At 38.3% G+C, this 121,896-nt stretch overlaps 2 protein-coding genes across 2 annotated transcripts; both read left to right on the top strand.

Annotated features, from left to right (window-relative positions):
- The first annotated feature begins 592 nt into the window (after positions 1–592).
- WDR64 (WD repeat domain 64) lies at positions 593–69,389 on the top strand. The gene is given in 27 exon segments (XM_059827864.1): positions 593–742; positions 1,461–1,497; positions 1,500–1,591; positions 13,141–13,243; positions 13,754–13,833; positions 21,478–21,585; positions 23,229–23,390; positions 23,392–23,444; positions 23,961–24,095; positions 26,810–26,889; positions 33,470–33,609; positions 43,377–43,481; positions 48,039–48,186; positions 53,086–53,222; positions 54,899–54,975; positions 56,303–56,396; positions 57,800–57,842; positions 59,146–59,167; positions 59,169–59,244; positions 60,628–60,643; positions 60,646–60,732; positions 62,415–62,476; positions 62,881–62,987; positions 63,793–63,978; positions 66,184–66,283; positions 68,975–69,052; positions 69,231–69,389. Coding segments are annotated over 27 exon segments (2,637 nt in total).
- Positions 69,390–90,351: 20,962 nt separating this feature from the next.
- On the top strand, positions 90,352–109,852 carry EXO1 (exonuclease 1). The gene is made up of 13 exons (XM_059835071.1): positions 90,352–90,512; positions 92,772–92,891; positions 93,814–93,937; positions 94,745–94,882; positions 95,103–95,315; positions 97,059–97,246; positions 98,092–98,188; positions 98,809–99,025; positions 100,668–100,923; positions 102,150–102,633; positions 103,119–103,220; positions 107,356–107,549; positions 109,581–109,852. The coding sequence occupies exons 1-13, from the start codon at positions 90,352–90,354 to the stop codon at positions 109,720–109,722; spliced, it is 2,436 nt and encodes an 811-aa protein (XP_059691054.1). The 3' UTR covers positions 109,723–109,852.
- The last annotated feature ends 12,044 nt before the right edge of the window (positions 109,853–121,896 follow it).

The raw sequence follows: 121,896 nt of genomic DNA, 5'->3' as shown, positions 1-121,896 counted from the left end.
TGTGTTAGTAGGTGTGCAGCCTTTGGCGGAAAACTTGAAAATAATCCAAAGGGTAAGAGGACAATATGAAACTCGGAGATAACTGGTATAATCTTCCTTCCTCTTCACCCAGTACAAAAGTCTGAAAGACTTGCAACAGCTAGTGTCAAAGGTGTATCCTTTCGGAAGAATGTGATCTCATATTGCTAAAGCGGTGCCAGCTGTAGCGGAATTGAACCCTAACAAAATTCTTGTCTGGCTCTGGAAATGAGAAAGTTCATGCCTGTTCAACCACCAATTGCGCAAGATACCAAGAAATAATCGCACATGCCAGGTTATTAGTGATCCTGGCTCGTGACCTAGGGCCACTCAGTGAGTAGGATTCTGTGATGTAATGGGGGGTTGTGACATCAACAGTTCACTGGTATGTTTGCCAGCTTGAGATGCTAAGCCAGAGTCACCTTTTTTTTATTATGTAGTGCTTGGTATACCTGTCATGCAGCTGCATCTTATATGAACTCATGTGGGAGTTTAAGATTTAAGGGGCAAAACAAGGCTTGGACCAGGCTGTAAAAAGAGCTCTCCCTCTTACCTTGTCCTCTGTTAATAAAGGATGTCTGAAAAGAAGGATCGTGATAAGAAGAGTTGCTCTGCTCTGAAAGTTCCAGATTTCAAGAATGCTTTGAAGCAGTTCCAGAAACTAGATGAAAAAACGGTAACCCAGAAGACAAAGGAGAGATTAGGCTTGTATACTGAAGATGATGGAAGAGATACTCTTTCTGATGGAAAAGTGTAATTTTCATTTGGAGAGGAGGTGTCATAGAGACAAGACTATAAGAAAGACTTCAAATTAATGTTCAAACTGTGACTTCCTGATTTTTATAGGAAGTAGGCAGATTGTGGTATGAGAGTGCTTTTCGCCTCCTGTTAGGACTTCTGGTCAAATTATAATGCTATGGTGATTGCTCACAAAATATAATTTGTGGAGTTGCCACATATACAACTTCTTAGCACGATGCAATGTTTCTAGTGATCTGTAAAGGCACGAGCACAATTAATTATGTAAATCCAGTTGCTTAACTGTAAATAATCAGGGTGAAGTTTTGCTTTTCTGAATACTATTGTTGCATGAAAGGATAAACTTTATCCCAGGACACAGTTCAGGTTCAGATCAACAAACCAGAATTGTGGTACAAGAGTAAGGGAAGAAAGAAGAGCTGAGAATTTTTCACCTATTCTTTTATCTACCTGTTTCCTGTCATGTATTGCAAATCAGGTGGTTTTGAAAAGACTGAATGTTGTGACTCAACTTTTCTTTTTTTACTTCTTTTTTTGCAAAATGCTTTAATGAATACAGTGTGAGGAGCTGGAACTTGCATGCTATTGATGTTAAAGGAGAAATAAAACAGGAGGTAGGGGCATAAGGACGGAAGCTGTACTTTGCCATTTTCTAACTCTGTGGATATTGTTCCTCCCATACAGATGAGATAGACTATGATAAGTTCTATACAACAACACAGAACTTTTTGGTCCAGAAGTCAAGGATCATAATATTAAGGCCTTTTTCAGGAAAATTAGCAACAACCTTGATGCAAGGACAGAATGGTGTGAGGTAAGGATTTCTAAAACTTTATTAAATCTAAACAGCTAATTGGAATCTTAAAAGGTAACAGTATTAAGCTGTTGATTATATGTTGTTCATGAGTCTGTTGTTCATGAGCTCCATGGCATAATGGGGCACTTTCATCTTGTTATTTATCCTGTCTGCCATTCATTTCCTAAAAAAATGTATTTGGAAAACAGATATGCCTTTGAAGCTAGAAAATTAGATGAAATGTATTGTTTTGGTTGATCTAGACAAAAGCTAAATTGAAGAACTGGCTTAGAGTACCTTACTTGTTGCTATATTATCCTATTCAAGAAGTGATGTTTAATTTTAACAAGTTGAGAAAGAAAGAAGGTCCATGTTTAGTTTGATAGAAAACAATTTAGAAGCTTGCATGTGTCCATTTGTTGATTAAATGCAAGTTTCCAGGGAAGGCATTTGAAGATAGGAGGGTAAAATCGGTCTTTGGAATTTCTCTTGTGAAATTTGAGTGGTGATATCCATTCTGGTACGTGCCTTGAGAGCTGAAGGAGTTTGTACTACTGTAAAATTTAGCTCTTTCTGGCTTGTGTTATTCTGTGCCCTATGTTATTATAATTTTAGGTTAAGTAAGAAAAATCCTATGCTCCTAGTGCAAAAACCTGGAATGTGAAGCTTAAGCATCAGAAGAACACTATTCAGTGTAAGTGGAAGTTGTAAATATGAAAATAATCCCTAGAGGCATACCTAAACTATTTCACTAGAGTGAGGACTAATTCTTTCAGGCCATCATGTGAGTGAAAGATTAAATATGGAAGACCTTTGCTGAGCCCTGCCTTTCCCCCCTTTTTCATGTGGGTAAACAGGTGGTTATTTTGCAAATGACAGCGTTGTGTCTACAGGCTTTTTGCTAAGAGATTCCCTATACAGGATTTTCTGCTGACTGTATCTGGCTAATTTCAGACTTCTAAATATACCATGCAAAACACCTTAGCACATGGGAGAGTCCATGTTGCTAATTCTAGCAGATTCTTAAGAGCAAGATTTGCTCATACTGTGCTGGTTACAAAATCAGTCCAGTAATTTCAACAAGCAAGACTATATTTTATACCAAATATGTATGATTTTCTTATTCCACTCTTTCCAACTCTGAGAGGTATCTGTCCTTACAAAGGCATGCCATTGGAGGTCTGATAAGAAAGGTTAATTAGAATGGATTCAATAAAGCCTGGGTAGGTTACATTTTAATTTGTAGGTGAACTACTTTTCTTTCCTACCCCTATCTGTTTGGTACATCAGCTGAACTTGCAAATCAAAATTCTTGCTAAACATTTATTATGCTACACTGGTTTACATGAGTTGAGGAAGTTGGCCCATTCTCTCTGAACCAAAATCCTTGAGCCTGTTACACAGATGCACATGAATACATGTTAAAGCATGACCTAACTAAATAAAAACATTTTTCCTGCTTGTTTTGTGAAAAAGCACTGAGTTGTCTACCAGAACTGCTTATCCTCAAACAAAGTTTGATGTACTGCATTCCTGGCAAGGCAGCAGGATCTGGAGCATGGAGCCTGAGTATGTCCAGGTCTTCTCATGAACTACTTCACTGATACGCATTGGCCTCAGGCTTCTTGACAAAACGCAACATCTCTTATAACTACGGTATGCAATTTGTGCTCTGAGGATAAGTCTATCTTTAGCTAAACCATCAGAAATGCTGCTTCTCTTTCTTTTCTTTACTCTCTTTTCTCTCTTTCCTCTGCGTCTTCTCCTTCCTCTTCTGCTTTTCACAGGGACAAATCTGCCCTTTAATTTAAATGTGAAACATTAGAGGTATGGCAGCATTTTAGTAGAGAGTTTTTTAACCAAAGAATTCTGTATGTATTATTTGAGTCTGTAGATGGGTGAGATGTAATCCATTTTTCTGTCTCTAATGGCAGTAAATAGCAAATCTTCCTGTAAAAATGAGGTAACTATGAAACTGTAGATTTGGTTTACCCTCCTAGCTTCTGGCTGCATATAGCTTAAGGATTTTCTGTGCCAGCGTTGCAACTGCACTCTGTGTTTAGTATCCCTTGATGGACTTTTAATCTATCCATTTGTAAATTACTTCTGAACCCACCTAAAAAGGATACTTCCATAGCATCCATGGTTTTACACATTTTGTGAAAAAGTACTTTGTCTTGTTTCTTTTAAACGTGGTGCCCTTTTTTTTTCATGTGTTATGAGAAATTATGAACACTTGCTCTAGAAAAGTATCTTTTATTAAGGTATTTCCCATGGATAGTGTTTCAAGCAACTGTTCTATAAAAATGACTGATTTTTATATTGTTAGAGCCAATCTGTACCAAAAGCATCCATGACCATATGTTATTACAAGATTTTGTTTGTTTGTTTTCTACCTGAAGACAGAATTGTGCAGATGGGAATAACTTCCAGCACACAGTAAATTTCCTGTGATAGCATAGGTGGCATTGCATATACGGCAAGTCCTTCACAGAATCACAGAATCATAGGGGTTGGAAGGGACCTCTGGAGATCATCTAGTCCAACTCCCCTGCCAGAGCAGGTTCACCTAGAGCAGGTTGCACAGGAATGTGTCCAGGTGAGTTTTGAATATCTCCACAGAAGGAGACTCCACAACCTCTCTGGGCAGCTTGTTCCAGCGCTCTACCACCCTCAAAGTAAAGCAGTTCCTCCTCATGTTTAGATGGAACTTCCTATGACCAAGTTTGCACCTGTTACCTCTCGTCCTGTCACTGGGCACCACTGAAAAAAGACTGGCCCCATCCTCCTGGCACCCACCCCTTAAGTATTTATGAGCATTAATAAGATCCACCCCCCTCAGTCTTCTCTTCTCCAGACTAAAAAGACCCAAGTCCCTCAGCCTTTCCTCACAAGAAAGATGTTCCAGTCCCTTAATCATCTTTGTAGCCCTTTGCTGTACTCTCTCCAGCAGCTACCTGTCGTTATTGAACCGGGGAGCCCAGAACTGGACACAGTACTCCAGATGCCGCCTCACCAGGGCAGAGTAGAGGGGGAGGATAACCTCCCTCGACCTGCTTGCCACACTCTTCTTGATGCACCCCAGGATGCCATTGGCCTTCTTGGCCACAAAGGCACATTGCTGGCTCATGGTCATCCTGTTGTCCACCAGGACTCCCAGGTCCGTTTCCACAGAGCTGCTTTCCAGCAGGTCAGCCCCTAACCTTTACTGATGCATGGGGTTATTCCGTCCCAGGTGCAGTACCCTACACTTGCCTTTGTTGAATTTCATAAGGTTCCTCTCTGCCCAACTCTCCAGCCTGTCCAGGTGTCCGCAGCCTTCCAGTGTGTCCGCCATTGCTCCCAGTTTTGTGTCCTCAGCAAACTTGCTATCTATACCTTCATCCAGGTCACTGATGAATACATTGATCAGGACTGGACCCAGTACCGACCCCTGGGGAACACCACTTGTTACAGACCTCCAGTTAGACCCTGTGCCACTAATCACAACCCTCAGAGCTCTGTCTATCAGCCAGTTTTCAATCCACCCCACTGTCCATCTGTCTAACCCACACTTCCTAAGCTTGCCTGTGAGGATGATGCGGGAGATGGTGTCGAAAGCCTTGCTGAAGTCAAGGTAGACAACATCCACTGCCCTTGCTGGACTTAAAGCCGTAAGACAAGGTATTAACAAGTGGCATGAAGAATAAATTCATTAGCATATTTCCATTTTACATTACATTGGAACACCATGTTATTATTTGAAGCTTGAAGACACCCAATACCCGTTCTTCACATGTGATGAACAATTCCTATCAAGTAATTTCCTAAAACCATCCTAAAAACAGTATATTCGGTCCTTTCAATTGAATAAGCTTCTATATGGGAACATTTCTGGTTAATACCTCTCTTAACATTGTTTTAACTTACAATGTCACATTACTCACAAACTTTGCTTATGTCAGTCATTAAAGATTTTCTTCAAGGAGGGCCTGGGGGAAATCTGTGAAATAGTCAGCTGCAGAGGACATCAAACATCATGTAACTTCCTTCTAGTGAATTTGCCTATAAGCCCTCTTTATCAGATAGAACTTTAGGCCACATCCAATACCTCTATTATTAAATTCAATTTGTGAAAGGTAAATTTGAAATCTTTTATCTTTGCATGTCTCCCACTTTCATGTCACCCTTCTTTCTTACTTCCCCTTTCAACATGAGAGGATACTTAAACATGAAGTCCTGGCTTTGCTCATCATTTCTTTGAAACTCTCTAAAAATAGCAGGGGGAAAAAGACATTTTTTGATATGATGGTACATAATGTACAAGCTAAGTTCTTGAAATGGCCAGGTGCTATGAGACATGCTGAAGTACTGCGTCATTACAGCATTAGTCAAATTCTTCTACTATTCAAAATTCTTTACCTCATTTCAAACTTCTTACTGCTTTTTGTATGGGATTGTAGGGAGGTGGCATAATATCTTAGATTATATAGAGTAAAATATGCTCTATGGACGTGAAGCAGGGACCAGTTGAGAAAAGTACTTCTGAATTCATGGTGACTGTCAGACTGACAGTCCTTTGTTTAGGAAAGCGGAACAGTAGCAAATTATGTTCAGGCTCATTAGTTTATAAGAGAACTGAAGGAAGCTCTGTTTCTTTACTGGAGTATGTTTTACTCCAAAACTTTACTTGAGTTTCCAATGCAATCAGTCTAGTTACTTGGGTTACTTAATTACACAAGCAAGCAGAGTATAGGGTCTAATAAAAGAGGTGAAGCCCCTTTACTTTCCTTATGAAATCTGTGTGGGATTTGCCCAGGACAAAATTCCCCAGAACCCTCTCTATGAGCTTTCCTCAAATTTTACCAAGTGTGAGCTGACTGATGACAGCCTTTTAAAATGCCCTGTGTATAAACTTCCTTGAAAAAAGCATGCATTTCATGTAGAAGATGGATATCAGTAAGACTATATTGACTGCCATAGGGAGGGAAATAGAAATATTTGTTATTTCTCTGTTCAAAAGAATCCTGATTAAAGTGTTAATGTGCTTATATTAAAATATTTAACATAAAGTAACTGGAAATTCATCTGTGGTGGAAGTGGTAATTCAGTTATGAAATAGACAAACACCAGACTATTTGAATCAGCTTCAGTCTGATATTGATTTCCTTACCTGGGCACGGCCTTATCCAGCACAGTTTGAAATATAATACTGTATTGAAAAGCTGCAGTGAGTTTTTTCACTTTTTTGGGTTTTTTTCTGTTTCCTGGGAAATCTGGTGGTGAAATGTATTACAAGCTATCTATACACTATGGAACATTAAGCTTCTTTCAGAACAAAAGTAAAAGATTTGTTTTACAGGTAGGCTGGGTATAGAGAAAGAGGTGAAAACTGAATTAAGAAAACTGCTGACTCCTGCAATTCTCAAGATTTAGCTTACACTGAAACAGAATAACCATTGCATTGATCATCTGATTGTTGTCTAAGCTCAATTTACATCAACCATAACTTCAGCATCAGCTTTTGATCTACTGTAATTGTAGCAACAACCTATCTGTAATGATTGGATCAAATCAGATATTTCCAGGCTTATTAGAGTGGGTTCTAATAAAATAAAATGGGATTCGTTTGTATTCTACATATTATATGATGGTGGTCTTTTAAAATTTTTTTTCTCTGACAAACTCTACAGTTTCAAAATGCTCCAGGTAATCCTGGAAGGTCACTAATGTCAGGAATGAAGCCAGTGTTCTTTGTTCTTCTGCCTATGCCACAGGCTTCTAAGTGTAGCTGCACTACAGCTCTAAAGTCTCCTCATCTCTTTTTCACCTCTTGACATTCACAGATGTACAAATTTACTTACTGGTGAGGATCACAGGCCTTGTTTTTCTTCCACCCATATCTGTAGCTCTTCCTCTTTTTATTTTTTTTTTAATTTATTTTTAAGTTGACTCTATTTAACACTTGACCAGCCTACATCCCACTTGCTTTTCTCATCCTCCTTAGCCTTTTCATTACTTTTCAGTGAAAGTTTACTTTTTCAGAAAAAAAAAAAAAGGAAATCTGCTCCTTTACATGCTTGAAAATTCTTTTGAAATGGTAATTGGCCTTTTAAGACTGGAAAGTATTCCGGATATTCTAGTTGAGACTAGCTGTTGTTTGAGAGAGATGGTGAAAGACACAGATAGGCCTCCCTTACCTGATACATTCATTCTTATTGTGTTCATTAACTTACTAGTTATATGAGACAAATCAATTTATAAACTGCAACTTGGGTATATTATTAATGACTCCCTGTGGACAATCTAAGTAGCCTTGATCTTGCTTCAGCTCCTTTTTATCACTTAATTTTTCAAATGTATCATCGATAACAGTTACTTTCTCTAACATCCTAAATACCCATCATGGTTTCTGCTGTCTGTGCTCCAGTTTTCTAATGATTTTTTTCTAAAAGGACTGTATTTCACCCCTGTTCTTCTGAGTTCCCCTGCTGCTTTTGGCACTGCTGACCATGCCCTCAGTCTTGAAAGTCAAGGAAGAGGGATACACATCACTTTGTTCCTTTGATATTTCTCTTTTATCATCTCTGTCTCTTCCCTGCCCCCCTTTCCCAGAATTCTATCCCTGGCCCTTTGTTCCTTTCTTCCTACTCTCACAGATCTAATTTTTTCAAATTTACCACTCCATATCTGACTTCTCTTTAGCTTGACAAAATCTTCCAAATATACTTCTATGACCTAAAAGATCATGGCCTTGTGTGAGTGTTCCCATTTCTTTATCTTCCTGATGTTTCTTTTTTTCAAGTAACCATGTTGAAGGGTTTCCTAAGTTTCCAGCAGCCTCCACAACAATATACTCATACTCAAAGGACACTTTTTTATTTAAAAAACATTAAACTAATTTTAAATCTTCTCTTTAGTTAAATTAGGATCTACCCTTACTCAGTTACTGGCTTCAAAATTTGAAAGACCTATCCTGGACAGTCTAAAGCTGTCATTTATCAATGACTTGAAAACTGACCTCTGCATCTCTTTCCCAAATGCAGTTTGCACTTTGAAAGCTCTATTTTTCCAGTGGCAAACATCTGAAAGATGTGTAAATTGCATTTTACTTCATCTTTTATGCTCTATTTCAACCTCTGGTAGACATTATGGGGTGGGGTTTGTTGGGATCCCCCGTCTCCATGTTAGAGTCAGCACAAGCCATTTATGCAGCTGTAAGGGATTTCTAAGATGCCCTTTCTTTGAGCAGTGTTCTGCCTGCTAGGCAGAAGGAAAAGATCAGGTGTAGCACCACCTCATGTCTGTAGGAAGCATGACAGGACACACCTGGGTGTCTCACTAAGAACTTCCACCTCTGTTAGCTTTAGGGCAGCTACTGGCCTAGCCCAACCACTGCATTCAGCATCCTGTCAGGACTCAGGAGTGATCTGATACCAGGTCAGTCTATCATTAAAGAAAAGATCCTCCCACCAAAATCTTAGTCTCCAGAAAGGTGGACGGCCTGTTCTCCACTGCCTGGAAAATGGGAACATACACACTTAAGAAAGTAAAATGTCACTTCTATCTTCAGTAAGGGCAAGAGAAAGGATCCATGGAAGTATAAGACAACTAGTCTCGCTGCGATTCTTGGTGAAGGTGATGGAGCAAGTAATTCTGGAAACCATTTCCAAACACATGTAGGACAAGAAGGTGATCAGGAGTAGTCAGCATGGATTTAGAAAGGGGCCATCATAGAAATCACACTTAGCCAATCTGATAGGATTCTACAATGAGGTGACTAGCTTGGTGGGTAAGGGGACTGTAGTGGATGTTTTTTACCTCGACTTTAGTATTGATTTTTATGTTGTCTCCCATAACATACTCGCAGACATGCTGACAAAGCATGGGTTAAATAAGTGGGCAGTGAGGTGGAAAGAATACTGGCTGAACCCCTAAGTGATACAAAACCCAGCTGGAAGCAAGTCACTAGTGGTGTATGCCAGGGGTCAATACTGGACCCAATACCATTTAACATCTTCATTAATGACCTGAACAATGGGAGAGAGTGCACCCTCAGGAAATTTGCAAATACAAAACTGGGACAAGTGGCTGACACAACAGAGGGCTGTGCTGCTGCCATTCAGAGGGACCTCAACAGGCTGGAGAAATGGGCTGACAGGAACCTTATGAGGTTCAACAAGGGAAGTGCAAAGTCCTGCACCTGGGGAGGAATAATCCCATGCACCAGTATACACTGATGACAGACCAGTTGAGAAGCAGCTCTGCACAAAAGACCTTTGGTCCTTTGAACATGAGCCAGCAATGTGCCCTTGTAGAGAAGAAGGCCAACAGCATCCTAGGCTGGTTTAGGAAAACAATTGCCAGCAGGTCAAATGCGGTGATCCTTCCTCTCTATTCTGGACTTGAGACCACACCTGGAGTACAGTGTCCAGGTCTGGGCTCCCCAGTACAAGAGAGATATGGAGCTACTGGAGTGAGTCCAGTGAAAGGCTATGAAGATGATTAAGGGGCTGGAGCAGCTCTCATATGAGGAAAGGTTGAGAAAGCTGAGACTGTTTAGTCTGGAGAAGGCTCTTGGCATTGTGTGTAAATACCTAATGGGGGGGGAAGTGGGGAATAAAGAAGAGAGAGACAGACTCTTCTCCATAGTGCCCACTGAGGACAAGAGGCAATGGGCACGAATTGAAACACATGAAATTCCATTTGAACACAAGAAAACACTTTTTCACCTTGAGGGTGATCAAACACTGGACCGGTTGCCCAAAGAGTTTGTGGAGTCTCCATCCTTAGATATATTCAAAACCCAACTGGACATGTTGACATCGAAAGGCTGTCGATGTTGTTTACCTGGACTTTATTAAGGCTTCGACACTGTCTCCCCTAGTATTCTCCTGGAGAAGCTGGCGACTCGTGGCTCAGACAGGTACACTCTTCACTGGGTAAAAAACTGGCTGGATGGCCGAGCCCAGAGAGTAGCGGTGAATGGAGTCAAATCCAGTTGGCGGCCAGTCACAAGCGGAGTCCCCCAGGGCTCAGTTTTGGGGCCGGTCTTGTTTAATATCTTTATCGATGATATAGATCAGGGGATTGAGTGCTCCCTCAGCAAGTTTGCAGACGACACCAAGTTGGGTGGGAGTGTTGATCTGCTGGAGGGTAGGAAGGCTCTGCAGAGGGATCTGGACAGGCTGGATTGATGGGCAGAGGCCAATTGTATGAGGTTCAACAAGGCCAAGTGCCGGGTCCTGCACTTGGGTCACAACAACCCCAGGCAACGCTACAGGCTTGGGGACGAGTGGCTGGAAAGCTGCCCTGCAGAAAAGGACCTGGGGGTGTTGATTGACAGCCAGCTGAATATGAGCCAGCAGTGTGCCCAGGTGGCCAAGAAGGCCAAGGGCATCCTGGCCTGTATCAGAAATAGTGTGGCCAGCAGGAGTAGGGAGGTGATGGTGCCCCTGTACTCGGCTCTGGTGAGGCCGCACCTCAAATACTGTGTTCAGTTTTGGGCCCCTCACTACAAGAAGGACATTGAGGTGCTGGAGCGCGTCCAGAGAAGGGTGACGAAGCTGGTGAGGGGTCTGGAGCACAAGTCTTATGAGGAGCGGCTGAGGGAACTGGGGTTGTTCAGTCTGGAGAAGAGGAGGCTGAGGGGAGACCTCATTGCTCTCTACAGTTACCTGAAAGGGGTTTGTAGAGAGGTGGGTCTTGGTCTCTTCTCCCAAGTGACTAGCGACAGGACAAGAGGAAATGGCCTCAAGTTGTGCCAGGGGAGGTTCAGCCTGGATATTAGGAAAAATTTCTTTACTGAGAGAGTGGTGAAGCATTGGAATAGGCTGCCCAGGGAGGTGTTGGAGTCACCATCACTGGAAGTGTTCAAGGAACATGTGGACGAGGCATTGTGGGACATGGTTTAATGGTCATGGTGGTGTTGCCTGATGGTTAGACTTGATGATCTTACAGCTCTTTTCCAACCTTAATAATTCTGTGATTCTGTGGTTCTGTGAGGGTCCTGGGCAACTTGGTGTAGCTGACCCCCTTTGAAAGAGGGGTTGGACTAAATTATCTCAAGAGGTCCTTTTCAACTTTATGACTTTGTGATTCTGTAATTCTGTAACACTGTCTTTATACGTATTATAGGTGGAAATGTGCTACAAGGATATTAACTGATGATAGTGGAAAGAGTACATCCTCAATGCTGGGGGGAAACACTCCGTTATAATGTTCTAGCCACGCCAGTTTTTCAGAATCCTTCTGTTTAATACTAAAGAATTTGGGGATTCAGATGGAGCTTAAAACAGTGAGAAACAACTATGAAAATGCTATCACATGAAAAACAGTCCATATGTCTGCATTACTAGTAGTATCACTTCTTGATTCATGCTGGATACCATGAAGATTATGTTATTATGACTTTGCAGAAGGAGCGTACACCTGGAATTTAGGATACTAAAACCTGTATCCTGTTTGGATACAGGATGGAAAGACAAGGTGATAGTACAAGAAACTAGAAAGAGGCATGTAAAGAGCTATAATAGACAAGCGATGTATTAACTGATGATGTGTGATAGATAATAATTGTGTGCATGGTAAGGAGGGAGCTGTGAAGTGAAAGATGAAGAGTAATGTTGTGTTAGAGTATTTTCTTTGGAAGATGTACATCTGAATCTCTCAAAGTAGAAAAATGAGAGTTCTGTTGTATACCATGGAAAATGTTGAACTAGAAAAAAGTGCAAAGTTTTGTCTTTCATCCAAAGAGGCATTGCTTTTAGAATTCATGAAAGAAAGTGAGTATATGTAATGTCCATAATATGAGGAAGGAGATTAAAAAATATCTGTACAGCTGAGTGGGGCTGAACTCATTTCCTGGGGAAATGACTAACCTACTCTTGGGTACAGAGCTTGAGGTTTGGAGAGTATTTCAGCTGAAGTACTGTCACAACCTGGAGCAGAAATGAGCTACTTACTTGAATATCCTGTCTGGGGATCTCCATCATGATCAGTACAAATGGAACATTGCCAGGTTTAGGGAGATGTCTGAAAAAGAATTTTTAAAATTGACTTTATAACAAATTTTTTTCAGGCAAATGGGAATCTACATATCTTTATAGAAAAGCTCTTCTTTTATGTAGGCTAAACACTACACTACTTTGAATCTCTCAGTTTATAAATATAGAGAAATCTGTTTTGTCTGCCTTTTGCTTTTTTTTCTTCTAGCTGAGGTTTAGCTGAGGAAGTACAAGTAGGTAAAACTGGAAAAAGGAAATTGAAGATGACTTTTTACAAAAAATCGTTATAAGGCAAAGCTGTACAAACAGCTTTATCAATTAGATGGTTTTTATTCCTAGAAGCCCTGTGTATGCTGGCTTCTTCTCAAACACTGAAGAAAGACTGTGCCTGAGTAGTAGATCTCAGCAATCTAAAGTCATATTGACAACTAATGGTTAAGGCAAATAACACTAGGAAACTTATTCAAAGAATATTAAATGATAAAAATGTCAGATAAATATTTGACTTTATATGTATAAACATATTTTCCAGAAGTTGATGTGTTATAAATTGCTTGGTTTGTTCTATTTTATTTTGTTTAGATTTTAGGCTATTTCATAGGAGAAAGTGATGCCACGTCTTCCGAGATGAAAGAAGAAAACATGGTTTTCCTTGTATCTGAAAAACAGCAGATTACTCATGCAGGTGACATACTTCATTTTGTATCCAAAACTATTTTTTTTTTATGCCATGTGTTGCACACTTTATTGAAAGTACAGTAATAAGATCTCATGTCTGTCTTTGCTTATTATGCATGCTTCTTCTTACGTGTTCCAGAATATATGTTTTTTTTACTAAACTCACTGTGTCTGAACACCTCACTACTGCCTTGCCCAGTTCTCCATTTTTGTAAATTATTTTGAAATTATGAATTTGTCTGACTCAGACTATTTATTTTTGCAGTTATTCTTTGCCTTTCTGTATTTTTAAAATGATGTAGAAAGAACTAGCACATCCATAATGCATTAATGATATTTAAAAATGCAACATGATTATTTAAATCAAGTATAGGAAAATCTATGATCTAATGCACTACTGCCTTGGAGTTGGTACAAATATGCATTACAGGAAGAGAAAATATTCTTGATATTATGGTTCTATTTGCTTAGATTTTCTGTGTTTGTAAGATGAAGAGTAATATTTTGTCATTGACAGTTGTCAAGAGACAACATGTGATTAAGGGTATAGTGAAGGTGCCCCATCTGGATTTCACAGTAACGTCCTCTCAGAAAGGAGTGCTAATTATTTTAACAACCAGATAATTCTGACTCAAACAAACTTTTTTATTATTCCATTAGGCAGTATATATGGGAACCAAGTGAACTGTGATCTAGCATGCAAACTTACCCATAAAAAAGAGCTAGCTGTGTTTTTTTATTAAAGTTGACTTCTTCTATATTTTTATGTACAGTAGGAAATATACATTGTTATTTTCAATTATAAACCTTCTGAACAGTCCACAGAAGTTTGTAGAAAATAGAGATGGCTAATAAAATACATTCTTAACAGAAGTTAGTTTAATAGAAAATAATCTGCATTTCTTTTTAGAAAAAGCTTCCCTTAATAAAAAATACGCTATTGGAATTAACTTTTGCATATACAGTGGAAGCCAGAGAATTAACGATTTTCTACAGCTACTGAGAATATCTAGAATGGACAGAAACATTTATCAGTTGTTTCCAAAGAAGAGTTATTCAATACAACAACATCTAGAAGCTTGAAAGTCTTGAATTTTCTGACAGTCTGCATGACACTGCTTCAGAGTTACTCCCCTTATCAGCAAAGTATAAGGAGATCTGCACCATTTTAAGTAGAACTTCAGGCTCAAGAAGCTGTTAAAGTAGAATTTGAAAATGAGTCTCCCAGATGATTATATTACTATTTAGATGTATGCACTTCTAGATGCTATGAAGTACATCACACATCTATGCTCATTGGCACTTTACATTTGTACAATTTTAATACAACCAGTTTATTAAAAAATGTTTCAGACAATGCAGTAAAGCTTTAAAGCAGCACTAATGCTTTCTAGGGGTTTCAGCTAATTAGTGCATAAAGCTTATGACAGGAGCATGTAAAGCAAGAAAGGACTCCTGTGGATAATTAAACAAAAAAGCAATACTGTAGTGTTGGTAAATACTGAAATAATTTACTTGAAAGCCTTGTTCCCTGTCCTCCAGAGCATGATCCCTCTTGCCTACCCACAAAAAATAACTTCACAAAGTATAATGTTAAAAATAGCTCTCTTCCACACCCCCCACCTCCCCATGCTGTTTTCAAGTTGAGTTGCTGCCTCCTCATAGACTGGACTGATGTCACTCTGACATCAGTGACTGCAGCGTAAATGATTTTACACCCAGCTGCTTAATGCAGTGAACTAGAGATGCAGATCTCACTTAAAAAACTGTACATTCTGAAAATCAATAAGGCATTGCAACAGCAGTTGTTTACTCATGATATGATCTCTGATATCAGCTGATCCGAGCAAATGAATTTTTACTTCATTAGAATTGCTCTGATACATCTTGATGCAAGGGAAGAGAAAACTTTAGTTCTTTAGCGTTGCAGTCATTTGAGTCCTGTTGCTAGAATATCAGTTCACATCACAAAGGCGAATATAGAGTTGGCACCTTTTACATCCTTCTTCTCTCAAAGACCAAGGATTTCAAGAGATCTGGCCTTAAAATCTCACTTAGTGAATTGTTTTGTCTAGTTAGGCTTTGCAGCATATTGGTAAGGGAATATGGAGATGTTTGCCCTGAAGATGCTCTTTGGTGGGACTTGTGCTCTGGGTGGAGGGGCCAAAATATGAGTTCATGAACAGTGCATTGACAAATAGACAGAGAGGCTTATTTTTGTATGATTGTTGCATTTTTAAAGCACAGATTATTAAACATATGGTGTTCTTGGAAACAAATATATTCCACAGAAGTCAGTGTGTTCCATGTGCATGAACAAATAATATTTGGTCTGATATAATTAGTAAATCTAATATAATACAGAATTTAGTTGTGCCACTTCTGGGGCATTTGACTAGTAAGAAACATATATGTGGGGGAAGAGACAGGGCCATATTCTATTCATTCAGCCTGGCATAAATTCATGTCCAGTGCAACCAAGCTTTCCCCAAGATCAGCTTAGTGTTATTCTCTTTGCTCTTTGGAAAGCAAATATAACTTGACAATTTCCTTAATGGTTGTGTTATATCCTTGGAGTCAGTTGACAATCTAGACAAGTTTTTATTTGATACTGGGTAGAAACTGAGAACAGTTAAAAACTTTAAAAAAACCCCTAATTTACAAATAAGAATAGGAACAATAAAGAGGTTGCAAACCATCACACAGCTTGTCGATCTATTAAACTTCAGTTAAACAAGAATTAAACCATTTTTTTATCAACAAATAATTAGTGTCAGTCAAGTTAGATGACATTAAGAATGCTTAATTTAGTCTCTATATTTAAGGATAGTTTTCAAAATCATCTCCTGTTTCACCAGTGACAGGCTTCCATCATCTACTACATAAATTGCTAGTGAATCTAATTACTTTCTAAAACATGGCTGGAGACTTCTGTTAACCCTGGTTGCTGCGATAATAAATCCCACAGCAGTTCTAAGAATAAAATCCAGAGGATTGCAGCCATCAGAACTTTCCCAGCATCATAATGATATAAATGGAACATGAACTATGAGTACAGATAATTTACTAATTTGTTCCAGGGATGTTATGGAGAACAGGTCACTTCAAGAAAACCTGATGTCATTTCTTGATGAGATTATGTGACTGAATGAAAAGAACAGAGGCATAAATATAATACACTTAAAACTCTGGATAATATTCGACTTAGTAACATATGACTTTCTGTTTTAAAATATGATGACTGAAAAAAACACTAGAGTGCATGTAAAATGGATTGAGAATTGTCCTGCTGACAGGTCCCAAAAATAGTAGCCAGCATAGCATCATCATTGAATGAAGATAGGAATACTGGTAGTGAACAAGTCACTTCTCTTGAAAAATGGAAATGAAATTACTTTTAAATATAGCATAGAAAAGCATACATGGACCCAGTGGATGAGCCAGACAAGCTGAAACAGAAACTGTATTGGAAATGAGGGAATGAAGATAGAGCCCTTGTGTAACAGGATGGACAAGGAAATAATGAAAATGTTGATCTGGTGCAGCTGCCTGGTTTGTCTGTCAAATGCTGCAGTGCTAAGACAAGAAATTCTTATAGCTTTTGCTCTAAAGCTGGAACTTTTTGCTTATAGTCTCTGGCAGATTGTTCTCTTCTAATAGCCACTTCTCAGTGTATCAAATTAATCTATTAATTTGTGCATTGCTTTCTTCAGGACTTTCATACTATTAGTTTCTGAGTAGTCTCAAGACATACTAGGAGCCTGTTTTGGTCAAGAACTTTCATTTTGGATCTTAATGATAGAGCACCATGCTCTGCTGTTTACACAGCCTGTTTATTCCACAGGCTGAGGTCTCTGAACAAGAACTGTGTGCTAGGCAGTGCTAGCTAACTTGGACAATCTCTCTGTCTCTGTTAGGCTCTACCCTTCTCAGTGGATATTCTCTGGACCATGCTGTGCAGGAAGCCAAACTCAGTTATTACAGTGGTCTTTCCAGGTCTTTATATCCACTGATCTTTGGTGTAATTTAAGTAATTTCACTGGAATTATTAAAGATAAATTTAGTGGAATTTGTCCTAAGATGACACTCTTTCAGTTATATACATGAAAACATTTCTTTTGCTGCCTTTTCCAGGAAACTTCAATTTCTCTATGCTGGATCTTTCCCTGACTGGCAACTTCTAATAAACTGGTGCAATAAACATATTTTTTTCTACTTTTGCTGTTATATTATCAAATATGACTATGCCTATAAATAATGCAAAAGGAAAGAAGAGAATAAATCTGGAGTATGTTTTACTAAATCTTGCTTTCTGCTGGCATATACAAATTGCACATCATGTGTTGAAACCTGATTTTTTCAGATACTTTCTTAGACTGCCCGTCAGTAATTAGAAGTATTTATCTTCTATTGAGAGGAGAATCTTACAAGAGAAATTCTTTTATGGTTGAAGTCTTTGGCCAACATTTTTGTCCTGTTAGGGTGTCCATTGCTTCTCTACCTGTGTCTTTCTCCTTTCAGTCATTGCAGTTCATTTTCAGTTCATTGCAGTTCAGACGCTGTAAGGAAAATTTGAATCTATACACTGTACAGTTTTATTTGTATGTGTATTAGACTTAAGTTGATGTATGTAGCCTTTGTATAGATCTTGTAAAAAAAAAATCATATGAACACATATTCTTATTTAGTCTTCAAACCAGAAGTGGTTTTAATGCTTCTTAGGTTGTAATTTCTGTTAGTTTTTCTCTCCTTTTCAGTGAAATAGTATCTTAATGATAGTCTGATAGACTGTTTTTTAAATGTTTACTTAACTGCAAGCAGACCTTTCCCTTGATGAATTAGAGCATAGAGCTGTTCCTATTTGCAGTAAAAACAGTCAGAGCAGGAGGCTCATGTTGTTCCAACGTTTGTTTCCCTTTCACTGCTTATTCTTTAGGGGAGTAGTAGTTTTCAACCCTATGAGAGAAGAATTTTCCCTAAGAACATGCTAAGCATTAAGGTACCTTTACATAGCAATGCATGGGTGCGTGTTCCTTGTTTCATTTGCCCAGGGACTAACTGCCACCAAGTTCCTGTTTGACAGTCTGATTTTCTAGTCACAGATACTGTGACAAGAGAGGGAAGCTGAAGCCCATGCTCATACCCTGTTTGGTGGCTCAGCATCATTAGCTACATGGAAAGAATAGTGAGGGAGAAACTGATACCCAGAATTGCCTAATAAAACTGGAACCAAAGTTATTCTGTAGATTGGTGGGAAGCAGAGACTATTAAGGCCCTATAGAGTGTAAATATATGGACTAACTTAGACTCCAATGTAATTAAGAAACTAACTAAATTTTGTAAAGTTTAGTTGCTTAATTGTGGAAAGTTAAACATTTCTAAATTTTTCCTGGATGTGAAACACTGAATCTCATTTGTCTGCGCATATGAAAATCTAAAACAAATTCATTGACTCCAGTAGTTATATCAGACTTTCAAAGGGGCAAAGCGTCCCTGGCATCTCTTTCTATCATCAGTGAGAAAGGATCTAGCTTTCTCTCTTCAGTTATTCTATCCTGTGGAAAGGGCTCTGACCTCAGCTGAAAGAAAAACTTAGAAGTCTCATTGTCAGGTGCCAGCACCCAGTAAATACCCAGTGCATTTTTACCTGCAGGTAGACATGGGATAAGAAGAAAAAGACAAGACTTCCCAGAATGTTGAAGAGGTGACCTATAGCTTCTTTAGAAGAAAGCTTCAGGAGAGTAGACTTTGACAGTAGGCCTTGAGGCAGAGAGATTAAAGGAAAACATTTACTCTTTGAGACATTTAAAGAAACTTGTCTGGAAACTGTAGCTCACTGCTGGACATGTGAACATCATTGTTCTAATATTTTGCTTAATTCCTCTATTAGAATTAGTAAATTGTGCCCCCGAGAGAAGAATGCCTGAATGACAAGAGCCATTTTCACTTTATCCTATGTTCTCAAAGTATTTGAATTTGACCATCAGTATGGGAAAACAGAATGATAGCCTTAAGCTAATATGCCTAAAAGATATTTAAGTATGATGAAGACGTTTCCCTTGAGTTGCCAAGCTAATCTCTAGCCTTTCCCACTCATTCTTCCTTAACTGCTATCAGACATCTGACTTTCTTCTGTCTTCCAAAATTATCCTCACAGATAAACTGAGTTGTTTCTCCCAACTAGGTGAGAAATACTTGGTGTTCAACTGGGATAAGTCCCCTTTCAAGGCATATACTGACTGACTTGGAAAGATATATGGGGGATTGAACTTTTCATGGGAGGGGGGCATTTGATCTGTAAATAAGGACTAGTCATGCCTTCTCAGATCACTGTCCTGTAATGTGATTTGTTTTGTTTAATTGTTTCAAAATAATATCAGAGATTCTTGGTTGTATTTCTAGGCAAGTATATGAAATAAAATTTTTGGTACCAATTTTTTAAGTCCTTTCATCAGGGTTTGTTTTATTGCCTAAAATTCAACTACAACACAAAAAAGAAAGCAAAGGGACATCCCTTAAACTTTCTCTGTAAGCAGTCAAGTGAAAAGATTCTCCTTACTTCTTGCTTTTGATCTTCCTTTTGCCTCTATACCATCTCACTACATATGATAGCCTGCAAAACCTTTGCAAGATGCAGCTCTGTTGCTTTGACTGCATCATCACAAACCAGCACTACAAAATAGTAGCTTAATGACAAATGTAAAACCAGCTTTTTCATACTAGCTAGTCATTGTTATCTGACACTATTGTAAGAACTCCAAAAAGCCACAAGTAAGAAAGTTTTCTGTAAGAATTACCAAGCAATCCATAAGGCCCCTGCAGGACTGACATTTTCCATGTGTTTACTGTAGAAAGCAGCACAAGAAATTTTTATAAATGTATTACCACTTGCTCACAGGCCATTAGGAAGGAAAGAAGCTTTCTCCTGCAATAGAGTGTTGACATCACTCTGTCAGGATTTTGGACCCTTTACACTAACAGCAAAATCAATTTTGTGTACAAAAATAGAAATAAAAGTAGAAGCATCAGCAGCTGCCTTGAGTTCAGCATGGGTTTACTCTTGTGCTTTTTGCTTCTTAACTCACTTTTGGATGTGCACTGTACCTTTAGCAACATAGGTCCCTGTTTTATGTTTTTATCAAGTACTTCCACTGGAACTGTTTTTTAGAGGTTACAGGTAGTTATAGCTTACTTGAAGAACCACCAAAAAAGTGTTGTTTAAGTCTGTGTCAAATGTTTCTTTGTCACTTTAATCTAGAAATGAAAGTAAGATGTTTCAGTCAGTGTTATTTTATAGATGTTCTGAATTATTTTAAAATAATAGGTAATTGTGCCATTGCAGACATAACAAAAACCACCCTCTATTTCAATACTTGAACTTAATACAGAAGTAAGATAAATATAAAAGCCTAGACAAAAAACTGTGAAATAAGATTGCTGAAATAAGATTTCTAAAACTTACCAAAATGGAAATGGAATAGAGCACATTCCATTTCAATCCTGCTCTCGTTTAGGAAGGTCCACTACATTTTGGGGAGAAAAAATTGAACGGCTATTAATGTTTCAACAAAAAAAACCCAGATTCTGGCCAGTATAGTACTGAATTTGAGTCCCTAATCTTACACTTTGCAAGAGAAATTATTTTACATTAAGACCTGTATAATTGTGGGTATACTTGAAAGATGGCTTAATATGGGCAGATGTGCTGTAAATCTTTGTAAATATTTGATCTACCTATTAGGAGAGTTGAAATTTTTTAAAACAAGTTACTTATTTTCATAAACATTCATTTCAGTAGGGTTTGTGCTATTATAGCTGAAATTTTTACTGCCTTTTAACTTTCTTTTGTTTTGAACTAAACTGTATCCAAGAAAAATTTTAATCTGCTTTATCATGGATGTTGTAGCTTAAATTTCCTCTGCTCAGAGTGCTTTTTTCAGAGTGTCATCACAGTTCAGCTAACAGTATAGATGTATTGTGTCCTCTCATGTGCAACATCCGTGCATCTGAGGTGAGTCACTGATAACAGAGGTTGAGCCTGGCAGCTCTGTAACTTCACATATGAGCTATTCCTGGAGCTAGAACTCTCAGTTCCATTAGCTGTGGCTGGATCTAGCAGCCACTAGTGCAGAGTATATGGAATTTATGTGGGGATGGTTTAAAATACATACTTAAATAACAAAGAATGTTATAAATTTACAGAGAAAATCCTTCTTTAGCTACCCTTTTTATTTTCATCAGGATACTGCTTGGATCACTGGATGTGATTTCCTACCTCAGCTGAAATGTGTCGTGGCTGTAACTGAAAGGACAGACATCATCTGGGACTATAAATCAAAAGGGAGTCAGGTAGTATGTTGGATCAGACAAATGTTAAAGAGGAAGCCTGAAAAAGATTAGTCTTTGTTTCCAATGTACATTCACATTCCTTTTGTCTAACAGGATGAAGGCATTAACTTTTGCCCTTGTAGGAACTCTGTGAAACAGTGGAATTTATACTGAAGAAGGAATACCCTTTCCACACCAAATGGGATTATTAGCCAGTCTTAAAAACTTGGAAGAAAGAGGAAGATTTTGTACTGTGTTGCAAACAAACCCCCAAAGAATTTATTTTCTATGTATATCTAATGCATATGTGTGCACATGTATAGTTAATGTGTGTACATGTGCATATGTATATCTCAGAATCTCTTAAGAATGAAGGGACAGGTTTCCCAAGGAATTTAACATAGACTCCTTTGAGGTAACTTCCTGGTTTAAAGAAAGTATTTCTTCATATCCTGCATTTTGTTCAGGACTTTCCAAGAGCAAAAGCATCTTGATGTTGACATTGTATGTCCAAACAGTTAAAGTTTTCTTCAACGCCTTATTACAAAATACAACTTTTGCAAGGATTTCTGATGCATACTTTAGATTTTTCCTCCTGTTTCTGGGGCTTTTGTTAACAATTCTGAGTTGGCTGAGAAGATTAGAGGAAGCAAAGTAAATATTTTAGGATAAGATCAAATCTTAGGATTTTTTTTATTGTTCTTGATATTAAAAGGCCTCTCCCAAGCTCAGACAGGTCAGTGGAAGTCTTTTTGTCAATCCAATTGGACTCCTGGGAAGGAAGGCTCAAAAATGTCTTCTCCAGTCATTATTCTCCAGGTTTCCTCCAGTCATTACATCAGTGAGAGTTGAAACTGTCTATGGCTGAATAGGAGCAGGTCTCTTTTGAGACCATGGGTATAATATGTAGACAGTTCTATATCTGTGTTACATTTCTTTAATGTTTCTGTGCTACACAGACAGCATTGAACCAGTTAATTCCCATGGCATGTGAACAGTTGCCAGTTTAGGTTGCCAAGGATGCTTTAATCAAATAACAGATGGAGTCAGGCAATAGAACCAATAAACTGTATAATGCAGATGACCCAAAATCCCATTCCCAAGACTTCTCAGTCTAGCAAAATACCACAATGGGTTGCAGCTGTATTCATTCCCACTATCTCAATTCCTGAAAATTCAAACACCTGCCCATGTAAGTACACTTGGTACTCCCGGAGTGTATTAATAATTAGGACTCTGATATAATTTCTCTCTGTGTGTTACTGTGGTATTTTGTGGTTTGAATAATGCTTTAATTTGGCTATTTTCCATTTTCTCATAGACAGCATCATATTTTTGAACAGGGAACCATATACAGTCTTAGCAAATATACCATCCCACTTAGCATGGTGAGAACCTCCCTAAAATTTGGAATTAATATTTCCTCACTGAAATGGAAAAGACTACCTATGAAATAAAGCCTCACTGAAATCCTTAAAGTTTGCATTTATCTTCACTTGGTGATGATCTTCCATGAGTTTCTAATACCAAGAAACAGCTATCACAGGGGGAGCTTGAAAAAACAAAGTGAAGAATTGAATGCTGATGTAAGTAGATAAGCATATGTTCAGTCAACTTAAGGGCTCGTATGCAATATCTAATAAACTATCTACCATATTTCACAGAATAATTTCTTTATCATCAAACCAATGGAAAATGGTCTGCTCTGTGTTTGCATGGTAACTATGTCAGATCACCTGGCTAAGGATAATATTGTAATGGGAAATGATAAGTGTTATGTTCACCTGCTTGCTGTGACCAGTGATCACTTTGGATTGAAACAATGTAAAAACAAAAAAAGAATCACAACTTCAGGTCTTGGACTCCAAAACTTTTAACATGTAAATTGCTTATGATAAAATATTATCCGTCTGGAATTTTTTTTTTTTTTAATTATGGTTTTCTCTGGCCTAAATGGAGGATTAGCATTTGTGTATAAATTAACCCCACCTAACAAAGAAAATTTTTCAAACTGCAGTAAGTATGATTTGCTTGCTGTTGTGTGAAGGAAATGCCATCATTTTAAGTAGGAGATCTTACAAGAGATCTTACGACAGAGAGGCTGCAGAGTAAAATTCCAGGGAACAATTCACAATTGCTGTTATCTAGTTTGACATAGGCACAACTTTATTCTGCCCAATTAGATGGAAGCATAACTGCTACTAAAGAAGTGCATGATTCAAGCCTAACTTTAGCTCTGCTTGCTTTTGAGCTGGAAGAGTGGTTCTGTATCTGCCCTGGATATTAAATGCTAGCATTGGTTGTGTATAATCTCACTGACAAAATCCCTGTCCACCTATGGGCTTATTACAGTAGATGCTAGTATATCCTAATAACATCTCAATTTATATCCCTAGCGTTAAACGTAAGCTACATGATGACTGGGTTGTGAAAGTTAAGTATATTTCTGACCTAAACTGTTTCGGATCCTGCTCCTTAGACAGCATACATTCATTTGTTTTGGATGACATAAAGCGACTAGAGGACAACTTGTAAGTATATGACATCTTTTGAAAAAATAGACCTTTTGCTTTATAACTCTGCGTGAGATCAGTGCCTTACAAGATGCCATCTTTTTGTATTGAAGCTGTCTTTTCTGTAGGCATTCTTAATACAAACAGAAATACAACTAATTAAATACTTCAACATTTTTATTAGCTTTTTATGTAGGAGAGGGCTGTCCATATATGTTCCTTACTCACAACCCTTAAGCATAATTTATGTTGGCAGCATTGTCTGCTCCAACTTCTCCTCAGCAGGTAAATTTTAGTTAGAAAATTGATTGCTTTGTTACATGTATATCATGTATCCATTCATTTAAAATTTATATCCACAAAAATATATTCAACTAAGTTTCATTTACAGTTTCAGTTTCACAAGTTTCAGCTACACAAGCTTAAACCAAGAAAGCAGTTTATTCTGAGGGCTGTGAAATGGATTTACTATGCAGCAGGAAAGGTGTTGTGGCCTCCTTATTTGTGCCATATCATTTGTATGGCCCATCAGTGCTATAGCTGATTCCAAGCCTTACTAGGCTGTGCTTTTAGAAGAGTTCATAGCCCAATTAAAAAATAAATAACACAAATAGAATTTGATGTAAAAAGGAACTATAAATAACATATGGATAGAATTTTTAATTCAAATATCTCAAAGCATTGTAAACGTTAGATGAGCTTCACAATTCCTCTGTGAGGTACATCCAGAGATTAATAGATTTTTAAGGCTAGTAGCAAAAATTATGATAATCTGTTTTATCTTTTGTATAACACAGGTCATAAATATTCACCAAGTAATTCTTGCATCAATCCAGTAACTTTAGGTGTTATGAGTATTGCATATCTGTTGTGGAGGGGGAAAGTGAAATATGAAATAATTATAGCTTATCCAATGTCACATACTGTGTCAGGAAAAAAGCTGAGAAATCCTATTTAATTTTGCTGGGAGTTCTGGAAAAATAGCATTAATTTGAGGAGAAAGAAAAAAAGACTGCAGAGCCAAAAGTATAGTCAAAAAGTATATGCTACCACCATACACTGTTTGTTATACAGAACATTAACTGCAAATATCTTGGTAGGTCTTTTCCATTTAACACTGACTGTAATTGTGTCTCCAGTTCCAATAAATACATTTCTCTAAGCAGCTTCATGCAGCAGCTAAATGAAATTATAGTTATACAACTGAAAAATTACACAGCTGTTAAAATGAAATTAATAGCCCTAAAAATAGCTATAGATCAAATAACTTTGAAATGCCCATTCCATAAGTAAGGTTGAAATATATGATTTACTGGTGCTAGAAAAATAAATTTCCCCAATTAACTTTGCAGCAAGCAATTGTTATTGTGCTTGAAAAGGGATGAAATGTATCTTGTCTCCTATGTGACTGTTAAGTTTCTTTGTGGATAATGGCTGATGAGTACTTATAATCTTTTCTTGTAAAGTATCTAAAAAAAGGGAGGTGTGGATGGGATCAACAGGTGCTTCTGTTGCAAGGCCATGACTTGTGAAGGACTTCACACTGCTGAAATTTCTTATTCACACTCATGTTAGGAGACTATCAAGACCATTCGTTAAAGAGCCAATAGACAGTTATATAGAAGTACTGAATTTAAAAAATAAAGGAAAAAGATGAGAAATCCTGAGAAAATCTGCCAATCACATTTAAATCAATTACTTGCTATTTTATGCCAACAAGAGAATTAAGACTCTTCTATTAGAGCTCTGGAAAGAAAGCTTTGCTTCCTCTAAGTAATAGGGAGTAAACAGCCCTTTATTTACACCTGCCTAGAAAGAACAAGCTCTTTCATTAATCCTCAAAGTTTCCAGAGTCTTTTGTCAAATTTACTGTCATCCCCAGTTATGGTTTTCAATATTCATGGTTACTCTCTAGCCCAGAATAAATGAACTACCTACTTGTCTGGATTTCAAAGAAAAAAATTAAGTGTGTACTCATTTAATTCTGTATAACTTAATTACACTGATAGTTATTGTTTCCTGGGAGAGACAGGTGTTAGCCATGCTATTGCTGACTCCAAAAAACAAGAAAATATTCACTCATTAGTAGCAATGTGTGGAACATGGAGAGACAAGCAGAAGTTGCTCAAAGTGCAGGTTTATAAGGGACACTGAGTCAATCTCAGTCTGTGTTGTTTTTTTGAATTCCTATGCTTTTGCAGTGAATGCAACAGAATAATTCAGTTGAGTTTCAGAAACTTGCAGTCTCTTCATGGTATTATACAACACAAAATAGATAAAATAGACTATGCATTATAAAATACATTATACGTAAGCAACAGAAAAGTAACTGCACTTACTTTATGCAAAATAGAGGCCACAATAGACCTCCATGTCCAAAACAGGCAAAGGCAGTTGGTTTGATATTTTTCTCAGTCATGAACTGCTTTAGGCATGCAGAGGTGTGTGAAGGCTTAATTTGGCAACAGCTACCATTTTAGGATTCTGTTTGGAGTATGACTGACTCAGATGTTCAAATCAGAGTTTTATTACTTTAATGGAAAGTGTACCCTGTTTCAATTTTATTGATGCTAGTATCTAAGTCACTGTTATAAAATAATTTGCTTTTAACAAGAGATTGTATACATTATGCAAACAGCTATTCTATATAATACAGAAAAGTGGAATATAGACTGCAGTCTGTATTTTCCTAATGTTTCTTACCTGATTAGCTGTTTTATTAATGATTACAGACCTGTAAAGGAATTTTCTGTCCCTAGAGGGGTCAATGCCTTCACATACTGTGGAAAAGCGAAAGTCCTTGTCACTGGAGGTAAGTATGGGAGTTTTTTCCAAGAGATTGTTCTGTTGTGAATGTTCTTTTTCCAATTAAATAAGATCAAAAAAAGCTGATTTAGTATCTTAAGAATTTAAATAATTACTTCTGTCTTAAATGATAGGAAACAGAGGTCTTCCTTTTAATTGCTGGGAGCCTCACTCTGAAAAGATACAGTTCCTGACAGGAGCCTATCAAAGGCTCAGTCTGGGTTTGATTCAAGTATCATGTTATTTATATAATAAACCAGGAGAAACAGTATGTTGAACTACTCTAAGGCGCCTTTCCAAGTCATGGCGGCGACAGTCTTGGCCAGGTTATACACATTACTCCTTCCAGTATCAGCAGGGCTTCCATCCTTTTCTGAATCACAGAATCATTAAGGTTGGAAAAGACCTGTAAGATCATCAAGTCCAACCATCAACCCAACACCATCATGCCCACTAAACCATGTCCCGCAAAGCCATGTCCACATGTTCCTTGAACACCTCCAGTGATGGTGACTCCACCACCTCCCTCCGCAGCTTATTCCAGTGTTTCACCACTCTCTCAGTAAAGAAATTTTTCCTAATATCCAGACTAAACCTCCCCTGGCGCAACTTGAGGCCATTTCCTATCATTCTATTGCTAGTTACTCTTTGGCCATCCTTTCCTGTCTTAAGCAATCACATTGGCCCATCTTAATACTTCTCGTTGCTCTTCTCTCTGATCACGTTTCCCCAAAGCTTTACCATTCGTTCTTTCACCCAAAGCAGACTGCAGAAATAGCACTCTTACATCCATTTCTTCCCTGTTATCCAATAATTTTATGAGCCTGTCTATTGCAGTGGTCGTATTTCATGCTGCAGAAATGTGGCTGGAGTATGGCAGCACTCTTGTTTGTATATTCTCTCTGGCAAGGTGGTGTCCTGGAGTGACATCGATGCTGTCTATCTCCAAGTCTTCAGTACAAGAGTCTTGCTTAAAACTTTGTTAACGGCTTTGAACAATGTATCACATAGCAATTCTTACGTCTGCGTTTAACAAGAAGAAAAAAATGGCCAAGGGAATGATGTCCAGCCTTGATAACACACAAGACAGTAAAATAAATTTAGAAAAAAAAAAAATTAGACATGGAAAATAATGCAATTCAAGTTGAATTGTAGCAGTTTACCAAAGGGAAAACTGTGACAGACATCAAAATAAACATCAGACAGTCCAACTGATTTTCTAGACACAAGATTTAAAGGGAAAGCAATAGGACTGTAGGAAATTAGTGAAAATTCTGAAGCTCAGCCTTGGGGGAGATCTTATTTGCATTGATTACCTTGTCACAAAAAGTAGTCTGGAGAAATTTACTGATGACATAAAGTAGGGAGGCCCTATAAAACAGAATGTGGTTAGTATTTCCTACAGGTAGAACTGGAGGATTTTACTGTAGTAATAAAAACAGGTTGAAGTGTCTGAATAGGACAGAAGGTCAATTACACAGGAACTAATAGAAGTTTCTGTTACACACTGAAAAGTCTTCCTATAGAAATAATAGAAGACAAAAATCTGGATAAACTTCCTAAGAAAATAAGAATAGCTATGGTAGGCCAAACCAAAGTTGTGCATTGACCAGTATCCCCTCACTGACAGTGACCAGCAATAAACACCTATGGCAGAGTATAGGAATATGGCAATCATGCATCAATACTTGCTCTAGGTACCTGTGTTAGTTGAAATATCTGTTCTGTAGGTAAAAAAGCATTAACTTCTTTGAATTTTACACTAGTAAAACCTCATGTTGTACTGGAAACCACTTATGGTTGATATGAGCCATGTTTGAGAAAGATAAGTTGAATATGGAAAAAGGGTGGGGGAAACCTATCACCTAGAGGCTAAACCTATCTCACAGAGACTAAAAAGTGTATTTTCTATATCCTAGCAAAATGACAATTAACAAGGAATACCATTGCTACCTATAAAAATATCAGGAGGACAAATATTAGAGCAAAAATTAGAGCAGTGATGTTCTGGAAGAGTCTTCTGAATAGTGGCAGTTGCAGAAAGAAATATCCTCTGTTTAAAATGGAGCTTGAAATTTTTGAAAAGGATAGATTGTATATTTTTCTGTGATGGTTGGAAGCTAGACTCAGGACTTCCTGTCCCATCTAAACACCTACCTAATCAGAATACTTTAGAAGGAGATGAGCTTTCTCAACACTGCATTTTAATTTGTCTTGACTTTCACTGCACAAAAGTACAAAAAGCATGGGCAATATGACAAAAGTTTAGTAATACTGTGTTCAAGGACTCTGTAATGATGAGTTTGAAACAGTATAAGAATTGTACTTACTTCTAACAATCTTCCAGTCTATTCCTGGATCGTAACATTTACATACCCTTGATTTGGAATCCTGTCTTGCTTGTTCACCCACTGGCATTCACCTTGATATTAAAAGGCATCCTCCTGCCTCTCACCCTCATTCCCAGTGCTTGGCCCTGCTGCTTCCCTTGAACACAAAAGGAAACTATTCCTAAGATGGACTACTAAGACTCACAGAAGAAAGTGGGAATCTATGGTCAAAGACAATGACAAGGTGGGATCATCTCTTTCAATTTCACTGTGAAGTTTAGATCAGCCAGGGGCTACTATGAAGCTGCACTCAGAATTAAGAATAATTCTTCAGCGCTTGAGAGATTAATCTACTAACGTCTTCAAAAGTTAAGCTTTAGAGTTCAGCATTCTGTTAATAAAAAACACTGCTCACAATGGCACAGCAGTCAGTCAGACTAGAGCACACTGTTTGCCTCTGTATCTTAAAAGCCATCCCTCTCTCTTGTCTGGCTGAGAAACACATGTTGCTGATCCAGTTAATGAGAGAATTAAACTGTTTCAAATGAACATAGGCTAGTCTTGTTGATTAGCAAGCCTGCAATTTTACCTGTAATATAGCCTAAAAATCAAGGGCCAGAGCAGTTAAATAATTCAGGAATCATAATACATAGATTTCTTGGTGACATGTGCAAACATTTGTAAAAACTATGTTTATATGTCACGTTCAGCAATTAAAAGAAAAAAAAAATCCAACATTTGATTGCAGGCTAGCTTCTAAAGTATTCAGTGGGGATATATCTGCTAACCACTTTATTAAGCCCTAATCTATTGTTATTTAGCCAGGTGTTTATAGCAGAAATGGTATGCAAAATGCCACAATGTATTATTACACTAGGAAGTGACTATTAAAAATGTCATGTTTTAACACCTTTACTCTTCCATAATGTGTTATTGTATTTGAATATACTCATGAGTTTTCCAGTACTGTGACACAACCTAATTTTGTCTTCCAGATATTTGATATTTATAATAATGAATAAGAAAGATACAAGCAAACCTGGTACAGAGTTCACTTTTCATGCTAAAAGCTAGTCTTGTCAACCAATAAAATGATAAAAGCCTGATAGTGGCCTAAAATATGGAACCCCTAGTAACTTAGAATAAATTTTCTGTGTAGCATTTTACATTAATATTATGTCAAATGGTAAAGTGATATGATTTTCCTCTTATTCTGTATCCATTTAAATTCCAACTATGTCTTAATCATCACCTCGGGGAACAGCTACAGTTAAAAGCAAACCATGTATGCATATAAAAGCTGTAGATAATAATTTTTAAATTATATGATACATCAACTTCTAACCCTATTACTTCTTCAAATGCAGCTATTGTTCTCCTGTGAGCAATACAGTAGAAGAAAAACTATTATTGATTTCTAAATCTAGCAGTAGCAGCTTAAGACTGATAACAGGAAGTCCTCTGTGTTTGCTCAGTATCCTTTGTGTATTCCTGGAACAAGTGAAGTAACTGGTAACATCTTACATGTTGGGTTTTTTTATTGGCACTATACATTGGTATTGACATTTTCAGGAATTCCCAGGAATCCTAGTTATAGGAATCATATCCCACTAATACTCCAATAATACTAGCCCTCACAAGCATAAGCAGACTCTTTTCTACAATGCAGGCTAAATTTAAGAACATATGAAGACAGACAAGGCAGCACAAAAAAGAGACATTGGTCAATATCATAAACATATGAACCTATGTTAGTTTACCAGACGTCTAACTGTTCTGAAGACGTTTTGCAGACATTATAACCTAAGATTATTTAAAAGGCAGGCTTGAAGGAATGACAAGTTGTTTCAAAGAGTTGTGTGTGAGGAGCAGCGTAGAAAGAAAACAGGAGTTATATTTTTCTTTCATAGTTTATCAGAGGATGCCAAGCTAAGCCTAGCATTTTTTCCATTCAAAAATGCTATTGTTCTCAAGGGGGTTTCAACACCACTGAAATGGAGACATCTCAACAGACTTGTAATACCACATAAATTGCAAAATTCTGTGAGCAAGGGAGACAATTTGGCAAAGGATCACATAATCAAAGAATGCATTGGAATCCATAACATCTAGCTAGAATAGACCTATGGTCAGAGAATCTGACTTTTTAAAAAAACCTAAACACATGCTTTCATAATTATTTATCTTGGCATGGAGAACACTGAACTGAGCCCATTGTGATTCAAATAATTGATTTCACAGAATCTTAAAAATTTGCTGTCTGATATGCAGACAGATAATTCATCTTCTTCAAGCTTTTCTTGAATGCACTTACTATCCATGCCTCCTATGTCAGGATTCTGAATCCTAGAGGCATATTTCGAGCACAGAGAGAAGAAATGTTCCAGTAAATGTTCCAGTGAAGCAATGAAGCAGCAAATAGGGCCAATCTGGCATTAGTCCAGAAAAAGGGGAAAGAACACGTCTACTATAACCAAATCCACCATTATCTCAACATCAGTAAAAGGAACAAAAGCTAATACACTATTTCACATAAGAAGCAAACAGCATTTTTAATATAGGGAAAGGTGTTCTTTCCTAATGACACTTCCTGTTAATATCTTAAGTACAGAACATGTATTAGTGATTCTCTTCTTAAAAGAAACTCTCTGTGCCACAACTAAAGGGCACTATCCTCCCCTCCTTTCATCTGCCATCACCTCAGGAATATAAAGAACAGAGCAATTAGGAAGGCTAAGAAAGATCCTGTGTCTCAAAAGCACAGCAAGTAGGTAGTTCAGTTGGTCACATACTATCAACAGCTTCTACCTAGTTCACTGGCATTTTAAGACATGACAGTTTCCATCTGGGGCTGCTAAATGGCATGTTGTTGAAGGAGCATCTGTTCCCTCTGATTATAACTGATCTCACCAGTCTCCCTGGAGGCTCCTGCCTACCATATTTCGTATCCTCCTGTTGACCTCATCGAAGCTGACTTTTACTCCCATGGTCTTGTTTCTCAGTAATGTATACTGGCCTGGTCACAAGGGTTCTGCTAACTTACGGGACATGTCTACGACAGCCTAACGTAACACCTGGGGAAGTAAGCAGGGGCCCAGCATGTTCTGCAGTTTTCCCATCCAAAAGGGCTTCACAAACCTCTTGTGTAATTATAGCCTTTTTAAGCTACTTCATTCCATGCTTACCGCATAGACAGTTAGTCTAGAATAGTTTTGCCTGAAAGTGCCCAAAAGAAACTGGTTCCCACTGAAGTTACTGCTGGTCAGCTTCTTATCCATGGCTCCCTTTTCCTATGCAGAAGTTATCGTTCCATTGTGCCAGCACAGCTGTTTGCATGGTTGCATTCTCAGTCACACTTGTGAAATGGTCTGGCATAAAACAAAATTATAGCTATTTTAAGAGTAGATAATTTCTCCAGTGAATAAACATACATAAACAGTGCAATCAATTTAACTCAGAGGAGAATAATGTTTAATGTTTAATGGAGGAAAAGGGAGATGTTCTCTTGAAACTCGTGAAAAACATGAAATATTTCAGAACACTAGGTACAGTTGTGTTTACATCAGTATGTAAATCCAGGAGTTTACTAATACATTTTTAACATCTTTTTGTTTTGAAATATTTATGGAAACTATTACGAAAACACTACCAAAAGATTTATCTATAATGCACTCAAGGATTATTCCCTAAATTGTAGGTAAATTTGATGTTTGAACATATAAATAAATATGAAAGACCTAATTTTCATTTACTTCAAGACACAAAATCACTCATCAGCAGTTATTGTTTCCTACCTGCCCTCAACTTTCATGTCTGCTCCCCTTCCTGTTCTGCACACCCACCCTCTTCCATAGAGGTGGTCATCCCTTCATTTCCTGGCTAAGTGGACACAAATATTGTTTTGACATTTTTGTAAATTAGATGTTTGAAGGAAAAAAATCTGAGCCCCAGTTCTATTTCTACTAAAGTATTCTGCTCTATGGGACTAGCGCATGTAGTCACATCCAGTGTCCCTGACATTCCTCTAGCAAAATAAAAAGGCTTTGAAAGGCAAATTGGTTAATGTGGCTTTAATACAAGTTTGGGGATAAGCTGTAATCCAGCCCTTAGAATGAAAAATTCACATTCTTCTGTGGGAGTTGCCTACATGGTGAAAGCAGAGACTTAACAACACTAAGCTCTCCATTATGAAGCCTATTTGTAATACCAATGACTATTCAGTCTTTCTGACTATATATACTTTTTTTTTTCTTTAAGGTCTTGACAAACTGCTTCGTTTGTGGCATCCCACTATTAATAGTAGGCCTACAGGGAAGCTATCAGGACACCGACATACTGTTGTGAAAATCGTGACAAATGAAAAAGATCAACGTGTCATCAGCCTTTCCTCTGCAAAGGTAACACACTTTCCTTAACTTAAAGGAAATCAATGCTACAAATGCAAGTAGGAATCTGGTTTTGAGTAACTACTTCTGATAGTATCCAGTCCTATTCTTATTGCTTATCAGTTCATTTATTTTAATAAAAAGGTGGAGTTTTAGCTTAAATTTTCCAAATTATTTTATATTGAGAAGCAAGACTAGAATGGAACTACCTGACATTTTCTTTCTCAATGTGACAAAAGAATACTTACAATAGTAGATACTAACACTCTGGTAATTTCCGTATTACTTTGGCAACTGCCATAATTATAACATAACCTGTACCTGAATGCTTCATTCAGTAGCGATCACCTGCAAAAACTTCCTAGAGCTTCATTTACCCTTCTCTAAGCCTGTCAACTTACTAAATCCATAGGCGGAGTTTTTCTTACACTAGTGGCTCTATACATCATGTTCAACTATTGATCTCTTTCTGAAGAGTGTCCTTTACAAGGCTTACTGATCCAAAACATTGTCCATGAACAGGAATGCTAAAAAAATCAATAATAAAATTTCTTCTACCAAATATTGCAAGATACTGCTGGAAATGGCTGGGTTTCCTTTAAATTATTGGTGGAATCATAGCATCAGTAGTTTATATCATTTGTCAAAATGAGACTGTTCAGGAGAGAATAAAAACTTCTAAAAATATGTGCAAAAATAAATGAGAAGCCCCTGAAGGTGTAGTTATGAATGGCGATGGACTTCTTTCAAGGGTCATCCTATGCAATATTTTCAGTATTCAGCAGTAGTAAATATTTTCATTAACATCTCCAATGGTGGACTAGAGAGCATACATACTAAATTAACTAGTTGCCCCAAACCAGTTGCTGCAGGCCCTGGGCAGAAGTATTAGAGTTCAGAATGGTCATTAAAAGTGAAGGTATGATCTGTGGAAAATACCTCCTATAAAGCAATAAGGACCTAATATAGTTAGTCTACTGAGATATCCATCTATCTCAAAGGTTTCCAGCTTTTTATTGGGTTATACAGGAAATATTACTGAGCTATTTATTCTGTCCGTGCTGCTCCTCTGCTGTAATTGCTTACCACTGCTCATTGAGGTGCCAGCAAATACCACATTTTCATGTCTTTAATCCTATTCTTATATAACCTACAGCCTTCTAAAAGTACTACTAGCTGAAAATAAGTTATCAGAAATCTCCCATCTTCACATAATCCTGGAGCCATAACCCTTCCCCCTTCCTCACTCCTATAAATCTATACCTGTCTGTTCTGCAGGTAACTGTACATTTACTACAGGCATACATTATGGTCAAATTAAGGAGTGTTTTAACAGCCTGCAAGCTATACATGCAGGAAAAATTGAGTAAGACATAAGACATGACTTAAGGGGAATGAATGTACATGAAGATATTTATAGAAAAGCAACTAAGAATGAAGCCCCTGGGGCAGTAAATGACTAGAAGATGTCTTGAGGTCCCTTGTGGGTCTTTGTGTAATTCAATATGGTGACTTGGAAGCAAAATCTATTTTACAAGTCTCCAGGTATGTGGACACCTGACCTTAACTAAATGTAGCTGAGTTGTGTCAATGACATCAGTAAGATGTACATGAAAATGAATATGTGAATTTAATTAAAAGCTATGTGTCTTTCAACAGTGCTGTGAGTTACAAGGCAGAAATTACACTTCTCAAAAATAAAAAGAAATAGAGATAAATTCCTAGACTTTCAAAAGTCAGGTAAATCTTGTGGTCATAGTTGAAAACTATATCAAAAAAGAAGTGATCCATCTCAGAGAAGTCTAAAGGACTTTACAAATAAAGTGGCGATCACTCTGTGTCTCAAAGAATTTACAATCTGTAGATGATACATGTTATACACAATAGTGGAGGAAGGTCAGCTGTAACAGGTTTGCTTCCAACCCAGTTAAAACACATTTGTGTTTGTATAGACAAGAACCAGGTATTACACAAAAGTGTGCAACCTCCTAGGGAACTTTTAATGTTACCTTAAATACATAATTTGTTTCCACCTAAAAAACAAAAACCAATTTGCTTTCCAATCTGCCTAGCATAAGAAAAATCAAAATAGTTTACAGAAATGTAAAAATGAGCCAATCCTACACCATGGTTTCACAGCACTGGTGCAAAAAAATAGAAATCACAGGGGATTCGTATTACAGTGGAAGAGCTAGTTTACAAGATTATTAGTTCTAACAGTCTTAATGTCCCAGAGCATGGAAAATAAAGAGTAGAGCCCAGGAGAAGGGGAGGGAGTCATCAGTGCGTTAACGAAGTATTAAAAGAAACATCTCATGCAACACAATGGCCAAGATACAAAACAAATGTCTCTGTGAAGAGAACAGTATGATTGTGCAGACCTGAAATCAAAAACTAAAACTCCATAAAGGAAAAGGGTTGTCTGTTTCTGAAGGGCAAGTGTTCTTCAGAACCAGTAAGTTACTTGTAACTGCATGTTAGATTAAAGGCAATATTGAAGTTATCCAAGAAGTTTCGCAAACCAAACATAAATAAACTATTTTGTATTATGCTCATTTTAAGACCTTCTCTTTAACCATATGTCAAAAGTTGTAAATAGAAATAAGTGAAAGATTTTTAACCAAGGGTCAATATTATATATTGAGGGAGACTGTCCCAGTGCCATAATTTAAATGAGGAAGTACATTGTTGCCTTTTTGTTTTAAGGTCTTTTAGCATATATTTTATTTGCACTGTGTGCAAGCAATTGGTTTGATCACTGCAAGTATTTCAGGTGTTTTCTGCGGCTGCAGTTTTTGCTTCTGAAGTCTGCTTTTAATTTCAATTCTGTGAGTTATTCTTTTTATTATGAAATATGACTACATGACAATTTAACATTTTTGATCTTGTAATATTTTTTAAAAAAAGCAGTCTGTTTGTTTGGAAGTCCAATTTTTGAATATGCCAAGGATCAATTAGACCTACACAATGTTTGTTTTATTCAAGTGATTTTTAAGATGCATGTGCTTTATTTTAGAGGACTATTCTGTTTGCTTTTCATCTGTTGCTGGATGGTCTGACTGGATATCAGTCGACCTCTTCTGACACTGCCCAAGTCTGTTCACATGACTTAACTTTGTGAGTTAGACAGATGATTCCAAAAGTACAGATTACTCAGCAGGCCACTTGTGTCTACAGAGAAGTCCCATGTGTACGTGGTAAGGGAGGGTGGAATGGAGGAAAAGGGTGGAGCAGAGCTCTGAAAGGGTTGGGTGTTACAACATAAGTTTAGGCAGCCCTTAGTAAATGCAGATCTCCAGTATAAAGAGGCTTACTGTCTCAGTCTACTTAAAAACCCCACCTTTCTAAGTAGAAGACTAATCTCTATTTGCAGTGAAGCCATGCTCAATCCCACTAAATGATACATAAACTGAAAGTCTCTAATTCTGTAAATTAGTAATCACATAAACAAAGATTAAAAATACTGCAGAAACTGCATGAGTTACATTCATTCAGCAGAGTGTAGTTTAGCCTTTATTTATTATGATAAACGTACAATCCAATTCCTGAATGAACTGGAGAATTTGACTGGCAATTGTTTTAACATAGGCCTTGCTACACTGTGTGTTGACATTACTTTGCTGAAAAGTAAAATGCAAGTACTGTGTGGATTATTTTCTTTAAATCAGATTCTTATGCACCACAGTCTTCATTATGATAACTCATAATTTCAGGCTGTGTCTAAACTGTGAATTTCAAGAATTCTGTTCAGCACTCCCATCCTGGTGCAAAACTTGGCTGCATCCCCACTTGGCATTAGCATAAGGACCAATGTGCACACCATTCTTTCGCACCCTATATCCCAGCACAGTTATCTCCACTGAAATGAACCTAGGCATGAAAAAAACAGATTTGCAGCACTGTTTGTCCAGGTTCCCATCCAGGTTATCAGGGAGCAAGGACTCTGGGATGAACTGCAGCACACTCTTGTTTCAGTGTACTGTACAGTTCAAATATAACAGTAAAATCTACATGTACCATTGTGGCACTTGACTTGAGTACTCTGGTCAAGGTAAGCTATAGACATTGTACTCTCAGCACTGCCTGCAGTAAAACAAAAAAAATCTGAGGCTCACACATTTGAAATCAATTAGCCTTGTTTCTGTTAGTCCCCCTACATATAAGGTAATCCTAAAGGAAATACTAATTATTTATCTAGTGCTGTAAATTAAGTATAAAAATCAGAAGTACAGCTCTACTATAATAAAATTAAAGTCATCTGGATGATCTTGATATAGATATTCTTCAAGAAACAACGAACAAGATCACTTTGGCCCTCCTTCATTCTTAACCAGTCAAAGTGGTGTTATGCAATCTAATGCACAGACAGCTGGAGGTAAATCCAGGTCTTTCTACAATCTGTTCTAAAACAAGAGCTGGTGCCAAAATCTGAAATGTATATACATGGCTTCTTGGTTTGCAAGGAGAAAAATAGTCACTGCCAGTGCTGAATTAGTCACTAGCTCTCACATCTTTCTAGACTCATGAGATGATGTAAAATGAACATCAGTCAAATACATCCAGTGAAAGAAAAATAATATCAAAGGTTTTCCTTATTCTTCCCTAAATCAGTTCTGCTTGTCAGCATGGGAAACGTCTGCTGTCTGAGCAGTACTGTCTTCTTGCAGCACTTTGGGGTTTTTTGTGGTAGACCTCAATGGATCTGCAGAGAGAGCACACTCTCTTGGGTGTCAAAAATCAGTACTTTATTTGGTTACAGACAAGCCCAGGACACATTGCACTGAAACTTGGAATTCATGTGAATTGTTTTGGCAGACTTCTTTATTTACACTGGGGCATTTTGGCCACTGTGCAGTACAGCTTTCTGGAAAAGAAAATTGAAAAAACCTTCTGTGATATTTAATTTAACTGAAAACAGATTGCCCTGAGTCAGTATTAATAAAACAAACATTATTATGATAACAATTAAGAAACTATTTTAGAATTTGAATTCAAATGATGGTTGCATTAAGAAAATTAAGATTCCTTAAACTAGTCCAGCACATGAGCACTTTGTTTTCTCCAATATTACAATGATTTCTTGATTGAACAAATTATTAGCAAACTGCTGTCAGGCAGCTATTAAAAAACTATGTATATATCAAATTCTCTTATCACAGAAGTTAAACTTACTTTCTTGGTTTTATAACATAGGAGTATCTACAAATTAGGCAGAGCCATAGATTTGTAAATAATTTCTTTATGTCCTTTAGTCATATGAATCGGTATTTCCATTGTAGTGACACTGAGGAAGAAGGGAGGGCACAGGCAGAGTTTGTCATAATTCTGTGCTGCTGGACTGGCTTCAGAATATAATATTCCTGGAAATAAATTTGTTCCTGATCTTCCAGATTGTGAATACCTGAAAGGTAACAGTGTGCATAGGTGCAATTACAGTTGTAGTCCACAGACATGTCTTTTTCTTCAGCTGTTCAGTTAAGTGAATTTACTAGGAGATCTGAAATATCAATGTGATCTACTTGTTCCTAATCACAGGAACATGTTCCAAATCTTCTGTTGCGGTTTCCTACAAACACAGACCATTCTCTGTGTTAAATTATATACCACAGGCCAACAGGAACCACATTCATCACAACTACACTTACAGTGTGTCTGTCTTGACTTATGTTTTTGTTGAAAATATTTCCAAAAAGGAAATACTGTTAAATTTGTCTGGAGGTATTAACTTGTCCTTTGTGTCACTGCACCAAAATAATGACTTAGGTTTTCACATAATACATGTGCTCTTTACTAAAGTGTCAGCATGTTGCAGTCACAGATTGGGTTATTGGCATGAAAGTGAAAGTGTATGCATTTAACTGTAAATACAAATGTATATAACTCTTTGATTGGAATTATTCTGCAGAAGCCACTAACACAGTTTTCAGGAAACATTTTTTCCAAAATGGCTGCAACAGCCTATTCTCTTGATTTATGGCTGTAATTTCATTGATACGTATCATTTGGGAGTTAAAAAAAGAGGAAGGAGTGATGTGTTTCCCACTGTTACAACTATTTTACACGTTTTCTCTTAGGTCTGAGGGAGTACAAAGTAAAATAATATGACTTATTCAACCACTGAAGCAATACCTTTTTTAATGAAGAAAAATACTGACAGAATATGTAAGTCCTTTAAAAAGTGCTACCTTTGGACTTTGAATAATAGCTAAGCAGCATCCTCGGATGCTTCAGGATACATTAGACAGACAATGAACCATGACACGAGTTAGATGTTTCAAGCCAGGCAAGGCAAGACTGTCCTGTATAAAGGTACTTGATCTGCCTGGTTGGACATTGGCACTACAGCATTTTTCTACAAATACCAATACTGTAATTTACTAGAAATTGCTAGCCGCCTTTTTAAAATGGGCCAAATCAGCTGAAGAACTAGTTCTGTGGAGCGTATGATAATATGAGAGCAATCTGTGGGGTAGAGAAATAATGGAAAACTGACCTGACACTCCAGTCTAGACAGAAGAATGCTGCATAGGAAATATCTGTTATGTTTATTTTTTTCCTCTCCTTCATGTCACTCAGCCCTTCGTTACCCCTTCCTCTCTATAGTTAGTTTGTCCATTCTTATTCTCATCTTGCAGTCTGAAGCATTTATTACTTAAGTTTTTCATATTACAGAACTCTTTAAATACATTCAGGAAGCATTGAGTTAAAAAAAAACACTCACAGGGACAGGGGTTATTAAACCTGGAGATGTGGCAGGAAGCAGGTCATTATCTGAAAGATGATCTTGCATTCATAACGCTCTGCGGAAACAAGAAGATTAAGGCCAATGGCAGAGACCAGACCACAGCCCTTGTACTGAAAGGATGTGAAGCAGTGACAACTGCTCTCTCTCACTCAGTGCACAGTGAAGATTCACAACTAGAACAGTGGAGACTACAACTTCATGTCTTGCCTACTTGAGTTGTCAATGGAAGTCAGTAAGCCAAAATTTGCTATACCAGTTGTTCCACCGATTTTACTAGAACACCTCCAGTGGTGGGTTTTGTTGAATTAGACCACTTAAGTGAGTCACATGAGGAAAATCTGAGCCTACAGGCTTCAATGTGTTAAAAACAATCTCAGTTTTGTTTGATGATTGGTTAGGGCTAGGGTAAGAAGTATATTCCCAGCCTTTATATGACTCTACAGTATCATTTGTAAACAACACAAAATCTTTGTTTTAAATCAGTGAAGGGAATGTTCTTCAGTCTCTATATCCTTAAAAGTAATTTCATTTTTGGCAGCTAATACCGAAAGAGCGATACACACATTTACACGTGGTAGGAGAGTAGTGCAACAAACAGGGTGATTTCTCACATTTACATTCTGGGGCATGGCAGAGTTTCATTACGTTCATAATTTCTTCAAAATATGATGCAGCCAACTTGATGCAAGCACATAAATACTTCCTTGCTGAAATTTGCCCATACTAAATTAACTCTGTTATATATATGTTAGTTTTATTCTTACAGAACCCAAGGGCAGATTTTTAGTGTTTCAGGGAGGATAAAGGAAGGTAAGATATGTTATTATTTTTGGTATTTTCTGACTTTTGGAAATTTACTCAAACCTTTATGTTATCAGTCTCCAGTCCTCTCTCTCCAGATCTGCTTAATGGCACACCGGCTGTGCGATATCCCAGTGGGAAGTCATAAATGTCTTTTGCCTGTCTGGAACTAAGCAGGTGATTGTCTCAATGCCTGTGTAGGTTAGTGTGGATGTTTATCTAACCAATTTTGAACGCACATGACATTGTTTTAAGGATATATTTATAATACAGTCATTCGTCTTCCCGAAAAATGAAAGCAGATGAGCTGGAAGCACAATTTTTAATTTATGTCAAACCATTGCTAATCTCAGCTGTTACTGGAATGTACTGTATATCAACAATATTAAATTTAATCTAGATAATTTGAAAAAGAGGCATTTGGGAAATCTGCTCCAGTCATCCTTCACAGAAATTATGTGGCCACATCCATATCAGATAGATTTTTCGTATACTGCTTTGAAAGTCAAAGTTAATCCTTCCCTTGCTGCGGTGCTTTTATTCTCTCTGGTTTATTTTCTCCTCCCAGACACTAAGAATTTTATTCTCCTTTTACATTGCATAATCCTTCAAGAACATTGAATATTATTCTTTGTACTTTTCATGTATCTTACCCAATTTTCTGATATATTCTGTCCCATTTTCCATTATTCAAATTACTACTCTTGGGTAGTCTGCAAAAAAACCCTATGAAATCAGCCTACAGAAGAGAAGAATCAAGGGAGATCTCATCAATGTATATAAATATCAGAAAGGAAGGTGTAAATAAGATGGTGCCAGGCTCTTTTCAGTGGTGCCCAGTGACAGGACCAGAGGCAATGAAAACTGAAACATGGGAGGTTCTGTCTGAACATCAGGAAACACTTCTTCTACTGTGAGGGAGACCAAGCACTGGCACAGGTTGTCCAGAGAGGTTGTGGAGTCTCCATCTTTGGAGATATTCCAAATCCATCTGGACATGGTCCTGGGCAACCTGCTCTAGGCAGCCCCACTTGAACAGTGGTGTTAGACAAGATGATGTCCAGAGGTCCCTTCCAACCTCATCAATTCTGTGATTCTGTGATTCTGTGAAAAAGTAAAAGGGATTAGAACTAATTTTAAATATACTTTTTCAGCTCATACCTATATTTTCCTTCCCTAGTTCTTAGACTTATATGGTGTACAATAAACATGCATGCTTACAACCAGCATGCTGCTGGAGTGTTTGAGGAAAATATCTGTCCTAGCTATGGTTGTATCTTTGCAAAATGATGTTCTGTTTCTCAGTATATCTGAGAATGCACAAATTTCCTTCATGAATGGATTGTCTTCATGTATTCTCAGCATATATGAAGGAAATTATCCATTAATGTTCTGTTTCTGGGCAAGTATTTGGTGGTTAAAGTATTAAATAATCTGTATTTGCTGCAGAAGGAAAGAGAGTGAGATCTATATTCAGCCTGTGCTGATTTCTATAGTTCTTCTACCAGAAAACTGAGATCTAGGGTTTAAGCTATATTAAAAATAAATTTCCAGACCTGTAGTTTTCTGGTTGCTTATTTTAATTTGAAGGGATTATCTTTTGGCAGGGGGCAGAGGGGGTGTCAGCAAATCCTGGGCTTCTTTAGTTCTTTTCTATCTCAGTAATTACAGACAGAAAGGGGCAGAAGAGGATTCACTTCTTCCAAAGTCATAGCGTGTTTCCACAGTGGCCTCCTCATAACAACCCAGCAGGAGATAAGTGTTCCTAAGCCTGAACTATATTGTACTGAGAACATGTAAAATATTTATTGACCAATTTTGTCTTGCCCTGTTTCTCATCTTTGTTGTCTCCCTCTGCTGTTCCCATTTCAGTTGGTAAGATGAATCTTTTGCTCTTTGTCTGTCTCTCTGTGTGTATTAAGAAAAATAGAAGAGAGGGGTGTTGCTGTTTTTACATGCTCATAAAACATAGCCTTTAGACCAGATGGAAAAGATAGTTCAGGCTTTTTTCTATGTTCTGATTTTTAGGGCTTGAAGGAAGGTGGTGCTTGAGAGAAAAGTGTTTATGTATGCAAATATATACATTTATATTTTTAAGGGATCTCAGAAAGCTTTGGCAAGAACTCCCACTAAATTCTGGAGGGATTTGGTTCCCAATTTTGCTTAGTATCTGTGGAAATTCCATCTGTAATTATGAGGGTTTGCCATTGGGTTGAAAAATGAAAGACACAAGAAGAGCACCCCAGAACAGAGGGAACTGATCCAGACTGTGGTCCTGGAGAGGATAACAGAGTAGTTTGATAAAGCTGTTGCAGCTGATATAGGAAGGAGACACAGTGTGCATTCCTCAAATGCCCCTCTGTGCCTGTTACTGACTGTATGAAGGAGGCTGGCCACAACGTGGGCACACAGGCAAGAATCCCTGCTCTGCTAACTCTTAAAAAAAAGAGACCCACTATGGGTCAAGGCCAGTTCTGCTAGCACCCAACTGAACCAACCAATTCATTAATGTAAGGCAGTGTTGCAGATATAATGTTGCTGAAAGTATATCTCAGCTTTTCCTGTAAGGTGGAAACAGCAGGAAGAAGGAAAGAAGTTGTTTCCAAAAGCACTTGAGGCTTGCGAAGTCTTGAAGAGACTTGAAGTCTCTTTGCACTCCTTCTCCTCCTTGATATGTTTTGTTTGCTTGTATATAGTCTGTATTCTGTGATTTCAGAAGACATAGTGTAGAAGCATTTTGCCATAAAGAATATGTTTTCAGAGGGCTTCAGGGATTCCTGGCATTTGTCAGGCTGCTGTGGGAAGTTCTTCAATAAATAAGTAGAACTGTAAAGTTACTATTAACAAAACGTTCCTAAGGCAACTCCCCCCAGTCACCTCCTCATTTCTAAATACGCATGCCTTTTGTGGCCACTCTTCGTGCGTCATGTGTGCTGATGTAGATGAACAGCAGTGGCATTATATCTTGCGGCCACTCTGGTGACGCCTTGTGTGGGAGTTACTCATGCAGAACAGTGGTTTACATGATCTCCCCATCCCTGCCCATGGGCTGGGAAAGGAAGAAGGCCGGAAGGAAGGGAAGAGATTTGTGAATGCTGTGGTTTGTTCAGGTTTTTGCTGTCACTTTAAGTGACTGTAATTTCTTAATGTGGTACTGGCATTAATAGCTGAACAAGCAGCAAGAACTAGTGCAAGAGGCTCTTACTTATATTCACTTGTGCTGTAAAATCATCTTCTCTTATTGCTTTGATAAAATGTCAAATTTATGTTGCGGTTGTTGACGAATTTAACTTGAATTGTCCATGAGATTATTAGAATTGTCTGTCTTCAGTCTTGTCTTGCATAATTTCACTAACTTTGTAACAGATCTGGGTGATGTTTATGGAAAGGTCATTATATCACTGTTCAGTGACTTACTCTTTTCAGCTGACTAGAGTATCTAGAAGATACCTACTTCTGATTAATCTTCAGCTCTTACAGCTGTTTTTACATGCTGTAATTGTGACTGTGCCAGAATTGATCTACCTGCAACCTTGCCCTAACTTTCTTGACTTTCAACACCAATTCTTCTTTCTATTTTTCCATGTCTACTGTCAGCTGGATGAATAGTCTAATCATTTTTTTCTATTCAACTGAATTTCCTTTTTCAAGCCTTCTCACTGCCTATTTCTCTTTTTGTATGCTTTAGAAATTGTATGTCTGATTAAACTCCTGAAATGTAATCAGAAGTCTATCAGAGGAATATGATGGACATGGTTCTTCTGACTCAGTACTGTCTCAGAGAAAATTTAGTCTCAGTAAGAAGTTCTTTAGAGCCTTTTCCTTTTGAGTTTTCCTGAAAACAAAGTATTCAGGAGAAATTTTCTTCTACTTAAAATTCTGAAGCACTCATGTATAAATTTCTCTCTGGTGCCAAAGGTGATCTGTTTAAACACTGATTGATGTATCTGTTTCTTTTCCTCCCTTCCTTTTCAGAACTCTGCTGGATCCACTGTAACTTCCTTTAAAATCAGGTTACTGATGGAAATTCCAATAATCTCAAAATGTGTGTGTCTCCCTGAATAATTTCCACCCATTACTGTGTCCCTTACTTTTATTCTGCATACAGTGAACAGTCTCCTATTTGTTTTTTCTGGCAATGGCGTTTTTTCTATGCTGAGATCGTCTTTCAAGTGAAAAAAAGGGAGATACTTCAACATTTTATAGCATCCAGAGTAACAAACATTCATTCTCAAATGTATAGTGTGTGCCTTTGGAAGAAATCATTCCTGGCAATTGCAATCAACTTTTCATAACAAGAACATATGCACAGGTGAAGACTTCCTCATTATCAAAAGCATTTTTAAGGACATAACATACTGCCTATAAATTATAATGGGCACATGCTCTGTTCAACAGAAAAATAAATAGATTTCAAAATAAAGAACAGAATAGGCTATGGTGAGGAAAACTGAAATAGGCAAAACTTGTGGGTTATGTTTCAGACTATGATTTGCTCTGTGTCATTTGGGAAACCACTTATTTTCTCTGTTTATAGGTGTAAAATAAAATTTTTTCATGAAGTAAGCTTAAGCTTTTATGTGATCAAATGGACAGACACAAGTGGTACTCTGCAGAGATAAAATTATCTAATCCCAAATTTGCAGAGAAAGTAGTTCTCAGGGCTGTTTTAGGTTTTCAAAGGTCTTTGTTTTAAAAGGTGAGTGACATTACTGAACTAAATTTTTTGAGTTTTCAGCAGTGAATTTAATTGTAGCTGTTTTCTTTACGAGGTTGACAGGTTGTTCTTGTTTTTTCCTCAGAATTCTTCCTGTCAGATTTCTAGCTTGGTGTTAGGCAAGATGAGCTAAAAGCAATTACTTTGCAAATCAAATGTCTTTAATGATAATTTAATCCATCTTTCTTCTACCAGTCACCAGCATTTCTAGGTCAGTAGCACCTTGACTGTGCTGAATCTGAGTTACGCATCAGACAGTAGTTTCTAGCACTTCTGACTGGCTGTAAGTCATTTCCTGGGGCATAACTTGTTAATGGCCTTAGCAAGTAGCTTATGTCATTAAAACTTTTATGAAATTAGATGAAAGTGATGAACAGAGCTCTACATTCTTTTTTCTGGCTAATCTCTTTTAAGTTTTTCTAAGGTGCCAGTCATTGTGCTATCTAATATATCAGTCAGAAAGAAAAACCAGTAATTTCAAAATGAACTTCCAGTCTCGCTGTCCCAATTCTGTTTGCTTCTTTTTCTGTTACAATGCTCATCTGTTATGGACAGATGCTCAGGCCGGTTTCAAGAGGCTTACTGTATAGTCTTTCCACAATGGGCAAGTTAATGTACCAACACAGCTGCTTTTACCTGTGGGTGAACTAAGTAGGTTTTCAGGAATATAATGCAAGAATCTGAATCCAAGCTGTCTGCTGCAGACATCTTTGGACTTGGACCTACCTTTACGGTAATGTTTGTCACCGTACAGGACATCCTGGGATGAATCAAGAAATGGCAGTGGATTTCCCTGGGATTTTTCCTAGGATTTTTTTTTCCTTAACAGATCTCCCAAAATTATTGCTGTTTCAGAGAAACAGCAGCCCAGTCCCAGTCAGGGCAGACTTGCTGCTTCATGCTTCCTGGACAAGACTTTGAAGTTAGAATTAAGATCACCTAAGAAAAGCCACTGAGATTTCAACTGAGTGACAAAGTTAAGAATAAGAAACAGCTGAGAGAGGAAGACCTCCAAGGACTATAACACAGGAAGCAGAATTATTCATGTGAAATTTCTATCTGAGACGCAGCTCAGTTATCAAATTCAGTTGAATATTTCATGGGTTTGTCCTGATGTGTTTTATGGACTCACTTTATATGGAACATTTCATCCAAAGATTCAATGACTTTTGTTAACACCCACAACACTCCCAGTACTGATTGGAGTGCTGTACCAACATGTGTCTTTGTGTTAAAATCCCCACCTTTTAATAACACAATTGAATGAATACAAGTAAATTGCTCAAATGCCTATATAAAACTCACCACAGTTTTGGCAGCTAAATAAGAATTGCAGGCAGATGTGATGACAGAATAACTTTTAAGAGCATAGTAAGATTATCTTGCAGGGAAATATACCACACTAAAAGTCATGGGATCTGAGAAATTAAATCATGATTTCTTGCAGGATTAAGAGTAGTTTGCATGGGATAGCAGTAAGTTCAACACAGCTTTTGATCAGGCAGGATGAATAAGAGCTGCTAACATAACATTTTTGATGAGTAATTCTAGAGTTCAAAGCAAGTGCTGTGATTTCCGTTAAAACTGAAAGTAAGAAAAAATATATCTGCTATATCTAGTGCTCCTTACAGGATAGTAGCCTGACTGTGATTGGTAGCATTTGCTTATGGAGAGCACAAGAACGATATATGCATAAAAATTATTCTTCTGCAGTGTGTCCTGATCCTGATTTGCTCCAACATCTGCTGTCAGTCAAATATTTCAGGAATTCCTTTATCTGGAACCCTCTGAAATTTATCTTTGTACTGTTGCACACCATTTGATAGTCCAGTTCAAATACAAGCTTTTAAACTGTTGGCATTTATCTGCACATGACTGAAATGTATGACGCAATAGAGTCATCTTGTCATTAAGGAGTAGAACAAATTCTCAGGAGATCCGATTCTGCTGTGGACTTGCCAGGCCAAGATTACAAAACTCAGCCTTTCTGTGCCTTTTATCCTTAATAAAATGGGGATGAAGATACCTTTGATATTTGTCTTGCTTATTTTGGGATGTACCATGCTTAACAATGTGATTTTCATTAGAGGCTATAATATTACTGTCATAGAAACAAAAAATAGTTGAAAATCCAATCATGGTACAGTACTAGATTTTCTCCCCTCTCTCTCCCTCTAGATCCTTAGTGTGTGTGATATAGAGGCCCTTTCACTGCTGCGGGTCTTCCATGATAATCAAGGGAGTCCTGGAGAGATGGAGACCTTTGCCATGGTATTTGACAATGATCATGGCACACTTATCACCAATATGGTACTGCAGTTGATGCGTGCATGCTCCTCCTAGAATGCTATTTCCTTTATGGTTACATACAACTGAAGTTGAGTACAGGAATAAGGTATATGAGATGTACAGAATACTGGGATGTAAGAGTATTTGCACATGAAGACCATTTTAAAGTGGGTCTTGTTACATATCGTGCTAATTTCAATATAGAAATATGCATGAAAATATGCAGCATGGGAATTAACAGCAGGAACCAGAGGAAATAAATAGATAGATGGCTATAAGCTCTTCAGGAGGGATAGGCAAGGAAGGAGAGGCGGTGGGGTGGCTCTGTATGTTAGGGAGTGTTTTGATTGTATAGAGCTCAATGATTGTGATGACAAGGTTGAGTGCTTATGGGTAAGGATGAGGGGGAAGGCTAACAAGGCAGATATCCTGCTGGGTGTCTGTTACAGACCACCCAACCAGCATGAAGAAGCCGATGAAGCGTTCTACAAGCGACTGGCAGAAGTCTCACAATTGCAAGCCCTTGTTCTTGTGGGGGACTTCAACTTACCAGACGTCTGCTGGAAGTATAACACAGCAGAGAGGAAACAGTGCTGGAGGTTCCTGGAGTGTGTGGAGGATAACTTCCTGACATAGCTGGTAAGTGAGCCTACCAGGGGAGCTGCCCTGCTTGACCTGCTGTTTACAAACAGAGAGGGTCTGGTGGGAGAAGCGAAGGTCGGAGGCCGTCTTGGGCTTAGCGACCATGAAATGATAGAGTTGTCAGGTTTTGGCGAAGTAAGGAGGGGGGTCAGCAAAACCACTGCCATGGACTTCCAGAGGGCAGACTTCAGCCTGTTCAGGACACTGGTTGAGAGGGTCCCTTGGGAGATGGTCCTGAAGGCCAAAGGGGTCCAGGAAGGCTGGGCCTTCTTCAAGAAGGAAATCTTAAAGGCACAGGAGCAGGCAGTCCCCATGTGCTGTAAGAAGAGCCGGCGGGGAAGACGACCGGCCTGGCTGAACAAGGAGGTTTTGCTGAGACTCAGGGAAAAAAGGAAAGTTTATCACCTTTGGAAGAAGGGGCAGGCAACTGAAGAAGAGTACAAGGGTCTCGTTAGGTCATGCAGAGAGGGAATTAGAAAGGCAAAAGCACAGCTAGAGCTCAATCTGGCCACAGTTGTAAGGGATAACAAAAAATGTTTCTACAAATACATTAACAACAAAAAGAGAGCCAAGGAAAATCTCCATTCTTTACTGGATGCGGGAGGGAACATTGTCAACAAGGATGAGGAAAAGGCTGAGGTACTTAATGCCTTCTTTGCCTCTGTCTTTAATAGCCAGACCAGGTATCCTTAGGGTGTTCAGCTCCCTGAGCTGGAAGACAGGGATGGAGAGCAAAATAAACTCCCCATGATCCAGGAGGAAGCAGTTAACGACCTGCTATGCCACCTGGACACTCGTGAGTCTATGGGGCCTGATGGCATCCACCCAAGGGTGCTGAGGGAGCTGGGAGAGGAGCTTGCCAAGCCACTCTCCATCATTTATCAACAGTCCTGGTTAACAGGGCAGGTCCTGGACAACTGGAGGCTTGCCAACATGATGCCCATCTACAAGAAGGGCCAGAAGGAGGATCCAGGGAACTACAGGCCCGTCAGTCTGCCCTCGGTGCCAGGGAAGATTATGGAGAGGTTCATCTTGAGGGCGCTCACGGGACACGTGCAGGACAACCAAGGGATCAGGCCCAGCCAGCACGGGTTCATGAAAGGCAGGTCCTGCTTGACCAACCTGATCTCCTTCTATGACCAGGTGACCCGCCTAGTGGGTGAGGGAAAGGCTGTTGATGTTGTCTACCTGGACTTTAGTAAAGCCTTCGACACTGTCTCTCACAGTATTCTCCTCTGGAGAAGCTGGCGACTTGTGGCTCAGACAGGTGCACTCTTTGCTGGGTAAAAAACTGCCTGGATGGCCGAGCCCAGGGAGTTGTGGTGAATGGAGCAAAATCCAGTTGGCGGCTGGTCACAAGTGGTGTGCCCCAGGGCTCAATTTTGGGACCGGTCTTGTTTAATATCTTTATCGATGATCTGGATGAGGGGATTGAGTGCTCCCTCAGCAAGTTTGCAGACGACACCAAGTTGGGTGGGAGTGTTGATCTGCTCGAGGGTAGGAAGGCTCTGCAGAGGGATCTGGACAGGCTGGATCGATGGGCAGAGGCCAACTGTATGAGGTTCAACAAGGCCAAGTGCCGGGTCCTGCACTTGGGTCACAACAACCCCAGGCAATGCTACAGGCTTGGGGAAGAGTGGCTGGAAAGCTCCCTCGCAGAAAAGGACCTGGGGGTGTTGGTTGACAGCCGGCTGAATATGAGCCAGCAGTGTGCCCAGGTGGCCAAGAAGACCAAGGGCATCCTGGCCCATATCAGAAACAGTGTGGCCAGCAGGACTAGGGAGGTGATGGTGCCCCTCTACTCGGCGCTGGTGAGGCCGCACCACGACTACTGTGTTCAGTTTTGGGCCCCTCACTACAAGAAGGACATTGAGGTGCTGGAGCGTGTCCAGAGAAGGGTGACAAAGCTGGTGAGGGATCTGGAGCACAAGTCTTATGAGGAGCGGCTGAGGGAACTGGGGTTGTTCAGTCTGGAGAAGAGGAGGCTGAGGGGAGACCTCATCGCTCTTGACAGTTACCTGAAAGGGGGTTGCAGAGAGGTGGGTGTTGGTCTCTTCTCCCAAGTGACTAGCGACAGGACAAGAGGAAATGGCCTCAAGTTGTGCCAGGGGAATTTCAGGCTGGATATTAGGAAAAATTTCTTTACTGAGAGAGTGGTGAGACACTGGAACAGGCTGCCCAGGGAAGTGGTGGAGTCACCCTCACTGGAGGTGTTCAAGGAACGTGTGGACATGGCATTGTGAGACATGGTTTAGTGGGCATGGTGGTGTTGGGTTGATGGTTGGACTTGATGATCTCACAGGTCTTTTCCAACCTTAGTGATTCTGTGATTCTGTGAATTGAGAAAGGCTTGTCTGAAGGCAAGGTGAGCCTTCCTTAGAAAAATTAAACTAGAGATAGTGTTCTGTATCCTTGTCATTCCTTGAAAGCTACTAAGCTGCTGATCTTCCCCTAACTATTCCTGTAGCACCCTCCTCCCATTTGGAGATCAAAGCAGCAAAGTATAGTCTCTGTGGAGCCCTCACAAGTGTATTCAAACTCCTTATTTAACTCAGTAGTTCTAAAGAGCCCTACAATCTGTTGTGTCAACAGACACGTTGTCCGATTGATCAGCAGTAAAATATTGTGGGAACTCATCCTGAGGTTTCTGGGCTCTCTTTCCTGACTCTAGCAGGGAGCCTGGAACCTCCAAGGGACCAGAGCTTCGCAGGTGTCACTAAGGATGTTAGCTTTCTGTGTATAAGGCACACACCCCGGAAACCAGCAGGGTTTGTCTGCACCAGAGATGTAGTCACTGAAAAAAAAAAAAAAACTTTGAACCTGTTCTGGGGCTATAGAAGCCTGAGATGTAGCTGGCAAATAAGGTCATTGTCTTTGGAGACAGCTTTTTCTGTCCTTGGATTAGGAACAAGACTTGCAAAGCTTGTCAAATCTGAGAATATGAATGTGAACCATTTTGTTTTCAATGCCCTGGTAGTTTCTGCTAAATCTTTGTGCCAATAAACTTGTTTTAGATGCCTAAGTATATACATTGGAATAGAGTCCACAAATAGTTATGTGTATTTAGGCATTTGGTAAGCACTGCAAAGCTTAAGAAACTTAAGTTTCTAGGTCTTATTTTAAAAATGCCCAGAATATTAATCAGTCTAGTTTTTAAAGATTTTTAATCATTAGAGGATACAGATATGATCTTTACTTCAAATTTAAGTTAGTGGATTTTCAAGGCTTAATAATGTAGGGATTTTACATGGATAAATCCTTGACAAAATGAGGTAACTTTGCCCTTATAAACGATGATTGGAGCAGTGCCTAAATATCTGTAAAAATCTGGTCCTGGACTCTGTTAATGATTCCATTAAAAGGCTAAGTGAATGTCTCCTTGCCCTTGAAAAGGGCAAGAGACTGAGGCTATATGTGGGCTGTGGGCAAATTAATCCTCATTGCTATGTACCTGGCTTTACAGAGGAGATTTTCAGTTATTAGTTCACTAACGTCCATAAATCACAGCTCACCTTCATGCTTCATTTAAATATTGCCATAGCTTTTCTTCTGTGCCTTTTTCCAAGCTGCTGGCCTCTATGCCTGGACTCATGCCAAGTATTAGGCAATTTTATCCTTTGCTGCATACTCACTGCTGACTGCTGCTCCTCTGCTGGTAGAACCGTAGTAATACTGGAACTGCAACAGGAGGCTGCATGTGTAGTCTGGCTTGTGAGCCTGTGTTGTAAAAACCTTGTCCTTTCTTTTGTCTTGTCATCCCCATCTGCCCCTCTGTCTTTGCAACCCTTCTGATCTGAGAGCACTAGAAGGTGTCTGGAAAACACCATTCAGACCTGCAGTGCTGTATAAAGGAAGGTACCAGAAAGACATCATCATTGCCTACAGATAGAATTGCTTTATCTCTAAGAAAGCGGATACCAGAATTTATTTTAGTGATATATCTGCCAATTACAGTTTTATTTATTTAGGTTCATTCCCTTCCATGACAACCCACTCTGGGACTGGGGGATTTATGGCTTCTAATGATTTGGAATCAGAGTATCAATCCCATCAAAGGTGGGCAGGTAGTTGTTTAAGGCAGGTAAATACTCAGCCATTGTTTAACTGGTGCTTTGTGGAGAGCATGTGTGAATGTTTTCTGGTTTAGAGAACAGATATTCTCAAGAAACAGAATCTCCTCTTCAGAAGAACTCAAATTAATCCTATGGTTTACATAAAATCTTTTTATATCCAGGGAAAGGAACTGGTAGTCTACACAAAATTTATATATTCTCACTCCTCTCGCCCCGTGCAGGTTCAGCTGTCATTGATATTTATCCCCTAAGCCGTATGATATAAGATGTGAGACACGTGCCACAGACATATGAGAAAAAGCATCAATGTTCTGGTTTACAACAGATTCTCACTATCTGCTCTGAGTCGATACTGAAGGTGAGTGTAAGTTGTCACCATTTAAACCGAAAAAGAAAAGTCTCAGCTTTTTTTATTGCAAATAAGTTACTGGGCAATTAGATAAGTGATTAGTGTTTATTATTCAAAGTGTTGGTTTTGTGGCTATTTTTGTGCTCAAATTCTCCAGGGAAGTGGTAGCCATGATGAATAAACAATTGGGGGCAGCAGCATTAGTTTTCTCAGATAACTATTTCCCTGACCTGCACTGACTAATTGCACTGCAAGCATCAGGCAGATTGAGCAAGGCTTCAGAGGTACTGGATTTACTTTTAATTTTCTTTCCTTTGGCTGAACAGTATACTTCACCGGTTCCTGCTATGAATTCTTGCAAGTATAACAATAGTAGTGAAAGTCCATTGGCTATTTAGTAGCTACAAAGGAAAATTTTAGCAGCCGTGATGTCAAAGTGTGCATCCAATCAACAACTCATGCAAGCACAGTTACACATTATTCTTCAATTCAGAAGGCATATCTGATAAGCTTCCCTTTAAATTTTAGGAAATGCTTGAGTCCCAGCCAGCTTAGTAGAATATAAATGTGTAGTTTAGACATTCTATGGATTGGTATAACACCAAGAAAGTCACTTGGTAAAAACAGATCTCTGTAAAAGATGCTGCTCTCAGGTAAAAAGATTCCTTCACTAAAATTGAAAAGTTTCATTGGTACATACAGTGTTCCTAAACTATACAACCTGTCTTTTTATTCTCCCATTTTGCTTCTTATTCTTTCATCTGATATGCTTCTATTTGGCTAGCAGTTCTGGAGCCAATTTGCTGACCTTCTGCAGATCATTTTCTCATTCAAATAATTTCCTAGAACATCTTGTTCTGAGCCTTAAGGATTTCAAGTCATACAGTGAGGGAAAAGTGTTGAATATAATAGACAGTTAACAAGAAAAATAAAGTGATGGAGATCACTTTTATCACTTTTGATCACAGCTTTGTTTGTGTTGAAACATTAATGAAAAGATTAAACTTGCCTATTAACTTTACCATTTGCATTTGAACCACTAAAAATAGTTGCCATGCAAGGGTCAAAAAACCCACACATAAATAAAATGAATCATTACTGGTGTAATTAACAGTGTGACAATGATCATCAGAGGTACCAAGGACCTGCAGTTTTCATCAACTGTTGATAGGGTTAGATGGCAAGATTTGTAGGGAGAGGTAACATCTCTTATTGGGCCAGCTGGTGATACATGCCAGTCCTGTGGAGAAAGGCTTTTTTGTGTAAAGTTTTGTTCATTTGATACACTCAGTAAAGACATTATTTCTCACTGTAAACCCTGCCTTCCTTGGACCACAATGGCTACAACACCATTACAATTACAAGATAGTTTTGGGCACTTGGTGCTGTCCCGATCCAATGTCGGGAAAGGTTTCAATATGATCCCAAGAACGAGATTAAGACACAAACAAGGTCAAATGCTGTACGCCTAAAACAGCTTTTTATTACCAAAACTGGAAAATAGTGGCGATAGGATAGAGTGGAAAGAAAAGGCAGAAATCAAGCAAGCAGTCGAGGTAGAGTTGCAAGAATAGTCACCACCATGGATCCACGGCATCCCAGGGGTCCAAGCCTCTCGGTGGTTTCGCAGTGGGCGATCGCACAAAGGATTTTTTTCCACAATTCCTTTTATCCCCCCATTCAAGGGCTACGGTTTCCATGACAACGGTACATACTTGCAAGTCTCCGCATTCCTGCACACGCTTCACGCTTCACGACTACCGCTTGACTCAGCAGGATGATGTTTCACAAACCGGAGGCCTCTCTGGCCTTGCAGCTGTCCTTATTGCATTCTGCGGCCAGCTTAAACAAACAATCTTTGTTCACCTTAAACAAGCAATCTTTGAGACAAATGTTTCACAGTTCAGTCTCTCAGAGTGCTCCAGAAAATCAGATCCAGACAGTGCATATGATATGAGAGGCTACTTCATAAATCTGGTTGAATCTGAGCTATCCCACTACAGTGACCAAACTTTACTATACTTCATTATAAGTCATTGCTTAAATTCCCAAAAGGATTAGATAATGAACAGATACAGTTGTTCCTACATTTTTGGACCAAATTATTATGAAAAGCCTCATTTTGATATTCAGCATAGAAATTATAGTTCAAACCATTCTTTCTAGTTAGATTTCTTTGCTTTTGCACTGTAAAAATTCATTGTATTTAACAAGTCTCTCTGACTTGACAAGGGTCGTTCTCATAGCATACTAAATAGAGCCTCCCCTTGCCAGAATGGCTTATCTGGGGAGAGGGACATTAGCAGGGAAATTACACTAGTATTTCAGTAAAAGAACATGATAGTGTGCTATTATAACGGAGAACCTATTTCACGGGATGTGAAAATTTGCTCTTGGAAGTATTCATCTATCTCCAGTAAGACAGAGCAGCCCTGAGGAGAAGGACTTGGGGGTGTTGGTTGATGAGAAGCTCAACATGAGCCAGCAATGTGTGCTTGCAGCCCAGAAAGCCAACCGTAGCCTGAGCTGCTTCAAAAGAAGCATGGTCAGCAGGTCGAGGGAGGTGATTCTCCCCCTCTACTCCACTCTCGTGACCCCACCTGGAGTACTGTGTTCAGCTCTGGGGCCCCCAACATAAGAAGGATGTGGACCTGTTGGGGCAAGTCCAGAGGAACGCCACAAAGATGATCAGAGGGCTGGAGCACCTCTCCTATGAAGACAGGCTGAGAGAGTTGGGGTCATTCAGCCTGGAGAAGAGAAGGCTCTGAGGACACCTTATAGCAGCCTTCCAGTACCTGAAGGGGGCCTACAAGAAAACTGGAGAGGGACTTTTTACAAGGGCATGTAATTGTTACGGAATATTATTTTTGGTAACATAGTGACAGGACAAGGGGTAATGGCTTTAAACTGAAAAAGGGTAGATTTAGATTATATATAAGAGGTTGGTTAGTTGGAGGTCTGTAACAAGTGGTGTTCCCCAGGGGTCAGTACTGGGTCCAGTCCTGATCAATGTATTCATCAATGACCTGGATGAAGGGATAGAATATCTTCAAGAATGTCAGTCATCTCCAATAATTTCTTTCACATAGGAAAATTAGTTGCCTGCCCTCTACTACTGCTACGGTGAGGAGTGATATCAGTGTCACTCCAGAGCAGAAGAGCAGCTCTTTGAACCTTCATAAAGTAGGTATAGTGGCTTCATGGATTCAGCAGCATTCAAAACAAATTTCTGTTTTCATTTTGGTTTTGGTTTTAAAATCCTCTAGCTTACTAAAATCCCTCCATAAAACTATGCACAAAACTAAATATCAAGAATTACAGAGACATGAACTTTGTTCACCTAAACTGAATGAGGTGGGGAATTAAGAATACATTCTGTCAGGCAGCTGGCTCTGTGATAAATGGAATACCTCACTATCAAAGTGTTTGTCAGATGCTTATCACTAGCAATTCTGACTTTCAAATGGTGGTATAGAAGAACTCAAACGGGAAAGTAAAATAGACAAATCATGAATTACTTGAATATAAGTGGAACCACATCTACATTGCAGCCACGTTTGCTTGGATACATTCTTTCAAATGACAGTATGATCATTTTTTTTAATTTACCATCAAGGTGCCAGTGTCTCATTCTGTGTATTTTTGCTAAGGATAGCATTATGATTTTTGTGACACTTTTTGTTGTTTTATGCCAGAAGAATATGCCATATCTGCAGAGCAACAAATAGCAAGTAGGCAAAAAGAGGAAAATCCTGCTACCTCTCAGATTCTTTCCAGCATGTTGTTTCAGCAGAGCATGGCGCTTTCATAGATTCCCAAGTAGACACAGGCCTAATTGTCATCTGCAAACTAAAGTATACAGTATCTTGTGCTATGTAGTCCTTAGAATAACAAAATGGATAGTCATTTGCAGCTCTTAAAAAAAGACCCCCAAAAGCCCAACACATCAAGCCTTACAGGTCAATAGGTAGGATGAGATTGAAGTGGCTTGTCCTCTTCTATGATACTTCAAACACTCGTAGCTGCATAGTTTTTCCTGCCTTATTTGACTTGGCAATTTTTGAGGCCAGTATACTGACTACTGTCAGCCTTGGGGATCCTCAGAAGCCTATATAGTAAGGCACAAAGGAAGGACTGTGACAATTCTCATACTGAAGATGCAGATGTGAGTAAATGTTATTGCTATTTATGCAGTTTGTTCATCTTTGCTCAAGGCAGTAACAAGACTATATGCACATTCTGAATTAAACTCTCCAAGTAAGAGATCTAGGTTAAATTCACATAGCTGTAAGTGATCGACTTTGCTTATCCTAAGAAATTAATGCCATTCAGCCAAATTTACCTTTAGAATGCTCCTAAATTCCAATTAATTTCATCTGTGATTTGTTCATCTGTGATTTTGATTGTCTTCAGATGAAATGTTTCTTGTTTTCACTCAGTTCTGTCCCAGATTGAATGGAAATTGGGGGAATATTTGAATTCTTCAGTTAAAAAAAAATAAGCGCTTAAAATAATTTCAACTAGAGAACTGTTCTGTAGCTACACCCAAGTTCCATTTTCTAATTCTGTTACATTTTATTCCTCAGGAAAATGTAAAAAGTGATGAAATCAATACTCAAGTAACAACAGGTATGGAAAGATGTTTTTCATTCTCTTTGTTGTTGATCCATGAATTCTGCCCAGATTACCATAGAAACTGAGTTTGTCAGTTTGTCTGGCAAACTGTGTTTAGAATAATCAGGATGCCATTGGTATGTGGATGACACACCTCAATGTCTTCTGCTCCCTCCTGATTTGCAGTTATTTCCCAAAAGCCAGGCCAGGATGCAGGATATGCAAGGGCTTAATTTCTGTTTTTTCTAAACAGATATGATGCTGAAAACCTTGCAAAATTTGGGAATGTCAACTATACACACTTCTCTTCCACATAACTACTTGAGCAATTAATTATTGAAATGGTATAGCAAGAGCCAACTTGAGTCAAGTGTGAATGAATGGCCTCACAGATAAAATCTTCCAAAGCAGATGAAATCTTAGAAGGAAAAATCTTCCCTGTAGTATATATCCTTAAAACAACAGAAAAAAGAGAGAGCCAAATGCTTAAGAGTTAAAGCTGTGCAAATGGAGTCGGTGAATTTGCAAGAAGCAAATCCTCTAGATTCTTCTGAATCCTTTAGACATCCTCTGCTGGAAAGCAGACTTTCCCAATAACAAGAAATTTGATCATCTGAAATGTGGATTTAAGCTGAATTTATTTTGCAAAGAAAACATGCCCTGAAACCAGAATATCCCTAAGTGTTGTAGCTGCTCAGTGAAACAGACACCCATGTTAGGTTCCTGCATCCACTGAATGTCCATTTCACTGAGGAGCTTCATGGGACCCCCCAGCATCTCCAGCTCTGGGGAAGTCACAGCAGGAACTCAAAAAAGGTTCTCTGTGACCACCACCTTGCATTTGGCAAAAGTTTTGAACTGGAGAAGTAAGTATAGAAATCTATGATTCCAGGATTGTTAAGTGTCATTTAGCTATTAAACTTCACTTAATTGCTGAATTTAGAGTAATCTCTACAAGCCTCATGCAGAGGCTGCAGAACTGCCTCTCATCTGTCCTGATGACCACTGTCTTGCACTCCTCCTCCACTGTCACTGGTGCTTGCAGTTTCTGTAAAATCTGTTGCTGTGCTCTAAATGAGGTTTCCCTGCATCATGGAGCAATAGTTCTGGCTGGTTTAGATAAGATCATGAAGACTGTTCCAATTTCTTTTCAGTTGTCTTTTATCCATATCTGTAATGTTTTCAGAGTAATGCCATCTTGATGATGGAGTTTATTTTCAAAGTTACTTATCTTTCTAGTGTTATGTAATTTCTGTGTGTTCAAAGGCAGTACTAAAAATTGTTGAGAGAATGTATGATGATTTGTGTTCCAAAGCAGAAGACACAACTAGGTATAAGAATATCCAATATTTCAAGCAACTCACCAATACTGGCTTCTGCTCTTGAAAATGGCTGTATCTGCCTATGGAGTATTCAGGTAGCTATCTGAATGTCTTTGGGATGGGACTGGACCATTCAGAAGATAATTGTACTAATATTTGGAAACATGCTTTTTAACTACCAATTGCAGCAGCAGATATTTTCTTGCATTTTTTGGTTAACAGTTTCTTTCACGGACACAAATTAGTTATGCTTTAATAACTGTAGCAGGAAATAATGGCAAGTGGAAAATTAAGAAACATGATTTGAAATAACTATAACAAAAAATGACTGTAAAGTTATGTGAAAGTCTAGAAGTTGATTTTTCACCCACAACATTTACCTTCTAAGAAAGGATGATAGGCAAGGCAGAGTGTCCTACTCTCAGAAGAGGAGAAATATGTCTGGAACATTGCACAAGCCAGCTAGCACTGGTAAGGTTACAAATCAGGAGAGAATAGTATCCTAACACATACTGTCTACAGCTATAATCAGCTTCTACAGCCAGTCATGCAACAGAATGCCAATGGACTAGTTGTCATATCACCTCAGATCTGTAAGACTCTATTCCAGAAAACGTTACTCTAATCAAGAGATACAAACTAAATAGAGCAAGAAGGGGGAGTGCCATAATATGACTAGGTAATATTGGATATTGTGGCAGACAGTGATCACACTATGTCAGCCATGTAAGGCTTTAACAGGAATCCCAGCAAACGCAAGTCATACGGAGAATTTTTCAGAAAGATGGTGAGGTAGCTTTGCAGAGGGTTTATGCAAAAATACAATGTGATGGTAAATTTCCCCAAGTACAGTAGGCATGGGTTTTGTTGGGTTTTGTTGTCTTCACAGTTGATATACTAGTGTGCTTAGATGCCTGTAGGAATCTCCAAGTTCAGATGACGGTGATGTCATCACTGGCATGATTGCCATCATTATTACATGGATGACACAGTCAAGAATCTCCTTATCAACAAGACATTCTTCCTCACCTCCTCCCAAACTTGAAGAGGTAGTAAGGGAGAAAGTCTTACTGGTGCTTACTTGAAAAATATAACAAGTTGGTGAAGGAGACATCATGGGCCCATTTGCAGCAAGAAAAAACATTTCAGTAGCAAATGAGATGCATACAGATAATATTTCACAGTAAATGAGTGGTGAAGCAGGTGTAGGTACAGCTAGACTGAATTGCCTGAAGAGTGAAATAGCTTGTTCTTTTGATGTAGAAGAGACAGCAATCCAGAAGAATGCACCCCAGCTATCTTGGTCATTCAGTAGATTAGGAAACTACTTTTTTAGCAGCTTTCTGAATAGATATGAGCTGAGTAATGCTGAATGGATCAAATCAATGGCACTCAACTTCTGATGCATTGATTATTGTTTTTTTATGTAGATATTATACACATAAATATGTGCTTATTTATTTAATTATTTATTTTAGGGAAACTTAGTGAAAGAACTTTGCCATTTTCAAAATATCCTTCAGTTCCTCTGACAGCATTATGTACAGACTTCTCCACTAAAATGCTTTTGGCAGGCAGTAAGGGTGAGTAAACCTGTTAATCATTCTGTTTAGGATTGTCTGTAGGACCACAAAATACCATGCTGTAAATGTGCCAGAAATGTGGAAATGAAGGTCCAAATGCTGCCAGACTTTCTCCATCAAAGCTATAATTAAATAATTGAAAAAGGTATTTTCTAGTATGAAAGGATGGTAGATTAAAGCTTAGTGTTAATAGCATTATCAGTAGAATTGTTTTCATAAAAGACATTACAGTTTCCTTCACTCACAAGCACTGCATATACTTTCCATCTGAGTTACTGTATTAATACCAAGGGCAAAGATTACTGCTAAGAACAAGCAAAAATTTCACATCCATGGTAATAAAACTAAATAAAAAACTGCAGCTGTGGCTGTACCAAGAGCCATGATTCGGACACTGATATGGAGTGCACAGTAATGGCTTCATCAGTGCGCTGCTATATAAGGAAAGAAAGCACTTGCGGTCTGTGCTAGCAGCTCATTGTTAGACTTTTAATTTCACACCAAATCTGGCTTTCATTTGGCAGAAAGTCCAAGAGTTTATCTGCTGTCTGATTCTCCTCCAAACTTTCAGAATCACCCTGGCAATTCTCCCCTTCTGCATCTGTCATATGAGATTTTTGTCCTTTAATGTGTCACTTTTTTTCTAAAATACCTATTAGAACTGTTTCCTGCCAGCTTCCTGCTCTTATGCTGTCAGAAGTTGGATGGACCAAGGGTTTTTTTCCCCTTTGTTTCAAAACTGAGCAGTAGCTTGACGTTGATGCTGAAAAGAGGAGTTTCCACTCCCCATTGATTCAAATCAGTAAATGAGTTCAGAAAGGCAGCATGCACTGAACAGGATTTTAATTACTTGTGGAAAAGTATCCACCCTATTACCTATTCATCTGATACTCTCTTTTTGTCTTTTGTGTTTGTGCTCCTGTGTATTTCCTTTTCATGCTTTCCTCACCCTTCTCTTTTATCTGCAGTGCTACCACAAATTTCTTGTTCCCATTAGAGATTTTTTCTTGTTAGGAAAAGACCAACTTAGATCTGTCAGCCTCCTTGCTTGCTTGCAAATGTATAGTCCTAGAAACCAGATATGACCAGTATGAAAGTTGGAATTACACAAAAGATTCCTCTGCCTAGAAGTAGAAACAAGAGATAAGAGGCAACTTCATCAGGGAAGAGGGAGCCTAGGCAGGAAACTGAGCAGTTGTGGGTCGTAAGGAAAATGGTTCTTTGATTCTGTCTCCATGAGAGTGCACTAAAAGGTTATAAAGCATTAAGCTTTCATTATGCATGCAATTAATCAAACTTTGTCCATTTTACCAGGATTGACAAACAGTTTAATCCCCAGGAAGCTTTCATACCTAGTTTGTGTAATAGATAACTGTCTTGACAAGATGGCTTTTATTTTTTACTTTACATTCTTTCCATTTCAAACCTATCCAGTTAATGACACATTGCTCACAAAGAGGATATACATTTCTTTGCATATTAATGAATAGTCCATTATCTTCTACTCTGTGCTTGACAATGAGATAGTGACATTCACCTTAAAATAGCTTTCACTGACCTGTAATCTCTGCTTCATTCTGCCCAGTGTTCACTAGAGCTTACGAAGAGCATATGGTAGCAACGAGTAAATATGTAGCACTAATGAAATTCATTGATGTTTTTCTTTTTCCTTTCCTAAACAGAGGGACATATTATGTGTTGGAGCATTGCCTCATTCTTAGGAGATCCACAAAACAGTAAAAATGTAAGGAAAAATCTGACAGATTTTCTTAACTTGAACAGTATACCAAGATAAGACAGAGAAAAATGAATTCAGAGCTCTACAGGGACTAAAAATGCTTCCTGCACATAAAGATCATGTCTTTTGCTTGAAAAAATAACTTGATGCTGTGAAAAACAAGAAAAACATAAGTAAAATGCTGTTAGCATTATTCCATTGTGTTCAAAGAAGCTACGTTAAGAATGTATTTATCCATGTCCCCTGAGTGGTGTTTCTACCATATGCAATTTGCAGGCTGTTTCAGGGAGGGATTACATTTTTACCTCTTTTAATTTTCAGAAAGCCATGCTGATAAATCCACTAAGCTAGCAACCATGGTGACATACAGAACTGCCTGAAATGTGGTTATGTTGCTTTTTTTCCCCCAGCAAATAGAGGAGCTCTGCTGGAGGGCACACTCTACTGAAGTGGTTGACTTTCTTCATGAAGAGGAGAAAAATGTGGTAGTGACAGTATCTCTTGATGGTTCAGTCAGGTACAAACATGACTAATACTTCTTACTGCTATGGCCAATCAGTTGACCTGTCTCCAAAGTTCCTCCTCTTGCTGGACTTGTATATAGGCTAGAACTTAAATAAAATACAATATTGGGTGCATTGTCTATTCTGCACCTGAAAGTATTATTTCTTTAATGTAATCCTTTGTTTTCTCAGGAAGTCAGACCTTTTGCAGACTGTCATTTTCTTTCAGCAAGGTGACCTTGAATGCATAGGTAACGGCCCCATCATTTTAGAAATTACCTCCTGTTCTAATCCGATTTTAGCTTTCAATACTTGTTAAATTGACATGGGTCCTAAGCATTGCATCTAACCAATGCTTATGCAACTAAACCATTGCAGTCTGAAGATGCTTTATTGGCAACTGTAATTCCTTCTTGGCTAACAAGTACATTTGAAGGGGTTTCTTTTGGTTTTTTTGGAGAATCAATGAGAAAATTTTGTGTGGATCCTGCTTTGGTGGCAGCACCTTACTGTAGGAGCTTACTCAGGATATTGGTGCCTTTACTCCTCAGTTTTGTAATTTTAAAGATGAACTGTTTGTTTGTTTGTTTTCTGATTTTTACAACATCCTTCTGAGATTTTTATACTCTCAAGTTACTTAGATTATAAACAGTGAAATTCAATCTCATTGTTTGGGTTTTTTATGACTAGCATACCGAACTCTAGAACAGTGCTGCAGAACTTGATAATGTACACAGGTATTTTCTCATATTTGTTCCACTTCTAAAAGTATCCATTTTTCCTTTCTGTCCTTTGGCACTGCTTCTACTATGTCTGTAGGCTCTGGCATGCCATGAACAGATACTATCTTGGTTACTTTGGACAACCTAGGATGTTTGAATTATCAGGTATCAGTTGGTTGATTTTGCCTTGTGATGTTAATAACTTTCCTACTCTAATTAAAGAGGAAAGCAAGCATATGGAAAAGAAGAAGTTTGAATATCCTCTCATGCTGGATAGGAACAAGTAAGATCTCATACATTTATGTACATGTATGATTGGGGGAACAGTTCTGAAAATATACTTAAAAAACACCTTTCACCTGAAGGTCAGAAAAAGTATTAGTATTTCCTACAAATTATTTAGAAAAACCCTTTTTAAAAATGTTTTTACACAGCATGGATAAATCCCGCAATTGTTATGACTAGGTGACAGTCAGGATTAGGTGATGTTCAGAATTTGAATTCAGTAATAGTGATGGCTAGATAATTGTCTCAAATCTTAGCCTAATTAGAGTCTGTATGTTATGTACACTGTTCAGGTCAGCAGCCTGTTTTCCTTCCAGTTCCACAAGCTGGTATACTTCAGGGATCCAAAAAAATTATTGAAAAAGCTTAATGTGAATAATTTCAACCCAAAACCAAATCCTTCTGTAAGAAAAAACCCAATTTGATATTTCAGTTTAAAAAATGGTCTTCTTCAATTTGCTGGGATGTACGGATACATTTGCATACCTCTGATCATGATGTTCTGACACTTGCTTTAAATGTTGTGTGTTCAATAGCAGTGTTGGACCTCTCTCCTTCTAGGTGGAGTTCTCAAGGTGTGTGGGTTAGTTACAAGTCAAGCCAGAGAGCCTTGGCCCTCTAGCTTAAGTCACATTTCTAGTCCTGGAGTTCCCTGATTCATTAATTAGTGGGTTGACCAAATTAACATAAATACTGAAGCAGGAATCTTCAGAGGCAACATGCATGGTGCCTTTAGTAACAAAGCAGTCCAAATCTGGGAAGAATTACTTCACAGCTGAAAAAGTCATGCATGCTTTAATGGTAAGGTTTCATATACCATGTGCTGCCTTTTAACCAAAGCACTTGGGGACAATGGGAAATCTCTAAGGTGCTTTACTGTTGCCCCATTTAGGACAGTATCCTACTAACACTTATTATTCCATAGAGTTCTTACTAATGTGAGTAGTCCCACTGAAGTCAGAACAGTAATTCATCAATATAGAAAAGTGCTTAGCTGTGTTTGAAGGACTAACCCCTGTAGTCCTTCTGAATAGTCAGCAGCTAGTTTGAAACCTCTGGAATCAAAGATACTATAATTAAGCCAACTAACGTTAAAGAAACTTTCCATAAATGACATGCTTGTGTCAAACTGTGACTACTTTTTAAGGACTCTTCAAATATTTCAGTAAAGGAGAATGGCTATCATACATTTAAACCAGACTGGAAGCAAATGAGAAGCCTGCTTAACTGTGCAGAGAAATGAAAAAAAAGGCAGCCACATGCTGCACAACAGAAAGTTTCAGTCTTATCAGTCTATATACTCTGTGTGCTGTCACCTCAAGAGTAACTTAATTCCTCTGGTTTAATTGTACCAAATAGTGTAACGGATAGCCAGCCAACTGTCATCCAAAAGGCTGTGTTACTTATGGATGCTAGACTTTGTTCTTGACAGGATGCAGAAGCTTCTCTTGGGTCAAGCCAGTTATCTTCATGATGCTACTACAATTTGCTTATTGGACAGCTGTCATATAAGTCACTAAGATAATATTTTAGAATTTCAATTAACAAATTAAGTTATAAATGCTATTAACAGGTATCCCCCAAATGTGTACCTGAAAAGGTACAAACCCAGCTGAATAGCGTAGGTGCTTACAGTTTAAACAAGTGGCTCAGGTAATCTATTGAAAAATGTCAGCAGGTAGATAGACCCATATAGAAGACTAGTCTCAGTTTCTCTCTGAAGTTTATAATTCCTTAGCTTGTGTGATCTGACTTTATTTTTCTGATTATAAATGAAACTGTGTTAATCTACACTAACGGACACTCTAGATCATTTCTTCTTGTCATTAACTTTGGAAACCAGATATATGAGCAGAGGAAACCTTCTTTGTTATGAAAGTGGCATACAGGAATTGTAGTCAGAACTGACAGAAATGCTGAAAATTCATTATCAGACAGTGAGTTAGCACCCAGCTGTGGTAACTACTGTTTTTTATATCAACATTTCCAGCCTTCTAAAGATGACAAGCCAGTATCTGGATTGACAAAGTGTTAGTGAAGCACTTTATGACACCTATGAAGGTCCTAATATAAATTATATTTTGAAGATATATGGAATAATTTATACTTCAAAATAATTTTATTTTGGAGCCAGCTAAGAATATTGCATTCAAAATTGCCAATTTGATAGGAGCATCGGATTTTCTCTGTCTTCTGTGTACAGGTGGAAGTCACTGACCAGATCACCTTCTGTTTTAAAAAAGCCTAAACATGTGGACATAACTCAGGACTTGAAGTTTTTCAAAGCTCTGGCTTCTCCAAAGGTAGCTAACGCATATGACAAATTTGTTTCTGTTCTGTGCAACATATAGGAAATGCAATTGTATTTGTCATTTAGAAATTAGCCATAAATAAACCTACATATCCTTCTCATTCAATGGACAAGCTAGAACAAAAATGCATAAACAGAGGGATTGAAGAAAACTCTCTGGTTTTTGTTTTCATTGTTTCACACTTCCAAATTCCAGTTTAGAAGGTAGCACACACTGAATCACTTGTTTGATTTAACAGCATTAAAAAACCCTAGAATTTTCACATGGTCCAACAGAAATCCTAAATATCTTAAATATTTTTAATTTTAATATTTTAAAGTTTAAATGTCTTAAGTGTAAATATACTTGAAGGAAGTGTGAAAATACTAGAACAACAGTGAATCCCTTGTTATACACAATAGTTCTTTCAGGGTTCCCATGAAATCAGAAACCAAGAGAGTTCTGAGTTAGTTTAGATTTCATCATGAATACTTTCTACAACTCTAATTGAATAACAGTAGAGCTCCTCCACCTTTACGAGGCTTAGCCCTTAAGAGTCATGTGAACAGATAAAACAACTTCTCTTGCAGTTGTAGTAGGAAAGAAAAAGATACAAATCCTATGGCCACTTACCAAAAAAGCTTCCAGTAATGCCTTTCTGACCATTTTTCCTGAAAGGTTAGTGGTCAACAGCTAATGAAGGGTATGAACTCTTAACATCCTCTCGTAAAATTTGTGGTACTGTGAGTCTCCTATGTACCACAATCTGATCTCCTAATGCGGCCAGCGAAGGTCCAAACAGTAGTCAGTAAAAGACAATACTACTCCATGTGACCAGCTACTTTTCTCTGTGTACCTTGGGTGAAACAATGGCAAGGTGAGTGGAGCACACCTCTCCGCTGTTTATTGCCCTGTCTTGCCAGCCAGTTCTTCCCTTCTCAGTTGTCCTTGCTGACTGGGACACCAAAGATACAAGATCAGCTCTCATCTCCTCTGGGTGCTTGACTATCTGAAGCTAGTGGATTACTTGCTGCTAAGTAAATGTAGTCAAGCATGTGGTTTCCACCACTTCACCCCAAGGCAGCAACCTCCTTAAGTCACAGTTATACCAGTCACAGGTGCTGCAGAGGATCCAGAGCAGCCTGTGTTTAAATCACAGGGAAACTGATGTTGCTGCTTTTGTGCCATAGGAGCATGCACTAAAAAGTAACAGCAGTTGATCATTGGTCCCCTGCTGTTCAACAACTGTAGATACAGCACTGTGTAGTAAGAGAGAACAGTGTTAGTGGGAAAATATGTTGATGCTAGGTATAAAACATGAAGTTTACTGTAGCAAAAAGTCAGTGGTTGAGTACTTTGTGGGACAAGTCAGTAGAGGTGGGCTCTGCTTTGGGTTTTACTTAGTCATTTGAAAAGAGGACTCACTGGAGGTCTCATAGCACAAGATACTTGATACACATTAGCACTGGAGTCCCCTTCCAATTGAGCTTTTGATGAAAAAAAGGTTAGATTTCCTATCATTTGCCTTACAGCACAACAAACCAGTGGACTTCAGTCTGCACTTCAGATAAGAGGTGTGCTATTCAGTGGCTGTGCAAATGCCTAGAGTGTATGATTAGCTCACCACAATTCAGTTGTCCTGTCTTTCTGAAATGGGTAATGCCTAGTAATTAATGCACGTGACTAATGCTTAGAATTGATAGACAGACACTGGAACAGATTCCTTTAGGAATGTTTTACATTGTTGAAAATGTGGTATCTCTTTAACTGTTACTACTGCAGCATACTCAGTAATGTATTAGTAAGACATGAAAAAATATAAGTAGAAAATCTCTGTAAATGTACCATTTCAAATTAAACTCGTGTTTTCAAATTTGAGAGAAACAAAAGTTCTTTGCAGTATTTCAAGCTGTAGATGCATTTTTTTCCTTTTTGGAGGACCATAAATTGACTTCCTAGGGTGAAATCACAGCTATATCATGTAAAGTCAGTTTCATTTCCTGCCCTATCCATAAGTATAATACCTAGGTAAGTCTCGGGATTCATGTGAGTGTGGATGAACTGTCAAAGTACCTGAGGTATTTTCACAAATTCAAAGCTTTCAACAGTTAACAGCAGAAATGTCTTGTTCATCTACAACTTTCCGAACTGGCTGCTGAAGTGTTTGTGATTTGCAAAGCCCAACAGAAGGATAGCCAGACTGACAGTCCTGTGATGAAGCTATCATCTGGGAGGGAGTTCTTACTCCATTATCCCTTGGCTAGACTTCTACTGCCTTCTGATAGCATGCATCCACCAAACCTGAGAAGTACCCTGAAAAGGATTCCTTTTTTGAGCTTATCCAAGGTGATAATAGGTGAGAGAACTAAGTAAGCATTTAAAACTAGCTTTAACTAAGGTGATAAAAAACATTTTGCTGTTAACTGTCTTGATTTTATGTCCCTTGGGAAGCTGGAATTTTGCTGGTTATACATTTTCTATAGCAGAAGAATAATCCCCTCCTAATTTAAAAAAAAAGTTCAAGGCAGCATTTACATGGTACAAAAAAACCCCTGTGCATAAACCATAATCTCTCTACATAGTAATGATATACAATTCTTCAGATAATATGAATGTTAGCATGCAATTCAATAACAGAAGTAATATCTTCATTACCTCTTGTCTTCAACTAGTAATGCACTGACTTTGGCTTCCCTTGGTCAGATCCATAGACCTTCGGAAAGTTTTGAGTCTGGAAACAGAGAGGCTGGTGCAGTATTTGGGTCTCTTCCTATATATGAGGTAAGCACAAGTGTTTTCTACCTTGCGATGGCATTCATACAGCAGAAGCCATTAGCACTAGTAAATTATTACAATCACATACTCTGACATTCTGTTGTTAACTGTCTGCTTCTCAATTTAATTTTCTAACATGGTTTGCATTACTACCTATCCAACTCCATTCTCCATTTGGTGGAAGCTTGGGAAGCCAGTTGAAGAGAGCGTGACGCAAAGTGAGTATTCCAGACATTTACTTCTCCTGTTTAACCTCATGTCATTAACTTCTTGCTCAGACTCAACTCTTTTAGCCAGCCTAAAAACTATTGATTCTTGTAGAATCAATAAAATTATTGTGTAGACAAAGCTTTGGCTATTGTAAGTTAATACTGTTTTATGGGTACTATTGATTTGATTTATTGCAAGCTGTCTAGCAAGGCTTCCTATGTTGTTCTTTCTATGGAGAAAGACCAGAATGTCCACAGCCTTGTCTATCCCACCTATCATAGGACAGAAAGAACCACTCCTAGCAGAGGTGCTGATCTCTTTCTATAGAGGGTACCTAACGAACGAGCTTGGATGAGACTCCTAACACCTAAATGGCTAGTTAAGTGGGATGAATAGGGTACTCTGCATTCATGACTTAATGCTTGTGCATGCAGCATTACAGAGTATCTCAGAAAATACAAAACTTGGGAGCACAACGTTCAAATAGTTTGCACACATGCTATTCTTCTGACGATTAATGTGCCTTGGAAATCTGTTTCTTTTTCTTCCAGAAGAAGAAAATAAAAATACAGGGGGCCTTGTGCCTTGGCAAGTTAGGAGCAACTACACTGAAGCCAATGGCACTGCAATGGATTTACAATAAAATGAGATCAGTCTTTTTCTGTGAGCTGCATGCACAACAAATAATTTTTTGTTTGTGCTGTTACAAAACACTATCAAAGTGGTCTGTTCACTATATATTAATTAGTTCTTGAAATTTTGCAGTTTATTTTTTAAAGGTCTTCAGTGGAACAAAGCTGAGATGTCCAGTCCCACTGGATGGACAATGGACACAGGTTTCAGTGGAGAATAGGGTCAAGACAAATAAACATAGCATCCATCTTCAGGAAAGTGGATTAGCAGGTTCCTTATTTCATTTTTTTTCTCTGTTTTTTTCTATCATATTTAAATCTATTTCATTATTAGGTAGAACATATAGAAATCAAATTTTTACTTCTATTTCAATCCTTCATGCAGAGAAAAAATTCTAACAAAGCCAGTGTATAACAAGATACTCACAGAAAAGCCCATCTCATTTCACTTTTTGATGGTTAAGAAGGAAAAGCACCTTACTGTGATTAACTGCGTAAAGATTCAGAGCCATAAATCTGCGAAATGTCTTCTTTTGCTAGCCATACAGACTTCTCTGATGAACAAGAAATGTTATTCCAGATGTACTGCTCTAACCTTTCTCTCATATTTCAGGAGCTTTGGTGTCCTTGGATAGGCAAAGAGTTGATGGGATGTTCCACAGGTAGCACACATATGCCACAGTATCCTAGTCAAATGTCTTCTTCCAGAAACATCTAGATTTCCTTGTTAATCATGCGGAGATAAGACAGAAGGAAGATTGAGAACTAGGTTCAAATAATGAGAAACAGCCCTATTTAAAGATACCTGGATTTAGGTCACAGCATCATAGAACACACTATCTTTAATTCTACACTATTTTCAGCTGAGCTAACTTTATATTAATTAAACATAATTACAGAAACAGAAAAAGCAAAAACCAAGTGAAGCTCCTTGCAATTGTTTTGTTAATGCTATGTGGACAAGTCTTAAGAATTATCATTCTAATACCTTTTAGTGCAAATATTTTTGGTTTTTCTTTTTTTGTTTACATAAGATTTTTTTAAATTAGTTTTTCTGATCAATTTACTGCCTGTCAGTTCAAGTTTATGGGCAAAATCCTGATCCCTTGTTGCACCAATTTAAATCTTAGTTATGCAAATTTAAAACAATAAAAATCATTATAGATCAACTCAACTGACCCCAATTATTTTCATCATTTTTATTACATAGTATAAACCAAGCCTAGGGCATGGTAGATGTGTTTAAAAGAAGGTTAATGTATGATTCAGGGTGTAATGAAGGTGAAAGTATAAGAGCATTATTTTATCATTATTGTGATTCAATATGAACTCCTTACGCTGAACTATTGTTAACAAGACCAAAATTTGTAAAAGTTACTCAGCATATTTTAGGGTGATGAGAAATCATACTCCTTTTCAGCAGTTGCCAGTGGCTGTTTGCTTAATGAGAGGCTAGTAACAATGTTGTTCTGGTGGATTTTGCATTAACTGAAGGTCTTAAACTATTCGCCTCTGGGGTGTGCTAAAACCTGCTTAACACCTTCCCTATTTTTATGATTGGACCCTGAACCCTTAATCTAAAACTGAACCTTTGGATAGCACTGGAAGAGAACTGGCACATGTTGGAAACTGATCTCCTCACCAACATTTAAGAGACCAATACATAGGTTTGTCCCTTCTTCTGTGGCACATTAATGTCAGAAAGCTTTGCTCTTCTTATGCTTTATTCTCTATTTTCATCTAAATAGGAAACTCAAATATTTTACTAGTACAGGTAACAATAGTATCACATTGAACAGCATCTTTCACCCTGTGCTGCATAATGAGCTGCCCTTTTGCATGGGAAAGCACATGGCAAATGGGGAAGGGATCTTGGGTTTACGTAAAAATCATTCCTGTTGAAATCAGTGGAAAGCCCACTCAACATCTAAGAATTCGTTATGGCCCTGAGACAAAGATCTTAACCAGGACCAGAGAGGTGTATGTTATGTAAAAGAAAACACTCTTGCCTGAGATCTCAGATTAGACATCTGCTTCCCTAGGGAAGATGCTGCAGGAACGTCAATAATCAGGAATGGATAAAATTGGTTTTACACTCTGACAGAAAGATGTATGAATTTTAGTGACAAAGGAGGTTGGCTGTATCATCCAGTCTAACCTTCTGGGTGGCACAAAGCAGAGAAACCGTAATGAATATCTTCCATGGCCAAATGCCTGTTTGTGTTACAATTTTGGTTTCCAGTTGAAGGGAGCATCCTAGGGTTCTTAATGTACATTTGCTGCCAGTTATTCTCCACGTCAAAACCACAGGTTTCCTCTCTGCTCCAAATTGGTCCAGTTTGGACTTTCATATATTGGACATTATGCTGCCTTTTTTCTGCCAGATTAAGCTTCATCAACCATCAAAAATCCTTTCCAGACATTATTCCATTTTAATCAAAGAAATCAGTGTCTGCTCTCCATGATCCTGTCAACTTGTCTGAGCTGAGAGTAAGGAGCAGGCTGAGCATTTTAGCTGAGGAACAGTGCCCTGCAGCTTCAGGAGCCAGCTCAGGTCTGGAAGCAGTGTGTTACACTAACATGGCACTCAGTCTGAACTAACAAGCCCTGTCAGCTCCAATAGGTTCTGCACAGGTCTGGCTCCAGTATCCTGCAGATGCTCCCCAGGGCTTCTGGTTCTGTTCCCCCAAAAAGCCCCTATGAAACAGAAACTCAGGGGAGATGATACAGAGAAATTACACCTCGCGCTCTGTGAGCTGTTTTGAAGGCAGAAGCAAAACACAAATGGTGTTCTCTTTTACCCAGGTTCTATCAGCCTCCCAATTATTCTTGACAGCAAAGTTAACTGTAATTTGAGCTTTGTGAGTCTCTCACTACAAGGCAGATTTCTGTAGCCTTTTTATTTCTTTCCATCACATATTGGTTACATTTTTTTAAGTGTCTGCCTCAGAACTCCATTTCATACTCACAATCTTATAAGCATCAGATATGCAACAAGGAGTTAATATGCCCTGCTCTTTCTGCCTGTTAGTTCCTTGCTTATGCTTTTAAAGAGCGTGTTCATCCTCTAAGCCAGAAGAGTGCATGCTGAGCTCATATTCAATTAATTACCTGTCATGATTCCCTGAATCCTTCCTGGCATTTCAGCATTCCAGGACAGTGTCACGACATGACACAGGTCACAGAGTACATATTCTATCATCCTTTTTCTGGCTAAAGGTACAAATCCTTTCCAAGTGTGTCACCTTAGCAAGTATTTAGGATAATCCATGCATCTAGTGCCATTAATACCTACTATTTTGGGGAAAATAGCAGGTTTTCTATATTACTGGTAATGAATGGTGTTTGATCTGCTGGCTTTCTTGGAAATACTTTCTTCTGATGAGCTGAATATACAATGACTTGCAATGATTTACCTGTCTTCAACTTGTTTGAGAGTTATGATGGATTTTGGGGTAATACTGCTTTTTTTTTTTTAGCAAAATATCTTGTGGGAGTATATTTAAAAATATTATGATCAAATGTACTGGGTCTGGCTGGGATGAAACTAATTTTCTTCATAGCAGCCTGCATGGTGCTATGTTCTGCATTTGTGACTAAAACAGTGTTGATAACACACCAGTGTTTTGGCTATTGCTGAGCAATGCCTGAACAACATCAAAGTGCTTTTTTCCTACTCCTAGCAAGTAGCCTGGGAGTGCACAAGAAGCTGGGAGAAAAGCAGCTGGGACAGCTGACCTGAACTGACCAGAAATATTCCATGTCATATAATGTCCTGCTCGGCAATAAGAGCTCATGGAATGGAGGAGGAAAGCAAGATGTTCATGATTATGATGTCTTCCCAAGTAACCATTATGCGTGCTGAGGCCCTGCTTCCCAGAAATTGGCTAAACATCTGCCTGCTGATGGGAAGTAGTGGATGAATTCCTTATTTTGCTTTGCTTGCACATGCACCTTTGCTTCACTCATTACACTGTCTTTATCTTGACCTATGAGTTTTCTTGCTTTTGCTCTTCCAAATGCCTCCCCCATCCCACTGGGAGAAGTAAGCAAGCAACTGGGTGGGGCTTAGTGTCTGACAGGGTCAACCCACCACATTAACCAACCCGGTGATTAAAACCAAAATCAAGCTTGTCTGACAAACCAAGTGGCACCAGATTAAGTGTAATCTGCCATTTAATATTTGTGTTCCCTTCATCCACCCCATGATTTAGCAGTTAGCATATGGAAGGTAACACCCATTCAGTTCCCCGAGTCCTATTTACCTTTGGAAGACAGCTACCTCAACTCTCTTCCAGTTACCTGAAAATGGCCTAGCCTGTAAAGATTATTAAAAAGTTCAGGTTCCAGAGAGCTCCTTACCCATTTCTTTTGATGCTTTTACGTGTTATGTCCTATAATTGTGTAAGATTTTCTCTTTGGTATTGTCCCTATTTTTAATTAGGACTAAAGTATTTCACTGTGGTTGCAAGATGCAGATATCCTACTTCTCTTCAGTTTATTAACTCAGTATTCCCTTCCTCCTATTTACTCAAAACTGGCTTTTACTCATTCTTTTCTTTTTACCAAACCTTTAGCACTGCTAGGATTCAATAGGCTCTTAATTTTTGAATTTTACTCTTTTCAGTCTTGCTGCCTGCTCCCTTTGGTTTTCCTTATTAATTGCCCCTGTTTTCCAAGAGCCGATTTGTACTCATGTCTATTCATGCCACTATATTCTCCACTGTGCAGAAGAGCCCATCCATAATGTAATACTATTCCCAGTAACAATCAAACGTTTAATAATACAGTGAATGAAATCAGTGGACCAGCTCTCAGGCGGGAGCCATGCTGTAAGGAAAACTGTCAAAAATGCATTATACCTATGTGTTATCTTTAGCAGTCTTCCATCCAGTTACTACCTTACCATTGTTCTATTTAAACTGTGACAAAATTACAGTTCCAACATCTAGGGGTTTATAAACACCAAATGGAAACTGGTCCCAGCCCCAAACATTCTACACAATGATATTATCCAATTGTCTTTCTTAAGTGTCACAAGAAAAGCAGAGACACTTCATTTCTTTGAACAGATAATCTGCTAAGGCACTGCACTGCACTGCACAGAATTCATTGGAAGAATATTTGTTTATTGTGTGCTACAGAACAGAGGATGCTACTGGAAAGAAATTAAGCACAGAAAAGCATACCAGGCAAGTGATACTTCCAAATATACCCACTCATGTTCACGCAGTCTTTTCAATGCTGGATCTAGTACAAAGCTGTGTGTTAACGGACTTGTTGGTATCAGCTGTGGATTTTCTCTATGTTGATGTCTCTGTATTCCTTTGCACATGAGTTTCTTTCCACCAGCATCCACAATTATATTGCAGGTTTAAATGTTCCACGTGTATCAGTTCTTCTGCTGTTCCAGATCATTACTGTATTATGGAAAGGTATCTTAACAAGACAGCCTCTTTCAGCATGGCAGAAATTCATGGTTGTACTGGCTGCAGTAGTTAGTTTGCCAGAATTCCATTACAGCCCTTGCTAGTGCTTTACAAAACCTGGGACGTTCTTCAGCTGCCCTCACCCACTGGGGTAGTTCAAGCTGAATAGCATCAACAGTGCCAGAACTACGGGAACCAAAAGTCTTTGTTATGTATCCACCACTATAATAGCTCCCATTATTTGGGCTAGGATTGGATGGAGAAGGCACACAAACATAACTGTTATTTTGTTCTTCAATATATTTACCCAAACTTCTGTTACCTACAACCAAAGTCTCAGAAGACACATTGACTAGCTGACTGGCCAGATGGCTAATTGAGGAACATGATGCAGAAAAGACACCTGAGTTAAGGGAAGCTTTTGAAAGTGTGTAACCTAGTTCTATCCACCGTTCAGGATGTGCTTGTCCATGGATATCCAGAATCAGGCCCCCTGTCACCTGTGATTTTGCAGTGGTCAAAAATCCCATATACTCCTCCCAGGCCTGTTCTGCTTGGGGAATTCCAAAGGAGGCTTCTTCCTTTTCCCGGTTAGCATCCATCTTGAACCTCTGTAGGTGGTTTATAATGATATGTGGGAAGAAGCCATCAGTAATTTTGTTGATTTCTTCAGCAACAGCCTGAGCCACCTCTATAGTATACCTGTCTTGGTTGGTAGATACTTTGCATTTCTTATGATTTTGAATACTTCCAGGAGGACACTCATGAGAGAAAATACAAGAGGATGCCTTTGCATCCCAACAGGCAGACTCTCGATCAGGGATGTCTTTAGGTTCCATTGAGCCACCGTGTGGGACAGAGAGAATCAGGTTTATGTTGCCCACTTGATATTCCGTGAAATTATTACGACCAAATATAACCTCTTTGGTGCCAGTGACTTTCAAAAGCAAATATAAAATGGAAAGGAGGAACAGATACATATTCTTCATTTGCTGCTGGAAGACTCAGCAATATGGAATATATCAGTACCTACATAAAAGCAAAAGACATATTTTAGATTACTTACAGCTGGGAACACATGAGAGACTGACTGTTCAGTGCTGCTGGAATAATTAGTTACTGATTAACCTATTTTAATTTTATTCCATGTAGCAGAAAGAAGAGTACTTATACAAGAAACAAAAATGAACAGGGCATTTAGTGTGGCTAGATGTAACTGATGCAGTGTTTCCAAAAGAGAGGATTCTCCCAGAATGACAGGGCAAGGGAATTGGTAGGTTACTGGGCCTCCTTAATTTCCCCAGAAAGCACAAACACTATTTGATCATCCTATCTGATCCCAGAGAATCACTAGATCACAGCAAAATATTTGAAATAATATTTTTCCCACCAAAGCCTCCCTTTTTTTCACCTCTGAAATGTAAGAAAATGCTAACAAAATCTGATAGAACATTGGTATCTCATTGACCTGTGTGAAATATTTTTCTGTTATCCACATGGCTACAGAAACTAGAAGCTATGTCAGCTCAGATCAGCACTGGGCTTGTCTAAAATAAGCAGACTGATAAAAATTGAGTACTACCAAGCTCTATCTCTAGCTATGTTCCAGACTGAGTTAATTTGGTAGTATTTTAGATAAGCATCAGTGAGTGCATTAAGGAGTGACTCTATTCTCTTTAGTTTTCAAGTCTCCATTCTCTTCAAGGGAGCTAAGATATTTTTAAGCTCTTACTAACTCTAGGAAAGCTGGAATTCAGCAAGATGCTGCCAGTGCTTCCTGGTTTGAAGGCTTTACATCTCTAGAAAGATTAGATCTAGAAAGATCAGATTGTAGCTGTGTTGGATGGATGTGAAATGAGTGAGTAAAGTCAGTGAAGAGCAGAATAAAAAAGGATACTTTTCACTTCCATGAATAAAAAAGCCCCTCAATATAGCCTGGATGAGGAGTATGCAAAAGGATGCCTTTGCAGATGAGGCAGGCTGCCCTGTTGTCTGTCCTGTCCCTGTCATTACATCACCTGCAGATACTACACCTGCAGGGTGTAGTATGGAAGCACCCTCCCATCAGCCTCCTACTCTACGAAAAGGAGATGGCAATTTCACCCAAATAAAGCAGCAAAATATTCTTTTCCCACTATGAGGGAATCCTGCTGGGTTTTAGAAACAACCTCCACTGCTCACTGAGCTGGTCCACACTGAGGAGCCTGTACATGAAAAGCAAACACCTATCCTCCTCTCTTCTTTCTGGGCTGAAAGTTCCGTAAAAGTCTGTGAGCTAGAATCAGATCCCTGAGAACCTAATCTACAGTTTTCCTGCAGAGCATGATTAACAGCTTTTTTAGTTTCTTTTTAACCTTTCAGTTAAAAGGTCCTTTTACTTGAGCTACTGGCTTAAAGCAAGTTTTTATCCAAGTCCTTGTATAGTTCATGCTTCCCTAGATTTCCCTGAGACACAGACCTTCACCCACCAGTTCACTGTTTGCATTACCAGAAATGTTGGTGAAAGGAGTATTTTCAAGCATTATTCAAAATCCCTTTCCTCAGAAAAACAGACTGCATATGCAGAATGTGTAAGTCTAGGAATACCTTACCTCAGGTGCAATGGGGCCCAGCACCAAGTTAAATAAATCAACAGCAACAACTCCCAGGTGCTGCTCACCTGCCTCAGGACTCAGGTTTTCTTTGCCTCAGGCTCTCACCTTAAATGTGATGACACAGCTGTTCCTTTCCCACCGCCTGCCAAACTGTTTGCTTGTCTTTTTGCAATTTCTTGTTAATGATTGAATCAAGTCGTTAACGCTACTAGATCATGCCTTAAATTTATATGGAGAGAGAGCTCTGTATAATTCCCAAACTGGAAGAAAGTCACCTCAGCACAGATCAGGCTCTGGGTGACTTGGAGAGTCCGGAGGAACTCAATGACCCCAGACCAGTTTAAAGAGTTTTCTAGACAACATACAGGGGATGCAGAGGAAAAATGTTAAGTCACAGTAATACAGACTAGAACTGCTATTCTGGACTTCATCATAGCAAAACACATACCTTTCCAAAGGATTTTAACTCAAAGACATAGTGTTCAGAGAAGCACAGAAGCACGTGCAGCTGGGAAGGAATATGCTAGAAAACTTACCTGCTTGTCTTTTTCAGCAGAAGGATGAGGTCCATGTTCGTAAGGAACAAAATAACTAACAGGCTTCAAGTTCTCTGTTGATCGCAGGTAAACTTACGTTATCATGAGGTTAGAAAAAAATCCATAATATTTTAAGCTGGTAGTAATCACTGCAGGTCTAGTTTGAAGGTTTACCTATAAAGAAAGTGAGAGAGAGTTGTTCCTGCCTCTGCACCTTGAAAAGCGAAACTGAACTGACCATTGCACTTGGCTTCAACTGGGGCTCCCTCTGCCCCTGAGGTCTCCAGAGGCCAGGCTAAGCCGTGCAGCTACATGGCACAGAGGCTTCATCTGCACCTGAATGTATCATTTCACAACGAAGGATCACAAAAAGGGAAAAAAATATGCACTAGTATACTAGAAGCTTAGCATGCTTTTGTTCTCTATGCTGACACATGTTTCCAGAGATTAAAAAAAACTTGCCACAAGCAGCACAGCCACACCAAAGGCAAGCTCAGAATAGTTAATACAATCAGTAAAGGCAGCAAAACTTGTAATGCAGAGGGTTTTGAGGTTTAATGGCAAAAATGGGCACCCGAACTCTGATTTTGGTTTTGGGGGTCTTCTGAGGGAAGTCTAGGAATTTTTCTGAGACATCACTGTAGCAAAGGTGATAGGATACATCTGTTTGCGTGCAAACTCATCTATGCATGTGAGGCCGTCCATTATTAAAAAAATTGTCTCCACTCAGAATCATTCCAAAGTATGCCTGGCAGAGAAAAGGACTGAAACAACTGGAGATGGTGGACTGAAATATCTCAGAGCTGAAAAATAAAGACAAAAGGACAGAATGGCAGGGTGGGGACAGGGGTGTCCTTTGGAATACATGAAGGAGGTGAAGGACCTTAACATGAAGAATGGAGGAAATATGGCAATTCCTAACAAGAAGGCACAGAGGCATGAAAGAAAGGTAGAGAAAGACGGGGCAGACTACTGGGGTTTTTTTCACAGTGACTCAACAAAGTAGAGTCAAATGCAAGAGCCAAATAGAATCCACGGTCTTCCATGATGCTTATTCAGTTTGGAATCCATGACCCAGGATGATATGATCTCTTTTCCTGGTGTTCTCACTTTGATACTGATGCATAGCAGCTCACAGCTCCACGTTGCTGACTGACATTATCCCATTCTGCTTCTCATTATGTATCACTTCACGTTATTTTTAGTAAGGGGTGCAGAACAACAGGAACCTAACTCATTGTCTGTTGGCTGTGATAATTGGATGTACTGTCTGTCCTTTTCAATATTTTCTTAAAGATCTAATAGTCAATACATGGATATATTAATCACTGTAAACTGATTCAGTAGATTTTAAAAATGCACCTCTTTTCCATGTCTTCTTTCAGGCTTCTCATTGTAGAGTAAATCATGAACCAGGTTCCTATTAAGCTTCTACAGATAGTTATGCAAAATATTAAAAATAATTACGTCAATGTGTTTTTTGTAACTGGAAATTCCTTCTAAAAATTAAAACATTTACACACACCCCAACAAAAAAATTGTTGGGACCTTACATGCAGACACAGGGGTTAGCATTCTAGTACCTCTGGAAACATACTGAACCTGCAGGATTTTATGAGTCTTACAGGTAATATTCCTGCACACATGTACCCACTTGTCAACATGCAGTTGCTGTAGCTGCAAACTGTTACTACAAATACACATACCTGGATCTTTGCATATGAACTGAGGAAAATGCTTTTTGATGATACATATGTGGTGAATTTTGAAAAAAAGAAGCAAAAATTGCCACTAGGCCCTGAGCTACTTGGTTTTGCTTTGACAAAAGTCTCACAAACTTCAGCGGGGCTTTGCTTGGATTTGGGATTGTACTATAAATAACACTCCTCCTTGGCTTAATTCTCCTATTTATCCCTTCCTTAGCACTGACAATCCTTCAACGGCTAACAAGAATGTCAAGGGAGATTTCACAACAATTAGTGCATTATACAAATGTATCCATATACGCTTAACCACAGGAAGATATTGTTTCATACGGGTACTCAAAATGAATGCAGTCAGTGCTAGGTGATTAGAGAAACATTTAAAGTTTCAGAGAAACAGTCAGTGACTGCGTGTTATGTCTGTGGCTCATACATCCTCATATTGACGTGTACAAGAAAAAATTTCTATGAAGGTAAATAGAAATTTGAAATAGAACTCTTCTATGCCTCTTCTGTATTGTAAAGGCCAAGGAAGACTACATTTTTCCCTGGTTTTAGTACATCCATAACAGAGTACAAGCTATCAAGACAAGGCACTGTAGTGGGCTTGTGTGAGGAGCTGAGGCTGCTGACAAACATAGGAATAGATCAGACTGAGATGGCTGAAACAGTGACTGCCTCCGGCATTTACTTTTCTGCCTTCCTAGAAACTGTTCTCTGAAGGAAAACAACGTGGCTGGTGAATCAGCTGCTAGTTAATAACAAGAATTAAAATAGATGTGTAACATACCCCTTAGCTCTCTGGAAGGTAGACTGATTACTGAATAATTGTGGTAATCCATACATACTATTGATTTGGAGCTTCCATGAGTTGTTTCCTTCTGTTACTGTTGGTCATCTGCTTTAACTTCTTTGACATAATTTATGATCCCTGTTTAGACCACTTGAGTTTTGGTAAGCTACAGATTAGTGAGAAAGGAGGAACACACTCAGTATACACTGTCAGATAAATACAGCTAATAAAGCTCAGCTTCACAAAGACTTTCAATAACTGACAGCATTTTGTGGAGCCTATGCAAAAGCAGCAAACTGCTAAACGTGGCAAGTTAAAGGGAACTGCAGGAGCAGCCTCAGAGGTCTGTAGCTCAAAGGCCTCATTGTAGCCCTAGATGGAGAGATGAAATGTATTACCAGAAACATCTGAAAATAGTATTTATGATTATTGAAAATATACTTATTAGGTGCAAGATAGAAGTATGTAATTATTCCACCACCTCTTTTCTTGCTGCCACTTATATCTTATTTCCTCCATAGAGAAAACCATTAGGTAAAGTGTAACTAGTCACAGTGCCATTATTCCACTTGGAATCTGCTCAGGCTAATGCTTCCACCTTAAAAAAATCTGTTACCTGGATATGAGAACAACATTCTCTTAATTCAGGCTATGTATTGGTTGATTAATAAGCAGGCAGAAGGACAGCCACTTATTGGGCCACCTGTGCTGCACTCAAGCACACCTGAGTTTCCATTAGAGGTCTACAAGGCTGTTCTTTACCAGGCACAGTTTGATTTAATCACAGGATGCAGCTGTAGACAGAAAGTACCACTGGAGGGAAAAATGCACTTATGTAACAGACAAGCAGGGGCGGGAGAAAACTAGTTCCGTTAGCAACAGAGCTAATGAAGCCTCATTTCCTGCCCCCCTCCCTCAATCTTCCTGGTTTCCAGATGAGGGAAACCATTTCCTTTAGTAGGAGAAAGACAGACAACAATCTACTTCCAAAAAGCAGGTTTTCCAGGTTTAGGAATATTCCCTGCCCATATGTCAACGTCACATCTAAAGGAGATCGGAGAGCGTCCCAGGCTCACCCCTTTCTGTAGCCTTCACACAAAGGAAAGCCTACACTAATCGTGAATTGTACAGCATGATCAGGGCAGCAAGACCCTAGGGCACTCCATGGCATAGACCAAAGGTTAAACTCTGTACGCTACCACAGAGTAACACCAGGGACAAGTATAAACTGGGAGGGGGGTGGCTGGAGAGCAGCCCTGCAGAAAGGGATCTGGGGCTGCTGGTTGACAGCAGGCTCAGTATGAGTCGGCAGTGTGCCCTGGCAGTCAAGAGGGCAAACCGCGTCCTGGGGTGCATCAAACACAGTATAACCAGCCGATCAAAAGAGGGGATTATCCCGCTGTATGCAGCATTGGTGTGGCCTCACCTGGAGTACTGTGTGCAGTTCTGGGCCCCACAATTTAAGAGGGATATTGAGGTCCTTGAATGCGTCCAGAAGACAGCAACAAAGCTGGTGAAAGGGCTGGTGGGAATGTCCTACAAGGAGCTGCTGAGGACTTCGGGCTTGTCTAGTTTGAAGAAAAGGAGGCTGAGGGGCGACCTCATTGCTCTCTACAGCTTCCTGAGGAGGGGAAGTGGAGAGGGAGGTGCTGATCTCTTCTCCCTGGTATCCTGTGATAGGACGTGTGGGAATGGTTCAAAGCTGCACCAGGGTAGGTTTAGACTGGACATTAGGAAGCATTCCTTTACCGAGAGGGTGGTCAAACACTGGAATAGGCTTCCTAAGAGGTGGTTGATGCCCCAAGCCTGTCAGTGTTGAAGAGACATTTGGACAATGCCCTTAACAACATGCTTTAACTTTTGGTCAGCCCAGAATTGGTCAGGCAGTTGGACTAGATGATCATTGTAGGTCCTTTCCAACTGCAATATTCTATTCTATTCTATTCTATTCTATTCTATTCCTCTCCACATTTTCATCAATTGGACAGAGTATCTTCAAGACTTGTAGCCCTTTGTCAAATTACATGAAAATAACTCTATGGCTTCAATATTTATTGCAGGTACACATTCAGGCAAGAGGCATGAGCATGTAAGTCTTCTTTCCTTAGAAGAAGAGGAGGAAAAATGGCAAGTCCCAAATGCATTATCTGTTAAGAAACAAGTGGAGACTAAAGCAGAATAGAGCGTGCCCCCAGCCAGGAGAGCCAGCCATGTCCCCCTCAATGTCCCTGCCCCCTTGGGTGCAGTAACTCTGTCCTTTGTGCATCCCACTGTGTTGGAGGCCCCTGTGGACTCACTGGGATGGAAGGAGACCCTGTATTTTAGGGTAGGGAGCACAGTTGGAGGAGTCAAGAGAGGAGCCTCCTACGTGTTCCCTCCCTTCAGCCATTACTAATTTGGAAGAAGGGGCTGTAATGAAATTCTGGAAAGCATCTGATTAGTGCTGGGGAAAAAAAATCTAAAGACACTATCCTCCTGCAAAATGGGTTGGAAAGCACTTTATTTTCAATACCTTTCAAATGCTCTTGTTCTGCATTCTGTTTTCAGTGTCACCTGATGTCCCATAGTGAAAACTAATACTGAAGCAAGCAGAAGGGATGGGGACCTGAGCAGGACATGAGCTTTCTTCTCCTTTTCTGGCAAAATGGCCAAAAGCAGAGGGGTGTTAGAGACACAGATGAGAGCTTTCTGCGACTGCATTACTGCTATGCTACTTCTCAGTGACTAGCAACTAAAAAGGGTTGTCACTTCTTACCAAGGAGAACTCTTCAGAATGAGTCTGTGCCTGGCACTACAGCAATTTAAACGTTTTTGTTTAAATTATCCAATTTTTCAGAATTTTTGGAATATGAACAAGTGGACAGTCTTCCTCCTAGACACTGATACATACCTTTGTTTTCATGACGAACATTGGTAGGAAAGTGCCCGTGGGTCCTCCTTCTTACAAATGAGAATTACTGCTTCAGCACTCAAAGCAAACTCAGAGAACTCATAGAAAAGGAGCAGATGACCAAATCAAAATGTTTGCAACACATCGTGATGGCAGAGAGCAAGCTTCCACTGGCAGTAAGATGGGCGGGGATCACACAAATTATGCTTCCACCCATTTCCACAGGATTACTCATGAACAGCTTGTTTTCGCTATTCACTGGCAACACGTGGATTAGTGGTCCTTTGCCTTCACTGGAAAAACCCAGGACACAAAGAGAAGGTCAGATGATCTTGGCACCTCCAGCGAAGCATGCTATTGACAGACATCCACTTCAAACATTACTTAGCTGGGGTTGAGCTTAACAAGCTTCACCAGGTATTATTTCGCAGATCTGTGTTCCCTTCACTACCACATTCTCACGAAGAAGCTGATGGGTACAAACCTTACCAAAGCAGTAAGGTTTGCCCAGGAAGGGAATACCAAATCACCCGCACAGATCTCTTCCCTGGAAAATGAATCCAAGAGCTGTGTTCACCCAGCAGTGAGCAGATAGGAACTGTGACCAGCCTAATGAGGTTACCTGGGATTCTGATGCAGGAAATTAATATGGCTTTTCTTCTGTTCCCTTCTGTACCCGTTGGGTACAGCCTGCGAACAGCATTAGCAGTTCAACAGAATTATTTGATAAGTAAGTGAGATACTGGTCAAATAAATTAGGCTCTTGGCTGAAGCAGATGGCAGTTGCAATATTTACTAGATAATCCAGGTTTTTAATGACTTTACTAACATTATTGGTACAATATTTTCCTGGTAAATGAGCAGCTTTTAAATACATTTCCTTTGCTACTAAATATAGTTTTAAGGATGCCTTCCTCTAGACTTTTCTCAAGTGTGTACAGGTATGTACATGAGTTTGCTTGTGCTATTAAGGCCTGGCTTCTCAGCTAAGCTAAAAAAAAAGCGTGAAAATATACTGTCCATAAATGGAGATTTCAATAAAAGGCAGATAAAGGGTGCCGTAATTGTAATACTGCTACCTATCAGAGAAAAATCAAATTTCTTTTCTAACAAATTGATTAAATGGTCCAATTAACTGCCAGTCAGACTTTCTGAAATAGAACTGATCAAATTCTTAAGCAGTGAAGACAATATAGTAGCAATAATAAGGAATTCACTGAAATTTTGTAAAAACTAGTATAAAACAGACACCTGATCTACTAATGTCACCATAGCTGATTCTCTGACTGTGAGCTTCAGCACAGTGCCAGTTTTCATTCTGAGTATTTTAATCTACCCCATGAAGACAATTCCAGCAGTGCCAGACAATGTAGGGAAGGAAGTTTACTAAAAATCTGCAAGATGTCCTTGTCCATTGTAGTGCATAGTGAGGACAAAATTAATTTTGCTTTACCTTGGCTGTGTAAAGGTTAGTTGTCTACATCAGACCTAGTGATCCCATTTCCTCTCTACAGTCAGTTTTGAGAAAGAAGCAGTTCTAGAGGTACTTCAGTGCACTTATCTTGGGAACCTACCTTAAATTTCCATTAGGGGTCAACAGGGCTCTACTCTGTATAGCTCTTCTTTTTTCTTACGTTATAAAAAACAATTGTAAAGGAAACAAAATATTTCTGCTACACTTTCTATTTCCAGGTCTATTTGAAATGTATTCTGCCAGTCACTCTTACAAAACTGCCCAAGGAAATGAAAAGCATACAACAGGGATTTGGCATAGTAATTTCTAGCCTTGGCAACTTCTCCAGATACACAAGCTACTTGTGAAAGGAAAGGATTGTGTACATTATTATAAGTCTTGTAACTAACCACAACGTGGTGCTACTTCCCGGTTTCATCTGGTACCTATGGGAAATAAAACTGCAATACTACAGTATTCTTTAAAGGAATAACTCACCAAAGTATTATCATCTAACTACTTCCCTCTAAGAGACACTGTTGACCTTAAAGACCAGTATCTTTTGCCAGTTTCAGTCAAGATAGCTCTACTGAAACCAAGAAAGACTTTGACTCATTGTATAAAACTTCCATTATTTTATAGAATTTATGAGATGTTATGAAGGTGGATCATGGATAATCAGGCTGAAGACATTTGTAAAAAACTGACCATTAATGCATATCATGCTAGCTCTTCAACTCCCAGATAACCACCCTTTCAAATTAAGGAATTGAAGAGGAAAATCTGAGCTGGGCAAGAATTCTGTAGCTCTGGCTTCCTTCAATGCAAGTTCCTTGGCTCCAGTGCTTCTGACTCTGAGGTTCACCTTATGACTATTTTTAATGTAATCTACAGAAAATAGTCAAAAGTAGATTTAATTGAATTGCACATGACATTTTGAATTATATGGATATATTATATTGTCTACCCTGATTATAGTTCTTCCCAAGAACACAGCAGTTTGAGGGAAAAAGAGATGTCAGAATTGATATAAGAACATACTCTTAAGAGAAGCGCTCCTAATCCAAACAGAATTCTAATTTCAATTGAATTTAAAACTTCTGGAGCATGTCAAATATAGACAGAATCATGGAATGAAAAAAGAATCAGTAAAGAGGAATCTAATCAATATTTTCAGCTTTAAAACATCTTATGCTGTCACTGTGGCCAAATTATTTATATTCATTTCTCAGTGCACACATGATATTCTTAAGAAGTTGTAATTCAGATGTGCTCTTTTCAAAATGCATTGAATTTAAGCCTTGCTGTCCACTGTCTGGAAACACTGCTTTTCTGCCCTGCTGACTGAGTCATCCATGTAACGGAGTCAAAACTTCAAAAGAACTATACAGACTTCAAAATGGCAAGCAGAAAAATAAACTGTTCCCCGGTAGATATCAGCCTAGATATATTTCTCACTGCAAATTTTGTTTTAATTTAAGCAAGCATACCTTTATGTTAACGAACAAGGAAAGAAGCTTTATTACATATTTCAAACTCAAAACTCGTCAATTGTTGTTCATTTTACTCCAGACAATATATTTTTCACTTGTAACTTGAAATCTTTGCAGTGGGACTGCAGTGCTAACATCTCAGATGGCTTGTGTTGTGGCTAACGTGACTGGCACTGGCCCTGATGTGGGAAATGTAACTCTGTGCTCTGACCAGCCCACTGCCAGAGGGCTGTTTCCTTCATTTCCACATCTGGCTGGGCCTTCTGAGGTGAGAGTAGGATCTCATCATGACACATCAGACACATCACACAAGGGTAAGCCCATCCGATAGTTCCTACATGTGTAGGAAACAGAGGGGGAAAAAAAAAGCTAGCTCTTCAAGGTACTCTAAAGTGAATTTATGCTATTGCATTTATACTAGTTACTGCATTTATGCAATATTTATTTATTTGTGCTATTCCATAAGGCCTGGAGGGACATGTACAATCATGTTGCTCAGGAATGGAAAACTTTATACATAGAAATAAGTAATTTCCTGTTTGTAATTACAAATGGACCAAATACTCAAACTCTGTGAAATTTCAAGCAAAGTACTACGCTTGATTCTTCTTCATCTCTATCACGTTTCCTCCATTCCAAGACAATATTATGATTTCTCAAACTCTCTTCATAGAGACAGACATGTCCCCTTATCAGGATTCAGTCACCAGCTTCACAGATCTCCACTAAGAGCAGCTTAATAAAGAAGTTAAACATGCTTTATCTTTTAATTTCAGAAAATCAGTAACTAAAAATACCTACTCCAGTGCAGTGGTAATTTTTATTCTAGAGTGTTGGCAAGACTTCTGGTCCACTGATCTCATTACTTGCAGCTGGAAACATGCACACACCCTTGCATTTGTCCCAGTCTTATCTGAGTATTAGCTCAACAAATGAAGCAGACACGCAGGTTTTTATGAGTGCAGAGAAAATTTGGATAATTCAGTATTGCATGCATAGTCTCTCTTGTGTTCTAATTCTCTCCCCATTTTTAACTGAGTTTCTGGACTGCATTTGTTCTCTTTAGCAATATATGAAAACATATTTCCTGAGGACAAGAAATATCAGAAGTAAAATCAACCTGAGTCTGTTCTAGGTTCCAGCACCTGTGTTACCAGTAGGAAGAAATTAAGGTTGGCACTGTAGGGTCCCTTGTTGTCCCAGTCTGTGGTATGTGCAGAGCACATGTTGGCTATCAAACTATGGTTTACTGTGTTTAATGTGTCAAATAGGCAGAATGAGATAGTGCAACAGATGGTTAAATACAAACTCAATCCCATGCATGAGATGTCCCAAAACATTAACTAGATCTGTGAAACAAAAATGTTAGTTGTATGCCTTTTTGTGTGTAGTTGGACTATTCTTGTAAAACTCCCTTGTGTGCCACTTCAAATTTCAGTATGGATGTTCATGGATTTTTTAAATGAAAGCAGTTATAGTAGTATGTAAATACAGATCTAAAATTCCAACTTCGACCATCAATTCTTACATTAACCCCAGGGTTTCACTGCTGTAACATCTGTCCCTCACCTCTTCCTTTGCAGTCAGTGACCTGCTTCCAATCCCTCCCTCCCTCCCCACTCACTGGGTTAGCTACAGGACTCAGTCCTTTGTCCTGCCAAAATTCTGTGATGCCTTTTCATTCCAGTATACTTAATGTTTATAATTTTCATGTTCATTGTTGTTATCCATGTGCTGTCTTCAACTGCATGTCATGGATCTTTTGCTGTATTTGAACATATCTGGAGCAATCACTGTGAAAAATATTGTCAGAAATGGATCATTCAGTATAACTGTCATCTCAAAATGACTCATTCGGAATACAGGTTTCAGCAATAGTACAAACTGATAGTTATTATATTTAAGTTCCTTATTCATATCTCTACTTAGACCAGTAACTTTTACTTACTGGTGTTTAGCTTCTTTACATATTAATAATGTAAGAAAGCAACAGACATAAATACATTCTTACTCCTATGGTGGTTTCTCTGCTGGTTCTGTTGGGTTTTTTTTAGTTGGTAACTACCTGAAAAACTTTTCTATATACCAGGGTACAGATGTGACCAGACAGCAAGGATAAAAAGAAAACTGAAAATAAATGCTAAATACTACGACGACACAATCTTTCCGGGATGTTGACTGTAATTTTCTCCACTAGCGACTTAGTGGCTATAGCAAATTTGTATTAGGCAGCATTGCCAACACTAAGCTTTCAAACACAAGCATCTTAGTCCCAATGTAAAGAAGCAATGTTTTCCTATTTTTCTACGTTTTGCTGAGAGAGAGCAGAGCTGAATTTGGCACAGGACGTGCTGACTCAATGCTACAGCACTGAATCTGTTTTAGTGTATTAAATGTATTTTAATATTTTTGCAGATGCTTGAATTAACTGCACTTCCTTTGCTAGCGGCAAATTTCATGGTTTACCCTTTAACGTCACGACCCCTCAGAAGCCCTTTCGCCAGCATTTGTGGCTGTCCGACAAAGACTCTGTCCTTAAAACCTTATCGGTTTCAAATGAAAGAGAAGGTTCCGGAAAACTCCCGGTACCCAACACGAGAGCGATCCCGAAAGGACCAGGATCTCAGGGGCAGTTTGGGCGGGGAGCCCAACGCGCAATCCCCGCCGCTCTCCTCCCCCGCGGCCACGGCGAGCCTGAACTCCGGGACAGGCCGGGCCGGGCCGGGCCAGGACGGGCCGGGCCGCCTCACGGGGGTGGAGCTCGCGCCCTAACGGCCTCCCCGCCCGCGCTCGCTCGCGCGGAGCATGCTGGGAGTTGTAGTCCCCCGCTGGGGCGGGGCCAGTGCCCGAAGCGCGGGCTGCTTGAAAACCCAGAGTGGCTGCCACGCGCCACGGCTGAGCGGAGCGGAGCGGAGCGGAGCGGGCAGGGCAGGGCAGGGGTGGAGGCCGGCGCGCGGGCTTCCCCCTCCTTCCCCAGCGAGGTACTGGCGCGCGGCACTCCGCGGCGGTTGGTGATCGTGTTCCCCCCAGCCCCTCTCTCACCCTCCTCCCCGGGCCCGCGCCGAGGTAGAGGCGCCGGCGGCGCCATGGGGGAGGCGGCCTCGAGCCGGGAGAGCCGCCTTAGAGCCTCTCGGCCCCGGAGAGGTACAGTTCCTCGTGTCGGTACGCGCGTGCCTCTCGGGGGGAGGCTGTGAGGGACGGCGCGGGGGCGTCGCTGAGGCCCCGCCGGTCCCTGAGCCCCTGACCGAAGCGGGGGGAGGGGACCGTGCCTGGCGCCCCTTGTGCCCCTTCCCGACCCCGCTGTCTGTCGGGGAGCGTGCGCGGGGCCTGCTGCCCCCCAGCCGTCCCCGCGGGCTGCACGCACCGCTGGCTGAAAGGTTTTGCGTCTCTTCGGACGGCGGAAAGGAGCTTCGGCTGCACAGGGTGCACGGTGGCACTCGCAGGAGCTTCTCGTGTCTCTGGTTCAGCCCAGCACCCGGTCCGCGACCAGACCTGACGTTCCTTGCGCAAAGATCGAGACTCAACCTTGTGCTCACGCTTTTCATTTTCCCGACTACAGTTTAGGCAACATCATGGGGATTCAGGGCCTACTCCAATTTATCAAGGAGGCTGCTGAACCTACCCATGTGAAGAAATACAAAGGGCAGACTGTAGCCGTGGACACCTACTGTTGGCTGCACAAAGGTGCTTATGCTTGTGCTGAAAAGCTGGCCCGAGGAGAGCCAACAGATCTGTAAGTCGTTGTTACATTTCGGTCTCGGCCCCCTTACACATTAAAGATTTGTTAGCTTGACATTTCTTGAGCTAAAAACTAAGTTAAAGCAGTTTCACTTCTTACTGTTGCTTCGGAGTTCTAAGTCCCAGCTGTACTTTTTGGAAATTGAAATGTTGGCTATAAGTAAATCGCTTTCTAACTGTGCAAAATAAATATAGAAGTATATATTGGGGGGGAAAAAATTCTCTAAAATATTTTCTGTTAAAACACCGACGGTTAGGTGAGAGGTTTTTTCCAGCATGTCTCGCTCTCAATTATAATCTAATATCTCTGATGAGATTCTGTAGATGCAATTCATATGTTTCAAATTTAGTATTATTTTCAGGAACCTTATTTGTACGAAGTGATAGTTTGTAAATACTGCTCTGATGAAAGTTGTAATGATACTGAGGAATCCTGATAGGTGTGTTGTGTTCTGAATAAGGTGTAAGTTTTTTTGCTTAACATACTATATTTTTAGTAAGAGTAGCTTTCGTAATGGGACATGGATTTTTTACTTCCACAGTTGTATTTCTAAGGAAGGAAACAAACAGAAATTGTGATCGTATTTAAAGTTCAGCTTTGGAGCTTAGATCAGATTTGCGTAAGTTCTTGCCCATCTCTGCAAAACTGGGTTGAACTCTTGTTTCAGATTGAGTGTAGTTTTAAACGAAGATTAATCTTTATCTTTTCAGAAATAAAGCTACACAGATTAGTCTAGATCAAACCTCACTTAGGACATTTTGATTAAATGTTTGATTGGAGGCAAGAAAGAGTTGGTGGTTTGCAAATGGGTTCAGATCTTCAACTCTTGCTTCTGTTGGTATGAAGAACTGTAGAGTTTCATCCAACCCTGCTACCTGCCTTTGAAAGTAGTGGAGAGCCCTCAGAGTCCTGAGAATAGGATACACTTCAGCTGAGAAAGAAATTGACTGACAGGATAAACATCAATAGTCACAGGAAACTTTGGAATGGTTGAATTTAACTGCATGAATATTTTCTGACGAAATCTTGTTTCCATGCACATATGATCACTGATCTTGGACTGGCACTTCAACGACAGTGTAGAGAGTCCTTTCATACTTTAAAATTCATCTGAATTGAGGTATTATATAACTATAATCCTATTTGCTCCTGTCTTTCAAAAATAATAGTTATTTTTTGGTTTATGTTTTATAGCTCTAAATCCATTTACTTCAGTGCTCATATCCTTAGATTCTAAGTGCTCCTAAGTCCCACTCTCCCTCTCTTCCCTGCTCCCTGCTGGAAAGGTTGCTCTTGCTGTTTTAAACAGTGTCCTTAAAAGAAAAAAGGAAAACAAACGTGAATTATTTTTTTTTGTTGAGCATCATTGTAATGCACTTAGTGTTTACAGCAGCTATTAGATTTTAGTTCCATGCTGTTGATGAAATGATCTCATACAGATCTGTAGAAATAACAGCTAAGGAGTTCAGAGGTCTGGGCAAATATATAAATTCTGGAATTCCCGGCAAATACTTTACTAAGGGACGGACTTGGAAGGCAGTGGAGGATTGCCTCCTTGTCCATACACCATCTTCACTGTTAGTACAGTTAGGGGAACTCTCCTGTCTTATGCAATATTTTCGGTACTGTGCCTGTATTTTTCATATGAGATGATATGTCTGTCCATAGCATGTATCCACCATCTGGAGAGAAGAGTGGATAGTTCCACAAATAGAGGTTTAATACCCCATCACCCCTCCTACTCTGCAAAAGTGCATTTAGTCTGCCTTTCACAAGGCTTTGGGGAAAGATAATGTACTGTGCTTGTCTGCCTCCTGTTTCCCTGACCATTATGAATTGAGTTACTGAAACTGAAAAGACGACCCGTGTTTTAACTTGTAAAGTTTTTGGCAGTGTTGAAAATGTAGCAAAATCAAACTGAATAGTATCAAATTGTTATTTCATTTTGTGTGGGAGTAGGGAGCAGTTAGTCCAGTTCTGAGTTGGGAGGTAGAGAATTTCTCTTTTTAAAAAAAAAAAACAAAAACACAAACAAAACCCCAACCAAACAACAACAAAAAAACCCCACCCAGCATTCAAGTGTTCTTACTCTTTTTGTGATGCTGGAGAAATATATGGCCCATTAAGATCCTTGAGCATTAGTTAGTTCTAAACTTATGGTTCTCCTTTCCTGCAAACAGAAATTATGCAATAGACTTGTGCTTAACAATAAAGTTTATCTTTCTTTTCTTACTTTTGTTATTGTTGATACAGTTATGTAGCTTTCTGTATGAAACTTGTTGATATGCTCCTCTCATTTGGAATTAAACCAATTTTGGTATTTGATGGATGCACCCTACCTTCTAAGAAGGAAGTGGAAAAGGCCCGACGAGAGTAAGTACGGAACTGTATTGATTTGCAAGCAAAGCAGTATGTTTAACACTACAACTCATTTTCATAGCTGAAAAACCTCAAACTTCAGCTAGGTAGTAATCTCTGGTAAACTTCCCTGCAGTGTAGTGTTATTTCATTTAATTTACATTTAAAAATAATACAAACGTCTTCTTAGAGGTTTTATTCCAAAAATAGAAATGCACTTCATAAATGAAAGCACTTTTATGGAGGAAGGAAGTAAACCTCTGAGCATTAGTTCCTGTAATGTATTAAAGGCTTTTAGTTTACATGCCCTCGTGATCTCTGGACAAAAATATTTCTTCCCAATATGATTTTATTTAAAAATAACACCACCTTCCTCCTCTTTCTCTGCAAATAGTCAGATAAACTTGTTTCAGGTTTGGATTCAGGTCCTTATATAATAGGACTTCTCACTGAGGCTGTGAGAGTTTTTCACTAGTGGTTTTTATTTATAAATTCTCATGGGACGTATGCTTCCTTCAGCGTGGAGTGAACAATTTCCGATATTTGAAATGAAGTAAATGATGCCTTCTGTCCTCTAAACCAATAAGTATCTAATGTCGGATACTTCCAAATTTCATTAAATCTATTTTACTGCAACCTGAGAGTGAGTGCATCTCTTCTTTCACACTGCTGATTTCAGTTCCTGAGTTGTCACTGTTTTCTGAGAAAACATTATAAATTTCAACATGCCAGGCTAATCATCCTTGTCAATACAATAGCTTAGTTATTCTTATGTTTTAAAAATTATGCAGTAGAACAGATTTGGGAAGTGTTCATCTGCAAAACATTTTTTTTTTTTCCCCCCCCTTTCCTACCTGTCTCTCTTATCCTTTCTGCTACTTGTTCTTTTAAGTGAAAATTAATCTGAGATTGGTGGATATTTTTGTTTATCTTTCAGGAAGCGTCAAGCCAGTCTTCTGAAGGGGAAACAATTGTTGCAGGAAGGGAGACTGTCAGAAGCTAGGGAGTGTTTTGGGCGCAGTGTAAATGTTACCCATGTTATGGCTCATGAAGTTATTAAAGTAAGTTGTCAGTGCTGTTGATACAGACAGTTTTTAAAAAAATCTATGCAGTAGGTAGCATGTCTTGCTCTGGTTTTGTATGGTTACATCACTACCTCTTCTACGTAGGCAAGAAAAATATTCCTCCCTTCTTAGCCTTTAATTGTCCTGCACACATTGGATTGTGTTAGGCACAGTTAACAAACTTTAACTTCACTTCAAGTTTATTATGCCCAGTTGTATAAATAATAATGATGTGTCAATTGAAATACATCTCTTCTTATTGCTATGGACTGACTTTGATAACACCAACAGTTTTACCTTTGCTGCACAAAAATTAAACACAATTATTTTTTTGATCCACGCCTCCCCGCCCCCCCCCCCCCCCCCCCCCCCGCAGCTGGTTCCTGAGACTAGACTACAGAAAAAATTTTGGCTGCTTAAAAACGTTTCTAGCAGCTTTTTGCTATCCTTCCACTGCAGTCATAGGATCTTTATCAAAATAGTATTACATTTGTTCTAGTGCTGTTTTCCTTTGTCCAGAATATAGTGAGTTTGAAGCTGGCACCTGTGTTCAGATGCAGTGAGCATAGTGTTACAGGCCAACCCAGAAAAGGTTGTCTTTGTAAACTGGTTTATATAGGTGTAAACTGCTTGAAACTTGAGTTTTGAATATGAAATATTGGGCTCAAATGGGGGGAATGGGTATGTGATTAAGAAGATCACAGTTTCAATTTTTTAAGGTAGAGGTTCTTATGCTTTCAGATGTCTTATGGTAATTACTGAAAATTGATGCAAAGTACTTGTATGCTCCTTGTTTACATACAGGCTGCACGAGCCCGGGGAGTTGATTGTATTGTTGCTCCCTATGAAGCTGATGCTCAGTTGGCTTATCTTAATAAGACTGGCATGGTTCAAGCTATAATTACAGAAGACTCTGATCTTTTAGCTTTTGGATGTAAAAAGGTATGGAAGAAAATACTAATAGCCTTTACCTCTCACTGAGATCTTAAAAACAGAATTTGATGTTGCCAGCTGTGTTTGATGTATGGATTTACTCTTTTACAGTAAATGGGGGAAACAGAAGAAATGACAATAACCCTCAGCCTCTGTTGTTTCTACCAAGTGCAACAAACTAGCTTATATGGGTGAAAATTTATTGTTTTTATTTCCTCTTAATTTCCAGGTGTTTCTGAAAATTGACAAGTTCGGAAATGGACTAGAGATAGATCAAGCTCGACTAGGAAACTGCAAGCAGCTTGGAAATGTATTTACAGAAGAGAAATTCCGCTACATGTGTATTCTTTCTGGTTGTGACTACCTCTCCTCAATTCATGGAATTGGGTTAGCTAAAGCGTGCAAGTTACTAAAATTAGCCAACAATCCGGATATTATAAAGGTAAACTTGGTTTTGCTTTGTGTGTTGGCTCTTTGGGAGCCTATGTCAGTATATATGAAATTAACACTGAACCGAAAATATGAAGGGTCCTTGACTTCCTCCATTTTGAGGAGAATGCTAAAAGAGGTATTTTTTACTTGTGGTTTAGAAAGATGCTGAGCTAAATTTACTCAAGTGTTGAAGCTATTATATATTTAATGCAATACACCAAAGTAAACTTCATTAAATAAAGAGTTGTTCTAATCCTTCAAGGGCATATTCTGTTTGTGGAGAGACTTAATTTTTCGTAAGGCTCTGGATTTTTTTTTTCCCCTTAGTACCTGTTCTTTCTTCTGTTTTTGCAGATTAGTTATTAGAACTGCTAACTGAATTCTGTTACTTATGCTTAAGTACACTTTTCTCTGTGTGGGGGAGGGGCAGGGATTGGGAATCTTATTTAATTCCCTTTTTGCATTTAATTACATACATATGGGTACAGACATTTATATATTAAAAACATTATGAAAGAAAAGTTTGGTATGGTGCAAAAAAAAAAATAAGGTAGGTGTGTGTTTTTTCCTTATCCAATGTATGAAATGAAAATATATCTAGTATTAGCAAATACAGAGGCTAAGAGAGTGGGAATAACTTCTGTGTAGACAGCAAGGGAGAAGAGAGGTTTTTAAGACCTAATAAGAAAAATACCTCATGTGGCTGTCCTAGAGGCAGGTAAATCTAATCCAGAAAAGCATTTAAATATGCAGTCTAATTAATGTACTGTGTTATCTTCTTCCTCAAGTTACTTGTATGCTTTAGTGTTTTTTCTCTCACAGGCTGTACACAAAGTACTATGATTTTTAGTTTTAAAATGTTTTGTATGATGTAAAGCAGGCATCAAAGCAACTGGTTTGGTTGGTTTTTGTGGATGTAAAAAGGGAACTTTGAACTTTTCCCATACAAATCATGATTTCCTTTAATGTGTCTCTTTTTGAGCAAAATCAGGATTTAATAATTTGAAAAAAATTTTGCTTAGTAATTTGTCATGTGATTCATCACAATTTTCCAACAGTGATGCAAAGTCATGAGTGAGTCAAAAGATAAAGTAGTCCAACAGTGCCTGTTCAAACTCTCACTTAATGAGATGAATAAATTTGCCTGTATTTAGGATGCATGGCCAAAACACAGCTGATTTATTTGGAGAAGAGGGAGAAACTCTTGTCTCTAGCAGTATGATAAACTCGATCTTCAAAAGGACATAATCTGCCTTCTGTGAAACTGGAAAATGTAGAGGTCAATGAATTGTTAGGAACTTCTTTTAGAGTGGTGCAGTAAAAATATATAGGAGGAGCTACCAGATCAATATGTAGTCTTTTGTGACTAGTTTTGCTTTTTTCTGTCCTAAAAATACCCATGTATTGCTTATGTGTTCCGATAACATGAATGATGAAATTTGATATGTGTTATTTTTAACAAATATACCTTAAGGAAATGCTCTGTATTTCTATTGAGATTTTGTATTTATTTATTGGACAACAAATACTTATGAAGAGTTGAACTGTGTTATTTATGTGTTTGTAAACAACTTGAGAGTGAGAAAATAATATACAAAACTTCTTTTTTCCTTCCCCTATTTAAGTTGAAACTGCTTGTTGTAACAGGACACACGTTCTATATTTAATTACAAAGATACTTAATAATTGAAATGTATTTAACCTTTTGTATAACTTGTTTACATGAAACAGTCAAGCAATTTTTTTTTGACAGGTTATTAAGAAAATGGGGCAGTACTTGAAGATGAATATAACAGTACCAGAAGAATACATACAGGGTTTTACACGAGCCAATAATACATTCCTTTATCAGTTAGTTTTTGATCCTGTCAACAGAAAATTAGTTCCTCTGAATGCATATGGAGATGATATTGATCCAGAAACACTAATTTATGCAGGACGGTATCCTTTGTGTTGAAACAGCAGAGTGGGGAGATAAGGGTGAGCAGATGTAGTGTCTTATACTTTTCATTGCATCTGTGGTGTACTTATATTTTTCATTGCATCTCTGCTGTTGACTAAAGCCTGGCTTTTCCGCAGTCTTAGAAATTTTTTTTCTTCTTTTCACTTTTGCTCTGGTTTTAGTTAATTAAAAAAAGTGCAGGGGGTAACTGAGTGAGCTATCATTGCATATTGTTTTAGGCAGAAGTTACTGAACTCTTTTTTTTGTTTTGGAAAACAATTCTTTAAATACAGGTTATATTTAAACTTTTTGAGTCATTTCATGACTGTTTTTAGTTTCTGCCTGTGTTGTGTGTTATAATCTCTGCCAGTTTAATACTTGCAATCCATGTTCAACTCATTCCCTAATCTAAGCATTTCCTGTTTTACCAGATATCTCTTCCTAAAGTAGCATTTTGCCACATTTGCGCAGCATAAATTTCAGCATGGAAGATTAGGAAAATGAAGAAAGAGAGGGGACTGTTGAAGTAGTTACTGGCTTTATACGTTCTTCAAGCCACCTAATCTCTGGCATTTCCAGAAATTAGGAAGGGGAAAAACGGTAACTTTCCAGCTGATGATTGACGATTTTCATTTTGACATTCATGATTTCCCAAGCACTGTAGATCTATTACAATTGCTGTTACATCAGATTGAGCCATGAGTAGTAGTATTAATGCTTTTGGTTAATATTCTAGCAATGCTTTGTAACACAAAAGTGGGAATCAGCTAGTCTAACTTTCATGCTGTGGTTCTTGAAATTTAATGTAATATTCAGATATTTTCCTTTAATATGATGGGAACAGACATTTTGGTGATGGTACTGCTTTTCAAATTGCCATTGGCAACATTGATATTGATACAATGGAACAGATTGATAATTATAACCCTGACACTGCACAGGTAACATCTTTGGACTGAAGTTTAATATTAGAAGTTTGATGTGGGTCTGAACATTAATGGAAAAATATGATTGAATGTTATCCACAACTGACTTGGCAGTGAAAGCTACTCTGCTATTACAGAAACTGTATGCTCCCACACACGTATTTCTTGTTCTTTGTACAGGTAAAACCTTACTTTTCATGGCATTTGACTTTAATGTTTGCTTTGCTTTCAGACTTTATTGGTAAGTCCATAATACTATTGACAGAAGTAACTGATTTAAAGAGAAAATTCTCAGAGATTTATATTTCTTCCAAACGTATAACTCTGAGGAAAAGTATTTTCCCAAATTAAGTTTTCTGAGTAAAAATAAAATTAAACCTTTTATTTTGTCTGAGATGAGCAGTTAGTCACTCGTGCCATGTTGCAATGAAGACGTCATGGCAGTACAAAATAAAAAAAAAATTGTATGAAAAGCATGAGAAATGTGGGAACAAAAAAGAAAATGTTTGTGTAGCATAAGTCACTAGTTGTTGTGTAAATGTCAAAATGTCCTTATATGCTAACTCAGGAAATTGTATGTAGAAGGCAAAATTGTAAACCTATGTCTTGTTTTTTTAAATTTTTTTTTTTTGTAGCCTGTGCAGCAGAGAAGTTGTGGCTGGAACGACAGACATGCTAATCATGTAAATAGCATTTGGAACAGAGACTACAAGCTTGGCCCTAATGCGGATACTGTTCCTCATAAAATGCATTTACTAGAGAAACCGACAACCAAAGGCATGGAGAAGATAATTAGTGTTAAAGGGCTAAAACTTCCAGGCAAAGAGCTTTTGGCAAAAAGGCCAAGGAGTGGTATGTTTTTATTAAAATAAGTATATAATAACAGTAGAAGGCTGTGGGGAAAGAAAGGATTTTATCTTGGACTTGATGGCATGAGATTTTTAGAGGCCTAACTCTAACTTTTATTGTCTGTATTCTGTTTTCAACAAGCTGCAAGACTAAAGAGCCATAATATTAAAGCCTATGTAACAATTAAGGGTGGCAGCAAACTTTCAGCAGCACTTGATTTTAACTTTCTTTAACTTGCTATAAAACTTTGTTGTTTTCAGTTTTAAGTTGTCATGTTTAATACTATCTGTTCTATTTTTACATACTTTTTAGTTTAATTTTCATCTTACAATGGCTTGTGAAGAAATTAAAATAGTCTATTTTTCCTAGAGTTGATATTTGGCCAGTCAGAAAACTTAAATGTTTTCTGTACTCTTCTAACACCATGCTGCTTGTATTCCCTCTATAGGTATTCTTTACTCCAACTTTCCCTAGTAAATCTGTGCTACCTTGTCTTCTACACCACCTAAGTTATATGTGCTGAAATAAACTGTGGGCTTGTAATAGAAGGGGCACTTTTTTGTTCCTGCTTTATCTGATATGTTAAGTATTTTCTCTTCCTTTGCTTCCTTTGCTTTCTGATTACGCTACTAGGGCTCCTTTTTTTGCCTTTGTTACTCCCAATATCTTCCGGCTCCCTGGTTTATAAAAAATTGTGGTTAGTATAGCAACCTGCCTTTAAGTCAAATCTAGTTTTTGCTTTCAAAGTGTTTTAAAAAAAAAAAACGCAATGAACAAACATCAGGTTTCATTTCAGCTGTTCTGCCTTCACTCCATCTGCCTATTCATAGAAAGTTACTTTTAAGGCTATGTACTAGAAAACAACTGTGTTAAAGACCTTGTGCTGGTTTTGGCTGGGATAGGGTTAACTTTCTTCATAGCAGCTAGTATGGGGCTGTGTTTTGGATTGTATGGGGCTGTGTTTTGGATTTGGGCTGGAAACAATGTTGATAAAGCAGGAATGTTTTAGTTACTGCTGAACAGGGCTCACACAGCACCGAGGCCTTTTCTGCTCCTCACACCACCCCACCAGTGAGTGGGCTGGGGGTGCACGGGAAGTTGGGAGGGGACACAGCTGGGACAGCTGACCCCAACTGACCAAAGGGATATTCCATACCATATGACATCATGCTCAGTATATAAAGCTGGGGGAGGAAGAAGGAAGGTGGGGACATTCGGAGTAATGGCGTTTGTCTTCCCGAGCAACCGCTACGCGTGATAGAGCCCTGCTTCCCTGCAGATAGCTGAACACCTGCCTGCCGACGGGAAGTGGTGAATGAATTCCTTCTTTTGCTTTGCTTCTCCGCGCGGTGTTTTTTGCTCTACCTATTAAACTGTCTTTATCTCAGCCCACGAGTTTTCTCACTTTTATTCTTCTGATTCTCTCCCCCACCCCACCTGGGGGGAGTGAGTGAGTGGCTGTGTGGTGCTTAGTTGCCAGCTGGGCTTAAACCATGACAGACCTCTAAACTGTAATGTCAAGAATGTTCCTACCAGACCTCACTAATATTTTTAAGCCTGTGAGAGTAAATATGTAATGCTTAGTTCTCTCATAACTGGTTAATTCTAGAACATGCTTCTACAGTGATGCTTAAATTGTCTTTAGATTTAGAAGAAATCTCGGATGGAGATCTGTTGAACCAATATTCATTTTCAAGAGCAAAAAAAATCAAGAAGGAGAGTGATCATAATGGTCAAGCACAAAAAAGTGTCTCAGCAGTACAAAGCCTTAATTCTTCAGGGAATTCTGTCACTCAAGAAAGGTCTAACTCCCTGCCCAGAGTTAGAAATAAATTTGCTTCCTTTCTACAAAGGAAAAACAAAGAGAAGGATGCTGTAATTGTTCCAGGAACAAGAAGCAGGTATGCTTGCATCGCATGTTTTCATAAGTAACAAAATAATATTCGCTGTCCTGGTTGCTGAAATAACCTGAATACTGAGAATGAGAAAAATACTACCACAGACTTTTTATGCAACAGTATTAATGCACCTGTAGTACTGAGCTCAGATGGAGAACCCTTTGTGCTACGCATACTATCTATGTGTGAGATAGATAAATAATGTCAATTTTTTTGCTGCAGAAATAAAGACTGAGACTATTCAATACAGTCTAGCCTCTGGGTATCAAAATTAATTAGGAATTGGCCATATTTCTTTTCCAGGTAAAGGTCGTTTGACATATCTCAAAAAGAAAAAATAAGTAGCTGCTTTGTGCCAAATATCTAAGCAGTTAGTGAATATTAACTTATGTTGATAGGGTTTTTTGTTTGTTTCAGTAAAGCCAAACCTGGTCATATTGTATGACAAATACCTATTCTTAGCCCATCCCTTTCAGTTGATGCTTCTGATCTCTGCACCAGCACTTTGAGAAGAGGGACTTTGGGTTTATTAGGTTTTTTAATTAGCTGTGTTACGGGTTTTTGGTTGCATTTGGCCACAGCTACTTGAATTGGTTTTACAAAGCATTATCACAATTATGTCTCTTATTTTTGTAATTTTTATCTTAAATAATTTGAATATTTTTGAGCAGTGTAATTCTACAGAGCAGTCTTAATACAGGTGTTCTTAGCTTTAACACACACCTTCCTGAGCTGAAAGTTTTGTTATGTTGCATAAAAAATTAAGAGTTGTCAGTGATGGTAGGTTCTTCTCTACTCAGTTTCTTAAAAAGCTCTGACTTGTACTTGCTCTTAGGAGCTGCTGCTATAGCATGGAAAAGAACTAGATAGGTTCTAGTTTCTTGATAAGAGGTACTGAAGTGTTTCACTACTGTTTAGCTTTATGATAATTAATACATTCTGAAATTTTGTAGCATTCCTAGATGTTTCTCTTTTTCAGATGAAGAACCTTATTAGTATTTCAGTCAATGAATGACATGTTTACAGATGTGTTTTTTCCCTTTTTTCCGTTATCTGTTAAATGCCTCCCTGAGCGACTAAGACTTTGCCCATTGTCAAAATAATTTGTGTCTCCAAGTGCAATTCAAAAATAAAATTGATAGATAGAGACAACTATTGGGTATTGGAGATGACATATTCATTTGAGTAACTTTCTTCTCTCTTGCCTTCACGGTTTTTTACTTTTTTAGGTTTTTCTGCAATGATGCAATTATGTTTGAAGGTAGAGCAGAGAAGGATGACAGTGATCTAACTCAAGATGCTGAACAGGATTGCCAGAAACAGGAAGAAAAACATGTAGCAGAAGATGTTTCTCAGTTTTCAGAAACTGAAAAATCAACAAGGACTATCCTTAAACCTGCTGAAGAAACACTGAAAAATTGCTTCCGGTGGTGTAGCAGCCTTGTAAATAATTCAGGAAATCCTGCTCCATCTCCTACTGTATTTTCACAGCGGTTTCACCAACAGAGAAGCAACTGCGTGGTATCCCAGGAAGATCAGATTAATGGGGCACAAACAGAGAGTAAGGCAGCATGTGGCCCATTGGAGGAAGAATCCTCCCCTTTAACAGAACTGGAACGATCATCACAGTCTCAAAGGTCTTGTGAGCCATCAGAATGCAGTTTAGAGTCTTCAGAAATACCGCAAGTGTCTAACAATGGTTCAGATGCAGAAGTAAGAAAACTAGACATTGTTTCAACATTTGCTTTCACTTTGCCTGATTTTTTTTTTTAATAATTTAAAGTCTTCTCTTCAAAATGATACCTTGCAAATTATGTAGCTTGTGCTAACAAAACTTGTCAATGCTTGATGTAGTTGTGTAGAATGTATTGACTTACTAGCTTAAATCAAGTCTGTTCTGTGGTTTTAATTTGTCTTCAGTCTTTCTACTTCTATCATGACAGTGGGTCATAAAAAAACATGGTAGGCTAGCTTTTGTTAGTCCCTGAAGAAGTCCTTTCAGAAAGCATATGTCTGTCACTATAGTGTTGCTTGCTGAAAGTAAGTCCAGGCTTTTGTGTAAGTTCTTAGAATTGCTGAAACATTATACCTTATAAAGTATATATGTGTAGATATAAAAATATGTTTGAGGGGAAAAAAAACACCACAGAAAACAAACCAACCTAGTTTAAAACCAAATTAATTTTTTCTTGATGAAGGAATCTGACTCCAATTCAAAACTGGCTGATGATCAGTGTACTTGGTCTCCAGTATTTTCTGCTGTTCAAACTGACAGAAAAAATACAATCATGAAGACCAAGGTAAGGATTCTTTTAACTTTACTTTGAGCTCTACTAAACTCTGAAAATCAGTTTTTTACTTTCTACTAGTTCTTTCTAGAACTCTTAATGAAAGAATCTTAAGCAATGCACATGTTGGCAAGAGAAAACTATATTGTTCATCTGTATCAGAGCAGAGAGATGAACTATAACTAGGCCACCTATGATTGATATCACAGTTGCAACTTGTTTGGGGATTTTAAACACTTCAGTATAAGATGAGAAGCCAAGCTAAGGCAAAAAACTACTTCTTAATTTTCCTCAGGCGTGCTAAAAACACAGGTTTTATGATGCAAATTGCAGTCATGTTCATAATCCAGATACAGTGGCAAGATACAACCTCATTTCATTGCTTGTCTTGATAAATCTGCTAGTTAAGCAGTATCTTTCCATTTTGACCAGAAAAAGCATGTTTAAATGTCAAAATCTGGAAAGGTTGTAGTCAACCTTTCTTGTTTAATTGTTTTAGTTAAAAACCTTGTTAGACACTAAGGAATCAGTATGGAAGGACAGTCAATTTTCCTTCAGAGCTCACATTTCAGTTATTTTTGCTATTGGTTGGGCACCTGTAATTTGATTTCTATGTGGTATCTTAAATGTCTAAGAATAAACCTATGTCCCTTTTCTTTGACATTTGTAAGAGCTTTGCCTATTTGTCTTCTAAGACCTTACCAGCTAAAAGTGCTCTAACTCCTTAGGCACTGTTATTAGAATTGGCCAAAAGATTCATAAGTCAAAGGAAGATGCTTTCATCCTTTCATGTACACCCGTACTAACTTCTTTCCCATAGACAGACTACAAATCACAATCTTCTTTCTGCCAAACAAGAATATTGTGTGTGTTTTGTATAATAGTGACATCTTGTGGTTATTGTTAGTAACTTCTGTGTTAAGCTGGAATTTACATCTTTGTTCTGGAATATCTAATTACAAAAAAACTAATGCTTTTTCATTAGATTAACATTTTGCCTGCTTCTCCTCAACAAGACTGAGCAATGAAATGAAATCATCCTGGGATTTGGAAGTTATTACTTTGTTTTTAAGAATGTATTTAACATGTTTTGCTCACCTTAAAGGTATTATATTGGGAGAATGAATATACTAAATAATGGGGACTACACAGTATGGAAGTACTGAGGTAATATATGTATCATAGATAAACAAATTTCCAGGATGTTTGGAGCTCTTCAGGCAATAGGAATCTGCTGCAAATCCATGAGAACAGTAGGGTTAGTTTAAAGCAAGTGGCTAGTAGGAGGATTTCCCCCACTTATTTCCTTGGCCATGCATTCCCTCTGCTTCCTTTATGTGCTGATAATAATACTTGCAATGAGTTGGACCAGAAAACTGATGTGGCTGAAAATTAACTTGACAAAAACAATGAAAAGGTCAATCATATTGGAACTTGGGCCCACCCAGACTTTCAGGCTTGTGTGAGTCACAGCACCAGTGAGACCATTAGAACAAGCAGCCAGAATTGAAGAGGGGGGAGGTAGAGATAAGAAGCACCACTTCTGTCTCAGTTTTCCCTTAGGGTTGCTTACTGCAAGTGTAAAACAAGGGAAATCTTTGGTGTTAAGTATAGTAAAAGATACTGAAGGGAATAATGAGTCCCAGATTTAGGGAAGAAGCAGTCAATCACTTAAAACATAAATTATTCTGATTTTGGTAAGCTTAATAACATAGCTGATCTGTAAAGAAATTTAATAATTGGGGGAGGCAATCTGGGGAAGTTGTCAGCTCTGATCATGGTTCCAATCCAAAATATGAAGTGCCTACTAGTCAATTCTAGTATCAAAACTAATAGAAGCTTTTCTCTAACAGATGCCTATAAGATAGTGAGCTCTCTAGGACCTTGTAGTTTTTTCTGATAGTATTCCAGTTGTAGTTTTTACTGCTGATTATTTTACACAATTGCTATGAGCTCAGCAAAGAGGCTAATATTGACAAAAGTGAGCAATGTACTCTGGTTTTAAGTTTCTTAGTGGGTGTTTGACATGCAGCTTTGCCTACTTTTGGGTTAGTTAAATTAAGTTATAACTCTGATGTAATTCAGTACCACAATGAAATGTAGGATTATGGGTGATTTAACACATGTTGCAAAATGGCTGAGGTGATAGATAAACAGCAACATGCTATAAAGCAGGGAGTTTTAGGATTTTATTTTTATTCTTTCTGGTATTCTTGTTCCAATTTCTAGCCCAAGTTTTAAGCTTTTTTTTTTTTCAAATTTTATTTGGGATTCCGAGATCTGCTTAGTCTATTATTTCAATTAAAAAAAACCTATATAGCAAGTGTGTGTGGTGGGGGGATGACAAAATGCAATGTCGTTTTGGAAAGAACTGAGGTATGAGTTCTCTTTGAAGAAAAGGCTGCCAACATCTTTTATTTTAAGGAGAAAAAAAAAAAGTGTTAGGTGATCAATAGCAAATACTTGGATGAGGAAGAGCTGTTTACATTGGTCAAGTGAAGCACATGAAGTAGGCAGAGCTGTGCCATCTTCTAAAGATGACCTAGCAAAACAGAAAAGATTATTCATTTAGAGCAAGATGCTTTATTCTTAATGTTATCCAAAGGGGAAATATGAGCATTATTTACAATCTAGGTGTCCTAAACTAATCTTATGTAGCCAACGGTAAAATAAGTACTTCTTACAACTGTAGACAGTCACCATCTCTTCTGCAGGTATTGTATCTTGATAATTATTTTTTGGTCATTGTAATGACAGACAAAAGCTAAAATAGCAAGCTAGGAGTGATCACTTAGAAGCTGATAATTGTGAGTAGTTCGTATTCTACAACGAAGTGGCAAAATGGCTCAAACAGTAAAATGTTCTAGTGCTTCTAAATGGCTACTTCCCAAAAGACTGGGGAAAACAATAAGTGTATGTAAGACAGAAGAAAATGATGGAAAATATGAATAAGCCATTTGTGGCCTTTTGCCACTTGTAAACGTATTTGGCAAAGAAAGTTTTAACTTTGTCTAAAAGTACATTACATGTATTTAATTATTGTGCTATGATACATATAGTACAAATGTGAAGAGAGCGATTAAGTAGATAGCAATAGGTATAACTTTTAATTTATGAAATGTGGTAACCTACTCATAGAAGAAAAAAATCCTGCAGATTGGGCTTTAGTGCGTTTCTTCTGTTGTTAAAATAAACTCATTACTCCTTGTGCATGAAGTTCAAGAAGGCAAAAATTATCAACAATGTTGAATCAGTATTAGAAAGCATGATAGCAACAGTCTGAGTAGCTATAAGCCAGTTAGCCTAATATTGACCACAGAAAAACGACAGGAATATAAGAGACTGTGGTTAGGAATGAGAATGTGAAATACAAAAATCACACTGATGTAATTATAGGTATTACGTCATGTCAAAATGAGTTCCATGTACTTGTAAATGTGAAAAAACAGATTCAGTGCTTGGAAACTGGTAAGTGAATTGAAAATGAGGCACGCATTTCTTTAATAATAGGGTTGGTGAATAGCTAGAATAAATTATATAATGAAGCCATGTAGTTTTCTTTTAATTGATGTGTTCAAACTTAAGACTGGTTGCATTTGAGAGAGATATTCTGGCCAAGCACAGCTGTTTTGACTTCCAGGTACAGAAACTGGATAAGAAGGTCCAACTAGAGGTCTAATGATCCTGGGGTAATCGCACTGATATCTGTGCTCTGCTTAGATTCCATGAAAAGTGGAGTCATAGGTATCACACAGACATACCAGAGAGTAGCTTGTCTTTAAAATTCTGCAAACTGACATTGAAGAGTTTTTGTTGTGCTCTCATGTAAACAGATAAGAAAATAAATATTCAATAGACTCTAAAAACTGCATTCAAAAGAAATGTGTATTTGCAACCTCTTAGAATACAAAGACCTATAGAAACTGCTTTGCCAGTTCTTACAGCTGCATTGTGTCTAATATGTTTGAGATGCCACTTTTCAGATCATAGAAGCTATCTGAATATACCTTGTTGTGGCAATTCAGATTGCATTATCTCAACACAATGTAAACCACTTTATTTTTTATTATAAGCTTTGCAGCATAATATCTGTTGCTTACAGGTTGTCATTTTAACCATTTGTGGCTGTAATATTAAAATTTCACAGGTTCCTGGTTTACATAAATCCAGTTGTATAGGGTCGCGTATTGTAACAAAGCTGAAGCCATTAATACCAGCTAAAGTAAGCGGATTAAGCAGGAAACTGTCACCTGTGCAGAAGAGAAATCACTGTGATGCTGAAAATAAGCTGGGACTGCAAGCCACCATTAGTGAACTCCGGAAAAACTTCCAATTTAAAAGGTAAGTTGCTTTCACCCTATACTTAGCACCCTGTATACTTTTTTCCCAGAGAAACAACTTTCAAACCAGACTCTACACATCACCACACAATTCGATAAAGCTAATAGCTTAAGACAGGTATCTTCTACACACAATTTTTAATTTCCTAAGCTTGATATAACCATGAAGTATGATTTGTGGTAAATATGCTCTTCTAATTACTTTTTTCTTTCTAACCAGGAAAAACTCTCGGCTAAAATTCCTTTATTGAAGTAGTGCACTTAGTTTAACATAATTTATATGCAAATTATTACCATTGTTTGACATCAAACATCAAAAGGCATTTCTTAGTCTAAATGACAAAGCTGCATAAAAGTTGCCAAACTGAATTGAATGCAAGGTTGTTTCTATTTAGCTTTGTCTCTCTCACATTTTGAGATGGCTGATTGTCAGAACTGTTCTGCTTTCAAGATGATGGTGAATTGATGGAATATTTCTGTTAGCCGAAGTCTCTTGTAACCAGAGACATCTTTGGACATTACAAAATGCTGTTGTTTTCCCTTATGCAGATGACTTGGCTGACTTAAAGTTTCTGCAAATATCTTCAAGGTTTGAACTTGAAGGACAATGATTATTTAAAAACCAAACAAACAAGAAGTGTAGGTATTCTAACTTACACTGTTTCCATGGGCTCAGGTTAAAAACTCCTGGTGGCAAAACTTTCCCAGCTCCAAGTAGCAATCTCAACTTTGAATAAATAAGTCTTATTTAAATAAAACTGTTCTCATTAACCTGAAACCAAATGTGAGTAGGACAAAAGGACTCTCTTTGCACTGAGTAGTAAATGTGAGACTGCTGAGCATGTGTTAAGTCAGATAAATATATTTTAGTAAGTTTGGACCTTACGGTAGGCTATTATAAACATAGAACTCATTTCAGTTTAAGAAATATTACTTGCAGTATTTTCAGAAATCTTACTTTTTATTATCCTCTTGACGTGGGTTAAGAATGACAGTTCAAAGAGGAAGTGGAAGTGTTTGTGTATGTATTGCTTGACCTCTAATTGGGAGTGTCTGACCAGGGTTGTTCACAGGGAGAAAATTCATGCATTTTGATTAATCAGAATACAGGCAGATAGAACAGAGTGACCCTAGATGGCACTCCATTCCTTTTCTCTGCTGATGGTTGCAAGACTTAGCTCCCAACATCCACATTTTATCCATCTGGTTTTGGTTGGTCTGTAACTTCTAGGTATATACTAGGGATATATATTTTTGTATATGTTATTTACTTCTATGTAAATAAAGTACTTGTTTATTAGCTTTTAGGGGATTCTTTGCTTAATTTATTTCACAAATGGTTTTTCTCACTGCCACAAGTTACTTAGCTCTGAGTAGTCTGTTTACTGTTTTTTTTCAGATTTTAAAATGTTTCTAAATTAGCCTTATGTTTTAAGAATTATATTGTCTGATGGCAAATCATAGAATCGTTTAGGTTGGAAAAGACCTTTAAGATCATAAAGTCCAACTGTAAACCTAACCTTGCTAAGTCCACCACTAAACCACGTCCCTAAGTGCCTCATCCACATGTCTTTTAAATACCTCTAGGAATGGTGACTCAAGCACCTCCCTGGGCAGTCTATGCAGTAAATCATGTGGAACACTAATCTGTTCTGTCCTAATGTCAAGACTCATGGGATATATATGAAGATACAGTTATTCAGAAGACTTAAACGTTAAGGAAGCATGTACAACCCAGAGTAGGATGGGGTACATACAGTCTTTCAGATATAAAGCTAATAGCTATCATTCTGTCACAGGATCACTGGAACAGTTGAAATAACTTTCAGTGAAGTTGTTCAGTGGTAGTGAAATTGAAATTAAAACTTGCCATCACAAATTTTTATTTGGGGCCTATTCATAGATGAGTGGGTAGTTAGGTGAGGGGTCTTGCTTTGTTTTAACCCGTATGTTCTTACAAGTCTGTGGTTAGAAACCTATAGTATTGTAACGTTCTTGGGCTTTGTTTTGTCTTTGGATTTTTTTTGTGCAGAGACTACGAGAAACTTCCTTCTTGTAAAAAGTCAGATCCATTGTCTCCAATCAAAGATAATATACAGCTCACTCCAGAAACAGAAGAAGAAATCTTTAATCATCTGGAACGTAGTCATGTTCAGAGAGCTATATTCCAATGAACTGTATGCTGTGCACAACAGGATGCCTTTTTAATCATTGTCAAAATTTACCTTCTGGATATTTCATCAATATAGAAAAGATGCTTTGAAATCCAACTATATATTTTAGTCTGACTAGTGATTTGTCATCTTTTTTTATAGAAGCGTGTATTGAAAGGTACAGTTCTATACTGACTGGAATAAAATCCTTCAGATGCCAGTGTTCTCTTATGAAAGACCCATAGTAAACTTTTGTCCAAACCTTTTTCAGCTGCCCTTGGGCATTTTATGTAGGTCACATGCAATCCAAATTTCTACAACAGCTATGGCTTTGCCTTTACACAACAGCAGCAGAACGAGTTTGTGTCTTAATTTTAATAGTTGATCGTTTATTTTGCCTCTTCCTTCTTCCCTCTTGAGCCTAGTCTGGCTCCAAGACAGGAGTAAAACTGCTGTTCAGTGTTCATAACAGCCTTCACTGTACTTCCAGCACTCTGATAACTATTTCTTTTCCCTATAAGGTAAGATCTGCTCTCTCAACAGTTACCTTTCTGTTTGATACAGTCACGTTATTGGTAGGAATAACTTGGGGACTGCAGAAAGGAATATCGCAAATATTTGGTCCCCAAATTCTCACATTAATAGAATGATCTCCAAAGAAATACAGTATGTGTTCCTCTGTTTTACCTCCTCTTTCCACATTTGTAGTCTTATCCAACAACAGACACGCAAAATATCGGTCCTCAGAGCTAAGAGCTGCAAAAGAGCATTGTCCTCACAACAAACCAAGCTTCAGTCTTCAACAGCCAATCTACTAAAGGGGAAGAATCCAGGAGACTAGGGTCCTTGCTTTGGATGACTGAATTATCATGAAATAATATAACGGGACTTGATATTTCTACCTTTAAAATCATGATTTGAGTCAATATAAAGATATGTCTAATTTTTTTCCTTTTTTTAAGGAAAGGATAGTATCTCTTTCTGCAGCAAATGAAGGTACAAAAGGATATCTTAACCTGTGAAGTGTATCCTTTCCATTCCTGAGATAAATACATTCCCTCCATCTTTGAGCTTTTCACAGAAATTCAAAGTTTAAAATTGATGTATGAGAGGTAGGGGGTTTTTAAATTGTAATGTACTTTTTTCTCTTTATGAGAATTTGCATCTATGAAATTAAGGTGACCAGCTGCATTAAATTACAAAGAAGCTGCTTACAAGAGTAGGTTATCTGTACATTTGTGGGAGGAGTCCTCTTATTTCTACATTTGTGTTGAAGGTATGGAATATAAGGAAATGAAGCGATGATACTCTAGGACAGGCTTCCTCTCATATGTGCACCACTAGAAAATCCCTACTTAAAAGCAGGGCTTTTAACATTGATTCTCAATGAAAATTTTTCCTCTCTGGTATGATGTGACGAATAAAGGCCAGGGATAAATGTTTCTGTGTTTCCAGTCAAAGAACTATTGCCTAGAATGAATTTTTATGTGTTGCTACAAATATATTAATAATGACAGAATTAATTTTTGAAGGGAAAACATAAAAATAATGTTTTCCTCCATTGCTTATTTATCAGTGTGGGAGTTGCAATGTTACATTGCACAGTCGATCCTTGCCTGTTGCCTGTCTCTTTAGTCAAAGAGCCACTTGTTCCTGCTTTAATGGATCATCAGAAGAGACAAACTACTTGTGTTAATATTTTCAGGGACGGGTAATTTTAAGGGAGTATAGGACATCTTACATGCAAGCTACCTGTGTGAAAGCAGTACTGCCTCTTTTAATTCTGTTGCCTGCAAATACTGCCTTACCTGTTCTTGTAGTTCATTTACTGAAAATACCATCACTTGTTTTACTCTAGCTTCTTTGAAGAGAGAATCAGAGGAAATAAAGCAAATGTTATGCATACATCCATATTGACACTATTTTGTCACAAATGGGTGCCCTGTTTTTGTTTTTCCTGTATACTGCTATATGGACAGGAGAGTAAAAATGTAATTGATGCCTTAAAAGGCATAGGGCATGTAATAACTTGGAGTGCTATTTCAGTGGTAGGTATTAGGGGAATTATTCATGCAGAAGTGCTTCTTGATTGTATTATATTATATGGTCTTAAAGTAGATTTCTTAAAAATATTTCTGTATAATTTCTGGTTGGTGCTTTGGAGGTCTTAGGTTCTGACTTCATGTTATAGGGGATTATTTTCAGAAAGCAGCTAATAGAGTAGAGGCCTCTACTACATTACATGTAAGTATATAATGCATGTAAGAATATAATAGCATATAAGCTTTATAGTTAAGTGTGGAGTTCTTGGGTTGGTGTTTGTTTTATGAAAGATATGATAACATATACGCAAATGAATTTGTACAAGACTACATTCCTGAGTTAAAATTGACTCTAGGTAGGTTAATATTCCATAGTAAAAATTATTCAGTATCAAAAATAAGAGAAATTGTTACAGGTTATGAAGGGGTGGGGAGGGAAGATAAAATAAAACATGCCCCAATGAAAAGAAAAAATAAGAATGAAAAAAAAACTTGGAGAGAAGGAGGAAGAGTTTGGTTGTTTTAAAAAGCAGTCATTTGAAAGTTGGAGGATATGAGGGTGGTTGGAAAACAAGAAATGAGTAGGAGGAAATGAAAGCAGATGGCAACTTGAAGGCATATGTCTTTGTGTGTGTTTTGCTTTTTTATCTAATATTATTTTTACTTTTTTAGTTTCTATAACTAATATTCTCTAATTTTATCAGCAGGACTTGAAAGTATTGTTACGAAGTGGGATGGCATTGCTATATCCTATTAAAAGGGTGAATCTGTCCCAGAAAAACTAAATTTACTAGTGGTGATCTAATCAAGCTTCACTTTTGAAAGTGCTGACTAGCCATTCCTTCAGCGGAATGGTCATATGGACTGCAAATATTCAATATCCCAGAGACTTAATGAGAGTCTGATCATCCAAACCAAGTAATGGTTTTGAAACTGTAGGTAAGCGACTCCTCCAAATTCAGCTTAGTCTTTCTGCTTAAATATTTTTGTTCTAACTGCAACAGCTGGTATTACCCACATGTTCCCTCTCACGTGAACCAATACGGTAGTTGGAGTCATTTTTGTAGGACTGAAGAATATTGAAAGGCCACAGGGCTTTGCAAACAGATTGTAAAAACAGTCATTACATTTAAATAATAGTATTTTAATAGAATTCGCGTTACTGTGGCATTTTTCCTATATTATTGACGTACTGTTACTTTATGAAGTACTAGAAGCTCACGTTATTCAGATTTTATATATCAATTAGTGTCTTGATTTTGTTGGTAACAAAAAAGGTTACAATTCTGAGGTGGTAAAGCCAAGAGGCAATTCTTTGCTCTTACTACTTGCATCAAAGCAAAACTACCAGCTGATTGTTTCAACAATATCTTGGTCTAGGAATGATATGGTACGAAATTAAAATTATGAACATAGGAGGGAAGAAAAACTAGGGGAAAGTAGAGGTCGTGTTATACTGATAACAGGCCTGAATCCAGCTGCAGCAAACCAGGATTTGGTTGCAACAGTCTAGGAATGAATATACTTGTTTCTTCTATGACTTTCTTGTGTTATTACATACCTTTGACTTTGGCAGTGAAATGACAGGTTGTCTGAATATTTCTGCCAGCTGGGTAGGTAATGCAGAAACCAGGCAATGTAGTTTCAAGAGCAGAATCAGGAAGAGATTTAAGCTGATAGCAAGAGGACAGGAGAGAGGAGGTATGGGGAGGGGAAGGCAAGACTAAAAACAATTCCTGAATGCATTAGCTCAAAAGTGCTATACAGTTATAGGATAAGCTATTGTTGAATTACGATTTCTTGCTGGAGTACATAGATTTAAGTACCCTTGAAAAACAACCATCACAAATACAGGCTTCAAGTCTTTCCGTTGTAAAACACTGATGACATATTTTAGGAATTATAGATGGCAAAACCAAATCATATTGAGAATATTAGAAAGGACTCTAGATGATGAGGCACTGGGTCTGATGAGGCCTTTATCTACTTTTTTGGTGGTATTTGGTAAGTCACACCAGCTTCCATATCTGCAGGATAACCCATACGGCATAGAGCCTTTTGAATACGTAGAATAGAGCAGGCGGAGAATACAAGACAGACTGTGACTCTACAGAGACTATGTATCTGCACTGTGCCAGAAATAGAATGAATTCTACACACAAGAAAACGTTGTACTGGATGATGAAAACTTAAAGGTGACAGGAAAGAGGTGAGGAAAAATGATATAACATAATTTAGCATAAAAAGGAAAAACAGCAGGGAGAGTTAATAATAAAACAACTGTTCTGGGGAGCAGGATTGAGGGGGTGTTGGAAATCAGAAGCAGTGGAGAATACTTGCAGCAGGAGGTAGCTATGCTGGAGAAATGTGCACATATATCTGTGCATATCCCTATAGACATTTAAAATTTGTCTCCTTCAAGCTCAGGTATAAAAATAACTTTTCTGAAATATTCAGAGGTGTAAGACAATTCTTGGCTGATGTAATATTTGCTTTGAATGAAAGATAGACAAGAAAGGGTTGTGTTTCTACAGCTAAGTATTAAGTATGGGGGGATTCCTCTGGTATTACTGCAGGAGAGGTATTAAGTAGGTATTTTTCTTAATATCACAAACAATATGTCTTCTCAATTCAAGAATATTCTAGTAGAGACTGAGGAGTTCCATTCTTAAGGCATGTATTTAAAACTGTTTACATCCCCTTTGTGTCTGCAGAATGTGTATTCTAGGCATGGAGTGAATTTTGTCGGATTTTACAAGAACATAAGTTAAATTAATTTGAGGTACAATTAATGACTTCAGTAAGAAACGTATTGGGACACCTCTACTGTGCCCTGCATAGCTTATGTAATACAATAAAACATACCATTCCATCTGTTTAAAATCTGATGCTTTATGTGTATGCTGTATCTAAGTTACTTCTATTGTGAATTTTTTTTTTTAATTATCTGTAATTGCTTCTTAAAACTAAATTTTCACCGTCACTTTAGACTGACGTATAATGTTTTGTGGTGAACGACATGAGTTACTGCCCCATTTGGAGTAGGACCTTCTTCCTTGTTTTCATTGTTGAGTTCAGGTTATGCATCCTGAAATGCACCAAGAGTACTGTTGATCTCCAGTTCTCTGTGGAAAGTGGTACTACACATTTTCTTCCTTCATATAGGACACTGTAGGAAACATTAGGTCAGTAGGACAAAAATGCTTGTCAGGGAGACTTGCCTCGTGTGAAGGATTAGCTCTCATTCTCCCCAGACTCCTATGCTCCAGGCAAAATCTTACTTTTAACAGAAGTAAAATTCTGGATCTGGAACATGGCATATATCTGTGTGAGGTCCTGTTTTGGGAAGGATTCTTTCATGGCTTCAAAGTAACTGTGTTTAGTGTTACAGATGTACATATGACCTGGAGCAAGGCACTTCAAATGTTTGAGGTACATAGGGAGTGTACTCAGTGTAAGACTGAGTTTGGGAGGATTAGAAGTTTTACTCTTTGAATTACTTTAAAAAACAATAGGAGTTAATATGAACTACTTTATAGCCAGTGTCAAACAGGAACTTAGGTTTTCTTTAGCTTGTTTCAAGTTCAGTATCTCAGGGAGAACCGGAGTTTGTTTGGTTTTTTTTTTTAGAAAACATGCAGTGTAGATACTTAGAGTGAAGGAGAAATCATTGCAACACTTGTAATAGCACAAGCACTCAAATGATGGATTTGCTTTATTTGCTTTTTAGTTTAAGTCTAGTTTGTCTTTCATCCATTGGCTTGTGTTATTTTTGTCGGTGCTATTAAAAGAGGTCGGTTCAACAACATTTATCTGTTAGTTACCTCATTTTAGAAAAACAAATCAAGGGAGTGACTAAATGTATCTCTTCTAAGCTCATACTAATTGAATTTAATTATATTACTGATTTCTCTGAAATTGTTATCTTTCATCACTAATGATTTCTGTTAGTACTCAGTAGAACTCAATATTAAACTCTGAGTGAGAGAGCTTCCAGAAATATAGTAGAGTTTACCACTTTGAAGCCAAATGAATTTTCTTTTTGGCAGATCTTTACAGCTGGAAGTGGATCAGAAACTCTTGTCTGGTCGCCTCACTCACTGCCAGAAGGTGTCATACCTCCGTAGTAGCAAGGGAGAGAAACATGGCTTAGATCATACAATATTTCATGGGGGTTTTTTGTTTTAATCGGTTGGTGTTTGTTTCTTTAAAATAAACTACTTGCCTTGGTAGTAACAAAAAAAACCTGCAACTTGCTCCCACTGTAAACATATTTATGCCAATTCAGAGGTGGTTACAAATGAGATGAATGAATCCATTAATTTTACACAAGCCACTAAACTTTTTGGCTGTCAACAGCAGAGGAATTTCCTACTTTCTCATTTTTACACTAAACTTACAAACAATAAAAAAAATAAATATTTTGTTACCACATTCTTACTAATTAACACTCTCTAAACAACAATTTTTAAATGCTGTCAAGTGAGAGGAAAACAGAGTTGAAACAGTACTTGAAAATGCATGAGATGTGTTAAGTTTGTTTAACAGGGCTTTTAACCTTAAGGCTAATAAGACTGCTTCCTAGAAACTTAAATCCAGATGATGTATTTTTCATTTCTGCAGTGCTTGCAGTTAACTGTTACAGCATTATGGTAGTATTTTTTAAGAAACAATTATGCTTCCTGCTCCCTGTATTTGAAAAGCCTTCTTGTTTCATCTTGTTATTAGAGAAGGAGGTATGCAAAAGCTTTTTTTCTTATACTCTAAAGTGAGAGAATTGCAAGTAGTAAACAGAAAATAAAATACATCTTAACTTGGTTAACTAACTATGAAATGTTGTTATCAAGAATAGCATTGTCTAGGGCATTTTTCAAATGTTTACTCCAGATGTTTACTGCTTCTCTTCAAGCTGGATAAATTGGAATGGTTTTGTATACCAGCATATTTATCACTCATGTGTCTGAAGAAGTCCATTGGAATTCCTGCTTTGCTGCCGTCACCTAAGTCACCTTGGGCAAACTTCTTAATCTCCCATGCTTCACTTTGCAGTTTGTGTAATAGGAATAAGAAATGTTCCAGTCCTACTCTCTAAGGATAAATCTGCCGAGATTTGAATAGTCTTTGTGTCTAGAGACAGAGACAAAGGATTTGAGGCATATTCCAAATCCTAGCCTGATTACTTAGTTACTTGTTTGTAACTATAATATGCAGCCTAAATTTGGTATCCAAAAGTGACCCAGTTTTGAACTGCAATGAAGTGTTATTCTGGTAGGTGAGTTATTCTTGTTTATACTACAAGCAGTTGAGTTGAAGAGATGCAAAAAACAGTATTGAAATTGTCCTTGTCCACACGATTTTTCCAATATATCTAGCTCAACAAGAAGCTGCAAGAATTAAGATAAATATGTATGAAATTTACTAAAATACAATCATGCAACTGGGAGACTACCTGTTCAAGACTAATGCAAAGAAAAATTTAAAATGATACATTTAATGGCATGATTTTATGCTGCTGAGAGTTATGTTAAAGTATACTAAGAGAATTAATACATCTAAATTCATATAGGATACAGCGGAACACACAAGGCAACTCATTCTGGTCACTTAATGGCGAGGCCCACATTTCAGGAGGTCCTGTAGTGGTTCACCACAAATCTCAGGACAAGGATGATTCACTTCTCTTGCTGATTTTTTTTTTTTATTCCCCCTCACATCAGGTCATGAGTTAAAAGCCCACTTGTAGTAAACTGATTATTCTTTCCTTTAAAAGAAAAAAGGCTGATATATGGAGCCTTTTGATACTATTGTAGTTTTACAATAGTTAAGGACTTGCTTAAATGCTGGTTTAGACTAATGGCAGTATTTCCTACATAACCAATATTATGTTGGTGCAAAGCCAGGTGGTAGACGGGGGGGGTTCTGCTCTGTTGTCCTTGGATTGACACTTAACTCTCCCGTTCACTTATTCATACAAGTGCTCAAACATATGGAATTTGGAATACTGCTACTCTAAGCCAAGAACTGACATCTTAGGGAGGTTCAGCATCTTCTAGTATTGATTCCCCACAATTCACTCAGTTGGAAATTGCACATACATTTATTGTGTAATAATAAATTAATTTAGTGATTGTGATTCTTCATAGACAAGGAAAAAAAGATACTTAGATCATACTTATATTTATACCTGTCAGACAAAGAGGGAACTCTTCTCAACCTGAATAAATACACTTGCTGTGTGTAGAGAGCTGTAGTGCCTTGATTTGGGAAGATTCTGGGAATCAGGAATGCAGTACCAACTTCTTAATTTGGTTAATTGGCATTGTTGTCACACCTGGAACTGCTGAAACCCCTGCTATATAGGGGTTAGTAATACTGGCTAAAAATAGTATTAAATTTTAGTACAGAAGGTAATGTTGCTGAAAATCTGGACCATAGCTGTCTTGTTCATTATTCTCTTGTTCAGAATTTATGACCAAACTAGGAAAAATGCCTGTCACAGAAACCATTCATGTGACACAAATAGAAATAGTTTTAAGTAGAATAGTTGGCAACTATGTTTTTGGCAGATAATTGTTCCTTCAAGGCATTCAGTGAATGCATGTGAACATGGATGTTTTGAGGTCAATTAGCAGCCATGTTTATATCATTAGCATAATTTTTTAACAATTAGCTAATTTGGCTAAACTAAACACAATTTTAGTTAGTTCACCTCTCAACTTTTTTCTCCAATCAAGACCATTTAAAATTAGTTAATGCTAACTTTAGTATATTAAAAACATTTTTTTATTATCAAATACAATGATCTTCAATGTTCACCTGAATTACAATGGACTTTTTAAAAAACATTTTTAGCTGGAACTAAATAACATAAGTATTGATTTATAAATTGTTTCTAGAGTAAAAATAGAGAACACTGAGTTCTGCTGAAGAAGAATGGTTAAGAAACCATTGAACTTTTTTTTTTACAAGGTAATCAGGATAAAATAAATTAAAAATAACTGTTCTCCTGATCTGGAGTTGCTAAGTAAAGTAGAGATTGGTTAATGATCTAAAAAGCTGATCAAAACTAAGCTGGATTGTCCTGTGTCTAATATTATATGAATGTTCAGAGACTTAAAAAAATAAGCTAATATTTGTATTGGCTTAAAAATCTGGTTCTTGGAGGTCAGTCACAGTGAGAACATCCATCTTCTCACTAAACTATAAAAATGATACAATTTTGGAGGCTTCCATGGTTTGTCTTATTTTTCTTGGTTTCCTGTGTCTGGCATGCACATTTTGCCAATGCCGGAGTCCTGAAATGATATCACCCATAACTTACCACTGGAAGATGTGTGCTTACAGGAAGCTGAACTCTTGGTCTTCTCTGTTACCGTTTTCTGACAGACTTCTTGCAGATCTGAGAGCAGAACTTGGTCTTGGTGGGACGACTGCAACTTCTGTTTTTAATATAGAAAGAGAGAGGCTGATATTAAACTGGAATGTAAAGAGCAGGGGATGTTTTCAGTCTTTTTCAGAAATGTGCCAGTAAGGGAATGTTCCAGGTTCATGGATGCTTGGATTTCAGTTAAGTGCATTTACATCCACTGCAACTAATTAACGTTTACATTAATTTCAGTGTATTAACAGATAAAACCAGAGTATGGTTAGAGGGGAAAAAAAAGATTTAGAATCATGTGTTTTATCTTTCAGGGACTGTCAGAGCTGTCTGACACCAGGGTGTGTTGAGAGGGGAAGTATAATTTGATTCTTTTACCCTTATCCCCACCCCCAATGCACTGCACAATGACCACATTGAGAAAAAGCTTTTTTAAAACTGTTTTATATTCTCAAACCATAAGATGGCAGATGGTGACATGGGTCTGGCTTCTCCATTAAGACCGTCATCTGCAGTTTTTCTGATCAGACCCCCTTATACTGAGCAGCTCAGTAGGTTTTCCTCTGACTTTTTAAGCACTGTCAAGATGCAGGAAAGAAGCTGGAGGGCAGGGGTAACTTCAGTGGGTCAAACCATGCAATGGTATCATGACTCATTGTCTTCTGGGCTGCTCTTATCTAGTCAAGGATGAGATAGGTGGGAAGTAGATAAAAGAAAGCAATGAACAGCACTCTTCCGTGGTAGAAAATGGAAAAGTTCTACCTACAGTTTTAGAAAAACAGGTATCTGTGCATCTGAAGCTAATTTTTCTCCTGTGAATGAATAGGGTTCTGCACAAATATTGTCAGACCTTCACAGCACTCCCAACCTCCTCACATTAGATAATGTTTATTACATTGAGTTTCTCGAGGTTTAGTCTCATTTTTGTGCACTTTAATGACAGACGGTCTCAATTTGCCTAAAACTACCTTATTTCTCGCAGCAGCCCAATATTATCTTGTGGCTTCACACACCACCATCCCCTCAAACCCTAATCCTCTTTTGGAAATCTGCTGTTATAGTCAAGGAGCATTCCTTATCAAAGGCAGCAAGGGTTAAATGATAACAAAACTATCAACCAGGGTTTCTATTTGTGAGAGACAGTACATTTTGGCACTAGGTCTAAGCAGTTTCAGGTTCAAAAAACAATTGTATTTTGAGCAAATGTGGTTCAGAATTTATTGTGTTGGATGTTGATTGTTAATTCAACTTACCATTCTAATCCTCAAATAGTCTTTATTTTCTGTGTTCCAGGATAAATGAGCTGCAGCCTCTGCCTTTTCCATCCCTATAAATTTAGTGTAGAGCAACATCAGGATGAGAGAAGAATTTGAATGGAACAGAGCATGTGTGACACTTCTTCCATGGGGAAGGTGTGTGGCCAGGAGACTGAATATGTTTGCAGGCAGGTACTGCTGCTGGAATTGCAGGGGAAATGAATGTGAGCTCAGATTAACAAACTCTAACTTAGGGATCATTACAATTGTCCCTGTCAGTGCTGCATGACTAGACAGGGGCTTCTACTGTGTAACTACTACTAACATGCTCTACCACAAGCATCTATCTGCTAGGAAGAGATTTAAACCATATGGAATTTGAATTACACAAATCTGTAATGTCTAGAGATAATTAATTTGTGACATAGGCAAACTAGTATTTAAAAACTTGTGCTCAGGTTTGGGGAGAGGGTGCAATCATGTTTGGCTGAGAGGTACAGAATGCAAATCAAGGAGTGACTAGAGCTAAGCTGTGGTGTACTCTGGTTCATTCACAATTTTGGCCTGTGTTTGTTCATGCTGTATTACTGAATGCACACTATCGCACATACAACTTCAAGTGTGTGTTCTTGCAAATGGATTTGTGGGGACAGAAGGGGACTGGCTTAACGGCAACCCTGTGTGGCCAGCCATGTCTGTTGAGGACTAAGGCCCCTTATTCTTCATCCTATTCAGGTACGTAAAGGATAGCAACAAAGTAGAGAATAAACTATTACTTATGTCCATTGGCATAAGATAAAAAGCAATGGTTTTAAGCTGCAACAAGAAGAATTTGCATTAGGCAATAGAAAAAGATGTTTGAGAATCCAGAATCTTTCTCAGTGAGCATCATAGAGGACTATATCTGCTAACACCTTCTGGATCTACGACATATTCCAAGTGACTTCCAGTGATTGCCTCTAGCTCTATGGTATACAACTGTGCAAGTCTGAAGTATTTTAAATACAAATAAGGAAATAGATGTGAATAAAAATTTTTATTGTTAACTCTTCTGTTCCTGAAATGTTACATGTCACATTTAACATAGAATAGATAACAATATTTATTACTGTTGCTCAAATACTAGCCAGAGATCAAAGATCTATTACACTTGGTACTGGGCAAACAAGAAACAAATTCAGCATGTTGGGCTGGTGTTTTTAAACACCTATGTCTATTCACAGAAGTCAGTGCATCTTGAGTAAAATGCAACTTCCTCGGGCATCTAGTCTCACAGTCTCTTAGTGCTTATTATAGCTGTATGACTTTGCATGGGAAAATAAAAGTGGGACTGACTGCAGGCCAAATCTGGTTCTTTGCTATAGCAGAGGAAAGCTAGAATAAGTATATTTGAAATTATTATTCCACTTTTATACCAGCAAGCAAGTCTGCAACTAGAAAGAAAAGAGTGAATTAAAAGAGAAATTAATAGCTGCAGAGTTCAATAGGCAGTGGTTTTTGCCTTGAAGACAAACAATGA

This window comes from Gavia stellata, chromosome 2, assembly GCF_030936135.1.
Source record: "Gavia stellata isolate bGavSte3 chromosome 2, bGavSte3.hap2, whole genome shotgun sequence".
In the NCBI taxonomy this organism is placed as follows: Eukaryota; Metazoa; Chordata; class Aves; order Gaviiformes; family Gaviidae; genus Gavia; species Gavia stellata.
Note: the sequence above shows the minus strand (reverse complement) of the source record. Positions and strands in the feature narration are given on the sequence as shown.

Excerpts from the sequence above, each read along its gene's own strand:
- EXO1 (XM_059835071.1), top strand. The coding sequence starts at position 90,352 with ATGGGGATTCAGGGCCTACTCCAATTTATCAAGGAGGCTGCTGAACCT. Across the intron at positions 93,938-94,744 it reads TGGCTCATGAAGTTATTAAA|GCTGCACGAGCCCGGGGAGT; the intron begins GTAAGTTGTCAG and ends GTTTACATACAG. Across the intron at positions 102,634-103,118 it reads ACAATGGTTCAGATGCAGAA|GAATCTGACTCCAATTCAAA; the intron begins GTAAGAAAACTA and ends TTCTTGATGAAG.